Raw genomic sequence first — 122,560 nt, 5'->3', positions numbered from 1 at the left:
TGTCAAATTCTGCAAATATCTCCTCACAGTCTGCTGTCCATTCTGTGGGTGGGCTGACAAAAAATCTAGTATTTGTACACAGCTCTGGCTCTGTAAATAGGACAAAAACAAAGTGGATCAGACCGATCCACACAAAACTACTGCTGCCAATCAGCAACAGATTGTGGTACTTGTGTGTGCACAGGGTGAGGGCAGAGCGAGAGGAAAATTCATTAGAAGAGTGATGGCAAATCTGGCTGGTGCAAACTTTCTAAACTCCAAGGAGGACAAATGGCTGAAAAGGAGATCAAGAGAAAAAGGTCAGACGAATATAAACTAAAAAAAGAAGGATTATGATAAATCGAGGGCGGAGCTTCCAAAGGAGCACTAAAGAGAAGGGTGTGTTTGTTTAGGCAGTTGAGTTCAAATATCAACAGCATTTCTCAGGAATCGCTGAGTGCACCTTAAATGGCAAAACTGGCCCGACCAAGTAACCAGTGAAGAAAGAATGAATTCAAGGATCCCTGGCTGCAGCTTGCAGAACGGGGCGGGGCAACACATAACTAACTATCATTGGCTTGGTTATCTTTTATTTGAATACATGATAGGAGATGCGTTTTAATTAAAGTAGTGTAGCCTGATAAAATAAATGTATAGTGCTGTGGCTCGTAAGTGATATAAATTTGTGTTGTACCTCACGGTTCATTGTAAACAGATGTCTGAGCAGTCTTGTTGTTTCAGTCGTTTTGAAAGCGGAGGGCAAAATATTAATCCTACTGTGGCGAAGATTAAACTCTAATGCGGTCGTAGTCAGTGTTGAAATAATTAAGATCATTTTTATTGTTGTGCTATACTCGTATGTGACTTTGATGTACACGTGTCATTTTAATGTAGTAGGACTGAGTCGCATACTGGTGAAGAAACTGTGTATGTCATTCAAATCTGTAAATCAAAAAGTTTCACAAAGCCCCATTATAAATCATGGTTAGATAAATTAATTTTAAATTAAATTAATTATAAATGTGTTATTTTTTTATTTCACCATAGAGTGAAAATGAAAAAGTGTATCTGTATTGTACTAAAAACATTTAAAAAATATAACCCAGCATATGGGTTATGAAAACCAACAGCGCCATCTACTGTAATTTAACTTTAAGTTACACTCAAATTCTCGAAAAAAACGAGAAACAGCTCATCATCAAGCAAGGTTAAGATCGTTTTTTTTTTTATTATTATTATTTTTTTTTTATTGCAGACATGTTCAGGGATAAACGGCGATAACTCTTAAGTGGCTTAGCAAATACTTTCCAAAAGAATATTACTGTAAAACGTGGAAAGCTAATCATATTCCACAAGCTTGTTTTCATTATTTTCACTCGATATTATGAGCACTGGCCTGCAAAAGCCGTGCCAATGCGAGTTATCCCGAGAGAAGTGTCTTGTCGTTGCGGTAAGTAAGGGACCGTGGAGAAAGGGCAATTTTTTATTTATTTATTTGTATTTATTTTTTGTAGTAGCTTGGTGTGTGAACTGGATGTCCAATATAACCCTTCTTTATGTCATATATTTTTTGTTGAAGGACATAGAGACACGAAATTATAATAAACCTTGCACATAGGCTACATTACCACTTGCACAGAGTTATACAGCGACCAGGAGACTTCAACCAGTTTCTCTAGTCTAAAACATGCAAGCGTGTATTTAGTTGACTAAATTTTGTGAAATTAAATGTGATCTTATTTGTTCAATAATAATAAAAACAATGCAATGCTAGCAATAATATCTGGGGTGCAGACTGTATAAAGTACAATACCAAAAAAATAAAATAAAAATCCTTAACACTTACAACTTCCTCACAGTGCATTACCAGACCATTCAAACTATTTACACACCAAACAAGCAGGCAGCAGACTATTTTTTGTCAAAAGTAACAAAAGCTGGAGTCTTAAAAAATGTACCACAAAAATTTGGGTTGACTCTGTTCAGCTTGCCTCCCTGTCAGCTATGATGCTGAAAGATGATGACCACTTTTATTCCAGGACATCACAAATGGAGTAGGGACAAAGAGCTCTATGTGTGGTACATTTATGTCAACAAAAAGAAGAGAAGACCAGCTCTTTTCCTGAAAGTCTGTTAGGAGACTTGGTGTCTGTGTCATTTACCGCAGAGATTTTGTAAATGTTTGCAAATTTTCTTTACCTCTGTCTTTTTGCTCCTACTACTCACTACTCCATTAATCCACTCATCAGAAAGATGCAGTCCAGATCTTTTGTCAGACAGTAACAATGTCTTTACATCCTTGCATATTACATCCTTCCTATGCTCCCATCCTATATACAGCCAGGGATTTCTGTCCTTCCAGCCACACCACTGCCAGCAATCTGGCACATCCGAGTCATGAGATGGTTGAAGTACTGGAAGAGAATCACTAGCCTTAAAAAAAGATGTTGACATATTTATACTTGCATATACCAGGGGTACACATACTAAAAACCTATTCTGTCCTGTCAGTGTTTTCTCTTGTCTTGCTGACCTCCATATCAACTGACATGTCAGATGTTCTGAACTCTGCCTGACTCACCCCCTGTGTTTCCTAAAAATATCACTGCAAAAACAGTAGTGTTACTGTTATCTGACTTATCAAGGCAAGTACATCACCATTATTCTCCATATCCGAATAAAATTAAGGTTTATAAACGTGGATGGATCATTAGATGGAAACAGCAGGATTGTTATGTTACAGTGTAGTGTAACAAAATTTCAGCCTCTTTTCTCATTCACCTCAGTGTTACCTAGCCTCTCCTCTACCTCCCTATAATTTTGGTCACTCCTGGTGTCCTGTAAACAACACCACATGTACACAAAACTTGAAATATTACTATTTAAATAATGTTCATCTTAAGACAACTGGTACCATCCAATGGACACCCTAAAACATGAATAATCCTGTACTTTCTCAGCTGCTCAAACAACTAAATATTTGTCTTATGTCTGATCCCTTTCTCTTACTCATGTTTTCACTGATGATTGAAATCTGAGTACAAAAAAGAAGGGTTTGGTTAAAGGGGACATGCAGTGTCCTATTCAACCACTAGGTGTAAAACGAATGGTTGTGAAAAGCTATTACAAAAAGAAAGTTATTTAATTACAGAAATGAATTACTTAACAATGCATTACACCCAACACTGAATATAATTCACTATGCAGGCTGTTTTGAATGCTCGTAAAAACAGGGATATTTCCAGGGGCATCTCCAGTCTGGGACAGACCACCAAAAACCAGGACTGTCCCCAGAAAACCGGGAAGTCTGGTCACCCCATCATTTTCTCAAAATGTGAAATCTGAAGATATGGATTTAACCACCGGAGTTGTATAGATAAAATGTATGTGGCCTTTATGTGCTTTTTGGAGCTTCAAATGTCTGGTCACCATTCACTTGCATTGTATAGACCTACAGAGCTGAGATATTCTTCTAAAATGTTTTGTTTGTGTTCTGTAGAAGAAAGAAAGTCATGCACATCTGGGATGGCATGAGGATGAGAAAATGAGAGACTTTTTATTTTTGGGTGAACTATCTCTTTAAACTACTCTGAATAAAGGCCAGAGTAAAGGATAAAATTAAAGGATAATATAAGTCATTTTGAACTGGAGGGATTATATTCAGCATTCCATTTGACTATTTACTAAATTAAAATAAAAATATCTGTGTATAAATTGGCTATGAATGCCAAAATATCACAGTTTGTTCTCAGTTTTTCCCTGCTCAGTTTATTGACCGTCACTTCAAATTTCACGCAGAGAATTTGAGACTTTTACTTTGAAACGGTTTATGACTTTTGTTTTGAAATAGATTTATTGTAAAACTGCAAAGATGTTCCATTCGTCGCAAAGGCGAACTTAAAGAAAATGTACTTCTGACCCATCATGAATCGCTTATACCTGGCGTAAACAATAGTGCAGGAAGAGAGTGATACAGTCACATGATTCATGACGTGATCACATGACAGTCAAAAGATTTGTGAAGATACAAACCCAACTGTATTGCTGAATTGACCTATGGGGTCTCTGTGAAAATGACTGCACGGTGCCTTTTCTTTGGACTCATTTTGCTGATCCTCGGTGAAAAAACTGAAAAAACACTTTTATCTGCGGTACGTTCAAAAGCCAAAACTTTGTTATAATCTGCAGCTCTCAGTGGTTGATAGTTGCAATTGTTTTCATTCAGTGTAATACTCAGAACATTCTTGGTTGACTTGTCATTAACTTGTTTATTTATTTACTTTGGAATTCTCTGATTAATTTTTAGGTGGGAAAGCAAAGTAATGAGGTCAATCCATCTCACAGTGACCTCACACCTGATTTTAAGGAGAAGTATTTTAAACAAATTTTAGACCACTTCAATTACAACAGCCTAGTCAATGGCACATATGACCAGCGCTACCTTATCACAGGTAATAAGCTACACACTGTCATGTTACTCGCATTGTTTTTCAGATCACTGTGTATTGTATCCAAACTGAGTTCATTGTGTGTGTGTGTGTGTGTGTGTGTGTGTGTGTGTGTGTGTGTGTGTGTGTGTGTGTGTGTGTGTTTTGTTTTTTTTGTTTGTTTTGTTTTTCTAGACAAGTACTGGAAAAAAGGCTATGGACCCATTTTCTTCTACACTGGTAATGAAGGGGACATATGGGCCTTTGCTCTGAATTCTGGGTTTATAACAGAGCTGGCAGCAGTACAGGAAGCTCTGGTGATATTTGCTGAGCATGTAAGATTTTCATTTAACTGTTTAATCATATGACAATGGAGGAAGCTAGCCAATGGCGAAATCTGCACTGTCTTATATCTTTATTTTTTGTTGTTGCACCTATTCATTAATGGTAACCTTGCTTTAAATTCTCCCATAGCGGTACTATGGAAAGTCTCTGCCATTTGGAAAGGATTCATTTAATATCCCAGAAGTGGGGCTGTTGACAGTGGAGCAGGCCCTGGCTGACTATGCAGTCATGATTACAGAGCTGAAGAAGGAACTGGGTGCTCAGTCATGCCCCGTCATTGTCTTTGGTGGAAGGTGGGACTCAGTTAGCCAACAACACTATAGTCCTTTTTGTTTTTCCTAACAGTGAACCCCAAAATGAAAATTCTGTTATAATTTACTCACTTTCATGTTGTAAAAAAGTAAGTGAATGGTGACTGAAACTATAAAATTCTGCCTAACAAGGCTGGGCGATATGACCAAAATCGTATGGCCAATTTTTTTTTCTGTAAAATCATTAAAAATAGGTTTATATATTAATTAACCACATTGTAATGTCTATTTTTGGATAATCCAGTCAGGGAATTAAATACTTAATAAAGGAAAACTACTTCTTATTTTATTATTTTCTCTTTATTTAGAACTTGAGTACAGTAATTTACAGTCAGCGCACATATTAAAATCAGGTCATGTCCTAGTGAGATTATTTAACAACAAAAGCTGTGATTTAAGTAATTAGTTAGTGTTTGTAAATGTGTGGAGCAGGTGTTGTGCAGGCATAGAGAGACAAACTGCTCATACCTTTAAGAGATCCTTGGCTCATACATGGAAAACACTATTATGAGCTTCACATACTCTGTAGCAGATGACAGCAGGCAGAGCACTAATTTGCTTTTTAGCATGAGTCGTATACAGACTACATATTTATTTATTAATATAGTAGCCTTCTGCACTTTTAATAATTACTGTTATTCACGTAGCGACCGGCTTTTCTGGATTGGGAATCTGCCATAATTTTGTCAGAGCTCTATGGATATAATATTGGGGATTAACCATTTTTCTTCCCTCAATCATATGTATCTCAGGGATACAAACACTTCAAATTGTGCTACATAACAGCATGAATATCATATGACTTAATTTTCTACCACATCTTAAGAAAATGTTCATGATTGATATTGGCAGTTTTTAATGTTTTTTTGTTGTTGTTTTTTTCTGAAAAAAAGTAAGATTAATATATAATTCATTGTCACATAGTCAGAAGGTCCTGAACCATGGGTGGCCATATTGGATTTAGGTCAGGCTGACTTAACAATCACAGAAAGTTTGAACCAAGTCACATGATTCGCATACATAAAACAGACCCAACTATGATAAATGATAAGAAGATTGGGTGAGAAACTTTCTCATACCCCATAACAAACTAAAGAGTATGTATCTTGTGGTACACATTGCCTCTTTTAGGGTTAAATCAGCCTTACCATAATGTTAAATTTCACATTATGCCGCAATTTTGTCTGATATGTTGTTGACTAGTATTATTATTATGAACTTTCCTCAAGACACCCAGGGCCTTGCAATGCAACAAAGGAAATAATAGATAATAAAAAACAAACACTTATTGGCTCTTAACAATTTAAGTCATCTCTATAGAGAATATATAAATATCTGAAGGCAAACTTGGCTGTTTTGTTTCCTAATATCTAACATCATTTGAACAGAATTTTAGTAAGGGTGATGATGTTTAGTTGAGAAACTCCCATGACGCAGTGTTATAGCTGTTTTCCTCTTCAGTGGTGGTTAGAATGTTGGGCTTTATTGCCGTTTGAGATGTTTGACTTCCTCCATAGCGCTTAAAGGTAAAAATAAAAAATAGAATTTAAATAGGTCATGTAAGTTTTGTGGTAAGCTATGGAACATCATGAGGGTGGCTAAATGATGACATAATTGTCATTTTTCAGGTGTACTTTTCCTTTAATTAAAGGTGAAGTGTGTAATTTCACACACACTATTATTTATTAAACATTTGAATTTGATATTTTAGTCACCGCATATCCAAATGTTTCTCTCTATGTGTCCTTGTCTGTTTTTCAGCTATGGAGGAATGTTGAGCGTTTACATGAGAATCAGGTATCCAAATATTGTGGCTGGAGCATTAGCTGCTAGTGCTCCCATCCTTTCCACAGCAGGACTAGGAGACTCCAGACAGTTCTTCCAGGACGTATCAGCAGTGAGTTCAATATTTAAAGGTGCACTCAGTAACTTTTGTCTTATTGTCATCTTGGACTTACACTGACACTTTGTGGCTTAAATGCATAATAATATCAAATCAATAGTTTTCAGTTTCAGATGCCATTGTACAAATTTAGTATTTACAGTCAGCCATGTTTACTTTAATCAGTGCGTGAAAGTGTCAAATAACAGGATGGTTACTGCGATTAAGTGAGTAGTATTTGGCTGGTCGTGTGATTCTAACATGGCAGCCCCCATGTGCGGACCCTCTAAAACAGGTTTTATAAGTTTGCTGATATGAATGGAGTCTTCATTTAAAACTGTGTGGTCATGATTTCCTACATATATTGCAAAATAACAATTCATGTATTTAGGAGTAAAACTTAAATTACTAAGTGCACCTTTAATTGTTTTTTACATTAAGACACTTAACTCCCCAAAACGTGGTCTTATAATGAATAAATAAAGTTTCTTAATTGTATGTGATTTTTTTTTCTTTAGGTGTAAGATTGATGTGTTCTATATGTTTATTTAGGATTTTGAGAAGGTTAGCCCTGCCTGCAGAGATGCAGTAAAGGGAGCTTTCCAAAAGCTAAACACTTTGGCAGAACAAGAAGGTATTTATCCTCTTTTTGGACTGTAAAAACTCTTACAGTTTTTTTGCTAAAACTAATTTCACTCTCTGTTTTATGGTCATTTATCTCCTTAGACTACGGACGCATCCAGTCTGCCTTCTCCCTGTGTAAAACTCCATCCACCTCAAAGGACATTCACCAGCTGAACGGTCTACTACGCAACGCTTTCACCATGATGGCCATGTTGGACTACCCTTACAGCACTCAATTCATGGGCAGCATGCCAGCCTTCCCTGTGAAGGTAATCCACTTGTTACTAGTTATAATGCAGAACCTAATGGTTTTATTCAAATATTTATCATACACTTCAAGTGAATGAAACCATTCCACTGCACCTGGCCCCAATTGAAATTCCTTATTTTTATGGTGCTCTACAAGTTGAACGGAACAGGTGTGATTGTATTATTTTCATAAACTGAAATATGTTTACTTCCACAGGTGGCATGTGAAACTATGCTGAATGGCACTGATCTTATGTCAGCACTCAGAGATACTGTTGGTAAATGAAAGCTGCTTTGAACAAATGTAAATTAGATTTTTTTTTAGCCTTCTGGTCATAGAGGTATAACACATACTGTTATTCACCAAACAGGGTTTATTTTGTCATTACTCTGAAGCATAATAATGTGTGTGTGTGTGTGTGTGTGTGTGTGTGTGTGTGTGTCTCCCTCACAGGGATTTTTTATAACTCCACTGGAACACTTGCATGCTATGACCTCTACAGTCTCTATGTGGAGTGTGCAGACCCCACTGGCTGTGGCCTTGGTTTTAACAGCTATGCATGGGATTATCAGGTATGTAGATTAGTACTAATTTAAATCTGAGTTATCTAAGCATTATCACACATGCAGTACTGTTATACTAAATATCAGAACTCTTGGAACTCATCTTGTCTAATCAGATTAGATGACCTCAAACTTACTATTGTATTATACATTTTGTAGTACATGGTGCAAGTTGTCAGAGATATATTAATCATGATCAATGATTAGGTCATATTGTTCATATAATTTAATCACAGGCCTTGTTTGCAGATTCAGTTAATAAGTACCAGGACAGGGGCCTGGCTACCACCCCTGGTACCAGGACAGCAATGCAAAATAAATCTGCTTTAAAAGAATCATATGTTTAACCTTAAAAATTGGATTACATACTAATCTGAATGGATTATCCTCCCACTTGTCATGTATATAATAAATGTTGATTTGTGTTTCAGGCCTGCACAGAGATTGAGATGTGTTATGAGAGCAACAATGTGACAGACATGTTCCCACCTATTAAATTCACTGAGCAGCAGAGAGGGCAGTACTGTTTAAAGAGATGGCGAGTGGTGCCACGTTCAGGCTGGCTCAAGACCCAGTACTGGGGGAATGGTAAATTATAGCAACCAGTGTCCAGACTTGGCCAGGTTTTTTTTTTTTTTTTTTTATCTCATAATTATTCAACTTTCCCTTGATCCTTTTAATATTTATTGGCTTTCCATTGTCCATCGAGCTAGATGTCTCATGCATTTGTGTTTTCTCTTTTCAGATCTCTCCACTGCAAGCAATATTATATTTTCCAATGGTGACCTTGATCCTTGGGCTAATGGAGGGGTAAGACACTTTAAATATCATTTTTAAAGTTTATTTTTTAATTTAAAGGAATATTCCGGCTTCAATACAAGTTAAGCTCAGTCGACAACATTTGCACAATGTTGATTACCACAAAAAGTATGCCCCTCCTTTTAAAAAAATTCTAAAATTTAAGTTACTGTGAAGCACTTACAATGGAAGTGAATGGGGCCAAATTGTAAATGTTAAAATATTCACTATTTCAAAAGTATAGACACAAGACATAAACAATATGTGTGTTAACATGATTTTAGTGTGATATTATTTCTTACTATACTTTTCTGTGTAAAGTTATAGCCAATTTTACAATTTCATTGTCCTGATGATGTAGTCAACAAACCCTAAAATGATTATTTAAACAACTTTACAGTTCCAATAATACATGATTTAACAGAAGAATTAATAACTAAAACTTCCAAAGATTTGCCCCATTCACTTCCATTTTAAGTGCCTCGCTGTAACTTAATTTTATTTATTTATTTTAACGAAAAGGGAGTCAACATTTTTATTTTTTTGTTGTAATCAACATTTTGCTACAAATGCTGTCTATTTAACTTAACTTATATTGAACCAAGAATATTCCTTGATTCAAGGTAGTGTTGTTTTTATAAAGGTAAAATACTTTCTCCTATTCCAGTGACAACTAGAGTATAACTAAGCCATCTGTCGGTTGATTTCCCTCAAAAAGTGTAAACAATGTGGCTCAAAACATTGCTGTGTTTGTTTGAGTAACCCAACCTGCCTGACACAACAATATTGGCTCAACCAATGGCATGAGTTTGGGATGGACATGTTTTCTGACCAATGGCAAATGGCAGTGTTTGAGAAACCTGTTTGAAAAACTATTTGCCAGCTTATTTGTCAAATCTGTGACACGAGTGTTGCAGAGATGCAGTGAGGTGCTGATGGAATTATTTTTTTTCCTGTAGATCAGAAAGTCACTCAGTCCATCCCTGATTGCAATCAACATACCGGAGGGAGCACATCATCTAGATTTAAGGTACAAGCTTTCAGGAACTTTCAGAGTAAATTATGAGTTGGGCCAAAGCGGTGTTAGAGAAAAAGGCAGATACAATTTTTGGCTTGGTCGTCTGACATTGCTTCATCTATTTCTAAAGCAATTTTTTTTTTTCCCCCCAGGGAGTCAAACCCAGCTGATCCGGAGTCAGTTATCATTGCTCGCAAGAAGGAGGCTGAAATCATTGCTCAATGGGTGAAGGACGCAAGGAAGAAGTCATCATGAGTTACTTTTATTTAAAATTTATTTTAATCTTTGTAAACTTGTTAAATATAGAATCGATTTTCCACAGAAAATACATGGAAATTAAAAAGATTCCAGAATTATTGTACATTAAATGTAAGGAAAAAAATTGTCAGCCGTGTTCACTCCTTAGGAAAATAATAGGTGTGGTACAGTTGTGCATATTATTCTTAATGAAGGATTTAGTCCCTAAGGATTGTCACTCCCATTACAGACTATTTCTTGAAATTCTTGGCACATCTTTGGTGTATGAATGATTAAGAATCATGTTGATTTGTCTATGCAAGAGGCAGATGATGATTTACTTAACTGAGATGGAGTCATGAAAAGCCCTTCATACACATGCTCATTTCAGTCTAGCTTTGTTCAATTTCTCACATGAAAGAAAAGATAAAAAAAGTCATATTGATAACAAATGTTAATTTAACCCTTACAAACACTATTATAATTAATCACAAAAGTGTTTTATTCACATGAAGCAAAACCGTGAACAGCTTCACAACGGGCATGAGATAAAAAAAAATTGATTCTCAGGATTGAAATGGACATTTCTCATCATTGCTCTGTATCTTCAAAGGCACACATGGAATAGAATGTCACCACAGAATGACACTGGTTAGTCAATGCTCAACCCTTTTTGAACATCAGCAAAGGCTGTAGTACACACACTGCCAACACAAATCTCTGGCAGTCTTAAGTGAGTAACAAGTTCCTTAAGTGGAACAAAACTGCTTTTCAAATACAATGCACATACTACATGTGATCATGATACAGTCAGTGGTTTAAAACAAAAATGGTTGCTCAACCTGCTGTAAGTAACCTTAAGACATCCTAGCACACAATTTAAGCTCTGAGCCACATAAACCGATCCACAAGCAGCAGAAATTAATGAATAACTTAAACATTCCACTTTTTAGCCCATTAGAAAACATTTGGAATTTTATAGAAACAAGTTCCAACAAACTTTGTTTCAATAAAAATAAAATGGCAATATTAATATAAAATATATATATATATATATATATATATATATATATATATATATATATATAAAAATTATATATATATATATATATATATATAGATATATATATATATAAAATTATATATATATATATAGATATATATATATAAAAAATTATATATATATATAGATATATAGATATTTTTTCCTATACATATGTTTAAAATAATACTACTGACAATCGCATCTGATAAAGGTTCCCCTGAAAGTCATAACATCGACTCAAATAACACTGGATCAAACTAAATAAAATCCTGGGATAATAATATGGGTTCAAACAACAAACTCCTAGAAAACATAAGGTTCAAAAAAGATATTTGCCTATTTAATAAAAAAGCTTAACCCTCACAAACAACTCATTTGAAACCTTCATTTTCTGTATTGACAGGAATGACCGTCACAGCAATGTTGGGGTTTTAGGCTCAGAAACAAAAGTGAAATTTAAAAGGATAAAACACTTATGATTACCAAATATACAATACATCTTTTCCCCCTTGTATGGGCCTGATCTGTTTGATCACAAGTTATAATTATTTCCACTTGGCAATTCTGAATGCTGTCTGATAATTATACATAAATTGCTAAATGCAATTGTAGATGATCATATGTTCTGGAAAACAGGTTTAACTCGAGGAAAATGTAATAAGCAAACCCTTATGATGATGAAAGACCCTGTAAACGCCCTTCCCAAACACCATGACAAAAAAAGCAGCAGTTCTTTCATTAAAAAATACATATATATAAAAATCCTAAACACTCTACTGTATAAAGTGCTTGCAGTCCCCATTAGATTTCACAGTATTAAAGTTTTTTTTGTCTGTGTGTGGGCTGAGAGACTGCAAAATGCACACATCGATTAAGTGGGCAAGTTATCATCCCAGCTGAGCAAAAGCATAATTTGTTCTTCTCATGCAGAGATCACCCGTGCAGAGTAACCATCTCACCTGCAGATCTGTGCCTTATAATCAGACAATGTGATTTAGGCAACATAGTTGGCTTTGTGTATTTTGGTCACTGAAAATATTGGTTTTATGATTCTTAAAAGGAATACTCTGTCATTTACTCACCATATAGTTCCAATACCATATGACATACTTTATTTTGTAGAACACAAAATGAGATGTTAGGCAAGATTTTAGCCACTGTCACCATTCACTTTCACTGTGTGGAAAAACAAAATGCAATGAAAGTGAATGATGACTGAGGCTAATATCCTGTCTAACATTTCCTTTTGTGTTCCATGAATGAAAGAAAGTAATATAGGTTTGGAACAACATGAGTTTGAGTAAATTATGAGTAATTTTAGTTTACATTTATTTTAGTAACCATCCCTTTAAACTTTAAAGCATAAATCTAGTAAGAGACACAACAGTAACATATACTATTAATAGTAACACACAACAGACAACTAGTTAACTCTATATTCAAAAAATAGACATCCACATTTACATATTGATTTTCTTCATGGTTCTTACAATTATTTCTCAAGATATTTTCAATTATGAAAAGAGGCTTGTTCCTAGTGTACAAAAAATATGGCAGTTTGGATATCAAAACTCGAAACTGAGTTTTCACGGCCCTGAGAGGTGTGTTTTGTACATGTGTGTGCTTATGGGTCCATTACTCCGTTTGTGGCCATACTGGCAGGGGATGGGCTTCAGTGTTGAAGACATATTCGTCTAGGTTCATAAGGTTGGGGTCATCTGAAAACAGCAGATAGAAGTATTTGAGCGTCTCACCCAGGAAGAAGCTCTCCATTTTGTCTCGGGGACTGGGATCGGCTGGGTCACGAACGTTGTTTATGGACGTATAACCTCCAGTGGAAACCTGTGGAGAGGGGACAACTGATGAGTTAAAAAATGCAGAGAGATACACTGTAAGCAAATTTGGAAATGGAGCAGGCAATGTTTTTATTAACCAAGCGAACATGAGAAGACAAGTGGCAACACCGCTAAGATATGCAAGTCAATATTGAACCAATGATATCAAAGTCATGTCCAGACAAAGACCCAAGGTTTTACTTGGAGCGGGTGTAGACAATATTGAGATACTGTAGGGATCTCTTTTTTTCCCCCTCCGAACAAGTATGTTGTAGATATACTATAACTTTCAGAGGACTCCACAGTAGATGTGCCTCAATTTTATTTTTTAAACTACACACTAAAAGGTAACCACTTTGCTGGTGATGGGAAAGTACATCCTTCTAAACAAATTGTAAAAAGGTAAATTCACACTAAATATGATGCAAAAAAGTGAGAGGAATTGCAAACAATTGTACATACACACCAAAAGCAATGTGAATATTGTTGTCAGCGAATTCATGCTGGTACAACACGAGGCGCAACACCAGAGGTGTGCCGATCCTACTGCAAATTAGAGGGATTATGATTCATCCCAATGACTTTAGTCTTTTGAATTAGTTCACCAAAAAGATTTGTTCAGATTCGTTCAATGATTCATTCATTGACAATCTCTGCAAAAAACGCCTTTGCACCAATAGATTTAAATTTATTTGTATTTATTTTTTTTTGATTTTCTGCCCAATTTGGAATTTCCAATGCGCTCCAAGTCGTCATTGTTGCGTAGTGACTCGCCTCAATCCGGGTGACTGAGGACGAATCTCAGTCTGAGACCGTCAATCCATGCATCTTATCACGTGACTTGTTGAATGCTTTTCCGCATCCACGCACAACTTGTGAACCACACATTATAGTGACCATGAGGAGGCGACCCATGTGACTCTACCCTCCCTAGCAACTGGGCCAATTTAGTTGCTTAGGAGACCTGGCTGGAGTCACTCCCCTGGATTCGAACTCGTGACTGCAGGGGTGGTAGTCAGCGTCTTTACTTGCTGAGCTACCCAGGCCCAAAATAGAAAGTCTTTTATATTTTGAACCAGTAATTTTCATTGAACAAAGAGTAATTTACATCCGGAACTATTCTAAGCGACTCTGCACAGCAGAGTGTTTAAGCATCATAAGCGTTTCCCACAAATGATAACAAAGCCTATCATATTGTGAAATGCTGAGCATGACTTTTTATCCTTTTGTCATTGAAATGTGTGGTCTTCACTCCCTTTTATTCATAAGTCATGCGTCCTGTTATATGAGATTGCCGAACTGAACGAATGACTTCCCTCTCTTTCAGTGTGTCAGCAGGACCTTGTTTATGAACGAGATGACAGCGATTAATTTTGTTCACAAATGAGTATACTGACTATAATAATAATTATTTTTCACAAAACTTAAAACACACACACTGTAAACCCCAAAATATTCACATAGTATTAAAAGCAACACGCAGTAAAACACAACACATTCACATTTAATAAAAGCAAGTCTATAAAACTGAATTTTTAAACAAGACTTAAAAACAGCCACAGATTCAGCATGGGCAGGCTGTTCTATAATAGTGGGCCCTTATAACCTTTAGTTTTGCATCTGGATCTTGGAACAGCCAACAGTTCACAACAAGATCTAACTGTTTCATAAGGACTACTGGTTGAGTAAAGGGGTGTATTTGTACAGTGGGTCAAACTAGAGCTCATTGGTTTTGAAAGGGAGAGATGTCAGTGAACAAGAAATTTGAGTCAGTGTATGGAGGTGAACGAGAACGATCCATTCACTTAAAAGATCGTTTTCAGTTAAGACAGGAGTGAGTATTAGGAATATTATCCTTGTTGTGAACGGTTTACATTTATACTTAGCATCTAGCTAACATTCAATTAACATTCAATTATTACTTTAAGTTTATACATATGCATTAATTTATATATATGCATTAATTGCCAATTTTGAACAACTGAAAAGTTTGAATTAAAACATCCATCTGTGATATCCTCTTTCATTGCATAATGAGTTTTTAATGATATTAGCTGGAAGGCATGCACAGATGCACACATTTCAAATAGTACACCATCTAGTCACCTTTGGCATAACATTTTTAACATGCTATGATTTCGACCACACCAGTTCTAATCTTGCATACCCCTTAGTCTATAAACTGAGACGCAGCACAAGACATTTTCCACTCTCTTTTCTTACTCCATGTTCTAGAAAACCCCTAAAGCAAGACAGGAACCATATTATCTCTCCCACATACCCTTGTATATTTATTGAAGTTCTGCAAGATCTCCCAGCCCCACTGCTGGTATTTCGTATCCTTGGTAAACCTGTACAAGTAGAAGAGGCTCTCCACAGTCTCTGGCCTTAGAAGATTGTGTCTGTCTGCAATCTGCAAGACATCATACAATAACAAAGACCATTGCATTTAGTCGTCATACAAGCACCTGTTTCACAACTGTTGACATGGAGTAGGCAAAACCGCAAGCTCACATTTACATCTACATCCTGTATGCTCCCTTCATGCATGTTGAAGTGAGCTATCTCTGGACTTAGGCCCGTCTCCATCTGGACGTACATCTGGTAGCAGGTCTCCATCAGCTGTTGTGCCAGCTCCATGTGATCAGCAGGAAGACCGTGGTGTGCTCCAAGTGCCAGTGTGCCAGGCAGGAAACACACCAAGTGGTCCTGAGTGAGAAAAGATAGATTGTAAATAAATGAAAGGGTTCCTATACTTTATGACCAATGAATTTCCATGACTTTTCCAGTCATTTGCAATTAACGGAGCAGAATAAATTTTAATAAAGCAGAGTATTCATTTTTCAGGCCTGACAATTACAATTTTAAAATTCCCTTATATTTCTATTTGGGCTGTCAAGTTAACGCGTTAATAACGCGTGATTAATTATACAAAAAAGTAACACATTTAATCGCATGCTTGTAGTACCACCTGTATACTCCAGAGGGCAGTAAGTGAAATTTCAGCTGTGTGAGCAACAGTTTATACAGTAAAGAAAACAACATAGATATGCGTTACTAAGGGTTCAGATGCGAACAAAGGGATCTCAATATGTGTTTAAAGATTGAGTATTAAACTATATTTAACTTGACACAGTGACCTAAACATTTTATTTTTATGACGCAACACACCAGAGACGCGACACAAGCATGTCTGACGCAGGTCATATGGTAGGGTGACCACCAGTCCCGAAATTGGAAGCTTTGTCCCGCAAGTCATAAGCAGTGTCCCGCATTTCAATTTTGTCTATAATTTTTTATCTTTATTATTATTTCGGCATCATTTTATTTCATCGTCCTTTAATTACAAAATCACTATAAAAAATAGCTAATAAGAAAACACTGAACATAGGCAGCACAGCCTTTTTTTCTTGCCAGAGCGGGAAAACACTGGGAAAAAAACTGCAACAGAAAAATGGGTCTATCCGCAGCTCCCGAGAAGAAAAAGTGTCTTTGTTTGTATAATAAAGAATAATAAAGATATTGTATAAAAATATATACATGGTTAAAACCAGTTACAGGTGACCCTAAAAAAGGACAGTGCAGTGTATGCCACCGAAGTTTCACAGACAGCTCTGCTGAAGCATTTCAGTGCCCCAAACGTGACAGCTCTGATATATTTGGCATTTGAGCACACGTTCGTGGAGAGGGTGTTCCCTATCAAGAGGTCTCTCCTATTGCGTAAGTAGCTTACGCTATGGGAAAACTCCGTTTCTCGAGAAATATTGAAGTCTTTATGTAAAACGCATTGCAGCTGCACAGCAGACAGCGATGAGCGAGGCAGCTCGGTCATTGGCTGTGCCACGGCAACTGCTCGAACCAATGACGGGGCGACTCTGAACGCGCCCATTGGTCGCGCGCCTCACGTTCGCGCGCTCAGAGCCTGCCGAAATTAGCATAGGCAGGCTATATAATGGGCACCCCGTCATGCGAGTTCCTTTAGATTTAATCTCCTTCAGCGAAGACCTTCTCTTCGCTGGATCCTCCGGATTGTTGGAGTCTTTCGCCGCCATTGACAAGCTTACAGCGGGACTGCTAAGAGGACGGCGCCTTCAGCCGCCTTCGAAGCCTTCTGCTACGCCATCCGGCGCACATCGCATATCCTTTACTGTAAGCGCTCGCCCCTGCGATGCTTTTAAAAGTAAAAGAGTGATTTTCCAAGGCGTTGTTTCAAATGCCTTCAGCCTGCGCCTCGTGCAGAGGCCCTCTTCACGACGGAGATCGGCACATCATCTGCACTCGCTGCCTGGGTCTGGACCACTCAGAAGCTGCACTCATTCAGGGCGGATGCCCCGAATGCGACTCCTTGGGCCTCGCCGAGCTGCGCGCTCGCTTTGCCGTTTTCACCGCAAACGAGCCGGCTTCAACCATGCTGCCACCTCCGTTCGAGCACGCGCAAGAAAAAGCGCCCGCTCACAGAGGCTGCCAGAGCACGCCGACTCGGTGACGCCACGCCGGCTCAGTCCCGCGTACATCACCGCTACCAGAAATCTCCCGCCGCCAGTCCGCTTCACGAGGCGGACCTGCACCCTCCAACAAAGCGGTGGGTCTCGTCTCGTTCGGCACATCAGGGGACGACGATGGAAAGGATGACAGCCTCTCTCTTGACGCTGCATCCGGCGACTGGCCGGGCTTGTTCGACCCAGCGCCATCGACATCAGCGGACACGCAGCGGGCACCAGCATGGACTCGGAAATCGTCCGTATCCTGTCAAAAGCCGTGGAAGACCTCGGGCTCAACTGGTCTTCCCCGGAAGAACCCGCCCGCAGCTGGCTGGACGAGTGGTTCCTGCAGGGGCACCGGCAGGCCCCCCCACAGAGACCCTCTCCTTTCTTCCCTGAGGTCCACGACGAGCTCACAAAGTTGTGGAAAGCCCCGCACTCTGCTCGCCTAAAGCCTTCTTTTTCTTCCTCGCTCTCCTCAGTGGACGGCGCAAGAGAAAGAGGCTACGAGGCAACTCCGCCCCTCGAGGAGACCGTGGCCAACCATCTATGCCCACCCTCCACCGCTGGATGGAAGGCCAGAGCTTCTCACCCCTCGAAGCCCTGCAGAACCACCTCAGCTCTCGCTGGTCGCGCACACGCTGCCGCCGGCCAAGCTGCGTCAGCGCTGCATTCGATGGCGGTCCTACAAGTTTTTCAGGCCAAACTTCTCCGCACCATGGACGAGTCTGGACCTGAACCCGAGGCTTTCAAGGACCTGCGCAGCGCTACGGACGTAGCCCTGTGAGCCACAAAGGCCACCGCCCAATCCATCGGCCGGGCCATGGCTAATTTGACCATCCTTGAGCGCCATCTGTGGCTAACGCTAACGGAGATGAAGGACGCGGATAAGGCACCATTTCTTGACGCGCCTGTCACTCCAAGCGGCCTGTTCGGACCGGCGGTGAGAGAATTCACTGAGCTCTTCACTGAGGCTCGGAAGGATTCGCAAGCTATGCATCACTTCCTGCCCAAGCGCTCCAGCTCGTCTCAGAAACCGCCCCAGCAGCAGCAGCGAGCCAGGGCAGAGCCGCCCGTCTCCCAGCCGAAGAGCAGACCTGAAAAGGACGCTCGACGCCGCTGCGTTCGCTGGTCGAAGAAAGCCGCGACGAGCAACGAGGTCCTCGGCCCAGAATCACTCTGAACACGGAGCCTCGTAAGTCTTCCTAGCAACAGGAAGAAAAGAGAGAGTATGTGTCTCGCAAAAGCCGGACCGCTCTCTCTCAAACATCTAAAACATTACCCAGTCGCCTTACAGGCGGCTGGAAATGTCTATACAGCAGTCAATGGGCCAGTCATAAAACTCGCTCACCTGCAATCAAACGCCATTTTTACGGCGACACACAGAAATCACGAAAAGAGTCATTTTCTGCCTGTGTCACTAAGGGTTCACATGTCCACACTAAAGTGCGCATTCCCACATATCAATACTGTCCAAACAGTGCCAAATACCTCCCCAGTTCAGGCTGGATGTCCCAAAAATGTAGATCGTGTGCCTATTGTCATGTATGCACCACTACACACAAGCACTGTTCCCACAGTTATAAACACTTCCCCAGTAAAAACGGGAAATACTATAAGTGTAGCACGCGTGCCTGCTGTACTGCACGCACCCCTACACACAGCTACCCATACAAACAGCTCTCTATTTCATGCCGCAAGCATCACAGATGCAATGCGCGAGCAAAGAGACTCCCCGCTAAATGCGGAAAGCTTTATGAATGTGGCGCGCGTGCCTATTATGATGTATGCACCCCCACCCCAAAACACTGTTCATACAGTTGCAAGCATCTCTCCGACTCATGCTGTGAGCATCTCGGAGATAGCGCACGTGCCTGTACTCTCACACACACCCCTGCACTCGGCACTCAATACGGCTGCTCAGCGAGCACCTGCGCCTCTGAGAGCCGTAGACTCTGTGTTAGCACAAAGCGATTTGCCGGTGGGGCCCATACGTCACTGTGACACGCCCCCAGCCAGCATTCAGCCCATATCTGTGTGAGCAGAAGCCTGGGAAAAAATCCCCGACATGCCGAAATGGGTTCTGAACATAATAAAACACAGATACTCACTTCAGTTCGCTCGCAGACCACCCCGCTTTTCAGCTGTGGTCGAGACGAAAGTGAGAAAAGATGTGTCACATGTTCTACGCACCGAGGTGCTCAAACTGATAGAGAAGGGCGCTATAGAAACTGTTCCTCCCTCTTTGAGCGAGGCGGGTTTTTACAGCCGCTATTTCGGTGGCCTTCGCCCCATCCTGGATCTCAGACATCTGAACAAAGCTTTAATGATTCGCTCGTTCAGAATGTTAACAACCAAACATATCCTCACGCAAGTTCGCCCCGGGGATTGGTTTCTATCAGTGGATTTGAAAGACGCTTACTTTCACATTCCGCTAGCGCCTCATCACAGGCCCTTTCTGAGATTCGCTTTCGAAGGACAGTCATACCAGTACACAGTACTACCATTCGACCTATCATTGACCCCCATACATTCACCGAAATGTATGGACGCGCACTTTCCCCTGAGACAGCGGGAGTGCGAATACTGAATTACCTTGACGATTGGCTAATCATAGCACAATCAGAGGACCAGTTAATGACGCACAGATCTTGGATTATCAGCCATCTAGAATGCCTGGGTCTGAGAATCAATTTTGCAAAGAGCGTGCTATCCCCCAACCAGAATATCTCTTTTCTGGGAATAGTGCTAGACTCAGTGCAGATGACAGCGCGCCTCTCATCAGAGCGCGCGCTCTCTATTCGACGCCTTGCAACATCGTTCAGAACGGGCGCGCATGCCCCCGTCAAACGATTTCAAAGAATGCTCGGTCTCATGGCCTCGGCATCAGCTGTACTCCAGCTAGGATTGTTGCACATGCGTCCTCTCCAGCTCTGGCTCAAGAGCCGTGTCCCCACTCACGCGTGGCGCTCGGGCCACTTTTTGATCGGAGCGAATCACGGCTGTATAAAAGCCCTGACGCCCTGGAAAGCCATCAACTGGTATCAAACCGGCGTGAGTCTGGGCGTGAGTACGCGGAGAAAAATGATCATGACAGATGCCTCCAAAATAGGATGGGGGGCCCTTTACGAGGGCAGGCCTGTCTCCGGGTTTTGGTCAAACCCGGAAAAGCACCTACACATAAACTGTCTGGAAATGAAAGCGGTCGCCTTGGCTCTCAAAGCCCTGCTTCCGTACCTAAACAACGAAAACGTCCTGGTCCGAACGGACAACATGACGGTAGTTTCGTATATAAATTACCAAGGTGGACTCAGGTCGAGCTCCCTGCACTCTATGGCCAGGGAGCTCATTCTATGGTCACAACACCACCTGTGCTCGCTAAGGGCAGCACACGTGCGAGGTGTCCTGAACCAAGGAGCGGACATGCTATCCAGAGACAAGGTTCTCCCAGGAGAATGGTCTCTCCACCCTCTGATGGTTCAGTGGTTATTGCAAACCTTTGGCGAGGCAGAGGTCGACCTCTTCGCCTCCAAGGAAAACGCGCACTGCCCTCTCTTCTTCTCAAAAAGCACGGACGCTGCCGCCCAAGTTTGGCCGAGCAGCCCCTTGTATGCTTTTCCCCGATCGCGATGCTACCTCAGGTCATCAGTCGGATCAGGGAGGTGAAATGTGCAGTGCTCCTGGTAGCCCCACTCTGGAAAAACCAGACGTGGTTTCCAGAACTGATACAGATGATGCAATCTGCCCCATGGCCGATTCCGCTGAGGCAAGACCTCCTCGGAGAGGCCAGCGGGATGATTCTTCATCCCCGCCCGATCTGTGGGCCCTCCATGCATGGCCCCTCAACGGGTTCCCGAGAACCTCCCCAGTGGAGTTTTGAGAACCATTACTGAGGCGCGAGCCTCTACGAGGCGCTTGTATGCCCGAAAGTGGAAAGTGTTCAGTGACTGGTGTGATACCAAGAGTTTGAACCCCAAAGCGTCGCGAGATACCAAGTGTACTCGCCTTTTTGCAGGAGCTGCTGGAGGCGGGCCGCACACCCTCCGAGCTCAAAGTCTATGTGGCTGCCATAGTGGCGTCACACAATCCTGATAAAGGACATTCATTAGGGAAAAATGATCTGATCGTTCGTTTCCTAAGAGGCGCTAGGAGGATGAACCCTCCTCGCCCACCTTCGGTGCCGATCTGGGACCTGGCCACGGTCCTTTTACATGGTGTTCCCATAGCGTAAGCTACTTACGCAATAGGAGAGACCTCTCGATAGGGAACGACTCGGTTACTAACGTAACCTCGGTTCCCTGAGAGGAGGGATCGAGTATTGCGTAAGCTGCCGTGCTTGTGCTTGGTCAGTTCGCTTCAGTCGATTGAACCTAAAGGAACTCGCATGACGGGGTGCCCATTATATAGCCTGCCTATGCTAATTTCGGCAGGCTCTGAGCGCTAGCGCCATTGGTCGCGTCAGAGTGCCGCATTGGTTCGAGCAGTTGCCGCGGCACAGCCAATGACCGAGCTGCCTCGCTCATTGCTGTCTGCTGTGCAGCTTCAATGCGTTTCACATAAAGACTTCAATATTTCTCGAGAAACAGAGTTTTCCCATAGCGTAAGCTACTTATGCAATACTCGTTCCCTCCTCTCAGGGAACCGAGGTTACATTAGTAACCGAGTCGTTTTCACTGATGACCGCTGCGTGGACAGAGATATCTGTGGACCTCATCAAAAGTGAACTCCTGGTGAAAGTGAACACCTACACCTGCCAGGAGTTCTACAGTCATAATGAACGAGAAGGCCCTACTCGAAGCAACCAGATCAGACAAAACATTTTTAATTCAAGATGCACTAAATCCGGTAAGAACGCATCTTTCTAGTCTTTAATAATGGAACTGATGTGCTTATTTGGAAATGTGCTTTTTAACGATTAGATTATTATTTTCACTTCATTATATTTACATTGAGTAGGTCTGAGCTGTTAAAATTAGTTTGTATCGTAGACCTTATGCCAAACTGAGTGACGTTCACAGCGCCGTCATTAACATTTAACATCACTGCAAATTATAAAATCTATCTATTATAAAATCAATATTTATTCACCTAGTACAATAATAGTAAGTTATCTCTCCCTCGTGTCCAGCATTGTCCCGCAAAATCAGGTCTGCTGACCTGCAACCAGGTGGTCACCCTATTGTGTGGTCTTTACCTCACAAATATTTAATTACCAACAAGGTTAAGGAGGTGTCCTTTAAACTGTTACACCGTTTTTACCCAGTCAATCTTTATTTAAGAAACATGCTCCCTGAAATAGATCCACTTTGCTCCTTCTGTAATGCTGTAGATAAATCTGCCCCACATCTTTTTTGGGAATGTGCCCACGCAGTAGTATTTTGGAGAATTATTTTAAAATATATTATTGAAATACTCTTTGTACCTCCAACAACTCCAAAGCATTGAAAACCATTGCACTATGTAATGAATACAACTTATTGGCATTATTGTAAAATATATCTGTAGTATTGTGTACTATGTGTACCCCTGGCTTGTTTCTAAAAAAAAAAAAATACCTGATGCAGTTGTTCATTGACGGGCTCTTAAACAAGCCCTCATAATAAATCAACACACCTGAGACACGACACAAGCATGTCTGACGCAGGTCGTACGGTCTTTACCTCATACATATTTACTTACCAACGAGGTTAAGGAGGTGTCCTTTAAACTGTTACACTGTTTTTACCCAGTCAATCTTTATTTAAGAAACATGCTCCCTGAAATAGATCCACTTTGCTCCTTCTGTAATGCTGTAGATGAAAAGTTAGTTTGTACGTACCTCTATTTTAACTAGTTATTCATTGCTTTATAAAAACTTTTTATTTGGTTTTCACAGATTTGATAACTTAAGTTAATATTTTCTGATTAATCTGTTTATTTTTCTTGCCAAGTTTTTAATACATAAGTGTAAATTTATGTCTATAAAGCCCCTATTTGCACTTTTTTGTAAAGACTTGAAATATGAAATGACTAACGCAGGTGTAAATTGACGGGTCCCTAAACAAACCCTCACAATAAATCTCCAGCTGATTGACAAATTCACTTGTGAAATTGATTGCTGTGAACTGTGTGCCAATGACTGACTTATGATCAATAATATGGTAGTAAACAATACATTGTATTCTAAAGCCACTTTTTATACTGTCTTATCAATGATGAACTCTTCTGCCACAAGAATGTAATGCATTTTAATTATCTGAATATTTGTTTATTATATATATATATATATATATATATATATATATATAATTTTAATATTTAAAGATAACTATGTATAATTATTTCATCATTATATATTGAATTATTGTTATACGAGGGGCTCTCTCAGCAAATATTTGTATATGCGATTAATCGTGATTAATTAATCGGGACACCATGTAATTAATTCGATAAAAATTTTTCATTGATTGACAGCCCTAATATATATATATAATTTTTTAATATTTAAAAGATAACTATGTATAATTATTTCATCATCATATATTGAGTTATTGTTATACGAGGGGCTTTCTCAGCAAATATTTGTATATGCGATTAATCGCGATTAATTAATCGGGACACCATGTAATTAATTTGATTAAAAATGTTAATCGATTGACAGCCCTAATTTCTATCCATGACTGTGATAACCCTACAGTTAGCTATTTAGTAGTGTTAGGGGTTAACAACATTAACACAACATATTTGTCTGAAACTGGGGGCCTGCGATTCTTTGCAAATAGGCAAACGTACCATCTTGGGACTGAAGTATCCATGGGATAGCTCTCCTACAAATGTGAGCCCTAGAGGAGCAGACTTCTTCAGCAGGTTTTTCTTCACCCCTTCCACAGCCTGCAGATAGTCCTCCAATAATCTGAAGACAATGGAGCCCAAACAAAACTTTGAACCCCACACTTATCTGTAGTTCAGCAGGACAGAATGCTGGACTTATATTGTAGGGAAAATACTGTGTGATATTTGTATATGATAAGCTCCATTGACTGTCTGTTCCCCTGCAAACACAAGCATTTGATTGACTTTCTTTCTTTAAGATTTTTAGGAGGAATTTCTCAGATCTAGAAGCCTTTATTTTTGTCACACATTATATATTTTCCACATATATAGTGAAATATTTTTCTTTGCATATCTCAGCTAAGCTGGGGTCAGAGCGCAGGGTCAGATCTGTTGGTCCATTCAAAGCAAGTGAGTGGTGGCCAGAACTTAAAAGTAATCCATATGACTCCAGTGGTTAAATCCATGACTTCAGAAGCGATATGATAAATGTGGTTGAAAAACAGATCAATATTTAAGTCTATAAATCTCCACTTTCAAGCAGCCTTTCTAAGCGCTCTTCTGTCCTAAGTGTTCTTTTTTTTTTTTAAAGCGATTTGCATTCTTAGTGCATATCGCCACCTACTAGAAAAAAGGACTTAGATATGGATCGGTTTCTCACACGCACCTATCATATCACTTCAGAAGAGTCGTTATGTCACAAGGCCACCATTCATTTGCATTATATGGACCTACAGAGCAGAGATATTCTCCTAAAATTCTTTGTGTTCAGCAGAAGACAGAAAGTCATTCACATCTGAGATGGCATTAGTGTGATTAATAGACAGTTCAATAATAAAATTCTGTGTATTTGTAGAATGAGTTGCTTTATATTTTCATTCATGCCATAACAAAGTAGTCTGCACTAGGAGGACAATTTTGGCAGTGCTTAGCCACTGGTATCTCTATGAAAATGTTGACACAAGACATTAAGACATAAAAGTCCAAGTCACCAGTTGAAGCAACATCGCTTCAACAGGTACAGAGTACGAGCAAGTACACTACATTTAGGTCTGCTAATCTCATTTACAAGTTGTGTGCTTCAAATAAAACATCTCTTGGCACTCCACCTGATCAGAAAAAACAAATAGTATATACACAATGGGCAAACAAACTGGTAAACAAAATGTCCATATAATTTGGGAACAGTTCTTCTTGTGATGTGTGATTTGTCTATTCAGGTTGTAAAAGTACTCCAGAATAAAACTGCCATGCAACTATTCAAACAGACATTACAGAAGCATAAACCTAATTGCAAAAGATATAGACATACACAGACTTTACTCACTCCTTCTCTTTTTTGCCTCCCTGAATCCATTGCTTCAGCAGATACTCATAGTAGCTGTCAGCCCTGGCCCCCATTGTATAGATACCCTGGTGGGTAAACTGCCCATTATTGGTATTGATAAACATAGGCACTAATCCATCTTGTTTCCCATCCAATTTATGGATCTGCTCCATCACCTCCATAACTGCCAGCTGGAGAAAGAAAGACATGGAAGAAAATGAAGCAACTATTCTTATGAGAAAACAATCATGTAAATGCATTTCAGGCCAAATGTCAAAGATTCTATCTACAAATTTTGTCTTAATAGTTCACCACAAAATTTAAATTGTCATAATTTCCCCTTATGTTGTTCCACACCTGTGTGACTTTCTTCCGTATAACACAAAAGGTGAATATTTTTCAAGAAAATTATGGTCACATACTTTCCATAAAATCAAAGTGAATGAGACGCGAGCGATTCATCACAAATCTGACATCACAACTTCACTCATGGATGTTAAATCTGCCGGGGCAGATGTCAAGATTTTCTGTGAATAACAACTTCAATTACTGTATGTCCATCACACAATCGCTACTCTATGGCTTCAGAAGACTTGGAATATATCAAGCAAATCACATGGACCAATTTTGTAATTTTAGTGCTTGATAGCCTCAGTCTTCATTTATGTTAATTTCAAAGAGTAATCAGGATAACAGAGTGTCCAGATTCCAGAGGACAGAATGTCATACAGGTTTGGAATGACATGAGGTTGAGCAAATAATGTCAGAATATTTATTTCTTGGTGAACGCTCTATTTAACGGTGAAAAATGTCACAGTATTGACCTGGTATTGAGGATCTCCAGTGAGCCGACTAAGCTCTCTGAACTCCATCTGAATGCTGGTGACCTCAGCTACAGTGCTGTCTGAAGTCCACCGTGGAGGATGAGCGGTCCCCTTCCCAATGTTCACATCAGAGTAAGGGATTTTAGAGGGTGTTTTGAAGGCAGGCATCAGTCTGGAGCCAATATCAGTCTGAAAAATTAGATAAAAAACCTTATCAAATAACATAACATAGTAACAGGAGAAAGAGAATCTCTCTTTCTTCAGCATGCTGATGCTTGACTAAGACGAAGAGATGAATAAGATTGTGAATGATAGTTCTAGCAGCAGATGGAGAGGAGGCAAGACTGAGTAACTGCATCAAGCTTACTCCCTTCTTTTCTCCCCCATCTCTGTTTTACTCCATCCATCATGCTCTCCTTCTTACTCACAGCTTTATCCAGGAACACAGAGTCTCCAGTCAGATGGTAAGTGCTCAGCAGACCACCCAGGACACGAATGGTGCTCTCAAACAGATTAACATCCACGCTTTTATTGAAGGAGAGTTCTTTGGCCACCCACTTCCTGGCCTCTGCAAACTCTTTTGTCAACAACATTTACGTACATATAAACAGCACTATAAACATATTTAACAGCTTCAGTGATAAACCATCAGCATAATCAAAGAAATTTAAAAAATGCTCTTGAGAAATGGCTGTTTGTTAAAAGATGGGAGGTACTTTTTGTACAAAAGCCCACAGAGGACAAACATATTTTTCTTTGGTCTTGTTTTCTAAGTCTAATGACCTTTTTTCTATTCTCTTTTCCCATTTCTGTTGCATTTTTACAAATCATATTTATTATATACTACATTTATGTTGTATATTATTTACAGCTGTGGTGTATAATGTCCGTGCCACTAGCAACAACAAACAGAATGACTGGTTTGAGCGGGCTACCTGTTTGGACTTCTTCTAGTGGGGCAAAAATTCCATATTGCAGTCCTACATATTTTGACTAAGATTTTTATTTTCATAAGAATAACTTAAGATCTCAGGAAAACTACAAACTAAAAAAATAATAATGCTTGGCCTGTGTAGACTTCCATATTTTTTCTCAACTAAACTAAATTACCCTCTTTTAGACCCAAGATCCACATAGTGTCCAGAGCATCAATTAGGGTTAGCCCAAGTCCAAACCACTCTCCATAAGATTTAGAGATGGGTTTGAGCTCATCACGACCCCAGGCAAAATCCTTGTAGCCCTTCCAGGCATGTCTAAATGCTTCTCTCACAGCCTCCAGCCTGCTGTCAGCTGAAACCGACAGAAACAGAGGAAACAGCTGCTTCAGTGCAATCCAGAAAAAGAAACAAACGGGTTAGGCAAATCAGCTACACGGAAGCTAATGTTTACATTGACCTTGTATTAAAGGGACAGTTTCTCCCAAAATTTTAGTTCTGACATTATATATCCTTCTCATGTCGTTTCAAACCCATGTGAGTTTCTTTCTTCCATAATTTTTTTTTTCCATGCAATGTAAGTGAATAGTGACCCTCATTCTGCCTAACATTACGTTTTGTGTTTCACAGAAGAAAAATGGGTTTGGTTTAACATGAAGGAGAGTAAATGAAGATCAGTTTTAAACTATTCCTTTAATAAATTTGGCAACTGTCTTTCTTCCTGTTCACAACAAAAATAACTGTATGCAGTTGAATGAGAAACAAACCGAGTGCTAATAAAGATGGGTCTTCTTGGTTTTCTTTCTCCTTGATATCAGACCCCTGTTCTTCTTCTATCACAGCTCCACCCAAACTAAAAAATGAAAGAAACAACTAAACAAAAAACTATACAACCATCCATAGGATTATATTGTCTTAGCTCTACTCCTTTAATAATCAAGCTCATCCTTGCAATGTAGACAAAATGGGTTTACTATCAGCATTTCAGTCCAGCAGACAAAAACAAATCTAACCTTATGAATGCATTCACTCCTTCTGATCCTTTTGCTACATTCTTCAGGTCTGGTCCATCATTTCCATCTCCCAACAACCCAGATACATTTGTTTTGCTTTGCAAACTGTTATTTAAGGAGGGTTGTCCAGGCCTACCCTTTTTCTGAGAAAGACACGCACAAGTCACATCAGCCACAAAATGCTAAATCCAGCACAAAGCATTGCCTGTAACATTGCGATATCAGGTTACTAATCAAATGAGGCTGTCCAAAATGGCAAGCAAGAAACAAATGGGTCACACTAACTTCAGAGGGCAGCATGGGAAGAAAGGGACTGTACTCATTTTTCAGGTCTACAAAAAATGGCTGTTTTCCAACGTCTCCAACGTCCCCAATAGGAACAACTACAGTGCCATCTGAGAAAAATGAGCACAGAAAATGTTTCAATACCTCTACAATCAAATAGACATATTAGGTTAAATGATAAATGGCTCACCTCTCCAATGTACTATAAGAGTGGGTGATGTGGCTATGCCACAAACCAGCAGAAGCATCAGTGTAAACAAGATCAGACTGCGCTGCAATCTGGACAGCTGTTTCCATTTCTGGAAACAAAAGCTAAGGTGATTAGTACAGTCATAACTTCATCACATCCTTCCAATCCAACATTATCAATGCATTTTATTTTATAAAAGAGGTCCTTTACGGCAAAAACAGATCCTTGTTTTCTCTTTTTAAACAGGAGTTTCATGTACTATGTATGTAGAAACTAACTTTGAGGACAAAACATCAGACCAGGTACCAGATCAAAATCACTGAGGGTGCTTCTGAAAATAGTGGGGGTGCTTTGTATGAAGTGGAGATGTATCGTAATTACAAATAGTTTTAATAGATTAAATAATGTTTAAATGCTACTAAAACAACGTCAATACATTTTTTTTTAAATCAACAAACATGTATTGCTTCGTTTTATTTCACATTATCTGTCACTGAAAATGACAGCAAAATACTGCGCCTGCAGATTAGAACATAATGATTTGCACAATCATCCACGTTTATACAGTGCATGGAAAGTATTCATAGCGCTTCACTTTTTCATCATTTTGTTATGTTACAGCCTTATTCCAAAATGGATTAAATTCATTATTTTCCTCAAAATTCTACAAACAATACCCCATAATTACAGCGTAAAATAGTTTGTTGAAATCTTTGCAAATTTATAAAAAATAAAAGAACGAAAAAAATCACATGTACATAAGTATTCACAGCCTTTGCCATGACACTCAAAATTGAGCTCAGGTGCCTCCTGTTTCCACTGATCATCCTTGAGATGTTTATACAACTTGATTGGAGTCCACCTGTGGTAAATTCAGTTGATAGGACATGATTTGGAAAGGCACACACCTGTCTATATAAGGTCCCACAGTTAACAACAGTGCATGTCAGAGCACAAACCAAGCCATGAAGTCCAAGGAATTGTCTGTAGACCTCCGAGACTGTATTGTATCGAGGGTACAATAGGTACAGGTACAGTTAAAGGGTACAGAAACATTTCTGCAGCATTGAAGGTCCCAATGAGCAGTGGCCTCCATCATCAGTAAATGTAAGAAGTTTGGAACCCCCAGGACTCTTCCTAGAGTTGGCCGCCCGACCAAACTGAGCGGTCGGGGGAGAAGAGCCTTAGTCAGGGAGGTGACCAAGAAACCAATGGTCACTCTTACAGAGTTCCAGCGTTTCTCTGTGGAGAGAGGAGAACCTGCCAGAAGAACAACCATCTCTGCAGCACTCCACCAATCAGGCCTGTATGGTAGAGTGGCCAGACAGAAGCCACTCCTCAGTAAAAGGCACATGACAGCCCGCCTGGAGTTTGCCAAAAGGCACCTGAAGGACTCAAGACCATGAGAAACAAAATTCTCTGGTCTGATGAAACACTCTTTGGCCTGAATGGCAAGCGTCATGTCTGGAGGAAACCAGGCACCGCTCATCACCTGGCCAATACCATCTCTTAAGTGAAGCATGTTGGTGGCAGCATCATGCAGTGGGGATGTTTTTCAGCGGCAGGAACTGGGAGACTAGTCAGGATCGAGGGAAAGATGAATGCAGCAATGTACAGACATATCCTTGATAAAAACCTGCTCCAGAGCGCTCTGGACCTCAGACTGAGGCAAAGGTTCATCTGCCAACAGGACAATGACCCTAAGCAACACAGCCAATATAACAAAGGAGTGGCTACGGGACAACACTGTGAATGTCCTTGAGTGGCCCAGCCAGAGCTCATACTTGAACCAGATTGAACATCTCTGGAGAGATCTGAAAATGGCTGTGCACCGACGCTCCCCATCCAACCTGATGGAGCTTGAGAGATCCTGCAAAGAAGAATGGGAGAAACTGCTCAAAAATAGGTGTGCCAAGTTGCTTCAACAAAGTATTGCGCAAAGGCTGTGAATACTTATGTGCATGTGATTTTTGTATTTTTATTTTCTTTAAATTTGCAGTTTGTAGAATTGAGGAAACTAATGAATTTAATCCATTTTGGAACAAGGCTGTAACAAAATGTGGAAAAAGTGAAGCGCTGTGAATACTTTCCAGATGCACTGTTGCAATTGTGTGTTCACAAACTGCAGGGATTTTTGAGTGTTTGATGGGATTCAAGGAAATCTGCTTTCCAATTTACAGTATTAGTCTCACATATTCAAACGAGCAGAGGTGTACAGGTATTTTGGTTCAGAGGCCACATCAGCCATTAAGTAGAACATAGAAGAGAGGAGATAAAAAAGTTCTGCATTGTTGTATCTTTTAAGCCCAGAAGTAGCAGTGCACTCATGCACTCAATGAATGATGCACAATTTTCTGAAATGTATTCTGAAAGGATCATTCTGCGATTGCTTGAAGACTTGCTGCTACCATTCCATCCTGTGTTAGTAAAACTGAATAATTATTAATTGTTTATTTTACTATACTTCAATGCAGTGGTAAATTAGTATTCAATTTAACACTCTACAGGAATCTGGTTTAATAGTAAAATTAAATATTCTGAAAAGGCTTATTTTAATGTTTGCCACAAAGTGGATAGTTGTTGAATTATGACAACATTATCAACCCGTTTACACGCTTATTAGTCATGATATTGGTTTCGTCTTGGATTGTTTGGCATCCCATTCAGCACACAACTGAAAGAAACAGGTTGCATGACACTGATATTGGACTGTCAAATATATTCCCCTCAATACAACTACTGCATATATATATTTTATATACTCTTATTTTTTAATTTTATATTGTATGTGTATTCTATATTGTGTGTATTGTTTACTGTACATTGTATATTATTATTGTGTGTAATTATGTGTACATTTGATATGTAAATTGTGTTTTGTAAATATGTTGTTTATTGTAATTGGTACATGTCTCGTCACTGTCATGACTGCTATGTTGATCAGAACTGCACACAAGAATTTCACCTACTGTTGCACTTGTGTACATGGTAGTGTGACAATAAAGTGATTTGATTTTTATTTGATTTGATTTGATAAATGATTACTGCCAGATTAACATTCACATACAGAGGTGTGTGTGACTTCAGCATTTCCCAAATAATACAAAGAACAAACATTATCCTCTCTCACTTGGTTTTGCTTATGTGTCCCCTCCTTGAGCGAATTAAATGAAGATGTATTGGGATTTTACTAAAACTGAAAAGGTTTGCTCACAGACTTGGCACTACAGTAAACAGCACATACAGCCTCACAAATGTACACAGAATAGCTGCATCACACTTTGAGCAGAATATTGCATTGTTGAGCACTAAGAAAGAGGAGAAAGCACATGCACTCACATGCATGGTTGCCAGATTGCATAAATTATGACATAAATATTTCCTATTTGTGCATGTTTAAATCTCTGATTGGGGTGTTGCACCTATTATTTGGCAACCCAGAGCACATTAAAAGCTTGCGGATGCGTGATAGGTCCCAAAGCCAAATAAATAAAAGATCTAATAAAACATTCATGATCTACCCACGGGCAGCAGTTTGTCCTGGTCTGTAATTGAGGGTGCTCTAAGGTTAGTTTGAGGGTGCTTACACACACCCCCATAGAAACGGGCCTGCAAAAAACCCTCCCCAGTACAAGATGCCACAACCATGAGCACACATGTATGGCCACATTTCAAGATTGCCTAATCAATGTGAATAAGGAGAAGGTAAGATTGATACTACTATGCCTAGACACAGAGTAAATAAAATACTTTTATTCCAGTAGGTAACTAAATAGATGTGGGGGAAGTCCCTCGTATTCTATTCTCAGCTGTAGCTGCACCTGCATCTCTGTATGGTCTTCCCAAGAAAGATCTTTGATCATTTCAGTCTTAATTTAACAGTTTGTGTGGCGTTTTACATTCTAAATTGATTTGTGAACGTGTTACAATTTAATGCAGGTATTAACCCATACTGAGGCTGTTATTGAAGAATGGGGCAACAAATGCCAACAACACTTCTTGGCCAAAAAAAAAAATTGCATTCACTAATATTTAGTTGGATCGCCTTAAACTTTGATTACGGCACACATGCATCGTGGTATTGTTTCGACAACCATATGCAATGTCACAACATTTATTCCCATCCAGAGTTTAATTACGTTTTGGCAGAGATCTTGTATTGATGACTGAAGAGTTGAATCACTCCGTAAAGTTTTCTCCAGCACATCCCAAAGACTTTCAAAGGGGTTAAGTTCAGAACTCTGTGGTGGCCAATTCATGTGTGAAAATGATTCCTCATGCTCCCTGAATCACTCTTTCACAATTTGAGCCTGATGAATCTTAGCATTGCCATCCTGGGATATGTCTGTGCTGTCTCAGTTGATGGGATAACCTGGTCATTCAGTACATTCAGGTAGTCAGCTGACTTCCATTTATTGCTGCATAACATTGCTGAGCCTTGATCTGACCAACTGAAACAACCCCAGATCATAACACTGCATCCAGAGGCTTGTACAGTGGGCACTATGACAGGTACATCACTTCATGTGCTTCCCTTCTTACCCATTGCTTTTGAATAGGGTAAATCTGGACTCATCAGACCACATTACCTTTTTCCATTGCTCCACAGTCCAATCTTTATGCTCCCTAGCAAATTTAAGTAATTTTTTCCATGGCCACACAGCTGTTTAGTCCCAATCCTGTAAATTCTTGTTGCATTGTGAAGTGGAAATGCTCTTACTTTCAGTATTAAACATAGCCATGAGTTCTACTGTTGATTTTTTACAACGTGATCTCCAATCACAATCATTCAAGATTTTTTTCTGACCACATATCTTCCACATTGCTGACAGTTTACCATTATCCTTTTAGGTTTTAATAATGCATTGGACAGTTCTTAACCCAATTCAAGTGATTTCAGTAATCTCCTTAGTTTTTTCCTTTGCTTGATGCAAGTCAATAATCTGCCCCTTCTGTCACATATTTTCCACGACCACGGGATACATATTACTCACTGCAATAATGATCCAATCATAGGATCTTAAGTATCAGCTTATTTAAATCCAAATGGTGATTTTTTATTTTTTTTTGGCCAGGCAGTGTATGAAGAACCCACAGTGAACCAGCAAACCAAAAAGTGGTTTTAGTCATTCATGTCACATGTGAAAAGGTCAGGCAATCATCTAGGGTCATTCAAATTTAATATTTTAAAGGTAAATTTGAATATAGCACAAATAGCCCACATAATTCCAAAGGGCGGAGAAAAGGTGGAAATGATGACAGTGCTGCACGAATCTTGACTGAAACCTCTGAACATTATTTTTATTTGCCATATTAAAGAAGATGACAAATATAGCAGCTACAATGCTTATAGAGCAGTCCTCAAGCTACTCAAACACAAAATAATGTAAATAAATGTGTTGAATAATAAACTCACCCTCCAGCAGGACTGCTGCCGCCACTGCTTGACATCTGTGTAGCTGCTGCTTTCACTCAGAGTCAGAGATACAAAATCCCTTTTTGATGGTGTAAACATGATTCCCTTCTTTCTCTCCAGAGTGCTCATAAACTCAGCGTCAATATCTGTGTACACCAGAGAGAGAGCGAGAGAGAGAGAGGAAGGCAGGAAGGAAGGCAGGAAGGAAGGCAGAGGGGGAGAGAGAGAGAGAGGCTTTGGCTCAAAACACTGTAATCTTCCTACAAAGGCACAGCATTTCTGGGCTGTTTATGATGTGTAGATATGCTGCCAAGGAGGGGCGTTCAGACCGAACGCGTTCTTGCGCTAAAAAAAATAGAACGCTGCTCTCTTGAGGCGCGTTTTTTAACAGTTCTTTTTTAATTGACACGGCGTCTTAAAAAGTGGCGCTCCGGCGCGAGACGCTGAAAAAACAGCGAGAAGCGGCGCAACGGGAAACGTCCGCCGTCAAGAGCATGTTTACATACATTTACATTAAAAACGGTGAAGACGGACGCAAAAACACGTTTGCTGTAAACTTTTCCTTATGTTTACAGGCACAGCACCATGTGGTAATCAGTGAGCCCTCAAGCTAGTCAGATTTGACACAAGATGCGAGGGCATGGCACATAACTACTGTACAGATAACGCGAATATAACTTATGCACCTCTCCAGCTGTGTGAAGCTGAGCTCTGATCGGCTCACGACGGTCCGAGGCATCACTGAAGGGCCTATAGCTCACCAACGACCATCCATCCTTACAGAAAACTCACCCGATTCATGATCTGCGCCAAAACACGTCTCTTCAAAAAACAATTTCACAAACGAAAGGATTAAATGTAGCACACATTTGCAATTTTGGCTGCAGATGTGTCAAGTGATTTCCTGCCGATGAAGACCAAGCCAACTGTAGGGAGGGAGGCGGTGAGTGGTGACTTAAAGGGGCAGTTCACCCAAAAATGAAAATGTTCTAATAATTTACTCACTAATCTGACTGTCCTTCCTCAGTGGAACACAAAACATGATGTTAGGCAGAATGTTTAAGACTGAGAACCTCAGTCACTATTCACTTACTGTCAGAGACTGTCTCTGCTTAACATCTCTTTTTTGTGTTCCACAGAAGAAAGATATATGGGTTTGGAGTAACATGAGGGTGAGTAAATGATGGCATAATTTTCATTTTTGGGTGACTACTGTCTAACCCCACAAATGCGCTATGTATAAATCAGTAGGTTTAAATGCTTCAGTCCAGTTTAATCTCAGTCACCTAGATTGTTGATAGTTTCCCTATTTTGAAATCATCTCGTTAGTTTCTACATAATAATATGGACAAATTAATTAAATAATCATTAAACTTCAAACAGATTTTTAGTATTTAATTAAAAATAGACCATAAGAAAGGTACATTTAAACAAAACAGAAGAGAAAGCATAAAAGTTGTTAAATGACAAAGTAGCTTGCTTCACTCTTCATACTTAAAGGGAGTTGCATCAATGAAAATGTCATTTTAGTTTCAATGTAGGCCTACACATTTCAATAAAGAGTGTCATCATCAGTAAGAAACTGGGCTATGTTATGGTGCCAAAGTGCATTTATTTTTTTAAGTCACAGGAGCACTATGTAGTCTGTGCAATTGTTTACATGTTTCCTGCATAGGAACACGGTATAGTACTGCAAAAAAATAAAAATAAAAATGGACTCTGCATTATTCAAAACAGTCAACAATTCATTATTTTACATTACATGAGGTGCATTATAAACAATGTTTCCTCAGCAACTGACCAAACTATGCTTTTTACCTACTAATAATTGTATATTCTAAATATAGTGTGGAATTATTTTATAAGTCTGTGTTTCTAAGCAGTTAAATGTGAGGCACATTGTTTATTAAAGGGAAAATCTCTTATCATTTACACCTCATGCCATCCCAGATGTATGACTTTTCTTCTACATAACACAAATTAAGATTTTTAGAAGAATATCTCAGCTCTGAAGGTCCATACAATGTAAGTGAATGGTGATCAGAAGCTTCAAAAATCTCAAAGGCAGTATAAAAGTAATCCATAAACGTAACTGCAGTTGTAAAATCTGTCTCAAGAAGTGATATGATGGGTGTGGGTGAGAAACAGGTCAATATTTAACCCTTTAAGTGCTGAAGGTGTTTTTAAAGATTTCTTGTTTCAGTGGCAAGGAGATCAAGTGGGAAGGAGGAACAAGTGTTTGGTATAATTGTAAATATATATATATTTTTTAATTATATAGATATGATAAATTCAGAGACTGCTGAACAATCACAAAAAACATGACCTAAATTTTTTCTCTCTCTCTCTTATTTTACATAAGGTGGCTCTGAAAAACTGCTTTTGTTTTGTTTCTAATCATGTCAACTGTAACTGAGTAAAAATTAGTTTTGATACGACAAAGCAATCAAAAGTTTTAGCATTACAAAAATAAAATATCCTAGTGTACAAAATTGTCTCCAAGTGTCCAAAGAATAAAGTACAATGAATAAAGGTTTGCATAGCGGAGACATGATTTTGGTTATGAGATTTCACACAAGTGCCATTTGACTCAATGAGTCACCATCGAGTCCGTTGTGCACTTGGCTCCATCTCCTGGTGGCCATATGTAACATTGTGCTTTGTGTCGATTATCTAATGATCATCAGATTACTTAGTGTGTGGGGTAGTTTGAAAGATAATTGCCTCCAAGTAACCGTATGTGATATTTTATGTTCTGTGGTTTTTTTTGTGTGTGAAGTTATAAGTGAAAACATGGCATATAAGCAACACCAACATAAATGTCAAAGACATACTTAGCCATAACTTGCTATATTTTTGTCTTCTACTCTTTGAGAGCTTTCCAACAATATATGACACATGGCTATATTAAGAGTTTGATGTTTTTACTAATTACATTAACATGTACAGTGCAACATTTTTCATACATTTTCAGAACAGTTGATTTGCCTGAAATTTCAAAGCACCTGTTCAGTTTAGGTCATAAAGCCTACAGTACATGCGTTGTAAAGTAGAGCTTCTAAGGTTTCAAACACCGTTAGGCCCATACAAGCTTAAAGGGTTAAGTCCTTTTTTACTATAAATCTCCACATTCACATACAGAAAGTGGAGATTTATAGTAAAAAAGGATTTAAATATTGATCTTTTTCATACCCAAAGTGATTGCATTGCTTCAGAAGACATATTAAACAACAGGAGTCATATGGGTTTATTTTATGCTGCCTTTATTTGATTTTTGTAGCTTGAAAGGTCTGGTCACCATTCACTTGCATTGTCTTGACCTAAAGATCTGAGATACTCTTAAAAAAAAAAAAGAAAAAAAGTAATACACATCTGGGATGCATGAGAGTGAGTAAATGAGAGAATCTGTCATTTTTGGTTGAACTATCTGTTTAACATTAATAGTGAGTGCAACAGAGATCACAGTACTCATTTTCAGAAGCTGCAACAAAACCTGAAATAAGGGGATTTGAGGAAAGTATGTTTTTTATAAAAATGTGAATTGCATTCTATGTAACATTTAAAACTGACATCATATAAATAAACTACTTAACAGAAACAAGCATTGTAAACAATATACAACAACTCCTTACAAGAAACTGTGCACCAAATTGCTGTTGCCACTGGACAACAAATCAGTTAATTTAACAAACTTAAGATGAAATAAAGACTTCATATGGAATATCCATTCCTACAGCAAATGGAGAGGAGAAAAGGTCCTGCCTGATCTTGCAGAACGGCCTTTCTCCTTTTGTTTTTAATTCTTTACTCTGCTTTTCTCAGTGAGAGTTCTACAGAGCAGTCCAGCAAGTCCCCAAATGAGAGTGTTTGTCTAGCTGAAGCAGATGTGTCCTATAGTAAATGTAAAATTTTCTGTCACGTCACTGTGGCCAAATAAAGCCACATCTCTGATTGGTAAAAGCTCCAGTTCTTCACTCTCAAACTGGAACACAGACTCCTGAGGCCCCACATCCAGCACACCTGTAGGCTGCAACATAAAGGCAACATAATACATTCAAATAAACAGCAATGCAATACATTACAATTCACATTTAAGTCGGCCTGAAGTTTAAGAGATTGTCTTTACCTCACAATCTCGTAATGTTCCCAAAAAACTCTTTTGTCTCGAGTCTGCAAGGAACTTAATCTCTCTCACACTTGTACCTTGATGGCTGTTTGGCTGGCATGAATATATGATGTTTTGCCTAGCAGTCTTACTGTTTAATCGTAGGAATCTCATCTGTACCACACTGGTTCCTGTGTAATCAAACTATAAAGAAATAATGACCAAATATACAACATCCAACCACCCATACATTATAGTTAGAGCTTATTTGGGTTGTTTATTCTTAAGTAACATACCTGAAAGCCACCATCTTTAGAGCTCAACCAAGTAAATGAATCTGGCCTGGAGTCTTTGAGCCAGGATCTCATCGGCATCTGAAGCAAAGAGGTCTCTCATTAACAGCCTAATATTGATAATAGGCCTATACAAAAACATGTATGCTAAGGAAATGTCTGCTTACTTGTGGCTGCAGGGGTGGCAAGCATGTTTGGCCACCTGAACTAAAGTTGCAATATACTAGTAAAGCATCAGCTGAACTGCCCTGATTTGGGTCGATGTAATACATTCCTGAGACAAACCAATGAAAAACCATTAACAAAAAGTTTCTTTAATCACTATGCACAGACTGGTATACTTAAGACGATAACACCCATGCGAATGATTCTGACCATTAGAAAAGTTGGGATAACAGAGCATTAACTCCAAGCATGTGGTCGCTGGATGCTCCTTAGAGCCATCTGGTGGATCTATGAAGAGTCGCAGGTCTTGCTGAAGGGAGTCAAGCAGCATCAGAATAAGTGTATAGTTGGGCTTGTCAGACTGGTACATCAGGTCCTGAGGTGTGAGAAAAGCATTTTGCCATTTGACAACTGGACAGTGGGATAAAAGTCCTACTTTCTACCTATCAGAATAAACATGGTGTTATTATGCATGGAATACAATGAATGGCTTTGGAGCAAGCACATCTTGATCAATTATCACCAACTTACATTTAGCTGAGTCAGTGTTAGGTTCACAGATAATCCTGGAGGACCTGGAAAACCTGGTGGGCCCTAAAATGGCACATTTAGTTATAGTTACTAAAACAGGCATTTTGCTGAATATTTTGTAAAATCCTATTCAATAGAGAATAATGTATCTTGAGTACTGTCAAACTCACAGTAGGTCCTCTCTCTCCTTTTGGACCAGAAAGTCCTGGATTTCCTTTTAAACCCTAAAGATAAAAAGTTAACAGGTATGGGGCTCTATTTTCATAAGTGTGCAAAGTGCAGCGCTATGACCATGTGCGACGCCTTATCCAATTTTTGTGGGAGCGCTAATTCTAAGTACAATTTTCATGCTGCCACAAATCGCAAGTGACTGGGAGTGTTTGCACTATTTGTGGGTGTATTGTATGTTAATGAATTGGCGTAAAGTGCAATTTGTCGTGATGCTGCACACCCTGCCCCTAATCAGGCTAATCAAGCCTCAGAGAGGGATAAAGGCCGACTGGAGACTGCAGTGCGAGAGAGAGAGATTTATGGGCAGCTGTCCGACACCTTTGTGTGTTTGTCTTTTTGTTTAAGTTCCTTATTAAAATATTATTTATATTGTCAAGCCGGTTCTCTGATGCTCGTCGTAGAGTCCTCGACACTGCCATCCACCCAGGGGAGCGCCACTGCCATCCGCCGGAGTAGCCCGACCGGCCGGACGCGGGGAACGGCCGCCATCCGCGGGGCGAGTGGGGACTGGACGTCCCCCAGAAACACGGAGGAGTCGAGAGAAGTCCGGCGTCCATGAGGGGGAGGAGGGAAGGGACTCCCCGACCGTCTGGTGCGGTAGGAGTAGGGGCGGAGGAGTGTCCCCTTGGGTAGCTGGGAACACAGAGGGGCGTTCTGTCCGCTGGGGGTCGGAGGTTTGACTCCGCTCCGCCCAGGGAGGAGCGGCTGTCGTATGCCAGAGATTGTGGAGGAGTGATCGGGGACCATGCAACAGCACATCAGAGAACTGGCTTGACAATATAAATAATATTTTAATAAGGAACTTAAACAAAAAGACAAACACACAAAGGTGTTGGACAGCTGCCAGTAAATCTCTCCCTCTCTCGCACTGCAGCTTCCAGTTGGTCTTTATCCCTCTCTGAGGCTTGATTAGCCTGATTAGGGGCCGGGTATGCAGCATCACGACCCGGCCCCGCCCTCCGCCCTGTCACAACGTCTTATCTGAGTGCAAAGTCTAAACTTAGTTCCTGTATTTGCAGTTTGGAGATCCACCAGCAGGTAGTAATAAAGTCCATGTCCAAACTCTGAAAATATAGTGGAACATCAAATTATGTCAAAGACGATCACTGTTGTAGCTGTTTTATGAAACAAATATTCATGAGATTTGTGTTAAACTATCTTTAGGTAATGGTTTATTTTTCAATTATTATTGTTTATATTTACAATTGTATTTCTGATCTAATTTGTGTTGGTATTTTTCCACCTATTGTCATAGGTGTTTTTTAAGTCACCACAAAAGGGACCGGTGGAACTTGGACAGAGAGAAAAAAGCTTGTATTTGGTATGATTTATTTGACCACTTAGTTATTTTGAGTATATTTTCACATTCTTTGAAGTGTAATATGAATTAAGAAATATTTTTGGTTTGGGGGGCCTGGGTTTTGTTGAGTACGGACGCTGACTACCACCCCTGGAGTCGCGAGTTCGAATCCAAGGTGTGCTGTGTACTCCAGCCAGGTCTCCTAAGCCACCAAATTGGCCTGGATGCTAGGGAGGGTAGTCTCACATGGGGTAACCTCCTCGTGGTCGCAATTAGGAGTTATTGCTCTCAATGGGGCATGTGGTAAGTTGTGCATGGATCGTGGATAGTAGCATGAGTCATGCAGGGATTGACTGTCTCAGAAGCAACTGAGACTTGTCCTCCACCACCCGGATTAAGGTGAATAACTGCACCACCACGAGGACCTACTAAGTAGTGGGAATTGGGCATTCCAAATTGGGAGAAAAGGGGATTAAAAAAAAGAAAAAAAAGATATTGTTTAATTTTGTTTTCAATAAATTTAATTTTACTAAATCAAAATTGACCCGTAAAAGTGAAATGCTTCAGCTGATACAATCACTGTATATACTAACAATGATTTTTGTGTCAGTAGACAAATGGCTAATACTTTTAATAGGTTAATAGGCTAATACTTACATTCTTTATAATTTAACGGAGCGTAAATGCAAGAAATATGCTTGACATGCAACAGGGACATGGTTAAGTGCACAAAAGAACAGAAATCCATATTTCTATTCTTCTAATTAATTGCATACAGTTCTTTTACACTACCATCTTCTTATGAATGTGCTGTCTTTGTTTATATTGCTGGTGCTTGTCAGGGAATAAACTATATTGTAGAACACAGACATTGTCTGAGAAGAACCTCCAAATTAAATTGCACCTGACCCAGTCCATTAGCTATTTGCATGCACAATTTCACCAAACCCACTTGCGCCTAGACTTAGCTCATGCTTGCACAAAAATACCAAGACTTCATGGCCATGCTCATTGACTTTGCATGTATGACTTATGGCATAAGCACTGCACTTAGCACTAGTGCTCTTAAAATAGGGCCCTCGGAATAAACATCTATATGAGGAAATATTAATTATGAAATTATTAAACATTAATTGCAAAAGTGGACAAGACAAAGCATCCATTTTAAAACAACTGTTCCAAACCTTTTCTCCAAACAGCCCCTGTGGAATAATGAAATAAACAGTTAATCATCTGTATGGATGTTTTTATTATCTTATTGGGCAGTTTTTACAGATTTGTTGTTCCATTTTGTGCATAACAGTTTTATGGAGAATAAAAACGAATGATGATCACTTACAGGCATCCCTGGTAGACCTGGGATCCCTCTTTGACCTGTTGGTCCAATATCTCCCTAAAAGAGGCACAAATTACACTTTACATGCAAATGATCCACATACATACAGTATATATGATGAATGTATCCAAGAATGCCACCTGCTCTCCCTTAGGTCCATTTCTCCCATTCTCTCCATATATGCCCTGCTTCCCCTGAAACAAACAAACAGAGACTTAAACAATCCAAATAAAAAAAGTGAAGGAATTCTGCACACAAAATAGTATTAGGTGTAAAATAGGAGGTTTTTTTTCCAGTTTCCTCTAGAATTTGATTGTGATGAACACAAGTACCTTCAGTCCCTCTCCCCCTGGAGGACCAAGTGACCCGATTTCCCCCTTCTCTCCCTGCAGACAAAAATAAAAGCAATTCTAGCTTCAAGGTTCTTATTTGTGTCACTAGCAGTTCTAACATAACATTTCCAGGGTTAAGGTCCTGTACCTCAAAGCCTTTTTCACCCTTCTCTCCTTTCTCACCTTGAATGCCTGGTAAACCCTGAAACAATATAGAGAAAATCTGGTTATCCAAAGCAAAATTGAAATCTTTACAAGTTCCCCCTAGAACCTGCTTAAAATACCCCTGGTTGGGAATAAATGATTTAACCTATGTTATTTAATCATAGACCACTGAAAATATATGTTTTTTATTAATTAATAAAACAAAATCAGGGCTAAGTTACCCCCCAACCCCAAACCCCAAATACACTTACATATAATCCTGGTCTGCCTGGAGGTCCAGACATTCCTAGTGTCCCCTTCAGTCCCTGTTACAATTTAAACAAGCTGGTGAAATTTCTGATAAATTCTGAAAAATACGTGTCTTAAAATGAGAAATGAATAAAGGAGTACCTTCTCCCCTCTGGGTCCACTGAGGCCTCTTTGACCAGTGGTTCCTCTTTTCCCCTAAGAGTGACAGAATGACTCAAATTCTGCTTCTAGTGCTGAGAATGTTCTTCAAAAACCACAATGACTCTCACTGTACTTACTCTCCTTCCAGCATGCCCAGTTTTTCCTAGAGCTCCTTCTCGACCATAATTTCCCTAAAAAGTACCTTAGTTAATACTTAGTGATCGTTTATTAAGAAATGAATTGAACAGTTGGAGTAGGGAAGAGTGAATGGATAACTGACAATAGTTTTATTACAAAGTCATAAGAGATTAAGAGATAAAGATCATCCTGACCTTCTGACCTTTATGTCCCTCTCTTCCCTGAGGTCCAGCTCTGCCTTTTGGGCCCTAAAAAAGTAAAAAAAAAGAAATAGAACAATTAAAATAACATTTGAAGTTAAGAAAGTGTAAGAATCTATTTCACAAACACCTAACCCTAGGTATTAACCTAGTTAAGTTCACCCTAAAATGAAAATTCTCTCATCATTTACTCACCCTTATTCCATCCAAGATGTGTATGACTTTCTTCTGCTGAACACAAATGAAGATTTTTTAGAAGTACACTACCATTCAAAAGTTTGGGGTCACTTGTCTCAAATGTTTCTCATGATCTTAAAAATCTTTTGATCTGAAGGCGTATGCTTAAATGTTTGAAATAAGTTTTGTAGACAAAAATATATCTGTGCCACCATATTAATTTATTTCATTATAAAACAAATGTAATTAAAAAAAAGTTTTTGAAATTGATGATTGGACCAAATAATAAAGAAAAGCAGCCAATAAGTGCCCAACATAGATGGGAACTCCTTTAATACTGTTTAAAAAGCATCCCGGGTTGATACCTCAAGAAGTTGGTTGAAAATGCCAAGAGTACATTTCTGCAATATCTAGGCAAAGTGTGGCCACTTTGAAGATGCTAAATATAACACATTTTTATTTATTTTGGATTTTTTTTCACAACATAATTCCCATATTTCCATTTCTATTATTCCATAGTTGTGATGACTACTATTATTCTAAAATGTGAAAAAATAAAATTTAATGAGTAAGTGACCCTAAACTTTTGAACGGCAGTGTATATCTCAGCTCTGTAGGTCCATACAATGCAAGTATATGGTGACCCAAATTTTGACGGTCCAAAAAGCACATAAAGGAAGCATACAAATAATTAATAAAACTCCAGTGGTTAAATCCATGTCTTCAGAAGTGAAATGGATAAGTGTGTGTGAGAAAGATCAATATTTAAGTCCTTTTACTATAAATTCTACTCCCTGACCCTGGTGGTTATAGGCACAAAAAATGTGATTTGCCAAAAAAAAAGAAAGTGAGGATTTAGTAAAAAAGGAATTAAATATGAATCTGTTTCTCATCCATACCTAACATACCACTTCTTAAGGCATGGGCTTAACCAGTGGAGTCTTTTAGGTTACTTTAATGCCTCTTTTAAATGCTTTTTGGATCTTCAAAATTTTGATTCCCATAAACTTGCATTGTGAGAACCTACAGAGTGGAGATATTCTTCTAAAAGTCAGTTTATGCGTTAAGCAGAAGAAAGTCATACACATCTAGTATGGCATAAAGAGTCATAACTATCCATTTTAACTTCAGCTCAAAACTCACCCTGCCCTGTTTGTTCTGTGGACATAAATTACTCTTAAAGTGTGCAGCTTGTTGAGGAGAGGTGTGCCATAACTATTCTAAAGAAATGAAATGGCAAAATAAATAAATAAAAAGAAAAAGCACAAATTGCTTCATGTTTAGTAATGTTTAAAGAAAGGCATATAATGAAAATAGGTACTTACACTCAATTTAACCCAAACATTACATTCAAATGTAATCAGATTAGATTAACCTTTTAGGCAATCTAAATTACTACATTACTGATTACAATTTTAGTAATCTACCAAACATTGTCCAAGCCATATCTAGGGACCAGAATATCATAGAGATTGGGGGGTAGTCTCTTTTAACTTGGCCTAATAAGCAGACACTGAGCAACCACTTACAGTAGCAACAACCAAGCAACAACATAGTAGCAACATGTTAAAAACCACACGGGGGGCCTGGCGAGTATTGACACTGACTACCTCCCCAGGAGTTACAAGTTAGAATCCATGGTGTGCGGAGTGACTCCAGCAAGGTCTCCTAAGCAACCAAATTGTCCTGGTTGCTAGAGAAACCTCATCATGGTCGCGATTGGTGGTTGTCACTCTCAATGGGGTGTGTGCTAAGTTTTGTGTGGATCGCGGAGAGTAGCGTGAGCCTTCACATGCGGAGTCTCCACCGTATTGACCATCTCAGAAGCAGAGGCAACTGAGACTTGTCCTCTGCCACCCAGATTCATGTGAGTAGCCACGCCACCATGAGGAACAACCAAGTAGTGGGAATCGGGCATTCCAAATTGGGAGAAAAGGGGATAATGCTGACTAGAGCTGGGTATTACCAGCCAATTCACAACACGATACGTATTGCGATACACATGTTAGGATTCAATACATCACGATCAATCACAATATCATGATTCAATCCTGATTCACAAGCTTTCAATTTACCTTTATTTGGGTATATTTCAGTTACAATGTCCATTCCCCTTCTGTCACTCACTCGACGTTGTGTCGAATGAAGTGACACAAGGGGTCTTCCTGGGACGCCAAACGTACCTCTGAACCTGAGAAAAGGCCAATGTCAAGTTGGCATACAGAATATGCATGCAACACCCCGGACATATGGGTTTAAAGGGATGCGGGGCAGCGAGTGCCAGTCAGAATTTTTCTTTGGAACCGAATGGTTGTGCAACAGCAAGCTGAGTTCACCACTGTTTCACTCACCTCTACTGGCGATAAGCACTGCTGTTGGATCTACGGCGCGTTTCCAGCTGGCATTCTTTCTCTCTGCACGCTGTGCAGTCTACACCCCAGGGCGCTTCAACAGCGCTTTCATTGCCTGAAAAAGTGTTTCTCCTCCTAAAAAGAGTTTATTTCCTCTAAAAAAGTTTGAGTTCCCACACATAAATGAGCAATGCACAGCATGCGTTTAACGTCCATTTCAGGATGCGTCTTTTTAAAGATGTCTTTCTGCCTCTGTGTAGTTCCTGGATGCGATTGATTTCTCTCCACTTCTGACAGTCATGTATGCTGCCTCGCGTGCCTGGGCTGCGATCACACGCAGTGTTTTATGAATGGTTCATGTTCTCAGTGCGAGAACATAGCCATGGCAACATTGCGGTAGCAGCTTTCTTTTCTCACGAGAGAAAGCCACTTCATCCGGCCCCCGCGTCGTTCCTTCTTCCCACGGGATTGAGGACGACCGGGCTGTCGATGAAGGCGATTTAGGGATAACGACAGGCTCGATTTCGCTGGTTAAATCCCCACGAATCACCCGCCCCCCCGGCACGCTTGCTTGCTTCTGTCCGAGCTCGGGCTTTCACTCCCCAATCTGTCACGCTGGCTGGCCAGGACCATCCGACTTGGCTACGTGATTCAGTTCGTAAGGCTTCCGCCTCGTTTCAGCGGTGTTCGCTCCACTTCTGTGCGCGGCGAGAAAGCCAGCGTCTTACAAGCAGAGATCACGACCCTCCTCCTCAAGGATGCAATAGAGCCCATCCCTCCAGTCGAGCTGGAGAAGGGTTTCTACAGCCTTTACTTCATCGTTCCCAAAAAAAGCGGCGGGTTGCAACTAATCTTGGACCTGCGAGTTCTTCCCTGATGTGCATGACGAGCTGACACGGTCACGGAGGGCACCTTTTACTGCCCAGAACCGACCCCTCCACTCATCCGCTCTCACGACCCTGGATGGTGGGGCGGCCCATGGGTACACGGAGGTCCCCCAGGTGGATGGAGCGGTTGCGATCCACTTGAGTCCCGAGAACGCCGCCACCTGGCGGGACCACCCAGTACTCCCCTCCAGAGCCCGTAGAATGACCTCGAAAGTCTACAGTGCCACCAGACAGGCCGCCTCCACCTTGCATGCCATGGCTCTCCTGCAAGTTCACCAAGCCAAGGCACTCAAAGATTTGCACCTGGGTAGTTCCGACCCCAACGTGCTGCAGGAACTGCGCTCTGCCACCGACCTCGCTCTCAGAGCCTTGAAGGTCACAATGCAGGGACTCGGGTGGGCGATGGCCACCCTCGTGGTCCAGGATCGTCACCTCTGGCTGAACATGGTCGAGATGCGCGATGTTGACAAGGCACGCTTTCTCAACACCCCCATCTCCCAGCTTGGCCTCTTCGGTGACACCATCTATGACTTCGCCCAGCAGTTTTTGCCGGTGAAGAAGCAGATGGCACATCTTGCCGTGGCGCCGCCAAACCAGCGCGCCCCGCCTGTTCGCCAAGGGTGTCCCCCTGTGGATAAACAACAGGTAGCTCTGCCTCAACTCGGGCCCAGCTCTCAGCCCCAGTGTCGAGCACCTCGCAGGTGGCGTACGCCCCCCGTCTCCAGGACCCCTTCCAGGACCAGGAAAGCTCCGAAGCGTTCCTGAGACAGGCGACCCAGGCAGTCAGAGACGCTCTTCTGCCTCCCGACTCGCTATTACCTGTCCCCCTGCCACGGCTGGTATGTCAAAAGCGATCGTCCCGTCAGTGCCCCTCGCGTGAGTTTAGATGCGTGGCTTTCACTTCCAAATCCGTCGCGCTGGCTGGCCAGGACCATCCGACTCGGCTACGCGATTCAGTTCGCCTGGCTCCCGCCTTGTTTCAGCGGTGTTCGCTCCACTTCCATGCACGGGGAGAAAGCCAGCGCCTTACAAGCAGAGAAGGGTTTCTACAGCCCTTACTTCCTCGTACCCAAGAAAAGCGGCGTGTTGCGACCAATCTTGGACCTGCAAGTTCTCAACCGGGCCTTAAACAGACTCCCGTTCAAAATGCTCACGCAGTCTCCATTCTGCCTCGACACCAACCCTTCTTACGGTTCACGTTCGGCGGCCAGGCGTATCAGTACAAGTACCTCCCTTTTGGCCTGTCCCTGTTCCCTCACGTCTTAAAAAAGATCACAGAAGCAGCTCTTGCCCCGCTAAGGGAAGTGGGCATCCGCATACTCAACTACCTCGATGACTGGCTCATCCTGGCTCACTCTCGAGAGTAACTGTGCGCTCACAGGGACCAGGTGCTCACGCGCCTCAGCCATCTAGGGCTTCAGGTCAACTGGGAAAAGGTTCAGAGCATCTCTTTTCTCGGCATGGAGTTAGACTCAGTCTCAATGACAGCGCATCTCACCAACGAGCGCGTTCAGTCAGTGCTCAGGTGCCTCGCTCTCTTTGAACCTGGCACAGCAGTTCCTCTATAACAATTCCAGAGGCTCCTGGGGCATATGGCATCCTCAGCTACGGCCGTGGCGCTCGGGTTGATGCATATGAGACCACTTCAGCACTGGCTACAGACTCGAGTCCCGTTACTGTTGTAACCTCCGTTCCCCGAGGGAAGGAACAAGACGTTGTGTCCCTCCTGCCACAGCACTAGACCTACCACTGTAAACGGCCATACCTTATTTTCGGCTCCTCAGTGCAAAATCCTGACTGGTACTCGCTGCCCCGCTTCCTTTTATACCCGTATGTCCGGGGCGGGGCATGCAAATTCTGTCTGCCAACTTAACATTGGCTTTTTCTCAGGTTCAGAGGTACGTTTGGCGTCCCAGCAAAACCCCTTGTGTGACTTCAATCGACACAACGTCTCGTTCCTTCCCTCGGGGAACGGAGGTTACAACAGTAACCATGATGTTTTGTTTACATGCAGAATTAAATAAATTATCTTTCAGCTATTGTTTTAATTATACAGGGGACCTTCAAACTTGTTAAATATCAGAAATATGAATTTAAATTTGTTTATTTTATCATTTTGTTCATTTTAGCTTTTTCAAAAAGTCCATGTATCCATCCATCCATCCATCTTCAACCGCTTATCCGAATTTGGGTCGCGGGGGCAGCTGCTCCAGCAGGGGGCCCCAAACTTCCCTATCCCGAGCCACATTAACCAGCTCTGACTGGGGGACCCCGAGGCGTTCCCAGGCCAGTGTGGAGATGTAATCTCTCCACCTAATCCTGGGTCTTCCCCGAGGCCTCCTCCCAGCTGGACGTGCCTGAAACACCTCCCTAGGGAGGCGGCCAGGGGGCATCCTTACCAGCTGTCCAAACCACCTCAACTGACTCCTTTCGACGCAAAGGAGCAGCGGCTCTACTCCGAGCTCCTCACAGATGACTGAGCTCCTCACCCTATCTCTAAGGGAGAAGCCCGCCACCCTTCTAAGGAAGCCCATTTTGGCCGCTTGTACTCGTGACCTAGTTCTTTCGGTCATGACCCAGCCTTCATGACCATAGGTGAGGGTAGGAACAAAAATTGACCGGTAGATCGAGAGCTTTGCCTTTCGGCTCAGCTCTCTTTTCGTGACAACGGTGCGATAGAGCGAGTGCAATACTGCCCCCGCTGCCCCGATTCTCTGGCCAACCTCCCACTCCACTGTCCCCTCACTCGTGAACAAGACAACGAGGTACTTGAACTCCTTCACTTGGGGCAATACCTCCTTCCCTACCTAGAGTACGCACTCCATCGGTTTCCATGTAGTCCATCAATAAATATGTCCTGAAATTGCATATATCATATTGCAGATATTTATATTATAAACGCTGCATGTGATCGCAGCCCAGGCACGCGAGGCAGCTTTTATGACCGTCAGAAGTGGAGAGAAATCAACCAGATCCAGGAACTACACAGAGGCGGAAAGACATCTTTAAAAAGACACGTCCTGAAAAGGACGTTCAACGCCTGCTGTGCATTGCTCTTTTATGTGTGGGAACTCAAAATCTTTTAGAGGAAATAAACTCTTTTTAGGAGGAGAAACACTCTTTCAGGCAATGAATATAAATATCATATTGCAGATATTTATATTGTTACATGTTTATTTTTACATTAATAATTTCTACTATTTACAAGTATGTACATTGATATGACAAGCAAGTGCTAAAACAGTTCTGTCTCTTTAAGACCAGTGACATGGACTTTAACAGAAGTGCTTGTTTTGGTGGAATGGCTCCTTTACAGCATCCGTGCTGTGTGTGATTAGAATTTAATGTTTCTATTGTTGTTTTTGATGAATTACTGAATATAAAGAACAGAAAGTGTATTAAGAGAGACATTATTCAATGACAAATGGTTTCCATGCGTCTTTGGACACACATTACACGAAAAGGGTCAAGACTTTTACTCTCAGCATGCAGTGAAAAGATCTCATTGCTGAACTTCTGCAAATGCCCAAAAAGGCTTGCAGATAGAAAGAAAAAGCAATCTTGGGATTTTAAGAATCAGCATCAGGATTGTTCAAATGAAGATCACAATTAAGAAGGGGGTCAATAGTTTTGTCCAGCCCTAGAGCCAAACGTGTGAGAGAGGCCCAGTGTGAGTGTGTCTGCGAGAGAAACAGGCTCAGTGTCAGCCTCTCTTGTGCCTCATAGAAGAGCTTTTAACTTCACTGAGGAACACTGCTTTGAGTTAGTACTTACTGTAGACGACCTGCTTCTTTATTTAAATGCTGGACATGATATAAATACACAAATAGTTGAATATAAATATCGATACATGGATCTAAAGTATCAATACAATATCTTGAGGAAAAGTATTGCGATATAGATATTTGATTGTATTGACAAAGCCCTAATTCTAACCTGGGGTCCTGGTGGGCCAATTGGGCCCTGAGCACCCACTTCTCCTGGAGGTCCCTGCAAATAAGGGAAAGACCCGCTGAATAAAATTAAGATTAGATTGATGGTGTCTAAAAACAAAACAACAACAATATTGCAAAGTTCTGCATTTAATGACAAATTGGTCAAATTGTACCTGTGTTCCTGACAATGCAGAGGATCCTTTGGACCCAGTGAGACCCAGTGGTCCCTGGACAAGACCCATTCATCAGTTGGCACAAAGCATACCTAATTTACATATGATTAAAAAAAAATCTAATTTATCAGAGTCTTACCATCTGCCCTAGAGGTCCTTGTCTTCCTGGTTCACCTTTAGGTCCCCCTTTTCCTGGCATACCCTTGGGGCCCAGTAATCCCTCAGGGCCTCTGAGACCCACGGCTCCCTGCAATACAAGTATTATTTGTCTCTTTAAAGTCTAGCACATCACAATTTACCATGAAATGGGTAGTCATACTAACCTGAGGTCCTGGCTTCCCCATAACCCCTTTTAAACCTCTCTGCCCAGCTATTCCCTGTAGACATAAAAAGAATTAATGACTTTAATTTGAACCTTCATTTGAGAGGTTTACCTCAAAGCTTTCTGTAATCCTAGTGAGGAGTCAATCTAGATTCAAAAGGGACATTGAATGAAATGTTATGTGAAGAGAACTTATGTGGTTTTCACCATCTCATATTCTTGCGCTCAGTTCAATTGTATATGCAAATCAAAAGATGTTGTTTAACTCAAGTTGTGAGTTTACCTGATCGCCTTGATCTCCTGGATGGCCAGTGACACCAGGTGATCCAGTTTCTCCCTTATAAAACCAAGAGCAGGTCAGTTACATTGGGAAATGTATAAAGTAATGCTGATCTATGACAAGGATCACTTATGAAAGAAACAAGAGGCAAGAGCTTTGTGATACCTTTGGACCTGGTGAACCATTAGCTCCTGGTGGTCCCGGTGGGCCCATTAAACCCTGCAACAACAAACCAAACCTATCGACTCAACCAAGTGTGTTTTACATAAAAGAATATACAATCATATAAACTATATACATTTATGTAAACTACAATAAATACATGAAAATTATACCTCTAGGCCTATCAAGCCAGATGGACCAGTCTCTCCCATCAACCCATTCTGGCCCTGGTGAAGACACATTCACCATTCAAATCACGACAAACTTACAGGAGAAAACTTATACTATATATTAGCGATGTTCCCCTTAAGCTAGATGCATGTACACACTAATGTGACTTCACTAACTTGTGCTCCAAAGTAGCCTTTGTTCCCCTTAACTCCTCGTTCTCCTTGATCCCCCAAAAATCCAGATAGCCCTTGTTGCCCAGATGATCCTCGATCTCCAGGGTCACCCTAATTGAATAAGAATGTGGCTACTTCACTTTATTGAAGAATTTGTGTAATGATAGATCAGTGTAAATAAATACCTCAGTGATTGAAACACATTTAGCTTATTAATAACAATTATTAAACCTTTTGTCCTTTAGGACCTGGGTTTCCAATATCACCTGGAGGTCCGATCCCTTCCTGCATATAAAGATCATACATGAACATCATGTAAATATAGCTTATTGTTATCCATTTTAAATGAGTGAAAAGTCCTCAAAATTTTGCTTTTTTTTTGTTGACAGCCCCAGTCCTCATTTGTTTTCATTATATGAAAAAGAGAAGAAATAACGTCATACGGGTTTGGCAAGACATGAGGATGAGATGACAATTTTCAATTATTCCTTAAGGATAAATAGATGAATAACTGGACTTGAAGCATCAGGCAATCAATGAAACTGACCTCTTTGCCACTTGGTCCTGGCTCACCCTGCGTTCCCTGAGATCCCCGAGGCCCTGGCTCTCCTGGAGGTCCATTTGGACCAGGCTTTCCAATGGGTCCAGGTGATCCCTTAGATCAAAAACACTAAATAAATCATTTGACATAAAAGAGCCAAGAGCGACAACTGATAGAAACAATGTTAAAGTAGTTCACCCAAATTTCTCTAAATTGTTTAGAATAATATCTCAGCACTTAGATCTATACAATGCAAGTGAATGGGTACCAACAAACTGAAGCTCCAAAAAGCACATAAAGCCAGGTTAAAAGAAATCCTCATGACTTGTGGTTTAATCCATATCTTCAAAAGCGATATGATAGGTGTGGGTCAATATTAAGCAGATCAATATTAAAGTCCTTTTCACTATAAAATTCTCCTCCCTGTCCAGTGGGTGTCGATATATATGAAGACTGCGAATTGCCAAAAACAAAATAATGTGAAAGTGAAAGGGGAGACTGATAGTAAAAAATAATTGGATTTAACCACTGGACTTTTACACTGCCTTTATATAACTTCTTTATGCTCTTTCAAAATATGTTGTACACATTCACTTGCATTCTGAGGACTTACAGAGCAGAGATATTCTTCTAAAACACTGTGTTCAGCAGAAGAAAGTCATACACATCTGGGATGGCATGAGGTCGAGTAATAGTACATTTTTGGGGTAACTATCCCTTTAAAGTGAAAATTCTCAATTTCATTCTCATGACATTCTTCTGCAAAACACAAATTAAGATTTTTAGAAGAAGATTTATCTCTGTACATCCATATAATGCAAGTGAATGGGTGCCAGAAATTTGACGCTCCAAAAAGGACATGAAGGCAGCATAAAAGTAATCCATAAAACTCCAATGGTTAAATCCATATCTTCAGAAGTGATATGATAGGTGTGGGTGAGAAACATCAATATTTTTGCTAGAAATTATTCTCCCTGCCCAGTAGGCACCAAATACACAAGAATGTGAAAGTGAAAGTGGAGATTGACTAGGCAGGAATATTGAACTGTTTCTCACCCACACCTATCAAATCAATTCTGAAAACATTGATTTATGGTCTTATGGATTACTTTTATGTTGGCCTATGTCATTTTTGGAGCTTCAAAATGTTGGCACCCATTCACTTGCACTGCATGGACCAAAAGAGCTGAGAAATTCTTCTAAAATATTTGTGTTCTGCTGAAGAAAGAAATTAATGCACATCTGGGATGGCATGAGGTTGACTAAATTATGAGATCATTTTAATTTGTGGATATAAACCATCCTCAATATGTGGCATTGGTTTAGTATACATTAATGTAGGAACTTACATATTCCCCTTTTGCCCCTGGTGGACCCTCCAAACCAGCTGGACCAGGATGACCCTATATGCACACAGAGGTCAATTTAAACAGTATATGCAAATTTTCTCTGAATTTGACTAAAAGGTGGTGTTACTGCACACTAACAAAACTCTCCAGCACTAAAGACTATCTAACTTTCCCTATATAAAACATTCTCCTCATAACATTAAAGTATGATGCCTGCTATTGTTTTTAGTAACTAGAGAAAATTGATTTAACAGACTCAAAAGCGACCAGCCCTAATAGCAAATAATGAACTGACCTGTTGCCCATCTAATCCAACAGAACCAGGGTCACCTGGAGGTCCTGGAACTCCCTAAAAATAGAGAATTATGAATCAAACGCTTAGTGCTATGTGTTGTGCAAGTCATTTAAAAAAAATCTATACCTGCTGCCCTTTCTCTTCAGTTTGACCAACCATTCCACTTGCTCCCGGTGAGCCCTGAATAATTGCAGAATAAGATCACATACAAATACTGTACATCGAATACAAACTCAGAATTGTTACTTTAAAGCTATCCTAAAAATACGCTGCCTGGCCACAAAAAAATTAGCATACTCTAATATTTCATTGGACCTCCTTTAGCTTTGATTACGGCATGCATTTGTCATGGCATTGTTTCAACAAACTTATGCAATATCACAACATTTATTTCCATCCAGAGCTGCATACATTTTTGGCCGAGATCTTGTAAAGTCTTCTCCTGCACATCCCAAAAACTTTCAATGGGGTTAACATCAGGACTCTGTGGTGGCTAATTCATGTGTGAAAATGTTTCTTGAAACACTCTTTCACAATTTGAGCCCAATGAATCTTGGCATTGTCGTCCTGCAAAATGCCTGTGCCGTCAGAGAAGAAAAAATCCATTGATGGGAAAATCTGGTCATTCAGTACATTCAGGTAGTTACCTGACTTGAAGCAACCCCAGATCATAACACTGCCTCCAGAGGCTTGTACAGTGGGCACTATGCATGACGGGTGCAGCACTTCATGTGATTCCCTTCTTTCTCTGAAGCGCCCATCACTATGTAATAGGGTAAATCTATAATCTTCAGACCACATAACGTTTTTCCATTGCTCCACAGTCCAATCTTTATGCTCCTATTAGCCTCACTAACAAGTGGCTTTTCTTGTGGCCACATAGCTTTTTAGTCACAATCTGTAAGTTCTCGTCGTATTGTGTGAGTGAAAATTATCTTACTTTCAGTATTAAACATAGCCGTGATTTCTACTGTCAATTTTGTGACTTCAAGCATTTTAGTGATCTCTGATCATGATTATTTCCGATCACATCTTCCGCGAAGCTGACAGTTCACCATTATACTTCAAGGTTTCAATAATGCATTGGAAAGTACTTTTTTTGTGTGTGAGAGATTTTTCTCCCCTTTTCTCCCCAATTTGGCATGCCCAATTCCCAATGTGCTCGTGGTGGTGGAGTGACTTGCCTCAATCCGGGTGGCAGAGGACGAATCTCAGTTGCCTCCGTGTCTGAGACTGTCAATCCGTGCGTCTTATCACGTGGCTTGTTGAGCGCGTTACCGCGGAGACCTAGCACGTGTGAAGGCTTCATACAATTCTCTGCAGCATTCACACACAACACACCACGTGCCCCACTGAGAGCTAGAACCACATTATAGGGACCACGAGGTGGTTAACCCAATGTGACTCTACCCACACTATAGCAACAGGGCCAATTGGTGGCTTAGGAAGCCTCACTGGAGTCACTTTGGATTTGAATTTAAGATTCCAGGTGTGGTAGTCAGCGTCTTTACTTTCGTTGGACAGTTCTAAATCCAATTCCAGTTATTTCAGCAATCTCTGCATATTAATCACTGCAATAAAGATCCAATCATGAGATCTTTAGTATCAGCTTATTTAAATCCAAATGGCTACTTTTTTTATGGCCAGGAAGTGTACAATGTTCAAAATGAGGGGTACCCACTCACTGGCAATCCAACTGGACCTTGTTTTCCTTGTGGCCCCTGAGAGCCTTGGCTCCCTGGGGGGCCTCGCTTTCCAATCATACCCTCAGTCCCAGGCAGGCCTAGGGGTCCCTTAATTTTCAAATATATATATATGCATGCATGAAAGTACAACAAAGCACACTTGACATTATTCCTCAAATACTATGTCTAATGGTTTTTCTGATCATGATACAAAAAGCGATATATTCATCAACATCAGACCATAAGGTAATTTATAATTATCATACAATACATGCAAACCTTAGAGTAGAAAAATTTAAAATGCATGCTTCGAAGAAGGCTACTTACAGACACTCCTTGGAAGCCAACAGGACCTGACTCCCCTTGACGACCCTAAATAATTGAAAACATTATGGAAAAATCACAAAAAAAAAATCATCATAAAGCTTTAAAATATAGAGCGGAGAAGAAACTTCACCGGTGGTCCAGAAGGGCCCCTCTCACCAGCCAGGCCAGGTAAACCCTAAGGAGGATAACGGTGTAAATAAAACTTAAATTAGAAAGTACTTAAGTGTTATAACATTAGGAACATTAGATGGTAATACTTATCAACTGAAATAAATGTAAATTTACAGGTGGACCCTTTGCTCCTGGTGGCCCCACAGGTCCCCTAATTCCTGGTTCACCCTGCAGATTTACACAACATATATTAAAACAGATCCAACAGAATGATCCAATAAATCTTCAAAGTGCACTGTAACATATTTACAGCTGAGAGTAAGTTCTAACCCTCTCTCCTATGTGACCTGGTCGTCCACGAAGGCCTATGGCTCCTGGATAACCCTGAGAGCAAGAAAACATCATACAGAATCAAATCTTTGCTGAAATTACCAGAATTTTCATGCAAGTTATGGCTGTTTTTGCTGAATAGTGCTCGTTTGAAGCTGGTCTAACTAGTGGATCAGCATAGTCATGCTGTGGGAAAAGTCTCTGGTCTTTTGAGCAGGGATCATGAACAGTATACAGTCATGGAGCACTTTATTAGGAACATCATTAGGTACAATAATAATCATATATAAAAGATAATAATTCAAGTGATTATCTAATCAGCCAATTATGTGGCAGCAGTGCAATGCAGAAAATCATAAAGATATGGGTCAGGATGATTAGTTAAGATATACTTCATACAAAATCGAAAAACTTTTGGGTATGACATCATTTAAAAAAAAATCTGGACAAAAAGAAGGTGTTTTGTGTTCATTTCAGCAGTTCGTTATGGCTCACATGGGTGAACTTTTAGGAAAACTTCTATCTGGCTGCTAAACACCTTTTTCGGTCATCGGTAGGTGTGACCTGAAGCTCCACCTACTACTTTGTTTACATTGTTCAGTCAGTATTAATCATGAACGCACTGGCGGATAAAGGTATTAGCGAGCTGGTACAAATGTACCTACATCTGTAGGTTTGTTCGAATAAAAACATTTCCCAAGAAGATGTCAAGCAGTTATTTGTATTTTTTTATTAGTCTATGAAAGGAATCAAATCGTGCAAATTCACTCAAATGCCATCTTATTTTTATGCACGTCAAAAAGACACCCTCAGCGGTGTGGAGGGTGTTTGAATGTTCACAAATAGTATACCTTTGCTCATCTGTTTAGAACTTCCTTTTTCCCTGAACGAAGTATGAAGAAGAATTTTCTAGAATTACATTGGGGCCTTTAATGTTCACATCAATCATCAGAATGGGGAAAAAAAAATTTATCTCAGTGATTTCGACCGTGGTATGACTGTTGGTGCCAGGCGGGCTGGTTTGAGTATTTCTGTAACTGCTGATCTCCTAGGATTTTCACACACAACAGTCTCTAAACTTTACTCAAAATGGTACCAAAAACAAAAAAAGCATCCAGTGAGCGGCAGTTCTGTGGATGGAAACACCTTGTTGATAAGAGAGGTCAATGGAGAATGGCCAGTAGTGCAAGCTGACAGAAAGGCTACTTTAACTCAGATAACCACTCTGTACAATTGTAGTGAGCAGAATAGCATATCAGAATGCATATCAGCCCTTTATAAGGACCACAGTGTTCTTAAAAAAAAGTGCTCAGTGAGTGTAAGTGATTAGTTCAATATGAAATCATTGCACTTTATTAACATGAATTGGTCGTGGAGAATAATGTGGCTCTTCATCCCACATCAGACCAATTGTTGAAAGGTATCCAGAGTCATAAAGAGATGGCAAAAAATGTTAAGCCTTGCCACATCAATGTAAGCTAAAGTCATGATAGTTGACTGTTAGCAGGAATTGGACAGGATGGCACTTACATACATGCCTACAGGCCCCTGTGGACCTGCCATGCCTGGTTTTCCAGTGAAGCCCTGATAAAGAAAAAACAGTGATACTACATATAAAGACCACCCTATTACTTAGATACTTAATGTTTAATAGCAAGACACGAAACTTTGAGATGCTTACCCTCTCACCAAGAGGACCTTGGGTGCCATCTTGGCCTGTTCGTCCATGTGGGCCCTAATGAGATGAGAAATTATAGCTTGAGATGGATGTTGAACAGCATAACTTGAACAGAGAACATAGAGTCAAAGGCAAAACATACCGTAAAAGTATATGTTTTGTTTTAAAATGTGGATAGACATTTGTGTAAAATGCCTAACAAAATATATACTTTTGGGAGCACAGAGATGGTCCAATGTAATAACAAAACAAAGAGAGGACATTTTCAATGAACACAAAATATAAAGGTTTTTCATAGCACTTTGTAGCCTTTTCCAATCCACAGTTGGTTCTGCTGTTATGCTCACCTGTAAGCCTGGAGGCCCTTGTTTTCCTGATTCTCCAGTCACTCCCCTGAGGCCCTTAAGATGACAAAGATTACAGAAAAAATATATGAAATGTCCAATTCAATAAAGTGATGGCTGACATCACTAAACACGTTTCCAGTTCTTGCTTTCTTGCTGAAACAGAGATAATCCTCCCACGATGAAGTCTTTAAGCTTTTTCAGGCCAGTTTTCACTTTTTTTTGCCTATATAACATGTTCCCTCCTTTTAAGGACTAATGTCTGAATGACAAAGTGGAATGGTGGTTATAGCTCTTTATAAAGAAACGTGACCATTATTGACTGATCTTTACAACAAGCTTTTATTACAGTAGTAGTCTGCTCTCAAATGACTCAATTTAATTTTGTTTTTATTTAGCTGATGATGAAGAACATACATCAGGTCCTTTATTTCCTGGACTTCCGAGAGAACCAGAAAAACCCTGCAAGACACATACATCATGTTAACACGGAAAAAAATTTAACACAGATTTTTTTTTTCTTTTTTCTTGGTTGTAATGGTATTTGTAATTTATCTATAAAACTTGATATTAAGTGCATGAAATGGGAACCTGTGTACCAGGCTTTCCTTCTGGTCCCTCTGCACCAACTAGACCTCGAAAACCCTGCAACAAATAAACACAAACAATGAATAAGGCAATAAACAAAATATAAAACAAGTACACATAATTTATTCAATACAACATGATCCAAATCATAAGTCAAATTATATTCCCTTACCGTTATTCCAGGTATACCAGGGGGACCATGTTGGCCTGCTCGACCCTGAGCATATTAACACAAGTGAATGTGATGAGGAGTTTCCTTATCTATATTATATATTTAACATACATATACATACAGTATTGTGCAAAAAAGTCTTAAAAGCACATAAGATGCTTCACAAAAGCATTAGACTTAAGATGGCCATTTATATCTTCAGATTTAGTGTGTCAATAGGAAATACAGATGTTAGACTCCCAAACATTAATTTTGCAAATAGAAAAGATTAGAATAGAAGAACAGGGAGCCCTGCAACAGATGTCATGGCCCCCACAAAACCCCCCAATGAACATCGTGTCAGTCTGTGATTACGTGCCAGCAGTGCAATGCATGAAATCATTCAGATATCAGAATCATAATCAGAAAAAGCTTTATTGCCAAGTACGTTTTTTACGCATACAAGGAATTTGTTGCGGTGTTAAATATGGATCTGAAGCTTCAGTTAATGTTCACATCAACCATCAGAATGGGGGGAAAATGTGATCTCAGTGATTACGACCATGGCATGATTATTGGTGCCAGATGGGCTGGTTTGAGTATTTCTGTAACTGCTGATCATCCAGTGAGAGATAGGTCAACAGAGAATGGCCAGACTGGTTTGAGCTGACAGAAAGGCTATGGTAACTCATATAACCACTCTGTAGAATTGTAGTGAGCAGAATAGCATCTCAGGGCACTTTATTAGGACATACATGCATACACACACACACACACAATATATATATATATATATATATATATATATATATATATTAAATAATTCTTACTCTGGATCCTCTGGAGCCTGTTCTTCCATTACAACCAGTTTCACCCCTACTGCCCTATGTTTCATAAAAGAAAAATAACATCAAAAGATAGAGAGGTTATTGACTTGTATGTATAAAGTACAGAAGGACATAGTAAAACAGCCTTTGGCCAACATTAATGTAATTAAAGGATTAATGTAAAAGGGTAAGCTCTTCACTATAAGCATGCTTTGGTGTGATAGCTCCACCTGAAATTCATAAACTCACCTTCTGACCCTCTTTTCCAAGCATTCCCTGAGGACCTACTTCACCATTTTCTCCCTGTGGGGAAAAAGTGAAAGAGCCTTCATGGGTATACTCATAGTTCATCGTGAGCTAACTTTTCTCAGCGAATCCAAGATGGCAGCTAGTCTAAGGTCTGCCCAGTGTCTCTCTCTGGATTGATTTCATTTAAATGGATTTTATAGTACTTTATTCCTTTTAAGTTGTAGTTTTCAAGTTGTAAAAGTCATTTATATGGAAATTTCATCTTGAGCTTTTAAGAAGATTGTGGACTACTATGAGTTTAAAAATGACACTATACCTTTGCTCTGAGCTAACTTTGCTAACCTGAGCCTGATCTTACTGATCCTATTAGCCCAGGCTAAACAGAGCTAGGCAAACGGGCTTGAGCCTGCTACATTCTCCTGGAGCTTGGATAACCAGCCTGAGCCTGCTACATCTTCCTGGAGCTTGGATAACCTGCCTGAGCCTGCTACATCTTCCTGGAGCTTGGGCTAACCAGCTTGAGCCTGCTATATCCTCTTGGAGCTTGGGCTAATCAGCCTGAGCCTGCTACATCCTCTTGGAGCTTGGGCTAACCAGCCTGAGCCTGCTACATCTTCTTGGAGCTTGGGCTAACCAGCTTGAGCTTGCTACATCCTCATTGGAGCTTGGACAAACCAGCCTGAGCTTGTTACATTCTTTTGGAGCCTAGGCTAACCAGCCTGAGCCTGCTACATACTCCTGGAGTTAGGCTAGCGGGCCTGGCTTGCTTCATTTTTCTGGAGCTTGGGTAAACCAGCCTGGGTTTCACCCATCATCCTGGAGCCTAGGCTAACCAGCCTGAGCCTGCTACATACTCATGGAGTTAGGCTATCGGGCCTGGCTTGCTTCATTTTTCTGGAGCTTGGGTTAACAAGCCTAAGCCAGAAACATCATTTTGGAAGCTGGGCCATACTCTACAAGATAAACTGGTACTGTTATTAGTCATCTTTACTATTAGTAAATTAATGACGATGGCATCTTTTTTCATTCTAATTTTCTTATCCCTGTTGGTCACTTGGAACTTGAAACCGGGCACTGATTCTAGGGTGAGTTGTTTTAATAATATGGTGGGCATACAGGAAACCTACTATAGTGGCACAAAAACCAGTATTGACATGCACCAGGAACCATTACACTTTTGTTAGAACCTGGATTTCTGGATGGATTTGTATTGGGATTTGCCTAAATTGCAAATTTTTTTTGCTTTGTATAATTTGTCTTTCTCAATTAATGACAGGCATTACCTGGTTTCAGCATATGATAGGCCGGCCTTAAAATATGCTGTGAGGTGCAGATTGATTATTACACTACTCCTACTTCTATCTGGAAATGTGCAGCCCAATCCTGGCCCCTGTTTGCAATGTGTTTCAACCCCTACTGAATTTAAATCAATGCCTGGACTTAAATTTGTTCATCTAAATGTTTGCAGTTTACTACCCAAAATGGACATGGTTAGAATATGGATTGAATCTACAGATGCAGACATAGCGATAATTTCAGAAACATGGTTGAAGAAATCAATTACAAATGAAGATATAAAAGTACATGGGTATAATTTTTTCACAGTGACAGGCCGAAGAAAGGTGGTGGCGTAGCTATCTATGTTAAGTCAAGATTTGGTGCATCAGTTGTTTTGTCTGAGTCTCTCTGTAGGCAAATGGAGTTTTTGGCCTTAAATGTTGAAATATTTAAGTCCCTTTCAATAACTGTTGTGGGGTGTTATAGACCTCCATCGGCCTCCAGGGAGGCTTTATCATCTTTAAAGCTTCTTTTGTCCAGACTAAACTATAGGGAAATTTTATTGGCCGGGGATTTGAATTGGGACTGGCTAAATGTTGTTTCTGATGAATTTAAATCTTTCTGTGATTCTATCAGTCTTAGCCAGTTGGTAAATGTACCTACAAGGCCTAATCTCAAAACTCCTGACAAATCTACTTTAATTGACTTGATTTTTCCCTCATAAATTTTTATCTATGGGTGTCTTTTGTAATGATCTGAGTGATCATTGTGTTATTGCTACTTCGAGAGGCAGTAAAATACCCAAATGTAAATCGCAAATTATTAGAAAGAGAAATTTGAAATATTTTAAGGAACAAGCCTATCATCATAATTTATCTTTGATTAACTGGGGACAACTTGGCCTGTTGCCTGATGTTGAACTTGCCTGGACACTTTTTAAGGAGAATTTTGAGAATATTGTAAATAAACATGCTCCTTGGACAAAGCACAGAGTGAAGGGACGGGAAAACCCTTGGTTTTCTCCAGAGTTGTCAGACATTATCCATCAGCGAAATGTGGCATGGGCTAAAGCTAAAAATGGTGATTCTGCTACTGACTGGTCCATTTTCAGACAACTAAGAAACAAATGTACCTCTCTTATTAAAAAGGCTAAATCAGAATATTATTTATCAGTCACAAGTGAAAATCTCAATAATCCACAGAAATTTTGGAAAGTCATCAAGTCTTTATTTAATAGAGCCTTATTTTTTGAATAAGGCGGCTGATTTTGTTGCTGAGCCCCTTACAATTCTTTTTAATTTGTCAATTCAAAATAATGAAATACCATCAGTTTGGAAGTCAGCTTTTGTTACTCCCTTGTTTAAAGGAGGTGATCCAGCAGTTTTAACTAACTATCGGCCTATATCTAATTTATGTGTTTTGTCAAAAATTTTAGAATCCCTTGTTTCAGACCAAATAAAAGAGTTTTTATACTCAAATGAACTTCTCTCTAAACTGCAATCAGGCTTCAGGAAAAAGCACAGTACCATCACTGCTGTTACAAAAGTAATTAATGACATACTTGTCGCCCTTGATAGAAATAAATTTTGTGCATCACTTTTTCTTGATCTGTCGAAAGCTTTTGACACAGTGGACCATGCTGTTTTAAAGCATAGGCTTCTTTGTTTGGGATTGTCTGATTGTGCAGTTTCATGGTTCATGAATTATCTGAGTGACAGGACTCAGTGTGTTAAATGTGATGGTCTATGTTCTGCATTAGTGAAGGTCCACAAGGGGGTGCCACAAGGCTCAATATTGGGTCCTCTCCTGTTTATTATGTATATAAATGAATTGGGCCAAAATGTGTCGGATGCTTATATGCATTTCTATGCTGATGACACGATTATTTATTGTTTTGGATCGTCCCCAGCTAAAGCGGTTGAGTCTTTGCAGAAAGCTTTTGATGTGGTTCAACACACGCTTATGCAGCTTAAACTGGTTCTCAATGCTGATAAGACCAAGCTGATGCTGTTTAGTAATACTAAGAAGGTTTCTAAAGTTCCTCCTTCTGTGTTCACTTTGACTGGAAGTGTCATAGAGGTGGTTCATTTTTATAAGTACCTTGGCATTTGGCTTGATGATGCTCTCACTTATAAACCTCATATAGACAACCTTGTGAAGAAACTCAAACTTAAACTGTCTTTTTTTCTTTCTAAATAAATTTTGTTTTTCTTTTAAAGCAAAAAAGCAGCTAGTCACTGCAACATTTTTATCTGTCTTAGATTATGGTGACCTGGTGTATAGGACCGCTTCAGCACAATGTCTGCATAAGATTGACACTGTTTATCATGCATCTCTGAGATTTATTACGAATTGTAAAAATATGACCCATCATTGTGAATTATATTCCAGAGTGGGATGGCCATCGTTGTCCAACAGGAGATCAGGGCATTGGCATATTTTTATCTATAAGGCCATGCTTGGTCTGTTGCCATCCTACATCAGTAGTTTAATCACATGGAGAAGTGTTGGTTCTTATTCATTGCGATCAAATGATCACTTGCTGCTCTTTGTTCCATTTGCCCAAACAGAACTGGGGAAAAGGGCTTTTGTCTACTCCGCTCCTTCTGCATGGAACTTTTTGGAACTCATTTCCTTAAATGCTTTTAAGTCCAGATTGAGAGAACCTGAAATGACCTGTTTAAATTGTAAATGTTTTTAATTATTTGTGTTGTATAACCTTTATAAATGTAATTGATTGTGTTTTTGCTGCCTCTTGGCCAGGACTCCCTTGAAAAATGGGAGTTAAATAAAGGTTAAAAAAAAATAAAGGTTAAAAAAAAATAAAAAATCACTTGAGGCAAGGCATGTCTCTATGCAATCCTACTGAGAAAGTTATGTAGCATACCTGGATACCTGGAGAACCTGCCTGACCTTTGACACCAGGTAAGCCAGGAAGGCCTGATTGGCCCCTCTCACCCTGCGAACCAATAATCCCTGGTGCTCCTTGTGGTCCCTAAAAATATCCAGTAAGTTGTGATTTTCTCCAGTAAAATGTTTAAAGTTGAATCTAATCCAACATTGTATAACATTTGGATTTATTGATTTGCTGATAATTACTTTTCCCCCCTTGGGTCCTGCATAGCCCTTTTCTCCATCCGGGCCCCTATAGCCCTGAATGAGAGACACTGATTAGTAAGCTAATACATGGTAAATAAACATACAGTATATTTGGATAGTTGATGCACAATATGTCCATTAAAATGTATTGATTTATTCAGTCTCAAAGTCAACTGATTATGCCTCTTTTATTTTTTTTTTTCAAATTAATAATGTATTTTGTTCTTTTAATAATTTTTTCCTCTCTCTTTTATTTGTATGTTTAATTTTTAAAAAAACCATTTATATTTAGCCTTTACTAGTTCATTTTAAATGGTTCATCAGTGGGACACTGATTTTTATATAAAAGTATAAAAATTACATGGAATCTCAGTTAATATGGTCAATTAAAATGGCATTCATTGTTATAAAAGTATTAAAAGTAAATATTAACAGCAAAATGCTGTTTTGAATAAAATATCTTACTGTGACACCTGGAAAGCCTTTTGGACCTGGATCCCCAATCATACCCTATAAACAGATCAATAATCACTGATAGATTGACTATTATTTTATACCAAAAGTTTCTGCAGACTGCCAGCCTAATTATATACACACTGTCAGCTTAAAACATTCATGCATTCAAATCTGAACATTTAATATTATCAGTGTACCCTCAGAATAAACAAAAAAAAGAAGCTTTTGTCATTTCTGATATACAGGTATATTGTGGCATTCTCAAAACATGTTTTCAATTTCTATTTTCTATCCTGCCAGAGCAATATAGCAGCTGGGACTGTTTCAATTCAAATGTACATTGCTAATAAGCTTGATTCAGGCTTATAATACAGCTACATTGTGGGCATCTGTGGGAAAAAATATGACATAAAACTAATGGTTGAAGGTCTGTTCAAGCATAGGCAAGATACAATAACTGCACATTTTGTACAAATTGAGGTGTGACCTTAGACTATGATCTGTCCTGTGACAGATGGAAGCAAAATAAGTAGTTATTGAATTTTTCCTGTGTAGTGCATTATCAGAGACTGAATAGGCATTTTTAACTAGCTTACTTACCATGGGTCCTTCGATGCCTTGTAGTCCTCTGTTTCCAATTGGACCCCCTGGTCCCTTTGCACAAACAAAAACATCTATAGCATCAAATTCCTAAACTTACATTAATTAATGGGTCCCTATTCTACCTATCATATTTGCTCATATTTGAAAGGTTTCCAGTTCATGGTTACACGGAATATGTTTCACATGTGCAAAGAAAGAATGAAGATCAGACTGATATTTCAAACTTACAATGCCACCTTTGAGGCCCTGTGGACCATCCTGACCTGGAAGCCCCTGTGGATAGAGCATTCAGTAACAACACTATCCTTGATTGATTTTAAGTAGACAGACCCATATTTAGTATTTGTTTCTTTATCAGGACCACTTAAATATGCCTACTTAACTGCTTTATTTTGCAAGTAGCATACAGTATGGTAATACAATGCATAACACATGAATTGCTAGTCTACACTGACATACATGTTGAATAACCCACAGATGAAATGTACCTGAGAGCCTGGGTGACCAGGTTGGCCTCTATCTCCTTCTAACCCTCTAGGGCCCTAAGAGAAGGTCAAGACAGGTTTCACTTTATTTCAGCCTCTGAGCATTCTGTATGAAAATGCATCATGAAGTAATGATATAATAGCAAGCATGGTTGGAAGCTAACAGTATACATGTAACAGGATTACATATTTGAAATACAAAATATTTGTAACTATATTCCACTACAGTTACAATTTAAATAGTTGGACATCAGAATACAGCTACATTCAAAGCAAATTTTGATTGCTGAAGGGATTACTTTGCATTTTATTGTTATTTATTTGATGTAGTATTTAGTCTAATCAGTTTTAAAACATTTTTCCATATAAATGATGAGATCAGAAGATGATGTCATTGTGAACCCTCTCTGGGGTTTTGATGCAAGTGTGGAGAAGCAGAAATAGTTAACCTTGTGTAAATTGTCATGTGAACATTTTGCTTTATGCTAAGCTAAAATGCTATTTCTAGCTCTTTTACATGCACATGTTACCAGGCATGATTATATTTTTTTCTATCAAGGAAATTCAGGTTAGATCATATTTTCATTTCTCTCTAGTAAAACATTTGATATTAGGGCAATTATGTACTGCAAAAATCTTATTCTTGATGATAATTTTTTTATTTTTTTCCTGTAAATATATCTGAAAATCCTCAAAACAAGATCAATTTGCTTTATCTCGTTTTAGAAGCAATACTGCATAAGATATTTAGGCTTTTATTTTTCAGAGAATTATTGTCTTGTTATACTGGCAGATTTTTTTTTACATGTTATTAACTTATTTATAGTCAAAACAAGTAAATGAATCTGCCAGTGCTGAAGTAGTAATCCAAAGAATTTATATTACGTTACTGACCTGGAGTAATCTAACGGAATATGTTGCAAACTACATTTTCAGCAGGTATTCTGTAATCTGTAGTGGAATACATTTTAAAAGTAACCCTCCCAACCCTGATGGTAAGTATACCTGAGGGCCTTTCCGGCCAACAGGGCCAGAAGGTCCATTATCCCCCTGTAACAGTAAAAGTGTTTAGGTCTACGATATTCAGTCAATTCACATCTACACTCAGTAAAATGTGATTTTCTCCTGGTCAGTAGTGTAGACCGTCAACATTGATTTTATTTTTATGATTTGTGCAAGGAAGGTATCTTTAGGAAAGATCATTAAAATCACTCACTTCTGAGCCGTTAACCCCTTGTGGACCAACCAATCCTGTAGCACCAGGCGCTCCCTGGCAACACGCACATTTAAATTAACTCAGTGTCATTATCTAGCATTCGTAATTTGTTCTATATACAGTAAGTAGCACAAGGTTCAACTGATTATTTATCCTCACCACTGGCCCTGGAGGACCAAGTTTTCCATTATGTCCTAGATACCCCTGAGAAAATAAAAATACTTTTCAACATCAAGATGAATGTAAATCAAATACATAATGAAGACCAGTTTAGACCAGCACAAATTTCCATGCTGGGCCAGGCTGGTTTATTCTGGTCTAGTTGGTTAACCAGCATAGACTAGCTGTTCACCAACAAAAAAAATACCAACATGTTCAACCAACATGCTGAAGCTGGAAGTCTGGCTGGTTAAGCCTAGTGGGGAAATCAGCAACCGAAACACAATATATGCCGGTGATCAGCTCTGCTGGTCATTATTATTTGAAGCATAATTATTCATGATTATTAATAACAAAATAAATATTATATTAACTCACCTTAGAGCCAGGTGGGCCAGGAATCCCTACAACACCTTGTAAACCAACAGGTCCCTATATATATATATATATATATATATATATATATATATATATATATATATATATATATAAACAAAAGAATATCATGAATAATAACAACTTTGTTGTTTATATAAATAAATTTTAATGCTTTAAATGTATAAATTCTTTCGTGGAACAAAAAGCCAAATATTGTGTACTGTAAGTATATGAATTACTTACTGAAGGACCCGCAGAGCCGGTGAATCCCATCTCTCCTTTTGAGCCCTATAAATATTCAGAAATTTCAACACTCAAAATAACAGTAACAATCACTAGTTTGACAAAATAGGTCTACATATGATGTGTAACATTACTAAATATACTTTAACTTAAAATCTGTGCATTTATTTCTGTGTTGAGTGTAGATATGCTAGTGTTCCCTCCTGAGCCACTTGGGGGCAGTATATGTGTTAAATTGCTGTAAATATACAGACAATAAAATACACTATAAATATTTAAGGTGGAGACCTCCCTTACTTTTTGGCCAGCATGTCCTCTATCTCCACGGGGGCCAGGTGCACCAGGAAAACCCTGCTCGTGGAAAGAGAAAGACAGCTTTATGCACTTATGCAGGGTGAAATTATTGCATGACAGTTGCTGGCACGTGTATATGGAATATTATGTATTTTCAAGTTGTACCTCATCTCCTTTTTCTCCAGAGGGCGCTGTCTCACCTTTGTAGCCAGGAGGACCCTTGAGCCACAACCAGCAACACACAAGTACATGGGTTCAGCAATTTAAGTGCATATGTCTGTCACACAGCATGATTTCACTGCTTCACATTAAACTATCTGAGAGACATAATAGGTGTGAGGGTGTAACAATACAAGGGTGAGTGAATGATGACAGAAATATTAAATTTTTTAGGTTGAACCATTCTTTTTAACTTTTACTACAAAAGCTATTGAAGCTATTACATGCCATCAGTAAAGCTCAGCATCACCTGCAGCCCAGGTACCCCTAGAGGTCCTGTCACCCCATCAAGCCCGTTCTCTCCATCACTTCCTTGAGTACCTGCCCGGCCTCTGACTCCCTTTGGTCCCATGCCACCCTATTATAAAGTGCTTGGTTATAACGTATTCATAAACAGTAGGTGATTTGCATAAGGCCACTGAAGTGATCTGAGCATTGCAACTTTCAAAACATATCAATCAATGGGATGTTTTAAGTTAACTTGAAATCAAAACTGACCCTACTTAGTATATGCACATTCTTGGTATGATTGTGCACAATTTGTTAGTGCATTTTATTCCAAATAAAAAAAAATTATACATTCTGAATCTTTCAGCATAATGCAATAACTTGGTCTACATTAGAAATAATTGTACTTTTGGGCTGCCATCACAAAATGAACTTTTTCAGCTCCTCATCCCCAACAATCTGGCTCCATTCTGGTATTTAACGGCCACTTATCACAATCCAATCAACGATCCAATCAATTCCTGAGGCAGGGGTGTGTCCATGGGTAAGCTAGGGTGGGCATAGTCCTGGCAATGCCATTGTCCCGATGGATAAAATTAAGTTTTGATTTTAAATTCTTTTAAATTCTAAATGTTTTCTCACTTAATATTCTAATTTATTTAGGAATATGTCAGATTATGGAATCAAAATGGGTTTCAAACAGCGTTTCATGTTTAAATTCAATAATCTGTGTTGGAATAACATGTAATTTCTCACATTTGCTATTCTGAATATATGTACAAACAGAGAAGTTAAAAATCAAAATATATTAAGATACCATTTTGAACTTACCATATCGCCTCTGTGACCTGGTGGTCCTGTCTGACCTGGATCTCCGGGTAACCCCTTCAGAAATTGCACATTTTTAACACTATTAACACAGGAATGTGATGATATATACATAACACATCAGTCTGTATTGATGGTATTCTGTGTTTGATCTGTTTGTACTCACAGGTAGCCCAGGTCTCCCCAACTCACCCATTGGTCCAGGGAGGCCTATTTCTCTCTATGGAACATCAGAAGGAAATTGTTTAATAAGAGAGAACATTTTACTTAACCCTCCTATTCTGTTAAAGAAGGGACTCTTACTTTACTGCTCATGGTCATTTTTGAAACAGTACAGGTGTTACTTTTATGTACCATAACTTGACTAAAAACCTACACTTCTATGATTTAAAAAATTAGGAAATTATGAGAATGTGTCATGTATTGGGTGCAGAATGCTGCCATTTGGTGAAAAAAGAAAATGAACACAACTTGAAAATCATGTTACAGTATGTCAATAATAGCCAAAAGATGGCTGCAGTGTTTATGCAACCACCAATACATTATTCAAATATTATTTTTCAAAGTGTTTTTTTTTTTGTTTTGTTTTTTTATTATTGTTTTGATGTGCCTGTTTTTTGCCATAATGTCACATTATGCTTACAGTCAAGCCTGACCTGGTGTTACAAAGAGAAAACATAAAAGGATAATTATGTTCACAATATTTTAACCATCAAAATGTAATCACTCAAAGTAAATAAATAATAATGTAAAGAAAAGGAAGTCTCAGACTTTGTTCTCTGTGTGTGCGTGTGGGTCCGTGTGCTGCATTGTGTGCATGTTATGGTCTTACCACCCTCATTTATGTGTGAGTGTTCTGCATTGTGGCTGATTTATAATTTTTATTTGACATAATAAGAAAAAAATTATTGTTATAGTGTCACCAGTTCATTGGTATGTGTGTGTGTGTGTGTGTGTGTGTGTGTGTGTGTGTGTGTGTGTGTGAGCGTGTATTTATCACTTTGTGGGGACCAAATGTCCCCATAAGGATAGTAAAACCCGAAATTTTTGACCTTGTGGGGACATTTTTTTGGTCCCCATGAGGAAAACATCTTATAAATCATACTAAATTATATTTTTTGAAAATGTAAAAATGCAGAAAGTTTTCTGTGAGGGTTTGGTTTAGGGGTAGGGTTAGGTTTAGGGGATAGAATATAAAGTTTGTACAGTATAAAAACCATTATGTCTATGGAAAGTCCCCATAAAACATGGAAACACAACATGTGTGTGTGTGTGTGTGTGTGTGTGTGTGTGTGTGTGTGTGTGTGTGTGTGTGTGTGTGTGTGTGTGTGTGTGTGTTAGGTTTTGCAGTCTGCATGTTTTATAGTCTCATTCCTTCTGTGTGTGTTTGTTTTGCATTGTGGCTGATTTATATATTTTATTTCCTATGGTCAGACAATTTTGACAGTGAACAGTAAAGGTGTCTTTTTTTTTTACCACTTAGACTTATCGAATAAAATGTGTGTGAGTGTTCAGATGGCTGGTGGAGGAAAGGTCACCAAGTCTTTTAATGCTCAGATGAGATGAAGGAAACTATTTTTATTACATCGGAAAAATGGATTTCAGTTAAAAATGACCAAACATATAGGAAGGTTAAAGGTGCACTCAGTAATTTATTTATGTACTGTATGTTGCGCTTTTGTTGTTGCCTGTGTGGCAGTTGTCTTGGACTTTTACTGACACTTAGTGCCGTGGATGCAGCATCATGCAACAGCAGTAGTCAATAGTCATCCATGCCACTGAGGATTCTTCAACTCAAGTGAGTGTACATCATTTTTAACATGGTTTTCAAAAGTAATATTAATTTCTTAGGGGTACAACCATTTTACTGAGTGCACTTTTAATATTCTATTGATGCATCTCAGTTAAATCCAAGCGTGAATACTTACAGGCCATCCAGCTGCCAGCAGCTGATAATAAGATGTTCTCTACAAAACAAACAGATAAAGAGAGCCTTACATGACATTATTTGAATCACGTAGAATGAGTTCATGATATCAACTTGAGAGAAATGCCTGACCAGCATTAATGGGGATGAAATATGCTCAACAGATCCTCAATCTAAGCTCTTTTAACACTTACTGTCTGCGTGTTTCAGTCCATCTCAAAGAGAAACACAAACAAGGGAGTGTTGAGAGGCAGCTCTCCTGCTCAAATAGAGGTTAAGGACTAAGGGACAGTGTAAGCCGTCTCTGCTGTGTGGGCTGGAAAAGCCCAGTCCTCAAACCCACACAGAGACACACACTCTGTGTTGCCTTTTTATTGAATCACCCAGACTGCCTCTACCTTATACAATATTTGTCTTGGCACATGCTCCAGGGCAGGGGTTCCGGTGATCCAGTGAAGGCGAGTTTAAGAGGAATCGGACCTCCCCATACAGTTGCCTTTTGCAAGTCCCATTGAACCAAAGGGGGTGAGAGAGAACATCTGTCAAAACCTCCTAACAACACTGTAACTATTATACAGAATTCACAGCAGAGCATCAGAACAAACAAGGATTGCATGTAGCAGTGCTAAGGCTTCAGTTTAAAGTACCTCAATGAAAAAATTGTACCTAATTACAGTCCTTTGAGATCCCATTCAACCATTCCCATCTTAACAGGTTCCATATGCACAAAGGACAAATAATACAAACTAGCTTTGAAATAGATCACAGTGCAAAGTCAAGAGGTGACCAGAGGAAACCTTACAGGTGAGGATTGTTATTTCTGTGCCACTAGGTCACCAAACTAAATAGCAAAAATAATGCCAGTTTTCAAACAATACCCTTGTCTTCCATTGGCCAAACAAAAAATGGTTCAAAATTAAATAACATCATATTTATTTTCATTTTAAAGCGACAGCATTTAATTATATCCACTTTATCAGCAACAGTGCATGAACGTGAATCCCGAGACATCTGCCTGTCTGGCCAATCATGAATGAGCTCTGTGTTCATCAGCGCTTCTGCAGATCCTCTTGAGCAACTGCAGCGACTGCACCAGCCGGATGCTCTCGAAACACACTCATGGTACTTTAACGTCGTATGTAACTGTGTTTGACAAAATTTTTTACCATGGGGGGTGGGGGGAGGGGGGGTCCAAGATGGCTGCCTGATCAGACGTGTTTGTTTGAGCTCTCGCACCAACTGTACTTAGATAGTGCAAAAATGACTTTTAGTTATCTGTACACTGTGTTTGCTATCTTGTAACATCTTTGACTTAAAGTGACCCTTTGTACTGCGTCGCCATGGGGCGTAAATGTGGCTATTCGAATTACCCTTTGGTGGCTGCTAAGCAGGCTAGTGATAGCACGTGCTTCGCTAGCCAGCAGTGGCCATGATTAAGTAGTCTCCTGTGCGAATGAGGAAGATATGTTTAATTTAGCTGAAGTTGAGTATCCTGCATCACCCCAAGTAAATCGCCGATCTCAAAGAAAAGACCAAGTGAAGATGCTCAAGCTGATATCTCATCGCAGCTGCATAATGCAGTTGATGAACTACCGCTCCGATGCGATAAAAAATATATATATATCTCTGACTGGTCTGCCAAAACAGAAAGTCAGACAGGCCAGATCAGGCCTACTAACTATTCTTGAACACCAAAGGGCACCCATCTGGAGTATTTTTATTTTTTTTGTATATAAACATGCACTGGACATACATCTTTTACCTTTTTCATATATCTCGTAGCACTTTTAAAAGATGCGGTGTCAAATTACATCTCTGAAAAGGAGTACCCATTAGGTTTCATTCAGCTGAGCTGTTCTTGCTGTTTAGAGCACAAACGCATCCTGGATAAGTTATTGTGCCCAGCTACGCTATATTTAATTATTGGTTTAAGTAAACATGCACATTATGGACGTCTTAGGCTGTATTGATGTATTTCTGGTGATGTGCAGGGTGATACTGTATCATGTTTTCAGCTCATGTAGGTATTGATTGCTTGTGAACCAGTCATAATATGATTCAAGCTTTTCAAAAGGAACTGTTCTTGAAGGATGGGACAGTTCAAAACATTATTGGACCCAACAGCAAAACTGCAAGTAACCCCTTTCATTCATGAATGTTTCAAATGGCATGACTGTTTGATGGTGCTGCAATGCTTACGTGAACATTTTGATATATTCAGATGTAATGTGAAATTTTGTTTTATAATGTTGTGGACCTGGTTCATTCTCTTCCAATTGAGTTTCAATTCGAGGTGCTGCACAATGTTAGCCAATCAAAACATTACATTGAAGTTTAAAGGAGATGCTGAGGCCAAAACCCTGTGTTTCAGACAGAGGGCCAGAGACAGGGTGGAAAAATAATCAGACTGTATATTACAAAATTATGTTTTGGTTCTAAAAAAACTTTACTTACATTATCAGTGGACCTCAGGGAAGATACATATACTCAATATACAGTGCATATACAGTGCTTCACTTTTTCCACATTTTGTTATGTTACAGCCTTATTCCAAAAATGGATTAAATTAATTATTTTCCTCAAAATTCTACAAACAATACCCCATAATGACAATATGATTTTGTTTGAAATCTTTGCAAATTTATTAAAAATAAAAAACGAAAAAAATCACATGTACATAAGTATTCACAGCCTTTGCCATGACACTCAAAATTGAGCTCAGGTGCATACTGTTTCCACTGATCATCCTTGAGATCTTTCCACAACTTGATTGGAGTCCACCTGTGGTAAATTCAGTTGATTGAACATGATTTGGAAAGGCACACACCTGTCTATATAAGGTCCCACAGTTAACAACAGTGCATGTCAGAGCACAAACCAAGCCATGAAGTCCAAGAAATTGTCTGTAGACCTCCGAGACAGGATTGTATCGAGGCACAGATCTGGGGAAGGTTACAGAAACATTTCTGCAGCATTGAGGGTCACAATGAGCACAGTTGCCTCCATCATCCGTAAATGGAAGAAGTTTGGAACCACTAGGACTCTTCCTAGAGTTGGCCGCCCGGCCAAACTGAGTGATCGGGGGAGAAGGGCCTTAGTCAGGGAGGTGACCAAGAACCTGATGGTCACTCTGACAGAGCTCCTTCCAGAAGAACAACCATCTCTGCAGCACTCCATTAATCAGGCCTGTATGGTAGAGTGGCCAGACGGAAGCCACTCATTGGTGAAAGGCACATGACAGCCCACCTGAAGTTTGCCAAAAGGCACCTGAAGGACTCTCAGACCATGAGAAACAAAATTATCTGGTCTGATGAAACAAAGATTGAACTTTTTGGCCTGAATGGCAAGTGTCATGTCTGGAGGAAACCAGGCACCGCACATCACCTTGCCAATACCATCCCTACAGTGAAGCATGGTGGTAGAAGCATCATGCTGTGGGGATGTTTTTCAGCGGCAGGATCTGGGAGACTAGTCAGGATTGAGGGAAAGATGAATGCAGCAATGTACAGAAACATCCTTGATGAAAACCTGCTCCAGAGAGCTCTGGACCTCAGACTGGGGCAAAGGTTCATCTTCCAACAGGACAACGACCATAAGCACACAGCCAAGATAACAAAGGAGTGGCTATGGGACAACTCTGTGAATGTCCTTGAGTGGCCCAGCCAGAGCCCATACTTGAACCTGATTTAACATCTCTGGAGAGATCTGAAAATGGCTGTGCACCGACGCTCCTCATCCAACCTGATGGAGCTTGAGAGGTCCTGCAAAGAAGAATGTGAGAAACTGCCCAAAAATAGGTGTGCAAAGTTTGTAGCATAATATACAAAAATACTTGAGGCTGTTGCCAAAGGTGCTTCAACAAAGTATTGAGCAAAGTGTGTGAATACTTATGTCCATGTGATTTTTATCTGTTGTCTGTTGGATCTGTTGTCCACTTATCTGTTGTCCAATGTCTGTTTCTTTGCCCAATCTATCCTTTTCTTTTTGTTTCAAAAGTGGCTTTTTCTTTGCAATTCTTCCCATAAGGCCTGCACCCCTGAGTCTTCTCTTTAATGTTGTACATGAAACTGGTGTTGAGCAGGTAGAATTCAATTAAGCTGTCAGCTGAAGACATGTGAGGCATCTATTTCTCAAACTAGAGACTCTGCTGTACTTATCCTCTTGTTTAGTTGTACATCTGGCCTTCCACATCTCTTTCAGTTCTTGTTAAAGCAAGTTGTCCTTTGTCTTTGTACACCTTTGTATGAAATTCTCAGTTTTTTGGCAATTTGAAGCATTGGATAGCCTTCATTCCTCAAAACAATTATTGACTGATAAGTTTCTAGAGAAAGCTGTAAAAATATTTTTGCCATTTTTGACCTAATATTGACCTTAAGACATGCCAGTCTATTGCATACAGTGGCAAAACAAAGACAATGTTAAGCTTCATTTAACGATCCAAATAGCTTTCAGCAGTGTTTGATATAATGGCAAGTGATTTTCTAGTACCAAATTAGCAATTTAGCATGATTACTCAAGGATAAGGTGTTAGAGTGATGGCTGCTGGAAATGGGGCCTGTCTAGATTTGATCAAAAAAAAAACTTTTTCAAGTAGTGATGGTCCTGTTTTTTACATAAGTAATGTCATGTCTATACTTTGTGATCGGTTGAATGCCGCTTTGTTGAATTTCCATCGGAAAGAGCTAAATCTGTTCATTATACCAAACTTTTGGCTGCAGTGCATATATACAGTATCTATCTATCTACATACATACATACATACATACATACAGTGGGTATGGAAAGTATTCAGACCCCCTTAAATTTTTCACTCTTTGTTATATTGCAGCCATTTGCTAAAATCATTTAAGTTCATTTTTTTTCCTCATTATTGTACACACAGCACCCCATATTGACAGAAAAACACAGAATTGTTGACATTTTTGCAAATTTATTAAAAAAGAAAAACTGAAATATCACATGGTCCTAAGTATTCAGACCCTTTGCTGTGACACTCATATATTTAACTCAGGTGCTGTCCATTTCTTCTGATCATCCTTGAGATGGTTCTACACCTTCAATTGAGTCCAGCTGTGTTTGATTATACAGATTGGACTTGATTAGGAAAGCCACACACCTGTCTATATAAGACCTTACAGCTCACAGTGCATGTCAGAGCAAATGAGAATCATGAGGTCAAAGGAACTGCCTGAAGAGCTCAGAGACAGAATTGTGGCAAGGCACAGATCTGGCCAAGGTTACAAATTTCTGCTGCCCTTAAGGTTCATAAGAGCACAGTGGCCTCCATAATCCTTAAATGGAAGACGTTTGAGACGACCAGAACCCTTCCTAGAGCTGGCTGTCCGGCCAAACTGAGCTATCGGGGGAGAAGAGCCTTGGTGAGAGCGGTAAAGAAGAACCCAAAGATCACTGTGGCTGAGCTCCAGAGATGCAGTCGGGAGATGGGAGAAAGTTGTAGTAAGTCAACCGTCACTGCAGCCATCCACCAGTCGGGGCTTTATGGCAGAGTGGCCCGATGGAAGCCTCTCAGTGCAAGACACATGAAAGCCCGCATGGAGTTTGCTAAAAAACACCTGAAGGACTCCAAGATGGTGATAAATAAGATTCTCTGGTCTGATGAGACCAAGATAGAACTTTTTGGCCTTAATTCTAAGCGGTATGTGTGGAGAAAACCAGGCACTGCTCATCACCTGTCCAATTCAGTCTCAACAGTGAAGCATGGTGGTGGCAGCATCATGCTGTGGGGGTGTTTTTCAGCTGCAGGGACAGGACGACTGGTTGCAATTGAGGGAAAGATGAATGCAGCCAAGTACAGGGATATCCTGGACGAAAACCTTCTCCAGAGTGCTCTGGACCTCAGACTGGGCCGAACGTTCACCTTCCAACAAGACAATGACCCTAAGCACACTGCTAAAATAACGAAGGAGTGGCTTCACAACAACTCCGTGACTGTTCTTGAATGGCCCAGCCAGAGCCCTGACTTAAACCCAATTGAGCATCTCTGGAGAGACCTGAAAATGGCTGTCCACCAACGTTTACCATCCAACCTGACAGAACTGGAGAGGATCTGCAAGGAGGAATGGCAGAGGATACCCAAATCCAGATGTGAAAAACTTGTTGCATCTTTCCCAAAAAGACTAATGGCTGTATTAGATCAAAAGGGTGCTTCTACTAAATACTGAACAAAGGGTCTGAATACTTAGGACCATGTGATATTTCAGTTTTTCTTTTTTAATAAATGTGCAAAAATGTCAACAATTCTGTGATTTTCTGTCAATATGGGGAGCTGTGTGTACAATAATGAGGAAAAAAAATGAACTTAAATGATTTTAGCAAATGGCTGCAATATAACAAAAAAGTGAAACATTTAAGGGGGTCTGAATACTTTCCATACCCACTGTATATTTAAGCAATATCACACAAGCAAGAGGCACGAGCATGAGCCTGCGGCCACGTGCCTGTGGCCGAATCACAGCAGTGCTGATGTAGGGCCATATTGCACGATTACGAGTGTGATATTGCTTAAATATATGTATATAAATATAAAACAAAAGGCATACATTTGAATGAAATGCAGCACCTGTCAAGCAAAATATTTCACAATCATTCACTTGAAAATTAAGTAATTAATTAAACACTTTCTGGTTGTCAAACTTTGTGGAACATGTTTTAAGTTTAATGTTTAAACTTGTTTAATGTGATGAACTACACCAGTGGCTACTCTGCTAGGGCACCTGTGTGAACTTAAGGGGAATCTCATACATTCACTTAAAATTAACTTGAAACAAAATGGCTATGAAAACTGTCCAAACACTTTTTAGGCCACTGTAAATCCCCCTCTATTAGAAAGGTCCCTATTAAAGGAGTCCCTTATCTACCACCCATGATTCTACATACTGTACATGACTAGTCTCTGGAGGACTACACACATCCATCACAGCAGAGCATTCTGCCAGATGATGACAAAACATTATTGGACACGCTCCTCAAATAACCGTTAAATAATGCCAAGAGGCACAAGCTGATGTTCTCAACAGTTTTTGATTATGAGAATCTACAGGGAGGTCAGACCTGTGGTCTTAGAATTACACTTAAATATATGCACAGAAATAGAGATTCACAAATAGAGAGAACACAGTGCCTGGCAGGGACACAGACATGACTACAGTAGGTCATCGTACAGCTTGCAAAACAGGGTGGTGGCTCATTGCACAGTGTACAACTGTGGTAAATGTATTTATTTTTATCCTTCAAGATCATAGATCTAACAATTTCATGGCTTGTCGGACTACAAAACCTAATGCATTAGCTACCATCACAACACTATAAAGCAGTGGCTCTCAACTGGTGGGTTGTGACGCAAAAATGGGGGGCATTCTGGGTTCAATACAAGTAAAGCTCAATCAACAGCATTTGTGGCATAATATTGATTACCAAAAAAAAAATAAAAAAAAGAAATTATATATATATATATACACACACACTAAAACCATAAAATGACTATAAAAATTAAGATTTAAACAACATTACAGCTCAAATAATACATGTGTTTTAACAGAAGCATTAATGCAAGTGATTTTATAAAATTATAAGCTTCTCATTTCTGCATTTAAGCCTCCAAAAATTGGTCCCATTCACTTCCATTGTGACTGCCTCACTATAACTTTTTTTAAAGAGAAGGAAGAACAAGTCAAAATTATTTTTAGTTGTAATCAACATCAAAACAATCACAAATGTTGTTGATTGAGCTTAACTTGTATTGAACTAGGAATATTCCTTTAAAAGCTGTAAAAGTGCTGTTTATTGTTCAAGCTAACTATTTGAACCTTATTGTAAAGTGTTACTGTGACAGGGCGGAGGTCGGGCCGGGTCGTGATTATACACACCCGGTCCCTTATCAGGCTAATTAAGCCTCCGAGAGGGATAAAGGCCGATTGGGGACGGTGGTACGATGAGAGAAAGATAATTTACAGACATGTCCATCATGTGTGTGTGTGTGTTTGTCTTTAATGAAGTTAATCAATAAAATATTATTTATATCGCCAGGACGGTTCTCGCCTCCTCCTTTCCATTGAACTGCTTTACACTGTTCCGAAGTCAGTGAAGGAGGAGGGATACGCCATAGTAGAGTTCTCGCCTCTACCATCCACAACAACGGAGCAGCCCGGCCGCCTGGAAACAGAGGAACGGCCGCCGACCGCAAGGGGAGAAGGGGCTAGCTGCCGACCGCCTGGAGCAGGAGAACCGTTGCCAGGGGTGGGGGAGACCCCTTCTGTTCCCCGAGAACGTTTCCCTCCCCTTGTCCCCTCCCTCATCCAGGTAGACGGGGATGACCTGCCGGCAGATGGGGCTTAGGGCACGCCCTCCCCCAGGGAAAGAGGGGGGGAGGGTTGTACGTCATGCCGGGGGCTCCCCTGCCTGAGAGAACGAGAGAGGAATGTGACAGGGTGGAGGACGGGACCGGGTCGTGATTATACACACCCGGTCCCTTATCAGGCTAATTAAGCCTCCGAGAGGGATAAAGGCCGATTGCGGATGGTGGTGCGACGAGAGAGAGATCGTTTACGGACATGTCCGTCATGTGTGTGTGTTTGTCTTTTGTTTAAGTTAACTATTGTTTATATCGCCAGGCCGGTTCTCGCCTCCTCCTTTCCACTGAACTGCTTTACAGTTACCAAATTCATATAATCATGCATAGTCTACTATATGTCATGTTAAGTGTTTTGCATATTATTGGGCAGTGGTGGCTCAGTGGTTGAGGCTCAGGGTTACTGACCAGAAGGTCGGGGGTTCAAGCCCCAGCACCACCAAGACGCCACTGTTGGGCCCTTGAGCAAGGCACTTAACTCCAGGTTGCTCTGGGGGGATTGTCCCTGTAATAAGTGCACTGTAAGTCGCTTTGGATAAAAGCGTCTGCCAAATGTAAATATGCAGGTAATGATAATATGGATACATTTCAGTGTTTGATTTTTCATTTTTTTCATTTTTTTATGAGAAACAATTTTGGTACTATGTTGGGTCCCCACTTGAAGTCCAAGGTTAATTCTGGGTCCAGAAGCAAAACTTGATGAAAACTCATATTAAATAGGACAATTCTACAGAATATGGCGTGTGAAGGCATACCCTGAATGCAGCCCAGTCCTCTTCCGTATTCCTCCAAAGGTAAAGCATTGGGAGTCCTGGTGGTCCTGGGGGTCCTTTTATGCCTCTTTGGCCATCTGCCCCTCTGACTCCTTGAGAACCCTGTTTAGAGATATAAATCACAGTCAATGCCTTCATCTTCACAGAACAAGTTTATGTTGCATATACACTGCATTGAGATACTGTGTATCAGGTTGATAATATAGAACTGTTGTTTTTAAAGAATTGCAAATTCAAGTGTTTTGTCTTACCTTATGCCCTTTGTATCCAATGTAGCCCATTTTACCTGTGCACCCCTGTGCAAACAACAACAGCCAGATCATTCATTGAGAAACACTTGTAAAATATTAAACTGAGGGTTCTACATCTGAACTTTTTGAGTTTGTAATTCAAATTAATTTACCAAAGAGTGAGAATGTTGCTGTTATCTGATGATGTAATATCAAAGATTTGATCAACCATCAGAGCAAAGTTTATGGAAGACTGGTTTCCATGTTTAAATACATCTAAGGAAATCAAGCCACAGTATAAGCAAAAGACTTTGTAGATCCATGAGACTCATGAGCAAATTAATATTTATAGGCCTGTGCCTTTTTAATCTTATGTCAATTATGTAATGTGACTCCAATTTGTAGAGTGCTGCCAAACCAAACTTTATGCAAAGTGCAAATTTAGAATTGAAAATTTAATAGAGCATAGCATTAGAAGGCTGCAATTTAGAAAAGGACAGATGTAATAGATGGTTATGTTACTACTGTAGATCTGTGACCAAAGCATCAAAGGATTGTTCCTAAAATCTATTTTCAAAGAGAGAAAGATTATACAACATTTAGGTTTTGGCAGTAAAGTTTTCCAAAATATCACTGAAATAGGTTTGGATACATAATACAATCAAGAATAGTTTAAGAAACATGCAAAGAGGTTTTCAGACCAGCAATTTCATGGGATTTGAGATCACAATTGGCTAGTTACCGATTCTAACAACTAAAAAGTGAGCAAAGTGTTCAGTTATAACAGACACAGGAAAAATCACAGTTACTGTAAATTTCCTAAAATATTTTATATTTGTCAGACACACCAACCTCTTGAAAAACTGACTAGCCACTTGTAGGCTGTTTTCAATTTCAATGCCAAGACAGTTGACCATGGAAATATTATTGCTTTTTCATGTCTGTAACTCTGGGATGTCACTACTAGGGTATAACTGCTCTCTTGCAAAAATATCAGTTGGGGGAGGTCTTTGGGATTTAATTTCCTGTTGCCACATGCTAAATTCAGGAAATGTACATCCACTCATCTGGCAGCTGCTTTAATCAAAAGTAATTTATTGTGTATTCACAGTATATATTTTATAAGTATCTGTGTTCCCTGGGAATCAAACCCGTGACACTGTCTGTTGTTGAGCTACAGGAACATCAGAAAATTACTTCATCAGATGCCCTGAGAACCCATGCTTTGCCTCATTTCATCATCATAGTTGTTGCAGCAACTTACTCTTTTCCCTTGAGTTCCAACAGGCCCCTGGGGTCCACCAACTAGCCTGTATCTCCTTCCATCCATGCCTACTACAACATCACCATGTTTACGTGCAACTCTTGCAGTGCTCGAGTGCTTGTAATCAGCTTTTCCAATAACATTTGGTCTTTCATAGCTGCTTTGTGAGCGGTCATCGACCAAAGCTTGTTGAACTAATTCACTGGATAACCCAGGAGTAAATAAATAACCTTCTTCAGTCAGCTGGTTTAACTCATGTTCCGAATCCAATGTAGATTTGACTAGATTCCTTTGACCGGATGATTGCTTCACATTCAACATAGAATCCAGATCAGTGATGTCCCTAGAGGTCTTCAAAGGAAGCAGCTCCAGAAGGCCTTCAACCAAATCAGTTTTTTTTAGGCTTTGAGAGGTGAGGTTCTCCTCTGAGGATTTAAAGGTGGTGGACTGGGTCTTTCTGTCACTGGTGTCCTTAGACCTACTCTGTGTGCTAATAAGCGGAGATGTGAGAAGGTCAGACTCTTCCACCACTACAAAGCTGTGATCTGAATGCTTTGAAGTTATGCAAGTATAAGATTCAACATGGAGATCTTCATTCTGAGAGGAGACACTGGAGTTCTGGAAAAGAATAAAACAAAACAAGAGATTGTGAGCAAATATTTGCATGGCATACAAAATACAATAACAAAACATATCCATATTCTGCAATCTGCTGTTAGATCAGGATGAGAAACCAAGACCCAACAAGTGCTAGATGGACACAAAAAGGGGGCCCATAAAAGTTAAACCCCATAAAAGGGGTGACAAGCACAGTTCTTTGTTCTGTAATGACATATTTTGTATTGAAAAAGGAAATCTGGTCGGGAAATATGGATTGGCTAGTCCCTTAAAAAATAGCCAATAGGTTTTAGCTATGCCACAGCCATGAACCATGATTTGCTACTTGTTACTCAGTTGCAGATGGTATTATTGGGAAGGACATTCATTCTCATATTTGATTGGACAAAAAGCTGTGAAGTGCAGGATGAGCCATCAATGTTTTAAATCAGTCATCCTGGAAAGGAAAGTCTATAAATCTGAATGAAATTTGCTAATAGTTAATTTTGTCAACTGTTCAAAACTAATAGACATGAACTAAAAGCCACAAAACTCAAATTTTGATTTTTAATTTCATGAAATCACTTTAAGTGAATATTGAATCAAGCAAAAAGATTATAATTGACAATAGGGCCAATGGCCTACACGTGATTTTGAGCTCTGAGACCCAGAGACTCCATCCCACTGTCCTCCTCTCATGCTGTAACAAAAAGCTACAGAGAAAGAGCAGTCAGGCACTTAACACTGGGAGGCGGCTGCCTCAGATGAGAGGGACACTTGATCCTCTCAAGGGTGACACAGCTCCCCAAATAATTGTTTTACCCTCCTCAGTGCTACAGGTTACATCTTTGGCTGGAACTGTACCGACCACTGGAACAACTCCTGTGAGATGCTGGAGCAGCACCAGAGACTACAAGACACAATTACACTTTGTTCACTAAATCAGACACGGAGTTGTTTGAAAGGAAGTGAGCTACTAATATAAATGATTCACATGGCAACAACATTTAAGCTTTAAGTACCACCTAAATGCAAAACATGATTTTGCAAGTCCACAGTCATCCCAGCCCGATCTGCTACTACACGCAACACACCTCACCAAAACACTCTTTCAGAGATCAGGCATAACAGAATGAAGTAAAGGAACACAGGATGCATGTCCAAGATGGAGTGCAACAGAATACAGGGGTCTTGAGACATGTTTTAAGCTGAACTAATTTTAACTTGCAGTCATAAAAACGTGGTGCTCATTGCATAAGATGCTACAAAACAGTGAGAAATAACAGCCGAAATCTATTTGTAGCTGCACATTAGACCAACAATATCCTATGTTAATGGTCCCTATATCTACTGTACATTAGACTAACTGACAAACTCAATTGCAATATGGACTGTAGGCCAGTGATAGCTTATATTCAATGAATGCTTTGAGTTCTAAAGGCATTTTTCTAATATCTATTCAATGCTTTAATAATCTGCCAAAATAATAATAATATTAATGATGTAATTGAATTATCTTTACTTTGGGTACTTTAAGTAAATATATATTTGATTAATTAATCAGCATATCAAGTAATTTGATGAAGCTGATTATTTCTACAAAATTCTGTACTGTTAAAGATCTGAGAGACTGAGACATCAATATAAAGATTATGCATGGAACACATTGGTTAGAAGGTCTTAACAACTAACTCAGTCTGGAGGTATTCAGAGATATAAACAAATGTTTCAGATAGACTAGACAATGATAAAACACATAGTTAGGGCTTGGAGCTTGAGGCACTGGGCAGGATATTATCAGTGATCTGCATGGCTGAATAATGAGAAGAGGCACCATAAATCATAGTTAAGACACAGGTATGAGGGAGATTCTCGCAGGTTATTTGTTGAGGGACCCAACTGGGCAAATCATTACGAAAATCACCCAGGAACATTCTTGTGGACCATAAAGAGAATAGATCACAATCAGTTACATCAGAGAGAAATACAGGGTGCAGTTGATAAAGAAGAAAAACACTGTACAGGAAACTACCAATGACCTCAGCACCACAAACCAATCAGATTAACTAGACCAAAACAATAAATGTCCACTTAACATGTTTTTATTGCCGTCTTATGATCTCCTTAACCTCCATTCAACCTGCAGTCCCCAGGTCTCCATTGTTGATTTATGTAATGGGACCAAGGGATGCAAGCAGAGATCTGAGATAGCCTTTATGAAAACAAAGTGTGTAAGCTTAAACCACTGACATATATAATACGATTACACATTTTATCTTAAAAATAAATGCCAACCAAAAAGTAGCTAAAAAACAAAGGTACCATTTTAATTGACCAAAGAAATAATGATTTAATACTCAAAATATTTCCCTGTATGTTGGTTTAAGATAAGAGATGTGAAAATACTAGTCACCACAGGAATTTCTTTGTTACCATAGCAAAAACATTAGAACGTGGTCATACAATATGTAGAAGAATAAAAGAAAAGTACACAAAAAATTACTATAAAATATACTACAGAATACTATGACCGGATGCAATATACCAACAAGTTATCATCCTAAGCTGATGTCCAGCTATCTAATAAAAACAATTAAATTAAGCATCATTTATGATCTAAAAATGCCTAAAACTCCTAAAAAATATATCTGTACTCAAAGACATACATGCATTTCCTACCATGGCTTTCCTTTTGCCATCCACATACAATCCTAGCAAAAGCAGCTCTAGTACAAGGTAACATCCCATACAGGTAAAGTACACCATGATTACTGGAGATCCACACTGTACAACTGCCCCAGTGTCCTTGCTAAAGTTCCCAGACAGTGCAAGCTCTCTCCAATGCCCTCCCAGAGACAGAACCTCCCAGAGACATCCAAAGAGGAGCTGTGCCCACGCTTCAAACACCACAGCCAATTTCAGTAAGCCTTCAGGCTTTAAGCCATTGCAATGAATAGTACCATATAAAAGTGCAATAGCCACTTAAGAGTCCTCCATCAGCTACGTATGTCAGTGGGTTATTGGGTAGGTTGAAGGTGACATAAAGCCTGGCTAGTGAAGAATTGTGTAAACTGGAGAAAAGGGCAATTTGTAGTATCTTCTTCTTGAATTTAGAAAATGGAATACATATGCAGGCTTTTAAGGTGGCAGTGCCCATTGGAAATAAAAGGGAGAAGCTGTGTCTGAAACTACACTATATACTATGCACTTACAAAATATACTATGCATTCAGCCATGTAGTGTATGAATTTTCAAATTGTAGTATCGTCCCAAATGGAACAACTTTTTTTTATAACACAGAAGCATTCCATTTTACAGCTGACGGAAGTGACGTTTCAAGCGTACGTGATGTGTTGCTGCTAGCTTTAGCACGTTCGCTGCATGCATGAAGTGTCCAACATTGCACGCTCCGTTTTGATGGTTGAAAAAGTGCATCATCCAGGTACTTAATGTACACTTCTTTTTGCAGCATTTTTTGTGATATCATCGTACTCACACTACTTTCTCTAAAAAATGCCGTAGAATAGTGCAGAAGTGTGCGTTGGTTCCAAAAGTGTGTAATTCTGGTACCACAAGCATCACCCAAATGGAATAATTTTTATTCTGTCTGTCATTGGATTCTCGAACAGATAAAAAAATTACACACTTCACATTAAAGTCTGAAAAGTTCAACCCATGTCAGACATTTTTTCTACTGATGAGGCATGTCAATATTTACTTGAATGTCCTTGAAGCTTTCTGGGATATAAGAGAGACACAGAGGACATAAGCTTGGAAACTTTAATCAAATCAGATTAAAACCGTATTAAAACCAAATTAGAGGCTATGTTACATTTAGCATAAACATAGCGGATTTCTCCATCACTGCCGAACCGTGACGAGCAATAGAAGACACATTCAGAAAACTAAACCCCGCTGACTGACACAAAGAGGCCACAAAGAAGAAACAGATTTACAAAAGCACTGGTGAACCATCAATTAGAAATTACAATTTGCTCCAGAAATAAACTTGATGATGTAAGGCTGTTTCAAAGCAAATTTGTTTAAACATAACTCCAGGGCTCACAATCAAAGCAGTGGAATGGTGAGTGACCACAAGGTTATTGAGACAGGGAGGATTAGTGGTGATGGTTGCCATGGCAACAGAGGTAACTCAGGGACATCAATTTCAGATGAAGACTCTGTTCCATGACTTTCCTGTGGGACTATGACTCTGAAGTCTGCACAATTTTAATTTGTGGTGGGTGTTAGAACCCAAAAATCCACATTGCCTAATTAATCAAACTGCTGAGACCACAAGGAATGATGAGAGATGGTCTTTACATCATATAGATTCAATGAGGTGTCCCCTTATAAATGTGACCATGCAATGGCCCCCAAAAAAGTTTGACATACTGTATACTGCATAAAATGTTTTAATTTTTCTGCTAAAGACAACATACCTAACCAAGTGGCATTTATTTTAAGGAACGCAAGCAAAAGCACTTTCCTCAGTCAACGCATTTAACAAAAAGTAGTTTGTTAGGTTTTTAACTATATTTGGTAGATACAGTGTTTAACATTAGGACAAAAGTATTTGGATGCTTTCAGGTTGTCAAACTTAGTGGAACATGTCTATAGATAATGAGCTGAACTACACTGTTTACTCTGCTAGGACACTAGGTTAACTTGAAGGGAACATATCTTGACCAGTTGGTAAAAAGTAATACAAAAACATATAGTTAAGAAAAGATCTATCATTTATTTGCATATGCCACTTGGTTTGATATATTGATTTCAATGCAATGAAATTCACTGTCTGCAAGAGGTTTATGAAACCATGAGTATTCCAGATTAAACATTAAATAACTTTACATATTAAGTTTATATCTACTTTATGATATCAGATTTCTCTTTTTAGCTTCAGAAGGGTTTACCAAATTACAGCACAGGGGCTAGAATAAATGGAAGGTAGAAATACATTGCCAAGAACATTTCCATGCCATGCTCTGATCCAGATGTAGGGTTGTGCTCTTCTGCATCTCTGATGGGATGTTATTGGAATTGTGGATTGTAAAATGCCACCGCTTAAAGCGAAGATGTCTAACACAGATTTGCATTGACATGAACACAATAATCTTTGACCACTAGAAGCTGTTAACCACTAAATAATTAAACTATTATTTGTTTGTCATTTGGAGTGTGATAATATAACATTGATACAGTTTTCTCACATACCCTGTAGTGAGAGAGGTTACATTCAGTCTTTAATTGGCTTTTTGTCTTTTTTTTTTTTATTCACAATTTTTGGAGATTTGCTTCTGTCAAGCCATAATGTATTGTGACTGTACTAATGATCAGTGATGATAATTTTGCTATGTTTTGTGACATCAGCCATGAGCTAAATGCAGATTTTAGGTAGATGGAAATAATAAAATCATAATGTATATTTCAGATCATTTTAAATGTGTTTGGAGAACAGTAAATGTTGAATATTATTAATATCTCAGTATTCTAAAGGATTGTGGGCAAATTATATCCACATGAAGAGTATATAAGATTAGCAATTAACATGTCTAATCTAATGAGCAAGAAACAGATTTAATATTTATCTTCCTGTAACAGTGATTCTATTCAAATTTACACTTACACTTTCTACTATCCTCATATATCATAAATATCCTCATTGTGGTGCCATAAAATGCCCCAATGAGGATTACAGATCTTCAGCAATACAACAAAGACACTCTAAAAATGTCATGGTTACTGTTGTAACCGCTGTTCCCTGATGGAGGGAATGAGACATTGTGTCGAATGTAGAGACACAAGGGGTCTTTCTTGAGAGCCTCGCATACCTCTGGATTTGTGAAAAGGCCAATGAGAAATTGGCAGACAGAATTTGCATGTCCCGCCCCGGGACATACGGGTATAAAGGGAAGTGAACGTGCGTCTGTCAGTCAGGTTTTTCACTGAGGAGCCGAGGTTCGGCCAGTTACAGTGGTAGGTCTAGTGCCGTGGCAAGGGGGACACAACGTCTCGTTCCCTCCATCAGAGAACGAGGTTACAACAGTAACCATGACGTTCCCCTTCTGTCACTCACTCGACGTTGTGTAGTGACACAAGGGGTCCCATTTAAAAGCACCATGCACTAGACTGTGTTACGTGAACTGCTGACACAGGTGCAACCAAGCTACTGCATGCTAGAAGCAACTGTATCGGCCGCACGTAACATTCCCCAACGCCCCAGAAAAGTGTCATATACTGTTCTTAGGTTCCCAGCACCCCTGAGGGGGTAACAAGTGACATGACTATCATATGAGCAAGCCGGCCAGCCGTGGCCTTTTCTCTCTCTATGTTTCTCGTCATAGAGTATAAAGCGGCTGGGGCTATCTTAACGCTATAAAATGCGTAGGGGAAGGTGTTCCTTTCCGTTCCTATTCTTTCAGGGGGAAAAGACTCTGTGGAGACCACATCCTGCCAAGGCTGGAGGGAGGTAACATGTGGCCAATATGTCACATGGATTGTCAAGCCACACACGGAAGTGGCATGGTGGTAGGTCCTTTGCATGGTCTTTGAGGTCTACCTGTGCCACCAGCTGGACCACCAGGGGTGGAGCCTCTACACTCTTCTGAGTGAAACATTTCGTGACAGCGCATCTGCTGCCATGTTGAGGTTGCCCGGAATGTGGGTGGCTGCTGACTCCAAAGGAGGAGATGGCGGGAGAGTTGTGACATATGACGAGAGCGCACGCCGCCTTGGCGATTTATGTACACTACCGATGCGGTGCTGTCTGAATGGATCAAGACGTGATTGCCCCGAAACAGTGGGAGAAACCTCCGCAGGGCAAGGAATACAGCCAGCAACTCTAGGCAGTTGATGTGCCAATGCAGCGGGGGCACTCTCCAGGAGCCAGCGGCTACGTGCCCATTGCACACGGCGCCCAAACCTAGTTGAGAGGTGTCTGTGGTGACCACGACACATCTGGACACCTGCTGTAGGGGGACTCCTGTCCGCAGAAAACAGAGGTCTGTCCAAGGGTTGAAAGTCTGATGGCAGGAATGGGTGATTAACACATGGTATGTGCCATGGCACCATTCCCATCTCGGGACTCGAGTCTGAAGCCAGAGCTGAAGCGTCTCATATGCATCAACCCTGCCGGTGTGACCGCAGCTGAGGATGCCATATGCCCCAGGAGCCTCTGTAACTGTTTTAGAGGAACCGCTGTGCCGGGCTCGAAGAGAGCGAGGCACTTTAGCACCAACTGCGTGCGCTCGTTCGTGAGGTGCGCTGTCTTTGAGACTGAGTCTAACTCCATGCCGAGAAAATAGATGCTCTGAACCGGAGCAAGCTTGCTCTTTTCTCAGTTGACCTGAAGCCCTAAACGGCTGAGGTGCCTGAGCACCTGGTCCCTGTGAGCGCATATTAACTCTCGAGAATGAGCTAGAATGAGCCAGTCGTTGAGGTAATTGAGTATGCGGATGCCCACTTCCCATAGCGGGGCAAGGGCTGCCTCTACGACCTTGGTGAAGACGCGAGGGGACAGGGAAAGGCCGAAGGGGAGGACCTTGTACTGATACGTGTGGTCGTGCGCATCGAAGTGGAGCGAATACTGCTGAAACGAGGCGGATTGAATCACTTAGTTGAGTCGGATGGTCCTGGCCAACCAGCGCAATGGGTTGGGCAGCGAAAGCCATGCATCCAAGCTCTGTGCGAGGGGCACTAGGGGGGTGATCGTTTTTGATGTACCGGGTGGGTAATAATGCATCGGGGTTCAAAAGTGCGTCCCGAGGCTGGGGTGCTGAGAAAAGACTCAAAGCAGTTACCTTGCTCTGCGCACCTGGCAGGGGGTGGATTAGAGACTGAGGAAGCTTGATGAAGCTGCAGGGGAACGCCCTCGGTGGGCAGACGGGGCGCGGGCTGCGCCGCGTACGCATGGCCGTGTACGCATGATGTGAGAGATAGCTTCCGTCTGCCTCTTTACCGGTGAAAACTGCTGGCCGAAGTAGTTGACGGTGTCGCCAAAGAGACCAAGATCGGAGATGGGCCGTTAGAGGAAGCGGGCTTCGTCAGTGTTGTGCATCTCGACCAGATTTAGCCACAGGTGACGTTCCTGGACCACGAGGGTGGCCATTGCCTGCTAGAGTGCCCTGCGGTGTGATCTTTGTGGCTCTGAGAGAGAGGTAAGTGGCAGAGTGCAGTTCCTGCAGCACGTTGGGGTCAGGACTACCCAAGTGCAGATCTTTAAGTGCCTTGGCTTGGTGGACTTGCAGGAGAGCCATGACAAGCAGGACAGAGGCAGCCTGACCTGTGGTGCTGTAGACTTTCGAGGTCAGCAACGACAGCCACCTACAGGCCTTTGAGGGGAGTACCGGACGATCCCACCAGGTGGCTGCATTCTTGGGGCACAGGTGGATCGCAACTGCTCTATCCACCTGGGGGACCTCCGTGTACTCACTGCCCCACCATCAAGGGTAGTGAGAGCGGACAAGCGAGGAGTTCGTTTCCGGGTAGTAAAAGGTGCCCTCCACAACCTTGTTAGCTCGTCATGCTGAGAGCGGCACCCTGACCCGAGGTACCAATCGACAAGATGTGAAGGCCTTGGGGAGGACCTCCCATCCAACCCGATGCGCATGGCAGCCCGGGAAAGCATGACGGCCATCTGCGCGTCAGCCTCAGACTGGGCAGGTTGACCCGAAGTTGGCAGCCCAGTCGAGCCTTCAGTGTCAGATGCCTGAATGCTCTCTGATGCAGCGGCGACATCATCATCCAACTCAGGGGGCTCGAGGGAGAATTTGGGCTGGCCGTGAGGTAAGCCTGGATGGAAGCAAGTCGTCCATCCCCAAATCGTCTCCATAGCCAGCCGGGTCGTCTTCAATCCCGTGGAAAGAAGGAGCGATGCAGTGGGCCACTGAAGTGGCATTCACTGTAAGAAATGAAAGCCGGGACTGCAACGCTGCCATGGTCATATTCTTGCAGTACATGTACTATCCACAAACGCTGCCTCGGTGTGATCGCTGCCCAGGCACACGAGGCAACGTCTATGATTTGGAGAAATATCGACCGCATCCATGAACTACACAGAGGCGGAAGGGCCTAAAAAGGACGTTCAATGCCTGCTGTGTATTTCTCATTTGTGAGTGAAATTAAACTCTTTTAAATGGGAAAATACTTCTCTTTAAGAGGTATACACTCTTTTACAGAAGCGCTGTTGAAGCTGGACAGCGTGCAGAGAGGGAGAAAGCTGCTGGAAACGCGCCGTAGATCCAATAGCAATGCTCTGGTTAGAGGTGAGTGGAGCAGTAGTGAGACTCAGCATTCTGCTGCACAACCGCTTGGCTCCGAAGAAAAAATCTGACTGACAGTCGCTTCCCTTTATACCCATATGTCCAGGGGCGGGACATGCAAATTCTGTCTGCCAATTTCTCATTGGCCCTTTGTCAAATCCAGAGGTACGCGAGACTCTCAAGAAAGACCCCTTGTGTCACTACATTCGACACAACGTCGAGTGAGTGATAGAAAGGGAATCTCAGCTTAACACACACACACACATATACACATTACAAATGCAATCACACAAACAAAGAGTCCAACAAGGTAGCGGTTATAAACAACATTAGCTCTTCTCAAATATGCATAAAGTAAAGCAAAGAGTTGAAGGAGCATCCTACATGACTTAATCCTTAAAAACCCTGAACATAGATCATCTTCAGACAATTCCCCTTTCGGCAGTACTGTAGCTATTGGGCGAGACAATTAGTAACATTTCTTTAAGAAAGGCAATCTTCTCTAGATATTTATGGACTCCTATTTTTTTTTTTTACATTTCCTTGTACATCTTTTTCCAGGATTTCAAGGTGTCTAACAAACAAGATGCAATAATAAATGCAAGCTTCATAGGTGTGGTCTTTGGCAATCAACTCTTAATATACATAAAACAAAAGGCCAGTAAATATCTAATACTAGATAATGGAAGTGTACAGCAATGAAGGTGACTAATGACTTTCCAGGTGATTTGGGGTCTACCAGTGAGCTCTTGGTTCACCCCATCTTACTCTCCCAGATGGGTTTTTTATCAAACACTATGCCAGTTTATACAGAACTGTTCTTAAGTTAGACAGTTCCCATGATGACAATTTAATATGGCCCTCCACATGTAGAAAATACAGCAATAGCTTTATGAGGACAAATGAGAAGTCGTAGCAAAAACTCTTCTTTCCCATTTATTCAATTTCCTGACCTCTTAAGTCATCAATCTCTCTTCTACAGATGAGCTTCATTTTCCCTACATTGTGCCCAGGCTTCGTCCATTCATATCTGCCTAAGTACTCACCATTTGAGTGGCTGTTTATTTGGGGTTATGCACTCTAATTCAAACACAGATTGCTGGTAAACTGACTTTTCGAGGTCTGTAATTAGCATTGGGATGTTTCTCATTTACTCTCACTTACCAGACCATGTGTTTCTCCTAGTGTGTTTCTCTCAGGCCTAAGTTCTGGGATTGACACTGTATTGACAGTCTTGTCTGTGAATGTAGAGGGCTCGGGCTGGGCGGTTCTGTCCGTTAAGCCAGATGAGGATAACAAAGACCTCTGTGGGGGTTATAATTTTATAAGAAAATTATAATGTTTCTCTTCAAACCACATTACTTTCAATAGACAAAGAACATCCTGTTAGATATTTCACTATTTGTAAACAGTAGATGTATGACTGCATTTAAAGTCCTCAACTCAACCTCTGTGCTTATTTCTGTCTTGTGCAGTATTTAAACTGTAAAGACATCATGGAAGTTCAAGCAGACTATAGAATGATGAACTGAATAAATGTTCTGAAATTAATTAAAGGGATAGTACACCCAAAAATGAAATTTCTCTCATCATTTACTCACCCTCATGCCATCTCAGATGTGTAGCATATTGTTACGAATGGAGACAGACGAGGAGAGCGGATCTAAATGCAAACTTACTTTTATTGACTTAGACAATCAACAAACACAAAGGAAAACCCTCAATGGGGAAATAAACACAAGACTGAGGAAAACGGGCAGGGAACACACACCAGGCTAACAACATTCAACGATAGACACCGACTGAACAAACAGACAGGGTATAAATACACGGACATGGGAAGACAGGAACCAATGAACAAACAGAACTCAAACAAGATAACAAGGGGATAAACAGAAACCAGTGACAAATTACCGAGGGCACGTGAAAACAACGAACGGTTAACACGAACGCAAACAGGGCGACTGTGGAGCTAAACAAGGGACAAAAGTGAAAACTACGGAGTTACAAAAGTGACAAAAATGACAACCAAGGTGTAACAGTGAGAACAAGACAAGGTAACCCTAACAGAGCCCCCCTCAAGGATCGGATTCCAGACGATCAACCGTAACATCACATAAAACAAAAACAAAAAAAATTTCCATTGACTGGGGGGCACAAAGGGCAGGCAGGAAGTCCAAGGGGGCACAGAGGGCAGGCAGGAAGTCCAGGGTGGCACAAAGGGCAGGCAGGAGGTCCAAGGGGGCACAGAGGGCAGGCAGGAGGTCCAGGGGGGCACAGAGGGCAGGCAGGAAGTCCAGGGGGGCACAATGGGCAGGCAGGAAGTCCAGGGGGGCACACAGGGCAGGCAGGAAGTCCTGGGGGGCACAAAGGGCAAGGACAGGTTCAGGTGGTCTGGGAGCTGGCCACAGGGCAAGGGTAGGTTCAGGAGGCCTGGGAGCTGGCCACAAGGCAGGGACCGGTTCAGGAGGCCTGGGAGCTGGCCACAGGGCAGGGACCGGTTCAGGAGGCCTGGGAGCTGGCCACAGGGCAAGGACAGGTTCAGCTGGTCTGGGAGCTGGCCACAGGGCAAGGATAGGTTCAGGAGGTCTGGGAGCTGGCCACAGGGCAAGGACAGGTTTGGGGGACCTGGGAGGAGGCCACTGGACAGGGACTGGGTCAGGGGGCCTGGGAAGAGGCCGCAGGACCGGGACCGGGTCAGGAGGCCTTGGAGGAGGCCACAGGACTGGAACAGGGTCAGGAGGCCTGGGGGGAGGCCACAGGACGGGAACAGGGTCAGGAGGCCTGGGAGGAGGCCACCGGACAGGGGCAGGTTCAGGAGGCGGAGCCGAGGGAGGTAGCGCCGTAGGAGGCTCTAGAGGTGGAGACCTGGAAGGCTCTGGCGGTGGAGCCGATGGAGGTGGCACCATAGGAGGCTCTAGAGGCGGAGGGTATAAATACACGGACATGGGAAGACAGGAACCAATGAACAAACAGAACTCAAACAAGATAACAAGGGGATAAACAGAAACCAGTGACAAATTACCGAGGGCAGGTGAAAACAATGAACGGTGAACACAAACGCAAACAGGGAGACTGTGGAGCTAAACAAGGGACAAAAGTGAAAACTACGGAGTTACAAAAGTGACAAAAATGACAACCAAGGGGTAACAGTGAGAACAAGACGAGGTAACCCTAACACATATTTTCTTCAGCTAAACACAAACAAAGATTTTTAGAAGAATATCTCAGCTCTGTAGGTCTATACAATGCAAGTGAATGGTGACCAGACATTTCAAACTCCAAAAATCACAAAGGCAGAATAAAAGTAATCCATATGACTCTAGAGGTTTAATATGTCTTTTGAAGCGATGCAATCACTCTGCGTAAGAAAAAGATCAATATTTAAATCTTTTACCACAAATCTCCACTTTCACTTTCAGAATGTGAATGTGAAAGTGGAGATTTATAGTAAAAATTACTTAAATATATATATATATATATATATATATATATATATATATATATATATATATATATATATATATATATATTTCTCACCCACACCTATCATATTGCTTCTGAAGACATTAAACCACTGGAGTAAAATGGATTACTTTTATGCTGCCATCATGGGATTTTTGGAGCTTGAGAGGTCTGGTCACCATTCACTTGCATTGTGTAGACCTACAGAGCAGAGATATTCTTCTAAAAATCTTTGTTTGTGTTCAGCAGAAGAAAGACTTCACTACACATCTGGGATGGCATGAGGGTAAAGTAAATGATGAGAATTTTCATTGGGTGAACTCTCCTTTTAATGTTTTAAATATAAAATAACATACAGAAATATGTAAAATAATAATAAGACCTACAAATCTAAAACTGTAAATGATGAATTATAAAATATTTACAGTGTTATGACAATGACAAATTTAAAGCTGCATGCTGTATTTTTCTTATACACAGAACCAAAGCGGTATCAGAGTTGCCTTTGATACTATGAGATGAGGAGGGTCAAAACTGGCATATTGGCTGAGAAGAAACCTTTAGACAAGCTACATACTTTTATAGGTTCACACATATGCTGATGGAGAGAACAGCGATCCTTGGCAGCATTTGCATCTCCCATTATGAAGGTCATCTGTCTCAATTCTCCCTGTGAAGATTGACAGAGATGTCAGGGACAAACTTGAGCTATCACAACATCCATTTTCATAACAATCCATTGACAGGACAAGAGTAGTTTACACTACTATGCCTCATTGCCTCATCACTAGCATGCCTCATTGATTTAGGATTAATACTGAACTTGACACCACAGTGGCCTTCCAAAACCAATGTAATACCTCAATGTAGGTATTTAGTGCCATTGAATCTCCAGGCATGGGCTGGGTCTCTAGATATCTTCATGAGCTGGCCTGATGTTTGACCATTCATCTTTAAGTTTAGGTCATTCAGATAATGGCTCTGAAATCTGAGAACCAAATGTGTGCCAGCCAGACATGTTTTCCATGATCCATCACTTAAACAGCCAGACAGCTCTAGTTTCATTAATAAACATTCTTGTACATCACAGCATTGTACCAAGACATTTTCAGAGTCTTTAATCATTATGAGCAGATTGAGACTGATGACATTAGGAAAGGCAGGTTGCCATGGCATAATGGATTTTCAGTACCCACATCTGACTGATGTTCTACAGCTGCTAGAATTATCTATGAAAGCATTACCATCATAACTGTACACTATCATTACAGAGTTTGGACACACTTGAATGAATTTATTTTCTCATGATCTTAAAAACCTTTTGATCAAAAGGTAACACTTAATTGTTTGAAATTTGTGTTGTAGACAAATAAATTGTGCTTACATATTTTTTGGGGGGGTGGGGGGATATTTTGACCAGATAGTTAAGGAAAAGCAGTCAACATACATGGGAACTGATTAACTTCTTGATCACTACATAATTCCCAAACTTCCATTTGTGCTAACTCATAGTTTTGATAACGTCTAGGTTACGTATGTAACCTCCATTCCCTGATGGAGGGAACGAGACGTTGTGTCAGAGAAGCGACACTAGGGGTCTCTCTTGAGCGCCGATATTCACCTCTGGACTATGAAAAAAGGCCAATGAGAGTTGGCAACCAGTATTTGCATGTCCCGCCCCCAGACATACGGGTATTTAAGTGGCGCAAATACGGGAGTTCATTCAGGATTTTTCTGAGGAGCCGGAAATGGTCCAGCCACAACAGTGGCTCGGCTCAGCGACGTGGCAGGGGAGACACAACGTCTCGTTCCCTCCATCAGGGAACGGAGGTTACATACGTAACCTAGACATTCCCCTTCTGCCGCTCTCTCCAGGTTGTGTCAGAGAAGGGACACTAGGGGTCCACTTATAAAAGTGCCATGCGCTGAGCCGTGTACGTGAATTGCTGATACAGGAGCGAGCAGGTATTCTTACGTGCAAGATGACCAACTGTATCAGGCTGCACGTACCCTTCCCCAATGCCCCATTTAAGCCATCAGGATTCCTTATCATTACCCTGGAGGGGAACAAGGTGCTGGCCGCCAACCTGGGAAGGGGCCAAGCCTGGCCGGGTTTCTTGAATAGAGCAACTAAGGCCGGGGCCCTTACACGCATTGAGGGAAGGGGGCCTTAGCCCTTATTCAGGGAGGAGAAGACCCTGCGGAGGCCACGCCTACCCGAGAGGGGAGGCAAGTTTAAGTGGCAAAACCATCGGAGGCCTGCTTAGGGCCTATGTGGAAAAGTCGGTGCGGTGGTGGATCCAGCCTCATAGAGGGGGGAACATACAGCACGGCAGCCGAGGCAGCCATGACTGCCTAAGGGAAACACGGGAGTCAGCTCGCCAGAGGGGACAGAACCGTGGTGTTACACACAGGGGGAGTCCGAAGGAGGCCTTACCTGTGGAGCACCTATACCAGTACAGGGCAGCTTGCGGTACCCGCAGTGGTTTGGGTCAGCGACTTCCTCCACTGAACTGCGACCCACGAGAGTTAGGGAGGAATCGACCAGTGTCCCAAACCTGAGATCTCCTGGGAATGAAGGCGCACTGTTTCCCCTGGTTAGGGGGAAGGGCGCTAGGTGCAAGTGATTCACCCAGTCAGATCGTGGGCATGCCACCGAGTTCTACGGGCTCGGTACCTGAGAATACACGGGACGATACTGACTCAACTTGGAGATTGTAGAATCTCGCAAAAGTGTTAGGTGTTGCCCAGCCCGCTGCTCTACAAATGTCTGCTAGGGCAGTCCAGATAAATAGGTAAAGCACGTACTGGACACAGCAGTGAAAGGGCTGGGTCTGCCTCCTCCCGGGGCAGCGCTTGCAGGTTCACCACCTGATCCCTGAAGGGGGTGGTAGGAACCTTGGGCACATAGCCCGGTCGCGGTCTTAGGATCACGAGAGTATCTGCCGGACCGAACTCCAGGCAAGCGTCGCTAACAGAGAACGCATGCAGGTCCCCGACCCTCTTGATGGAAGCGAGCGCGATCAGCAGGGCAGTCTTGAGAGAGAGGGGAGGAGATCCCAGGAGGGGAACAGGTTAGGCCGGGAGGGAGTTATCCTCCGGGCACCTTTTAGGAACCTGACGATTAAGTCGTGCTTACCAAGAGACTTGCCATCTATCGTGTCGTGGTGGGCGTGATAGCGGCGACATACACCTTGAGGGTGGAGGGGGACAGCCTCCTCTCCAGCCTCTCCTGAAGAAACACGAGCACTGACCTAACTGCGCACTTCTGCGGGTCTTCGGCTCGGGAAGAACACCAGTCCACGAACAGACGCCACTTTAGAGCGTAGAGATGCCTGGTAGAGGGGGCTCTGGCTTGATTGATTGTATCTATGACGGTCGGTGGTAGGCCGGCTAGATCTTCCGCATCCCGTCCAAGGGCCAGGCGTGGAGGTTCCAGAGGTCTGGAGTGCGGGTGCCAGAGCGTGCCCGTCCCTGAGAAAGAAGGTCCTTCCTCAGGGAATTCAGCCAGGGAGGGGCTGTCGTGAGGAGCGTGAGGTCCGAAAACCAAGTCCGGGTAGGCCAGTAAGGGGCTACCAGAATGACTTGCTCCTCGTCCTCCCTGACCTTGCATAGCACCTGTGCAAGAAGTCTCACTGGGGGGAATGCGTACTTGCGCAGCCCCGCAGGCCAGCTGTGTGCCAACGCATCTGCCCCAAAGGGAGCCTCTGTCCGGGCATACCAGAGCGGGCAGTGGGAGGTTTCTTGGGAGGCAAACAGGTCTACCTGAGCCTTGCCGAACCGGTCCCAAATCAGCTGGACTGACTGGGGGTGGAGCCTCCACTCTCCGCCAGGCAAGCTTTGTCTTGACAGCGCGTCCGTTATCACATTGAGGTTACCGGGGATGTGAGTGGCGCGCAGTGACTCGTCGCTGCTGACTCCAAAGGAGGAGACGACGGGCGAGCTGTGACATGTGGAGGGAGCGTACTCCGCCTTGGCGGTTTATGTAGGCTACGACCGTGGTGCTGTCTGTCCAGACTAGGACGTGTTTGTTCCGAATTAACGGGAGAAACTTCTGCAGAGCCATAAAAACAGCCAGCAGCTCTAGGCAGTTGATGTGCCAGTGCAGCGGGCCTCGGTTCCACCGGCCTGCGGCTGCGCGCCCGTTGTATACGGCACCCCAACCCAATTTGGAGGCGTCGGTTGTGACCAGAACGCGTCGGGACACCTGCTGCAAGGGTACTCCTGCCCTTAGGAAGCAGAGGTCTGTCCAGGGTTTGAAGGTTTGGCGGCAGGCAGAGGTAACTTTTATGTTGTGCGTGCCGCGGCGCCATGCTCGTCTCGGGTCTCGAGTCCGGAGCCAGTGCTGAAGTGGTCTCATATGCATCAACCCCAGCGGCGCGGCCACCGTGGAGGATGCCATATGCCCCAGGAGCTGTTGGAAACGTTTTAGCGGGACCACGGCGCCTGGCTTGAAGGAAGCGAGGCATTTCAGCACTGACTGAGCACGCTCGTTGGAGAGACGTGCTGTCATTGGGACTGAGTCTAACTCCAGACCGAGAAAAGAGATGCTCTGGACCGGGGAGAGCTTGCTCTTTTCCCAGTTGACCTGAAACCCCAAACGGCTGAGGTGGCTGAGCACCTGGTCTCTGTGTGCGCATAGTAACTCTCGGGAGTGGGCCAGTATGAGCCAGTCGTTAAGGTAATTGAGTATGCGTATGCCGCCTTCTCGGAGCGGGGCAAGAGCTGCCTCTGCGACTTTCGTGAATACGCGAGGGGACAGAGAGAGGCCGAAGGGGAGGACTTTATACTGATACGCCTGGCCGTCGAACACAAACCTTAGGAAGGGGCGAATTGAGACGTGGAAGTACGCGTCCTTCAGGTCTACCACTGCGAACCAATCTAGATGCCGGACGCCAGATAGAATTTGCTTCTAGGTGAGCATTTTGAACGGGAGTTTGGACAAGGTCCGATTGAAAACTCGCAGGTCCAAGATCGGTCGTAAGCCGCCGCCTTTCTTGGGTACAACGAAGGGCTGTAGAAACCCTTCTTCGTTTCGGTTTGAGGGACAGGCTCTATCGCGTCCTTTAATAGAAGGGAGGCGATTTCTTCGCGCAGGGAGTGGGCATGTTGGCCGTGTACTGCGGAAAAATGTATGCCCACGAAGGGGGGCGGAGACCTGGCAAACTGAATTGCGTAACCGAGTCGAATGGTCCGGTGCAGCCAGCGTGACGGGTTGGGCAGTGAAAGCCACGCCTCTAAACTCCGTGCTAGGGGCACCAAGGGGACGGGTTTTTTGGACGTACCCGGCGGGGCTTCGCAGCGGTGCGGAACAGGTAACGCGGCGTCGGGAGGCAACGTGGCGTCCCGAGGCTCTGGTGCTGAGAATAAACTCAAAGCACTTACCTTACTCCACGCACCAGGCGGGGGGTGGGTTCGTGACTGAGGAGGAGGTCTGATGTTGGCGTCCTCTGGATTCGTCTGAACTGGCCGGCCGGGGAACAGTCGTGGGGCTGGAGGCGAGGACACCACGTCCATGGAGCCGGGACTGTTGAGGCCTGAAAGCAGAGTGCCGTGAGAACGGCATTTGCGGGCCAGGTGACCCCAGAGACAACAAGGAAATAGCTCTATAGAGTGTAAAGAATTTAACAAAAAATTCTCCTTCCGGCCCTCCACCGGGGAACGGAGTGATCTTACCAGCTCCGGAGCTAACGTCTCGGTCTCTGGGTCTGTCATCTCAGGAGTGCCTGGGAGCCTTCTGGGTCCTCAAGGGGGTCAGTGAGACGATGGGCGTCCAACTTCTGCGGGGAGCTCAACGCTGGGGCTGAGAGCTGGGCCCACTCACTTGTTAGTTGAGGCGGAGCACCACTTTCTTTCTTTCTTGAAAGCCGCAGGAGGACGCCCTCGGCGAGCAGACAGGGCATGGCCCCTGGCGTGCAGGTTTGCGGCAGGGCAGGATGCTTTTTTGCTTGAAAATAGCCTTGGTCTGTTTCTTCACCACTGAGGACTGCTGGGTGAAGTCGTCAAGTGGTGTCGCCGAATGGACGGAGCTGGGAGATGGGGTCGTTTGAGAAAGCGTGCTTTGTCTGCCTCCCGTACTGCCTGTCCATCATTGCGTTTCTGGCCACGGAGTGGCCATCGCCTGTTTGAGTGCAGTTCCTGCAGCACGTCAAGAACAGGACTACCCAAGTGCAGATTTGAAGTGCCCTGGCCCAGTGGACTTGCAGGAGGGGGCCATGGCGTGCAGGGGGGAGCGGTCTGGGACCGTTCTACCACCGAGGGTAGCGAGAGCGGAGGAGCGAGGAAGCTGGGCTTGCTCAGCTCGTCATGCACATCCGGGAAGGAATCCAGGGGGGGGGCGCGGCTGTGAGCGGCGCACATGCCCGCGGAAACAATTAAGCCCGGGGAAGCATAGCGGACCTTCTTGCGTCAGGCTCAGACTGGGCGGAGACCCGAAGGTGGAGGCCCAGGCGAGTTATCCGCATTCGGCGCCGCTGTTACGCTCTCCGATGCAGCGGTGATGTCATCATCCAATGCCGGGGAGCTCGAGGGACCGGCGGTAGGCTGTTAAGCGGGCCGCACTAATCCCGAGCTCGGGGGAGGCGTTGGGTTTTGAGGGGGTTCGCCCGGCGAAACGGAGCCCGTCACTGTCCCCAGATTGTTTTCATCGCCCGCGGCGCCTGCCTCAATCCCGTAGGAAGGAGGCGAGGCGCGGGGGGGTGGGGCGGCTGAAGCGTCTTTTTCTCACTACAAGAAAAAGCCTACGACCGCAATGCTGTCATGGCTATGTTCTCGTACTGAAAACATAGACCATTCATAAAAACGCTGCCTGCGTGTGATCGCAACCCAGGAATGCAAGGCAGTTTTTATGGCCGTCAGAGGTGGGGAGAATCAACGCATCCAGAAACTACACAGAGGCGGAAAATCGTCTTTAAAAAGACGCGTCCTGAGAAGGACGTTCAACGCCGCTGTGTTTTGCTCTTTTAGAGCGAAATTCACTCTTTTAGAATAACTCTTTCGAGTTGTCTGTGCTGTCGAAGCGCCCAGGGGCAAGAATGCACAGCCGTGCATGAATGAGAAAGCCACTGTTGTGCGCTGTCAGATCCAACAGCATGCAGAGTGTCAGAGGATTAAACAGGAACTTGGTGTGTAACTGCATGCACGACCATCGGCTCCAAAGAAATTTTCTGAATGAACTCCAGTATTTGCGCCGCTTAAATACCCGTATGTCCGGGGGCGGGACATGCAAATACTGGTTGCCAACTCTTAATGGTCTTTTTTCATAGTCCAGAGGTGAATATCGGCGCTCAAGAGAGACCCCTAGTGTCGCTTCTCTGACACAACGTGGAGAGAGCGACAGAAGGGGAACTTCATTGTTACGGTTTTCCACTGTATAAAATAATAGTAAAGAATGCATAGATCCAAACTTTCATATGTTAGTATACCTATGGATATATTTGTGACAATAAAGACCATAACTGAAGCCTTTAAAGATCCTGTGGATTAACTGTGGCTCTTCTGATTCCCCCCTCCCCCACAGTTATATTTCCCTAATTTCCTTACCCTTCAGACATATTACAATAACATGTAAAATTGTGATATAAATGAATACCTCAAAGGGTGTCTCAAACCCTTCTAGGATGCCGCCAATGATCACCAAGCCATCTGTAGTAATGCCCATGTAAGGGTACATCCAGCCGACTTTATCCACCAGCACACAGTCCACATATAAAGCCAGCCACTCAAATGAAACTCCCACTGAGATCCAGTGCCACTGAGAATCAGACAGCCCTGACACTAAAAACCTGAAGCCAAAGAAAACAAACTGCTGACATTTCAAGTAACAGAAGATCATTTCAGATCAACATAAGTGTTTTGAGCAATGTGTTAAATGAGATATAGTGCATTAAGGTGCTTGTACTCATAGTCCCGCTGCTGTGTGGTGATGAAGGTGACGCTGTGTGGGCCTACACGGATCTGGAGTAAAATATCATTATAGAAGTTCAGCAGAGTCAACACACTTCTGTCCACTTCCTGAGAGCTCCGCAGCTGAATCAGCACACTGAATTCATCTGCAAAGCTGTGAACATACACACAGGGGCACTTTAAGGATCAAGTCTGAAAATATTTAATTAAAACTTAATTAGAAAACAAAAACACATATTAAATATAAAATGGCTATAACCCAGGGATTGCAAGAGACAATCCATGATATCAACATTGTGCTCTTGAGAAACGCACTTAACCCTCCCTAGTTTACCCCAGGGGAACGGTACCTGTAACCTACCTGGTGTTATGGCTACATCACATAAAAGTTGTATAAATACATTCCACCAGCCCCAATATTAATCTCACATATGCAATGCCCCTCACATTTTAATATAGTTCTTCTAACAGTTGTTACTCGTGTTAGTTTGTTTCCATTACTCAGCTATTGACAACTTTTCACTTGTTACTTTGATTAATTTATGCATTAGAGTAGTTATCTGTGGCAGGGCGGATGACGGGACCGGGTGTGTATGATCACGACCCGGACCCGCCCTCCGCCCTGCCACATTATCTTACATTTGTATGGTTAGGTTAATGTATTATTTTGGGGTTGGTGTCTGTTATTTGTTTCATTATTGAGGATTGTTATTTTAATAATGAGGGGGTTCTTTTTGTTTTGGTGAGGTTGGCTATTCCTAATGCAGGTGTAGCAGTTTTATTTTCTTTTAGCCCATTTTCGTGATTTTCTCAAGATTATTATTTTCTTTTTATTATTATTATTATTATTATTATTATTTGGGACATTATTTCTACCAACCTCTGTATGTATGTTTATATTTTTTATTTTGGGGTGAAATGTGATGGATATTACAATGTGAGTTTGACCCAAATAAATAATAAAATAATAAAAATTAGGGATGAGATACCATTTTTTGGAGAACCAGTTGGAGTACCAATATTTTCTGTCTGATACTCGCCGATACCAAGTCTGATACCTGTTTTTTGTTGTATTTTTTTCTGAACTCCATATCAAAATATTAATTCAAAACTTAATTAATTAAAACTTCAATCAAATGAAAATATAAAAAAAAAATTTCAACAATGTTGTACTATTTTTTTTTATCAAAGTAAGTGCTTATATACAGCATTTGAGTAATATTTTGCCAAATAAATTGCTGCATAACAAAGTTATTTTCTGCATTTTTCCTACAGGATTTTCGGCTCATTTTCCTGTAGCCATCCTGCAGAAATATTATGAAAGAGTAGAAATAATTTTCTTCAGGAATTCTGTCCTTCAGTAATTGCCTTAGAGGTCTTTAAAACACCTTTATTCCCTGCAGGAATATTGTGCAGAGTATATTTCAAATCCTGTAAAACATAGCAAGTGTTAAACCATACATATTGTGCATGAGTTTTCTACAGGAACTATTTGGGTGGTATCCTGCAGGATTTGATGTCCTCCTGGAGAATTAGACTCACAAAAAGTCAATTTTTTACCAATGAATAATTTTATTTATGGAAATGTTGTCATAATGGATGACATGATCTGCTAAGTTCCCAAGCAGCTGAGTCAGTCACACCTAGAAAACAGAGAATTAAACAAGCTAAGAAACAGGGCAATACAAATGTAATCAAATAAAACAATTATGAAAACAATGGTGTGAGATGAGATCCTAACAGTGTAAAAACGTTTTTAGGTAGTAATAGGTATCAGTGGCGTGCACAGAGAGGGTGCTGCACCTCTTGTGTGATATGAGCACGAAGCGATCATCTGCGTTCTGCAACTGCTTTCGGGTCCTTGGATAACTGATAAAGTGCGAGCAAGGGCAGCAGGTGGACTTTCTGATAAATATAATAAAATAGATTTTTATTTTCTGATATATATTCAGTGCCCTTTTTTATCTTTCCGCCCCTGTCCCTGCTGAGGTCTGTGCATGCCACTTTTAAATTCACAAAGGAGTATGTATTAGATAATTCCAATCAAACATCTTATCTGTTATCAACTTTATATAGGATTAGTATCAAATATTTTTTACATTTCAAACTCTTGTAAAAACAAACAACAACAACAAAACAAATGTGAAATCCATCCATCCATGCCTTTTCCCAAATTTTTCCCTAACATTACGACTGTCTAAGGAAAAGTCTTTAAGTTCAAGTTGAATGCATTAAGGCAGTGGGAAAGGTATTTTGGACATGGCAATAACACACCTTATAACAACTCATAACATCACCTTTTTTTCCATGAAATTAACAATCTGCCATCTTGTCCATATTGGTGTGGCTGAAAGCCCAACATCTAATCAAAAACATAAGACATTACAACACAGCACAACAAAAAGGGGATAAGAGGTTAGAATGATACTGTATGTACAAAATAGTCTAGAGCTGAAGCTCTGTAGTCTGGTATGTATCGTTAAACAAGACGTACACACAGGATGCGTTCGCATTCAAAAACCAATATGGAGCGCAAAGAAATGCAACAGAATACAGAGTCTTTTGACGCGTTTGAAACACGCAACGCTAATGATGCCAACAGGCGATAACAGCGAGACGTGACGCAATGGCTTTAACGGTGCAAACCAGACTATAAAGCATCACCTTCACAATGTCTAAATTATTCTTACTTTACAATGTAATATAATTATATCAAACTAAAGCTAAAGCATTTAACATAAATTATGAAACAAAACTTACATTATACTTTACCTTTTACTCGACGATCCTCTGTAGAACATCTCGCACTGTTTCATATCCAAATTTGCACCGAATTACTTTCTGAGGTAATCAAAAGCAGGGCTGGACTAGTAATCTGGCATACCGGGCATTTTTGCAGTGGGCCGATCAGGGGAGGACTGGCCATCGGGAGAACCGAGAGGTCCGGTGGGTCGGCCGCGAAACGGGCCGCAATAAGCTTAAATGAGTCGCCGCATTATGCAGAATGGACCACAAAACGGAGCAGCAATATGCAGAAAAAATATTTTTATCTATCAACATGATTGGCTAGGGAGAGTCTTGTGACTCCCGTCAAATCAAATCACACATAAAAAAGGGCAGCTGTAGATCTGGAGCCAACTGTGGAGAATTCCTCAAGCACAGTTTACAGCTGAACATAACCGTCCACACCTGAAAGGGCTTTTTGCAGTGAAAAAGGCCAATTGCTTGACTGTGTCATGTGAGTTTAACTTGCTGAAGCCAGATATCAGCATTAATCCTGCCTCTAATTTGAAGAAACTTATCGAGGTAAATTTCATATTTCTGAGAACTAAATTCTGTGTGTCTGTAATGTAGCCTGTAATTTAACTATCACTGAGATTATTGGATTGATGTGCGAGATCAATGCAATGTTATCAATAGGGCTGGGCAATAAAAGAATCTAGATGTTTATCAGAAAAAAGAGAGAAGTCCTCGATCAAACATTTGAGTAGTTTTCTATATTTAGCCTAAGTTTTACATCTAGAACAGGGGTGTTTATTACATCGATCACGATAGCAATACAACCACTCGTTGATTGATCTAGATGAAATATAAAAGACTGACTTTTTATTTCCTCACGTCTGTCGCTGCATGTTGTTTGATTGACAGGCGGCTAATGTTTGAGCGCTAATGCAGCTAAACGATCAAATACACTTTATAATTCCACCAATGCCCATCATGGTTAGGATTGAATGTAAACACAGTCATTTATGTCTAAAGTGAATTTAAACAGTGGGACAAAAAGTGTATTTGCATCAAAATGTTGTACTTGAAGTGTACATGTAACCGAATCAAGCACTGTCTAGTAGGCTATATCAATGCTATTAATCAAACAACAAGGAAATGAGAAAACCACTCACTACTTTTGGCTGAATAACTTGAGTAGCTATAAAAGTATTAATGTTATAGAATAAAACATTGTTCATTTTTTAATAATACTGACCCCTGATGTACAGAGTGTGTTAATTGGTGTAATAAATTACCAGGAAAGTAGAGATGATAAAATGATTTATAATTATGCTTAGCCTTTATAAAGAAAGAAAAGTATCAACATTTGTAGAGCAATACTTCAGCATAACATTCCACCAGTCACAAACTTCAGAAAAATTTTCCTTGGCTTAAAAGATACAAGAACTAAATCAATGTGGAACATTGTATCTCAAAAGGAGGACAATGTGGCCCCCCATGTGCTACTTAAAGAAATAATTCACACAAAAATGAAAATTCTCTTATCATTAACTCACCCTCATGCCATCTGTCTATTACTTTCTTTCTTCAGAACACAAATTAAGATTTTCAGAAGAATATTTCAGCTCTGTTGGTCCATTCAATGTAAGTGAAGGGGAGCCAATATTTGTATGCTCCAAAAAGCATATAAAAGAAGCATAAACGTAATACATACAACTACAGTTGTTTAATCCATGACTTCAGAATTGATATGACAGGTGTGGGTGAGAAACAGATAAATATTTGTCCATTTTTGCTCGAAATTCTTCTCTCAGCCCAGTAGGTGGCGATATGCATGAAGAATATGAATCACCAAAAACACAAGATGAAAGTGAAAGTGGGGATTGACTGAGCAGGGAGGATAATTAATAGTAAAAAAGGAATTAAATATTGATCCCACCACATCTATCATATCGCTTCTGAAGAGATGGATTAAACCACTGGAGGCACATGGATTAGACTACATTTATGCTAATTTTATTGCTAATTTTTGTTCGGCAGAAGAAAGTAAGTCATACACATCCAGGAGGCATGAGGGTGAGTAAATAATTCAGTCCATTTTTGGGTGAATTATTCCTTTTTAAGCGTGATGCAGCCCCTGTACCAAACAACTTTTCCAATGCCTGCTCTACCTCTTCTATTGTGCAGGACAAGTGATCTTGATTATTTAGCATTTTTTTTATTGTTTGAACATGTTTTCTGCACAACACTTAGTCAGCATTAAGGGAAATTTAGACTGTACACATAAACTGATTTGAATGTAATTGTTTCATACATTACGATTTAAAATGGTGATCAGTTTATTGAAAATAACTTTTTAATCTTTACATTTTATTTTTTGGAATCAGATTCATGTAGTGTTTATCATAGATAAGTGATGTATTTTAAAAGTTGGCATACAGTGTTCATTATAATGGGGCATAGGTTTTACAACTCGGTACTCAATATTCACTACTCATGAGTACTTTAAAATGAGCTACTTTTTACTCTTACTTGAGTAGTTTTTAGAACAGCTATAAAAACTCTACTCACACAAAATTTTTTGGGAAGTAACAGTACTTCTACTTGAGTATGATTTTTCAGTACTCTTTCCACCCCTACCTAAACCTAACCTAAGTAATACCAAATGAGATTCTTGCAAGACTTAGGCTGCCGGGGTTACCTTCTAGATACAGCCTAAAAAGCTGGACACTACATGACTCAAAGTGATTATTACGCTGCAAAAGCCTACTATTTAATTAAATAATTATGTACTCTGTATGTGCCTCACGCTACAAAGTAATTGCACCTTGTTTGCAGTCATCTGTAACAAACAGAGCACTCGATGCTCATGACAGTGTCTTCGAAGTATGAGCCAAGCAGGAGCTTTAAAAGTATGTGTGGAACAGCTGGCGTCGGCAAAACACTGTGTCCACACATTCACTAGTGCTCTGCTCACATTTGATGTGCGCCACACATGCTAACTATATGTTTATCTTATTAAATCACAGCTTTTGCAGTTAAATAATCTCATTAAGACATAAAGTGATTAGAATTTGTGCACAGTATTGCACTCTGACCTGATCTGATTCCGATACCAGTATGGGTATCGGGACATCCCTAAAAAAAATTATAAATTCTAAAAGTCAAACCTTGATCCAAATGCTCCCTGAGTGGGCATTGTCAGTGTGGAATACAGGCCAATGTTCAGCACAGGACATCCCTGCTCCTCCTCATAAAGGGTTGCATTCCTGCTGCTTGGTACTAAGCTTGAGAACTGCTCAAGTAAATCCACCCTTTGTGTGAAGAGATTCAGATGTGTATAGACCTCCTCTATGTAAAGAATAGAAAGAACAGCGAAGGTTTTGCATGGTTCTAGAAAACTGAAAATGAAAAGATCTTGTTTTATCTTAAAGGGATAGTTCACCCAAAAATACAAATTCTGTGATCATTAACTCAACCTCGATTTTTTCTGTATGACTTTCTTCCTTCAAAACTCAAAAAGGAGATGATAGGTACAATATGCGGGACTGGCAGCCTCAATCAATTCTACTCACTAGAATTTTATGGAAAAAGAGAAGTTTTGGCATCCTCAAAATGCGTACACTTCTTTTTCACAGAAGAATGAAAGTCATACAAGTTTGTAACAACATAAAGGTGAGAAAATGATCACAGAAGTTTCATTTTTGGGTGAAATTTCATAAATTCAGCAAGGGATGAATTGTGAGAAACAATTCACATAAACAAATGAAGTGAAACCACATGCATATAAATTATATTGCACATATTAATGCACGGATCAATGAAGAATAAGAACAGAACACAGAATACTTTAACATTCTGAATTGCCAGTTCTTTTCCTACAGATGCTGCACAAATAATATACAAAAACATCATGCTTTACTTTATTCTTTCAAAGACCTGTTTGCAGCCATTGTGGGGGAAAAAAAGATAAGTCTAAAAATGTCCAGACCTCTAGACCTCATGTAATGTAACTTTCTTCTTTTCAAGTGCAACCCGCAGATGACCCTATACCCCATTGTGCATAAACACAGTCAGACCATTATTGATGGATAACTCTGGGGTGAACATTTCCCTTGGAATGCTACATTTTCCCACCTGATTCCCACAGGACATGAAGGGCAAACTGAGCAACTTAACTCCTTGATTAACTTTCCATCCCTTGCTTGTACAACAGGGTCAAGGCAACCCTTACTCCAGTTTTTCATTTCCCCCTTCCAAGCTTAACTAACAATGGAAGGCCATCCGTCCAAACCTAAAAACAGAAATTGTTTTGATAGACGTAGGATAAAAATGTCCATTTATTTCAGATGTCAGACTTGTGATTCATCAGAGAGAGGAAAAGAAATCTCAAGGCAAGAAAAAGAAAAGAAACTCCCATAATATCAAGGCTCATTTATGTTGGAGAAACAAATAACTGACTGTACATTTAACCTCTGCATAAATCCAAAACCCCAATAGCACTAAATGAAAAGGCGCAGCTCTTACGCTATTATGTGTACCTCACATGAGCCGTGGCAATATATATTGAATATTCATAATATATTCACAATGATGTTGACTATATAAAATAAAACAACATTATGAATATCGCAAATATTTGAACATGCTTTTTAGGCCATTAAGTTTCCTAAAGACTAGTTTTGCGATTCTTCCTTGTCTCAATACTGGCAAGTATAAGAGTGTGAAGTCAGAGATGTTTTAATAGCATATCTGATTTAAAATTCAGTAGCAAAACAGTGTTAGAGTGGGTAAGTTCAATTAATTTGCATAAATATGTTCAACAGTCCGTTTCAATTAATCAATGCAAAAGTCTGATTCAGTAATTATTTTGCGTCATGACTCGTTAATGTTCACTGAAATCTTCACATGGCATTTTTAAGTTTGTATTCATTAACAATAGTTAACTACATTAGTTAACATGAACCAACAATGAACGATACTTTTCAACCCTTAATAATTTTGGTTAATTTTAACATATTCTAATAAATGTTTTACATTTAAAGTTAAACATCAGTTAATTCATTAAGATCTAAAAAGAATTAATTAACAATTGTATTTAAATAGCATCTGCCACACAGCGATGCTATTTGCACTCAAATTTGCACTTGACTGTTAGTCAATGGCGTAGTGAATAAAGATGGCGACCAACTGCTTTTTTCATGTGGACAACCTGGGTTTCATTCCCACTTTTACCATTCCTGTTCCCTCCCTCTATTTCCTTTCCTACAAATAATTAAAAAAAAATGAATATAAAGGTTGATTTCCTCAAAGTGATTTGGCCATGTGATGGTCGAGGAGTTGAGAGAAAGGTTTGATCCAAGTAAAATTAACCATGGTTTTACTATAGTGATATTGTAGCAAATTTTTTTTGCAGGAAGCCAATATTTTTATTAACGCAATTAACCATGGTGTTACTACATTAATATGGTGTTAATATACTAATCATGTTTAATTTTGTGGTTACTATGATTTTACTACAAAATACCATGGTGATACTATAGTTACTGTAGTAAAAACATGGTCAATTCTTGTAATGTAAGGTTATGGTTTAGGGGTAGGGGCTGGTGTAGTTTATCTGCGAGTGCAACATCTGCTTTCTCAGATGTTACAGCATCGTTGCAGCTCCACTAACATCACTACTCAAGGACAAACCCAAGAAACTTCAATGGAACAAATCTGCTCTACTACCACTACTGCACACATCCTTAAGCATCCTGATCCAAGCTTACCTTTCATCATTGAAGTAGATTCTTACGATTGTGGAATTGGGGCTGTTCTCTCTCAAAGACATGGTACACCAGGCTGAATGTACCCATGTGCCATCTATTTTAGAAAACATACAGCTGCTGAAAGAATTTACGATGTGGGAAAAAGAACAACTTTCCATGAAAGCTGCAGTGGTGGAATGGAGACACTGGCTAGAGGTAGTGGAACATCCATTTCATCCATATTCACCTACCATAAGAACTTGGAGTACATCAAGAGTGCCAAGAGACTCAATCCATAACAAGCCTGTTGGTCTCTGTTTTTTTTTTACTAGATTCCAGTTTACAGTTTCCTACCATCCTGGAAGCAAGAACAGCAAGCCAGACGCTCTCTCTAGAAGGTGTGACCCTACATACATTCAAAATAACCAAGTTTCCATCCTTCTCCCATCAGTGGTTGTAGCCCCCATTTGCTGGGACATCATGGAAGATATCAAATGGGCTCAACAAACATATCCTCCTCCACCTAAGTGCCCACCAACCAAGCAGTATGTCCCAAGCATTCTCCGACAACATGTGATACAATGGGTCCATACATCTTTCAGTGCTGGACAGCCAGGTATTCAGCGAACAAGTACCTTAATATGCTTCTCATTCTGGTGGTCAGACAAAATTAAAGATGTTACCTCATATGTCAAGTCTTGTCCAGTATGCGCTCAGTAGAAAACACCCAGATAACTACCTGCTAGACTCCTGGAACCCCTACCCTTTCCTCAGATACCCTGGTCCCATTATCAGTAGAATTTGTCACAGATCTACCCAACAGCTTGTCATCTTATTCCACTGAAAGGTCTTCCCACAGCCATGGAAACTGTTCCATCGTGTGTTCTGGGTGTATGGATTACCAGAATACATTGTCACGGATTGAGGCCCTCAATTCATATCAAGAGTATGACAGGCATTTTGCAAATAGTTTGACATTAATGTCAGTTTAACCTAAGGCTAACATTCACAGGCTAATGAGCAAGTGGAGAGATTGATCCAGGAGATCAGACGTTCCCTCAGGTCATACTGTCGTCCTGAACTACAGAGGTGGAGTGAATTCCTTCCATGGGCAGAATATGCCCAAAATTAATTAACTCATTCATCTGCAGGACTTACCCCCTTTCAATGTTTGCTGGGTTATCAACATTCCATGTTCCCTTGGACTGGTGAATCTTCTGCGGTACTGGTGGTGGATGACTGGATTAGGAGGAGTGAACTGTTGAGGGACAGCACTCATGTGAGGCTCCAACATGCCATTCATGCTCAAAGGATCCAGTCGGACCGCCGGAGGCATCCCCACCCCAACTACCAGCCAGGCCAGAGGGTCTGGCTTTCCACAAGTGACCTGCATCTACGGCTACCCAGCAGGAAGCTCAGTCTCAGGTATGTAGGTCCATTTCATACCATCAGAAAAATAAATCCTGTGACCTATAGACTAGAGCTTCCTGCTAATTACCGAATCTTTCCCACCTTTCATGTAACATTGCTGAAACCGGTCCACCCTGTATTAGGCGGTGGGCCGAGTCCGTCCATCTCGTTTAGTTTTTGATTTGATAGTTACCCAGCAGCTGTCTGGCTCATTTTTTTAATTTCTCTGTATGAATAATTCACAAAAAGATTACCGATTGTTTCCAACGCCAATTGTTGCACATTAAAGTATAAAAATAGATTTAATTTCGCTAGCTGATAACAAACGTTGGCCGGAGTGAGATCCAATCAACGCTTGTGTTGTTACCTTGTTGAATTGATTTGGCCAATCACGTTATTCATTGAACCGGCGTCGCGTGACTCGCGTCAGTGTGAAGCCAAATTAGTCTACAACCCAACCTGGAGAGACCGGTGTGTCTCGGCAACACAACGTCAAGGTAAGATTTGTTTTACAATGATTATACACCCCTATATCTTAATGCTTTTCATATAAGTTGTATTTTAAGACTGCAAGCTATACTTCGTCGTGAATATATGCGTTGTCGTTGATGAGAACAGTAGCCACGAAAGAATGTTGGTAGTGGAGCAGTAAAGCTAGGTCTAACGGTATGTTGCTTAGGCTAATCCAAATCATTCGGTACATACACAATGAACTAAGCAAAGAGTATTCAAATACGGGATAATTACGGGTAAATATTTAAACGGGAAGACAGTAGGAAATAATTTGACAGGTATGTCAAGGTTGGATTGGTTTATAGCAAGCTACCTAGGCTACAAGTAAGCTAGACTAATTATCAGCTAAAAAGAGTGCAAAGCAAAACAAAGAAATGATTTCAAATCAACTTTATAGTGGTTGTCATGGAATTATATAAGCCATTTATGGTTGATTGTCACAGTTTATACAATGACACAATTCTGTGCATGGTAGCTTATGCTTTTTATGCCACACATTTAAGGGTTTTGCATTGGCAGTGCACCAGCTCTAAGACACTCTGTGGTGCTGGGGGCAGTGTCATCCAGTGCACTACCAGGTATTCTCCCTCCATCCATGCTGTACCGTGGTTGGGCTTCACCTACATAACAGAACAGGTATATGATGGAATATGGTGGAAAAATATTTTATTTAAAGATGGCTGTTTTTGAGCTATTTAACAAAATTATTTGTGGTCAGAACTGCAGTAGTCTTGTCAAGCTCGTTTAAGATGGTTAGCATCTTAATACAAATGTCAAGATGAAAAATGTGATTTAAAATTATTTAGTAATGTGTGCTTTCTGTGTTTATTTATCTGAATATAATTCAGTTGTTTATCTAACACACAGACATGGACAGGACAACATCATATCTCTCCACACCCAAATGACTACAGAGGTGATCGTTGACAATCATCACATCAACAGCACCATGAATGAAGCAGGTCAAGATCACGGAGTTGCTTAGTATCCACATCACAGATGACCCATCTTGATCTATCGACACCACCAACAGAACCTGGCCAAGAAAGTCCAAAAACCTCTGCACTTCCTCCCACAGTTGAGGAAGGCTCATCTCCCACAAATCCATCCTCTTAACTTTCTATAGGGGAATCATAGAGAGCCTCTTCCTTCCACCCTCACCCTCCAATAACCTAAGGGCAGCTGATTGACTCTTGCACAAATACACTGGTAGTTTACACTATGATGCTGCTACATTGGTTTATTTTTTTATTTTTAAATTTGCTATGAACATTTGACCCCACTTACACACATATTGCACTGCCTTTTGCTACTTGTCATGTCATCCACTTGCACTGAAATACTATATTAATTAGGGATGAGTCACGATTTTTGAATATTCGATTAGTTGATTTTATTATAGAATACTGAATAGGATGTGCGGGATGATTGTCTTTAAAAAATCCCCATGTTTTAGTTGTGGTTATAAGTTGCAATCCTAAATTCAAATAATATTTTTATACATTTTATAAATATGATCTTAATATTTGTTGTTTTTGTTTCTATGTTTGAGCTTATATATCTCAATATTAATAACAGTCTGGTTAATTTTGAGTCTTGAAATGTAAACTCTCAAGGGTTGGCTTTCTAAATATATGTTGGTTATGTGTATATTCAGAATGACTTCTGAGCAGCAACCTTTTTATTTTGGGGATGTCATGAATGCATCACTTGCCAAAATTGGGGCTGACTAGTAAGGGGTTAAACGTATATAAATGAAACGTTTTATATAAAAATTATACATTTGATACAAACCTTCACTGTTGTTAGCTGCATTTTCTGTCTTCTTACGTGCTCTTCTTATGTGTTCTTTGTTGGTGAAGAGCATGTAGCATTCTCTGTGAAATCCAACATTAGCCGGCACATCTTGGACGTCTTCGGAATTTAAGTTAAATGCCAATACGGCTTTTTCAGCTACTGCACTCTCTGTGGTTTGCAGGTTCACCCATAAATTTGTACATTGAACAATCTTTGCCCAACTTGTCTGGGAAAGGGGGGTTACAGGGCTTTTTACATTTGAGGCTAAATGGATAAAACACCTCATTTTTACCTCAGTATTACTGAACTACAGAACTAAATTTACATTTTTAATGATTTACAGCAAAATTGTAATTTCAAGAACGCAGCTTCCTGGTCATCTGTGTTCATTATTTACATTGGTTGTCAAGGAAACGGGAGGTTTTCTAATGTTATGATTAGTACTCCTGCTTATTTGCCTGTTTAAAAAAGTAAGAGTTTGTAAGGACATTTTGCGTCAAATGTGCAAACAACAAAGTTGGAAACAATGTCTGTAGTACTTATACGATTTTATTACATGACCTCAGCAAAAAAAGACTTACACAGCTGTGAGGTAAGTATTAAATTCATAATTTCGAGGTCCGGCCCACCGCCTATATCTGCCCCTGAAACCACAGAACCTGAACCTCCACCACCCTTGGAGATGGATGGAGCACCAGCATACTTGATATAGGAAATCAAGGATTCAAGAAGGTTTGGGGGGGTTATGCAACATCTGCTTCCTCCAATCACCGGAGGAAGCCCTCACCAGAATACTGATCACACTCCATTTTCTTCAACATTTACTTCCTGTTTGCACAATACAAATAGCCATGCCTTTCCATTGTTACATAGTATTGCCAGTCTTACCTGCCTTACTGAGCGTTTTCTCCATTGCCATCGTGACTGCTTTATTTAATTACCTTTTGCCTGTTAATTGGACTTCGCATTTATTGGATTACAGTTTTTGTCTTGTTTGCCCAGTTGGACTGTCTATTTTTGATCCTTGACCTTTGCTTGAATTTTTGACCATCCCTTTACCTGTTGATTTGGATTTATTAAACTTCTGCAAATGGATTCAAACCCACCATCAAGCCTGAGTTCATTACAGTGAGACTATATATAAACACAATAAACTGGCTGAAGTGATACCACTAAACTGTATGTTAGTATCTAATTAGGTGTGCAAACAGCCTCTGTCTTTTATAAATTAACATGAACTAGGATTTATAAATGCAGTATAAATATTTTGATTATTGTTCATTCTTGATACCTAATGCATTTGCTAATGTTAACTAATTGAGCCTTATTGTGAAGTTAAACATACAATAACAGTGCTACAATGATAACAATGTCCTCTCATCTTTTTACCTTTTACTCCATTTCAGAACAAATATATAAATAGTGAGATGTATATCGCATTCTGTCAAAACCCCTGAGAAATATCAAGATACAATTGCTTTGTAGCTATATCAGTTAGTCCTAATAAGCCTTAAAACCGGATTAAGGATTTCAGTTATAAGTGTTTCCTCTTTAGTAGTGGTCGATGTCCTGTTTCATTCATGGTTGTGAACAGAGCTTTTTACGTTCACTGTGCACCCCCCTTTCAGGCCTCAGTCAGCCATCACAGAGCAGTGTCTGCAGGCAGCGTGACCATGAGCAGCAGACTCCAGTCACACATGAGCACTCACTGATAAATTGATGAAAGGTGTACTGGCCACCATTCTCTGCATTCCACACACACACACACTAAACCACAATACTGTACATGTGTAACCACCCACATATATACACATAAACACACACACACAGAGAGAGAGAGAGAGAGAGAGAGAGAGAGAGAGAGAGAGAGAGAGAGCATAAGGGCTTCAAGCCTATGTCTTGACAGATGACTCATACTGTCAATGTTATGTATTCAACCTGTCACATCAGCCAACACTATTTTAGGGGTCCATAAGACATCTGTCATTTGCTTAAAAAGTACCAAGATATTACCATAAAAATAAACCAAATTGCTCTTGGACAATACCATGCTGGTAATACCATGGTGTTCTTTCAAGTACACATCTTGGCCAAAAGTATGTGTACACCCAAACACCACACCCATGTGTTTTTATTACATTAATTTTTTTCTCGAAACCATTCACATTAATATCGAGTTGGATCTCTCTTTGCTGCTATAACAGGCCCACTTATAACATTTGCTCCCATTCAGACACAAGAGAATCTGATAAGTCAGACACTGATGTTGTGTTTTGAACAAAACACAAAGCTGAATCTATGTCGTGTGTGTGCACGAGTGAGCTTGCAAGCTGTAAGGACAGCTGTTTGGTATCACTACTAGCATATTTACAGAGAATGATAACATACTGGTACTGAGCAAAACATGTATTATTAGTACTGAAATGCACAATGAAAAGTTGTAATTTTTTTTAAAGAGGTTAGTATTGTATGCAAACGTTAATTAATGAAATTAACTAGAATGCTTTTCAGTGCTTCAAAGGTAGACGTGTATCACCCCATAACATACAGACCACATGGCCGTAACACAAGATGCTTTTAAACAGCTCAATATGATGTGAATAGGGTCAGAGTGGAGCATGTGGCCAGACGAGTAGAACGAAGAGCTTTCAAAGAGTGGAGAGTTGATCCAGCATCTTGAGGCCATGTGTAACACTAAGGAAGCAAAGCTGTCATTCTTTCTTCTTGGCTTGTGGCAATTGTGTTGCAGGTATGCATATGGTGATCCATGACCATCTCACGCCATACCATGTCTCAACGTTGAGTGTTTAGAGAAATCGCAAAATTAAATTCTGTAAGATCAGTGGGTACTCATGCCTCCTCCTATAGTGCAGCTGAATAAGCATTCATCAGACAGTAATTAATATCCATGTACAGTACATGTCAGCATGGTGTTTTACTAACACAAAAGATGAAATGCAGAATTTGTACATTTAAGGAAATGTGAAAATTGTAAATGTATGTATTTATTATTCATTTTTTATTATTTATGGACTGATTGTTCCAGCAGTGTTTAGGTGAATCTCAAGAAACATCAAGAACACATATGGGACATATTTTTACCACAAAATCAAAAGAAAAGAATTTATACTTTTGCTTAAAGTAAATGACACAACAATGCAAAAAATAATGCTCCTAAAAATAGGCTTAATTAATTTTTCATGCTCTTTTCATTTCATTTATTTTTCAATTCTTTTTTCCATTTGATTTTAGGATGACAAATTCCCTGAGCATGTTTTTGTGAGAGTCACCCATTTTGCCTGTGTGTGTGTATAATTTTTAAATGTAATGTTAAAACTATTATGTTAAAACTTCCTAACTAGCTTCCATTTAATACCATTTTTTGTGTTTTATATGGCATAATAAACAAAAAGATGCAATGGGATTGTTGCTTTGAGGTGCCACAAAACTGGAAACTTGAACTTCTCCTCTTTGCTAATTTCAGATGATGATATAAAGGTGTTTGCAGGCAAACTTCCATAGACACTCACAAAAAAGAAACCTCAAATCTTGCAATCTGTTTTCTTTGTAGGACAACAAACATCAGTATTAAAGGGATAGTTCACCCAAAAATTTAAATTCTCTCATCATTTACACACCCTAATTCTATCCCAGATGTGTATGACTTAATTTCTTCTGCAGAACACAATCAAAGATTTTTTGAAAATATCTAAGCTCAGTAGGTCCAAACAATGCAAGTGAATGGTGGCCAGAAATCTGAAGATCCAAAAAGCAGTTACAAGCAGCATAAAAGTAATCCATAGGATTCCAGAGGTTAAATCAATATCTTCAGAAGTATATTATATGTGTGGGTAAGAAACAAATCTATATATAAGTCCTTTTTTACAGGGGTGTAAAAAGTACTCCGAAATTATACTTAAGTAAAAATATTGATATTAGGTAAATATTTTACACAATAAACAGTCCAAGTATCAAGCCAAAAACATACTTGATTTAAAGTAAAAAAAAGTTATTTACATTAATTTGTACTTAAGTATTAAAAAAAACTTTATTCTAGGGCTGCACGATTTGGACAAAAAGTCATATTGCGATTATTTTGAAAAAATATTGCTATTGCGATTTGAACTGCGACTATGATGGTAATGTTTTCCACATGTAAAAAGGCTACTAGGGTTTTCACATTTGAGCCCCCTTAAAAAGAACCAAACTGAGACCTTTTTCAGTTCACCCACAAACAAATAAATATGTAAACAGTGAAACAAAGTCTTCTTCATATTTAAATGTTCCATCCACCGTATACGTGTTTTTGTCCATTTTGTGATAGGGTCTCAGCCCACTAAACATCAACATTAGTTTTTGAAACAGTCAACTTGAATATTAGGGATGCTCAAATCAGAATTTTAACATCCGATACCGATTTCCAATTTTCTTTTCATCTCATCAATCGATGCTGATCATTGAAATTTTTATCAGCAGCTGTCAAAACTGGTTATATATATAAGCTTTCTGCTCAATGTCCCTGTTGGTAAAACCATAGTTGTTGCCTAGTTTTGTTGCCTAAAATAATGTTGATTGATTGAATAATTCAGTATAAACAAAATATAAATGTTACTCTTTATTCTAGGCCTTAAAAACTAGTAGGCTTAAACAAACTATTCTTTACTGTATATAAGTGTAACGCTTGAGCAACGAGGCAGACGAGGAGATGCGGATCCAAATGCAGTTTAGATTTTATTGAATAAACAAACAAGTAAACACAAAGGAACAACCCTCAATGGGGAAATAAAACATAAAACTGAAAACTAAACACGATGAAAACAAACAGAGAACTCGGGCAGGGAACACATACCAGGCTGACAACAAACAACGATAGACAAGGAGTGAACAAAGAACCGAGGTATAAATACATAAACATGGGACAAAGGGGCCAATGAACAAACAGAGCTCAAACAAGATAACAAGGTGATTAATAGAAGCAAAATGGCAAATTAACGAGGGCAGGTGCAAACAATGAACGGTGAACACGAAAGCTAACAAAGAGACTATGGAGTTACACAAGGGACAAAAGTGAAAACTAAGGAATGCAAAAGTGACAAAAATGGCAAACAAAAGGGCAACAGTGAAACAAGACAAGGTATACATAACAGAGCCCCCCTCAAAGGATCGGATTCCAGACGATCCTAAAGAAAAAAAACAAGGACAAAAAACTCACAAAAAACAAAATGAGGGCACCGGGGCAGACAGGCAGACCAGGGGGGCACAAGAGCAAGAGGGCAGTCCAAGGGGCACAGAGGGCAGACAGGCAGTCCAGGGGGGCAAAGATTGGTAGACAGGCAGTCCAAGGAGGCCGAGAGGACAGGCAAGCAGTCTATGGGGGCACAAAGGGACAGGTTTAGGGGGCCAGGGAGGTATCGACCGGACAGGGACAGGTTTAGATGGCCCGGGGGCTGGCCATAAGGCAAGGGCCGGCTCAGGGGGCCTAGGAGGAGGCCACAGGACAGAGGCCGGTTTTGGTGGCCTGGGAGATGGCTGTGAGCCAAGGGCCGGTTCAGGGGATCTGGGACGTGGCCACAGGACAGAGGCTGGTTTTGGTGGCCTAGGAGATGGCCATGGGGTAAGGACCGGTTCAGGAGGTCTGGGAGCTGGCCTCAGGGCAAGGACAGGTTCAGGAGGCTTGGGGCCTGGCCGCAGGGCAAGGACAGGTGCAGGAGGTCTGGGAGCTGACCTCAGGGCAAGGACGGGCTCAGGTGGCCTGGGAGCTGGCCACAGGGCAAGGATAGGTTCAGGAGGCCTGGGAGCTGGCCACAGGGCAGGGACAGGTTCAGGAGGCCTGGGAGTTGACCACGGGATGTGGGTAGGCTTGGGGGTCCTGGGTGGTGGCCGCAGGATAGGGGCCGGTGGTGCCGCGTGAGGCGGAGCCAAGGAGGGCTCGAGAGGCTCGAGAGACTTGAGAGGCGGAGCACTGGAAGGCTCGAGAGACTTTAGAGGCAGAGCCCTGGAAGGCTCGAGGGGCTTGAGAGGCGGAGCCCCAGGAGGCTCGGGAGGAGGAGCTCTGGAAAGCTCGGGAGACTTGAGAGACGGAGCCCTGGAAGGCTCGAGTGGCTCAAGAGACTTGAGAGGCGGAGCACTGGAAGGCTCGAGAGACTTGAGAGACGGAGCCCTGGGAGGCTCGGGAGGAGGAGCCCTGGAAGACTCGAG

The 122,560-nt window shown here is 40.8% G+C and overlaps 3 protein-coding genes across 4 annotated transcripts; 1 reads left to right on the top strand and 2 right to left on the bottom strand.

The window, feature by feature from the left end:
• The first annotated feature begins 3,820 nt into the window (after positions 1–3,820).
• On the top strand, positions 3,821–11,462 carry dpp7 (dipeptidyl-peptidase 7). Its single transcript, XM_052103786.1, has 13 exons — positions 3,821–4,130; positions 4,286–4,430; positions 4,602–4,741; positions 4,881–5,044; positions 6,824–6,959; positions 7,497–7,578; positions 7,671–7,837; positions 8,035–8,095; positions 8,272–8,390; positions 8,813–8,969; positions 9,127–9,191; positions 10,139–10,209; positions 10,350–11,462. The coding sequence occupies exons 1-13, from the start codon at positions 4,053–4,055 to the stop codon at positions 10,450–10,452; spliced, it is 1,488 nt and encodes a 495-aa protein (XP_051959746.1). The 5' UTR covers positions 3,821–4,052; the 3' UTR covers positions 10,453–11,462.
• A 155-nt stretch (positions 11,463–11,617) lies between these two features.
• Positions 11,618–35,522, bottom strand: LOC127633322 (endoplasmic reticulum mannosyl-oligosaccharide 1,2-alpha-mannosidase-like). Of its 2 annotated transcripts, none has more exons than XM_052112368.1 (14): positions 35,388–35,522; positions 34,596–34,741; positions 29,180–29,288; positions 28,990–29,099; positions 28,705–28,847; positions 28,459–28,544; positions 27,867–28,046; positions 27,185–27,333; positions 26,757–26,945; positions 25,933–26,123; positions 24,567–24,687; positions 15,829–16,023; positions 15,596–15,727; positions 11,618–13,321 (listed from the first exon to the last, which is right to left on the bottom strand). In XM_052112368.1, exons 2-14 carry the CDS (start codon positions 34,722–34,724, stop codon positions 13,115–13,117), a joined length of 1,941 nt encoding a protein of 646 aa, XP_051968328.1. In that variant the 5' UTR covers positions 34,725–34,741; positions 35,388–35,522; the 3' UTR covers positions 11,618–13,114. The 2 variants fall into 2 exon arrangements, with proteins under 2 accessions (XP_051968328.1, XP_051968325.1); XM_052112365.1 differs by having other exon boundaries at positions 35,282–35,516.
• Positions 35,523–36,201: 679 nt separating this feature from the next.
• LOC127629271 (collagen alpha-1(I) chain-like) lies at positions 36,202–81,530 on the bottom strand. The gene is made up of 60 exons (XM_052106430.1): positions 81,424–81,530; positions 72,302–72,340; positions 70,540–70,593; positions 70,377–70,430; positions 69,568–69,675; positions 69,264–69,317; positions 69,102–69,155; positions 68,805–68,849; positions 68,562–68,615; positions 68,184–68,228; positions 68,025–68,078; positions 67,814–67,858; positions 66,812–66,865; positions 66,552–66,596; positions 66,321–66,374; positions 65,730–65,774; positions 65,265–65,318; positions 65,053–65,160; positions 60,888–60,941; positions 60,642–60,695; positions 59,833–59,877; positions 59,664–59,717; positions 59,490–59,534; positions 59,076–59,129; positions 58,732–58,785; positions 58,581–58,634; positions 57,051–57,104; positions 56,895–56,948; positions 56,740–56,784; positions 56,610–56,654; positions 56,283–56,390; positions 54,724–54,777; positions 54,598–54,651; positions 54,303–54,356; positions 52,960–53,067; positions 52,644–52,697; positions 52,416–52,523; positions 52,242–52,295; positions 52,072–52,125; positions 51,910–51,963; positions 51,628–51,681; positions 51,444–51,551; positions 51,305–51,358; positions 51,133–51,186; positions 43,776–43,829; positions 43,581–43,634; positions 43,444–43,497; positions 43,305–43,358; positions 43,037–43,090; positions 42,889–42,942; positions 42,697–42,750; positions 42,560–42,613; positions 42,405–42,422; positions 39,860–39,913; positions 39,690–39,752; positions 39,369–39,534; positions 39,161–39,267; positions 38,997–39,074; positions 38,722–38,904; positions 36,202–38,622 (listed from the first exon to the last, which is right to left on the bottom strand). Exons 1-60 carry the CDS (start codon positions 81,469–81,471, stop codon positions 38,467–38,469), a joined length of 3,855 nt encoding a protein of 1,284 aa, XP_051962390.1. The 5' UTR covers positions 81,472–81,530; the 3' UTR covers positions 36,202–38,466.
• Positions 81,531–122,560: the final 41,030 nt, after the last annotated feature.

This window comes from Xyrauchen texanus, chromosome 3 (genome assembly GCF_025860055.1).
Source record: "Xyrauchen texanus isolate HMW12.3.18 chromosome 3, RBS_HiC_50CHRs, whole genome shotgun sequence".
NCBI classification, from domain to species: domain Eukaryota; kingdom Metazoa; phylum Chordata; class Actinopteri; order Cypriniformes; family Catostomidae; genus Xyrauchen; species Xyrauchen texanus.
The sequence above is the reverse complement of the archived record's forward strand: the minus strand, read 5'-3'. Positions and strand labels throughout refer to the sequence as shown.

What these genes read in the sequence shown, in the direction of transcription:
- LOC127633322 (XM_052112368.1), bottom strand. Translation starts at nt 34,724, where the DNA reads ATGAGCACTCTGGAGAGAAAGAAGGGAATCATGTTTACACCATCAAAA. An exon ending in CTGTGTTCCTGGATAAAGCT is followed by an intron (nt 26,946 to 27,184) that starts GTGAGTAAGAAG and finishes CTAATTTTTCAG; the next exon opens with ACTGATATTGGCTCCAGACT. An exon ending in ACTTCAATAAATATACAAGG is followed by an intron (nt 13,322 to 15,595) that starts GTATGTGGGAGA and finishes CCCTCTCCACAG; the next exon opens with GTTTCCACTGGAGGTTATAC.
- LOC127629271 (XM_052106430.1), bottom strand. Translation starts at nt 81,471, where the DNA reads ATGCTTTACCTTTGGAGGAATACGGAAGAGGACTGGGCTGCATTCAGG. An exon ending in TTGGATTAGATGGGCAACAG is followed by an intron (nt 54,357 to 54,597) that starts GTCAGTTCATTA and finishes GTGTGCATATAG; the next exon opens with GGTCATCCTGGTCCAGCTGG. An exon ending in TTGGCCCACCAGGACCCCAG is followed by an intron (nt 43,830 to 51,132) that starts GTTAGAATTAGG and finishes TTACTTTTTTAG; the next exon opens with GGCCCAAAAGGCAGAGCTGG.
- dpp7 (XM_052103786.1), top strand. Translation starts at nt 4,053, where the DNA reads ATGACTGCACGGTGCCTTTTCTTTGGACTCATTTTGCTGATCCTCGGT. An exon ending in CCAGCGCTACCTTATCACAG is followed by an intron (nt 4,431 to 4,601) that starts GTAATAAGCTAC and finishes TTGTTTTTCTAG; the next exon opens with ACAAGTACTGGAAAAAAGGC. An exon ending in TCTTCCAGGACGTATCAGCA is followed by an intron (nt 6,960 to 7,496) that starts GTGAGTTCAATA and finishes ATGTTTATTTAG; the next exon opens with GATTTTGAGAAGGTTAGCCC.